Genomic DNA, 144179 nt, shown 5'->3' with positions numbered 1-144179 from the left:
CCTGGCTCAATGACTACTACAGCAGCAGCAATGCCTGGAAACCTTATCCACCACAGTAGAGCGCCTGGCAACTCGCCTGGATTCCACCTCTGGACCTGGGGCTGCCACCCCTACCCTGGAGGCTCCAGTAGCTCCGACTTCTCTAACCCATATGCCTGCTCCACCTCGATTTGCCGGAGAATCCAAGCAGTGCCAAGGATACCTGAATCACTGCTTCATAAGGTTCTCCCTGCAGGAACTACAGTTTCTGACAGACCGAGTGAAGACATCTTTCATCCTCTCCTTACTGGATGGTAAAGCCCTGGCCTGGGCATCTCTGCTTTGGGAGCACAGAGATTCTATTCTGGGAGACATGCCTCGGTTTGTCCGGACATTCCACCAAGTATTTGATGAGCCGGGTCGCCAGTCACCTGTCTCCTCTGATCTGCTCAACCTCTGCCAAGGCACATGCATGCTGGCTGACTTCGCAGTAGAATTCCACTCTTTGGCATCTGAACTGGGATGGCGTGAGAACAGCCTATGGGGTATTTTCCTAGAAGGGTTGTCTCCTCGCATTAAAGATGAGTTAGCAGCTCGGGAGCTTCCGGATGATCTTGAGGCGCTCACTGAATTGGCAGGTCGGATCGATCGGTGATTACAGCAACGCGCTAAGGAATCAAGACCAGTCCGTCGCATGGTTCCCCTGGCTCCTTCCTTCTCTCACCCAGTGGTCACCTCAACAGCTTCTGAGGCTTCATCAGAATGTAGGGATGAACCTATGCAGTTAGGCCGGAGCCACTTGACAGCTGAGGAGAAACAGCACCAAAAGAGGCTTGGATTGTGTCTTTACTGCGGTGGCAAGGGACACCTGTTGGCTCAATGTCCTGAATGTCTGGGATTCCGTGGCTGGGGGGAACTTCATCTTAGCAGAATTGGTCCGCCAGCTTCAACTTCCGGTGTTTCCTTGCAGTCCACCATTGCTCATTCCGTCCATCCACGGGGAACCACTTCTTGGTCGATTGACCTCCTACACAGCTCCAGTGACCCTTCATACTCGAGTTCTCCACAAAGAGGAGATATCCTTCTTTATATTAGAAAAGGCTGTCCACCCAGTCATACTGGGTCTCCCTTTACAGAAACATTTTCCTATTATTTACTGGAGAACTCTTCAAATCCAGGCTTGGGGTCCCGAACGTTTTGCAACCTGCCTGCATCAGAAGCCGCAACCGTAGGTTCAACTTGCCACTACAACCTTCCACCTACCTCCACAGTACGCTGACTTTTCAGACATTTTTTCCAAGGAGGAGGTGAAGACCCTTCCAGCGCATCGCCCCTTTGACTGCGCCATTGATCTGCTACCTGATACGGTTCCACCCCGAGGACGGGTATACCCGCTGTCCTTGCCTGAGACTCAAGCCATGTCTAAATACATAAAAGAGAATCTGGACTGGGGGTTCATTCGTCCCTCTTCATCTCCAGCTGGTGCCAGGTTCTTCTTTGTATCTAAAAAGGATGGATCATGAAGACCCTGCATAGACTACTGGGGACTCAATGCCATCACCAGCAAGGATCAATATCCTCTCCCTTTGATTCCTGAGCTCTTGGACTGCCTCCATGCAGCCAGAGTATTCACTAAGTTAGATTTGCATGGCGCTTACAACTTGGTCTGGATCAAGCCAGGGGATGAATGGAAGACACGTGCGACGGTCATTATGAGTATCTTGTGATGCCATTCGGACTGTGTAATGCACCCGCAGTCTTTCAGAACTTAATGAACGAAGTATTTCGAGACATGCTACACAAGGGAGTAATTGTCTACCTTGATGATGTCCTAATCTACTCCAAGGATATAGCCACCCATCTCTCTGATGTCCGCCAGGTTCTCCAATGCCTCAGAGAGAACCGCTTGTTTGCCAAACCCAAGAAGTGCCTTTTTGAACTACAGTCATTACCCTTCTTGGGCTTTATAGTCTCCACCACCGGCTTCCAAATGGACCCAGATAAACTAGTCAGTATCCGGGAGTGGCTGCAACCAGTGGGACTTCGCTCATTACAATGCTTTCTTGGCTTCACCAACTTTTACAGGAACTTCATTCCACGCTACTCTCATATCATAGCTCCTATTACGGCCCTGACCAAGAAGGATGCGGAGCCCAGGCACTGGCCCAGTGATGCTGTTCAAGCATTCGAGGAACTCAAAGCCACATTTCTACAAGAGCCATTTCTCCATCACCCAGACCCAACGCAGCCATTCATTGTGGAGGTGGACACCTCTGACATCGTGGAGGGGGAAGTCCTTAGTCAGCATTCCGACCAAGGGACTCTATTTCCCTGTTCCTATTTCTCTCACAAGTTTTCCTCGGCAGAATAAAATTATTAAATTGGCGATAAAGAGTTGCTGGCAATAATGATGGCTCTTGAGGAATGGAGGCAGTGGCTGGAGGGGGCACTCAAACCATCACGGTCTACTATGACCACAAAAACCTGGAATATCTCAGCAAAGCACAGTGACTAAGCCCACGCCAAACCCGCTGGTCCCTGTCCTTTAGCCATTTTGATTTCATACTTTGTTACTGCCCTGCAACGAAAAATGCACAAGCAAATGCTCTTTCCAGACTGTATTAGTCTGAGGACTCGCAAAGTCCTCCTAGCTATAACTTGGATCCAGCTAAAGTTCTATTAACCGTCACAGATGCCGTGCCGCCAGGGAGGATGGTGGTTCCACTCTGTCTTCGTGCCAAAGTATTATCTTGGGCGCACAACTCCCTCACCGCAGGGCATCCAGGGAGGGCGCGAACCTTAAAACTGTTGTCCCGCTACTACTGGTGGCCTCACATGATGCAAGACATTCGTGCATACGTCAGCTCTTGTCCAACTTGCACCCACAAAAAGCCACCACCTGGCTGACCTTGGGGTCTCCTTCAACCTCTGCCACCCCCAGGAGAACCTTGGACACATATATCCACGGATTTTGTGCTAGATCTGCTCATGTCCTCAGGGAGCCAATTAATATGGGTCGTGGTCGACAGGCTCTCCAAAATGGTGCACTTCATCCCGTTGCCCAATCTGCCATCAGCCCCTGAGCTGGCATGTCTGTTCACTCTACATGTGTTCCCACTGCACATAACGTCGGACCGGGCCCTCAGTTCACAGCTAAATATTGGGGGGCACTATGTAAAAAGTTCGGAGTACAGTTGGACTTCACCACAGCTTTCCATCCCCAGGGAAATGGACAAGCAGAATGCATCAACAGGGGCTTGAAGATGTTCCTTCGCTCATTTGTGAACTGTTGCCAAGAAGAATGGGATACACTCTTGCCATAGGCAGAATTCTCGCATAATTCCCACGTTCACTCTGCTACCGGGAATTCTCCATTCCAAATTGTATATGGCAAGCTTCCGAGACCACCTCTTCCATTGCCACTTTCTGTAGCCTCCCCTGTGGCTCAACTTACGGCAGAACAGCTACACGACCGATGGGAATCCACTAACTGCAACTTACTACAAGCTGTCAACTCTGCCAAGCGGATGGCGGATAAACACCGTCGACTGGCTCCACTGTTCAACACTGGAGACTGTGTGTGGCTCAGTACCTGCCATATCTGCCTGATGGTCCCTTCCATGAGGCGCACTCCCAGGTATATCGGACCCTTTTCAATTAGTGAATGTTGGGACCAGTAACCTATCGCTTACGGCTTCCCACAAGCCTCTGGATACATAATTCCTTCCATGTATCACTATTAAAGCCGTTAGTACTTTCTCCTTTCCATGCTGCTCCAGCTAAACCAATTGACATGGAGTCTGATGGAGTCAGAAGATCCTTGATGTCCGCAGGCACCGTAAACACTGTGAATATTTGATTGCCTGGGAGGGCTTTGGTGCTGAAGAAAACTCTTGGAAGCCATCATCCAACATTCTCGATAAAACTTTGCTTCAGCACTTTCATCAAATACACCCTGGCAAACCTGGCCCTTCTCGGAGGGGGCATAAGAGGGGGGGTACTGTTGCCATGGCCAACATATCAACCTAATAAATGAAGGTTGACCGACGTGCCGCAAATGCGCAGTAGAGAGCAGCTCTACCGCGCATGTGCGGGCGAGCACATCGGTCTCAGCCAGTGTCAGAAAAAAAAACCAACATGGCGGCGTCGAGTGGCAGCGGCAGCGGCGGCGGCGGCGGCGGTTGGCAGCGGCGGCGGCATCATCGAGTGGCAGCAGTGGCGGCGGCGTCGGGTGGCAGTGGCGGCGGCAAAAAAAAAAAACAACATGGCGGCGTCGAGTGGCAGCGGCGGTGTCGGGTGGCAGCGGCGGTGGCAGCGGGCGGCGGCAGCGGCAGCAAGCGGTGGCAGCGGCAGCCAGTAGCGAGGGAGGGAGGAGAGAGAGAGAGGGAGGGACGGACTGAGTGAGAGGGAGGGAGGGAGTGGGAGGGAGTGACTGAGTGAGAGGGAGGGACTGAGTGGGAGGGAGAGAGGGAGGGACTGAGTGAGGGGGAGGGAGGGATTGAGTGAGGGGGAGGAACTGAGTGGGAGGGAGGGACTGAGGGAGGGGGAGGGAGGGACTGAGTGAGTGTGAGGGAGGGGGAGGGACTGAGTGAGAGGGAGGGAGGAGTGGGTGACTGTGTGGGAGAGAGGTAGGGGGTGGGGAAGAGTGAGGGGAGAATGAGGGAGAGGTGAGAGACAGGGATGTGAGTAAGTGGAAGGGGAGAGGGAGAATGAGGGAAAGGTGAGAGACAGGGATGTGAGTAAGTGGAAGGGTAAGAAGTTGTGGAGCAGAGAAAAAGGGAGTGGAGGAGGGCTGAGGGGGAGGGGATGGGATTGAGAGAGGGTGGGGAGTGACTGAGGGAAGGGGACAGAGGTGGGAGTGACTGAGGGAAGGGGAGGGAGGTGAGAATGAGGGGAAGGAGGCAGTGGGAGACAGAGGGTGAGTAAGACTGAGTGGAGGGAAGGGGAGGAGTGAACGAGGGGAAGGGGGAGAGAGGGAGAAAAAGTGTAGAAGGGTGCTGTGTTAGAAAATGGACTGAAAACAAAATGTAATGTAGCCCGTTTTAACGGGCTTAACGGCTTGTATATGTATAATTTGCTATTTGATAACCTGCAAAAGCAACATACTTATGGCTGTCACCTGCTATCTGCACATATTTACATCTGCTAATTATCTGTAAGTCAGAATACAATTCTTTATAGCCACAATACTGACTGGGTGAGGAGTCTGGGTAAACTGAAGGAGTTCAGGCTGAAGAAGGCAAACTGGTAGACTAACTGTCAAAACTGATAATTTCCTTCACATGTGCATGTTATACAATTTGATGACTGACACATGTAAAAGCTGACAAGAGCTAAGGAAAATATGCGAGTTAAATTTCCTTGTGTAAACATTACAATTAAGAGCACAAATATTCACGCATTGCAGATGTGTGCCATTTATTCGGATAAGTCTTAGAAAAGCACTACTTAGCCGGAGAAGTAAGTTAGCCAGATAAGTCTTCAAATGCTAGTTATCTGGTTATCTTAGTTATCCAGCTGAGTATCGCTTTTTTTAATTTATTTATCCGGCTATCTTACTTAGCTGGATAAGTCTTAAACACTGCTATTTTGCCAGATAAATAGTTTCTGAAACGTTTCTGTCTGTTGTTGCTATTTAGCCAAATAAGTCAAAATTTATCTGGCTATGTTGAAAATACATGCTGCATATCTTTAAGATATGCAAATATATTGTTGGGTAGATTTAAGAGTATTTTATATTGTATGCGTGTTTTCGTGTACAATTATAATGCATGTGCATGTGTCCACTCATCCTTATAACTGCATATATGGATGAGCTAGCGCTTGCTTTAAAGGTATCCTCCCTGATTGTAAGCTCTTTTGCCCAATTGTTAAATGTGATGAGCTAAAAATTGGAAAGGAAGTCTAGAAATAGAAGTATTTTCCTATAGAGCAGAATGAAACTAATATTTCCCCTTCCCTCTCCCTGTATTAACATTGACCAAAGTATAACTGGTGACTGCTTTTTATTGCTCTAAAATTCTCTGTTGCATAGAGAATGTTGAAAGTCACCTGGTGACAATGTGCTGCTTCAGTTGTGACTGCAGTAGATCATTTTGTTTCTTAAGCTTGTGTAGGCTTGTTCAAGAGGTAGGAGAATGCTTGAATTGCCCATAGATTTTAAAGGTAATGGTTAACATATCTTGTATTCTCTCCTATTATTTTTCAGTACATTAAGTTAGCTTTAGTAGTTATACAACATAGGTGACATTCACATATAGTTTTCCATCCTGAAAATGTTGTCTAAATTATCATATATTCTATTTATTTAGTTAGTTTTTGAAGTGTTGTGCCTTTCCACAATACCTAAGATGTGGTACAATACTTAGAGCCTTATTTTCAAAAGCACTTATGCACATAAAGCCCCAATTTTACACATACTTGAAAAAGGCATTCCCAGGGACAGTGTTGGGGTGGGGAAACCTTTACATTCATACATCAGTTTTCAAAAATACATGTGCAAATGGATGTGTACTGCTTGCACCTAATTGGTAGAAACTGTAAATGTGTACACACACATACTTCATGCAGGGGTACAACCTATCTGCTAATTTTCAAAGAAGACTTATGTGCATAAGTCCGCTTTGAACATTTTAGGATAAAGTCTGCATGTTATTATTATTATTATTATTTAACGCTTTTATATACCGACATTCATTTGCACATCACATCGGTTTACAGTAAAACAATCTGAAGCATGGAAAGGAGGTTACATATTAACGATTTAAACACTTCACAGAGTTTTAGGGCAGGGGAATACATAGTAGGAGAATAAGAGGTAAGGAGATTAATGGCATGAAGACAATAGGAATAATTAACTATAGTTTTCATAACTGTAGAACTCTATGCACTGCATGTTTGAGAGCGGCCTGGTCTACTAAAGATGAGATGACCTTTCAGTACATAAAGAGGACCCCTGACGCAGATATCGAAACGTGGATCCATGTCGGGGCAATGATGATAACATTGAGATAAGTGGGAAGTTTATTTTTATGCTCTTGTGATTAAGACTGTTGCTGATTAAGATTGCTCTGATAGTGACCTCCGATAATACAGAAAAACTGAATATGAAAATTTAAAATCCCTGAAACTGGGGTACAGTTTTAAAGAGGAACTAATACAATATAATAAAATAAAGGTGGACTTATAAGTAGAAACAGTGTGTGATCTATATACAGTGTGGACTTGGAGGTCCTACAAATTGTAATAATAAAAAATATAAAATAAAAAACATGACTGGTGCACATATATAACGGGTTTAAATTTTTACTGGGTGACTTGCTGTTGGATTTGTGATGCATAAAACCAAAACATTTCAACATTAAATTTAAAACACAATAATACCTATATTTGTTACGCACTCTGTCCGCGCCCAGCCCGCGCACGGGTCTGCTCACCTCCATGGTTCCATGGCAGATCTCAGGTCGTCCTCCCTAATGGCAGCTGCAAGCGATTCCAGGCCTCGGCATCCCGCGGCGGCGGTCGCCGGGCCTTCCACTGTGCACCAGGCCTCACGCCAGAGCTCGGTGGCGTACCCTGATTGATTCCCCGATATAAGGAAGTCCCTGCTTGTACTTCCTTGCCTTGGCAATCAGGTTGGCGTTTGTGCTAGATTGACACTGCGTTTGAATCTTGCTCCAGTCTTGTTCCAAGTCTCATTCTAGGATCCTTCTGTTCCAGTTCTGTTCCTGCCTTGTTCCTGCTTCCTAGTTCTCCAGCGTCCTCCTGATCCTGTTCGTCTGTTTGTCTCCCCAGGTAGTACCTCCGGACTGTCTCACTGGTACTGACCTCGGCTTGTTCTTTGACCTGCCTGCCTGCTGCCTTCCTTCTGACCTCGGCCTGCATGTGACCTCGTCTGACCTCTGGAACCTGACCTCTGCTTTGCTGAATACTTCTTGGACTGACCCCTAGACTCTGACCTTTGCCCACCTGACCACGTCTCTAGATTCTGGCTCTGTCCCTAGGCGTGTCATCACCTACGCTCTTCTGGTCCTCCTCATTCCATTTGAACTCCCGTCTCGAACCTGACTGCGCTCCCCTTCTGCCTGTGGGCACACCGGACTTCCATCCTTCCAGGAGACCCTGCGAGGCCAAGTGGCCCGGGTCCCTAGGGGCTCCTCCCGGGGGGACCTCGGGCTTCCAGTGGTGAAGCTCATCCTAGCCTCTGTCTCCTCCAGTGCTCCGCCCCCTGGGGCAGTTACTTCCTGGGCCCTACCAGGGAGTCATTCTCCACTGCTCCAGGACAAGAGTCCACCCCCGAGTGCAACAGGTTGCCAAGGCCATGGACTCGGTGGAGTATTCCGCCTCTAGGGCCCTACTGGGTTTGGCCACCACAGTTAAACAACATCATCAAGTTTTGGAAATGCTGGCCTCTTCGGTGGAAAACTTCGTTCCCAGCTACAAGATACAGCTTTGGCCAATCCTGTGGGCCTCTTGGCCACCATGTTTCCCAAAGCATCGTTGGCACTTCCTGCATCTCCTCAATATAATGGGGACCCACGCTCCTGTCATGTCTTTCTTAATCAGTGCTTCATGCAGTTTGCTCTGAACCCTCATTGTTCTTGAAGGAAATCACCAAGGTGACCTTCATCCTGTCTCGTCTGGAAGGGAAGGCTCTTGCTTGGGCCTCTCCCTTATGGGAACGTGCTGATCCCATCCTTTCCAAGTTATCTGAATTTATCGTTCTCTTCAAGCAGACCTTTGGGGACCCAAGCGCCAGGCTGTTGCCAGCCATAACTTACTCCACCTCCATCAAGGGGCAAGGACCCTCTCTGAGTATATGGTGGAGTTTAGGACTTTGGCCATGGAGCTTGGGTGGCAAGAAGATTGTCTGCAAGCCATCTTCCTAAATGGACTCTCCTGTGCTCTCAAAGATTAGTTCTCTGTCTGTGAGACTCCCACGTCTCTAGAGGACCTGATTTCCCTTGCCGGTAAGATTGATCATCGTCTCCGGCAAAGATGAATAGAAGTGTGCTTCCAATTCTCCTGTGAAGACTCCAGCTCCACCAACCTCCTCCGTGGTGGAACCTAAGGAAGTGAACCGAGGGTGTTTGTCTCCAACCGAACATCTCCGTCGGCGGAAGTAGGGTCTTTGCCTTTACTGTGGCACTTCTGGACATCATCTGCAGTCCTGCACGGTTTGGCCGGGAAACTGCACTGCCTGAGCCTGGCAGGGGTCTCGAGCTTGGGCACAACTGTTACTGGCCCTCAACTCTTGCTTCCTGTATCCCTGGGCATTAAGGCCCACAACTTCGCTACCACTGTGCTTGTTGATACTGGAGCAAGAGGCAGCTTCATTATGGATGACATTGTTAAGCTCCTGAACATTCCTCTCCACCCATTGTAAGTGAGTCTCTGTATCACCTCCATCCAGGGGGATCATCTTCCAGGACTTATCACTTACCAGACAGTGGCTGTTCGTCTTACATGGGCACTCTCCATGAGGAGGAGATGTCCTTCTGTGTATTGAAGTGATCAACCCATCCAGTTATCCTGGGGTTGCCACGAACCCAGTTTGAATGGCATTCCCTGCAGTACAGTGGGGCCCCAAATACCAGAAGACTTGTTTGCATTCCATATCTCCAGTAGGTCCTGTCCTGAAGTCTGTTACCTTACCTGGTTTGCCTCCACAGTATTCTGACTTCAACAATGTTTTCTCAAAGCAGAAAGCGGATACCTTGCCTCCGTTACGCAATTCAACTGTCCTATTGAAATCCTGCTGGGCACTATGCCTCCCAAAGGCAGAACTTACCCATTATCTCAACCTGAGACTCAAGCTATGTCTGAGTATCTTAAAGAGAATCTAGAAAAATGATTCATCCGTCCGTCTGACTCCCCTGCAGGTGCGGGGTTCTTCTTCATTAAGAAAAGGATGTCAGTCTACGCCCTTGTATTGACTACAGGGGGCTCAATGCCATAACCCGCAAAGACCAATACCCACTGCCCCTCATTAGTGAACTGTTCGATCGCCTTGAAGGGGCACGGATCTTCTCCAAGTTGGACCTGAGAGGTGCGTGCAACTTGGTATGCATTCAACCTGAAGAGATTTGGAAAACCACTTTAATACAAGGGACGGTTACTATGAGTACATGGAGATGCCCTTTGGGCTATGCAATGCCCCAGTGGTCTTTCAATGCCTTATGAACAAAATCTTCTGAGATCTTATGTATTCCTTCGTAGTCGTATATCTTGACGACATCTTGATCTTTTCCAAAGACCTTGAATCTCATCGAGATCATGTTCGGATCATCCTCCAACCCTTGAGAGAGAAAAATTTGTATGCCAAGTTGGAAAAATGCCTGTTTGAGCGTAATCGCTTACCCTTCCTAGGGTATATCATTTTTCAATGGACCCAGAGAAAGTCCAGGGGATCCACAACTGGCCTCAGCCAATAGGCCTACGAGCCTTATACCATTTTCTTGGTTTTACTAATTATTACCAGAGCTTCATTGCTAATTATTCTTCTCTAGTAGCCCCGCTCACCGCCATGAGTAAGAAAGGGGTTAATAGGGGTGTGCATTCGTTTTGAACTTAAATGTAAAACACTACTTTTTTTTTTTTTTTAACTTAAAAAAGTGATGAGGCGAAAACGATCGGATTTCCAACTTATTCAACATAGCTATGTTGAATACGTTGGAAATTGCGATTGTTGATCCAAAATAAAAATTTAAACCCCTCACCTTCCTTAATCCCCCCCCAAAGACTTACCACAACTCCCTGGTGATCCAGCGAGGAGTCAGGACGCCATTTCTGAACTCCTTTGCGCGGAGCACGTGACGTCGGCGCCACGTCGGAGTGACGCGGCGTCACGTGATACCCCGCGGGTTCGCTCCGGGATCTTCGTTTGACCCAAAAGGAACTTTTGGCCAGCTTGGGGGGGCCTCCTGACACCCTCAAGCTGGCCAAAAGTTCCTTTTGGGTCGAACGAGGATCCCGGAGCGAACCTGCGGGGAATCACGTGACGCCGCGTCACTCCGACGTGGCGCTGACGTCACGTGCTCCTTGCAAAGGAGTTCAGAAATGGCGTCCTGACCCCGCTGGACCACCAGGGAGTTTTGGTAAGTCTTGGGGGGGGGGATTAAGGAGGGTGAGGGGTTTAAATTTTTATTTGCACATATGGACATAGACTCAACTTATGGAATTCTCCATATGTCCATATTGACCGCAAATGACCCCCCCCCCCCCTTTCGACTTATGGACTTATGAACATAAACTTTTGGTCTGCACATCCCTAGGGGTTAATACCTGGGTGTGGACACCTAAAGCCATAGCCACCATTCAGATGATCAAGGAGGCTATCTGTTCTGGCCCTTGCCTGCAGCATCCAGACCCGAAACATCCATTCATTGTAGAGGTTGTCGCCTCTGCAATCAGCGCAGGAGCCGTCTTGAGCCATTTTTTCCACTAAGGGTAAACTGATACCCTGCTCTTTCTACTCACATAAGTTTTCTCCCACAGAACAGCGTTACACCATTGGTGAACGTGAACTCCTCGCAGTCAAGTTGGCGCTCTAAGAGTGGCGCCCCTGGTTGGAAGGGGCGCAACATAAGTTTATCATATTCACTGACCATAAGAACCTTGAGCACCTTAAAGAGGCTCAACTCATGAACCCCTGTCAAGCCCGATGAGCACTTTTCTTTGAATGATTTGACTTCGTCCTCTGTTTCCACCCAGGCTCCAAGAACCTTCATGCTGACGCGCTATCCAGATCATTTGAACCTGAAGATGTCCCTGAAGTTCCTAGCTTCATTATTGATCCCGCCTGTTTTCCCATGCTGTGACCACTAGTCCTACTGGGAAAACCGTCGTTCCGCGTAGATTAAGTGAATGAGTTCTGAAATGGGCTCATGATTCCAAGTTGGCAGGCCATCTGGGTCGTGCCAGGACCCTAGAGATGTTGCGAAGACACTATTGGTGGCCCAATATGATGCAGGATTTCTGAAACTATGTGGACTCATGTCCCATCTGTGCCCAACAGAAACTGCCTACTGGAAAGCCCTGGGGCTTACTTCAACCACTCCCAGCACCTACCAAACCATGGTCTAGCATCTCGATTGGCTTTATTATGGACCTGCCTCCTTCCCAGAACAAAACTGTGATTTGGGTCATCATCGACCATTTTTCAAAAATGGGTCACTTCATTCCCCTGCCGAGTCTTCCTTTGGCCCCAGAATTGGCAAAGCTATTTCTGAAGAACATCTTTCACCTTCACAGACTCCCCAAGGAGATTATCTCTGATCGGGGACCACAGTTTTCTGCCAAGTATTGGTGTTCCCTATTTAAAAAGTGTAACATTTCCCTAAGTTATACATCAGCCTATCATCCCCAGGCCAATGGTCAAGCTGAAAGGACCAATAGGACACTGAAGACATTCCTCCGCTCCTATGTAAATGATCAGCAGGATAACTGGTCTTATCTTCTTCCTTGGGCTGAGCTGTCGCACAATACTCATGTCGCTGCAGCCACTGATGTATCTCCATTCTCCGTGGTATTCAGACGGCAGCCTTGACTGCCTCTCCCAGTTCCTCTGACCGTTCCCTCTCCAGTGGCACAATCCATGGCTTACACCATTCATCAAGTTTGGAACCAAGTTAAAGAGCGTCTTTCCCAAGCCACTGAATGCTCCAAGCATTTTATTTATTTTATTTTAATTTTTTCTATACCGGCAATCGTGATAACATCACATCAAGCCGGTTTACAATAAACAATGGGGTAATAACCGGAACCAAGAACAAATATGTAATATACATATTATAAATGCAGTTACAATAAACAGGGGGAGGCCTAGAAGGGGGGTACTGTTATGCACCTCGTCTGTGCCCGGCCCGCGCATGGGCCTGCTCACCTACATGTTCCACGGAAGGTCCTGGGTCGTCCTCCCTAGTGGCAGCTGCAAGCACTTCCAGGCCTCGGTGTCCCGCGGCAGCAGTTGCTGGGCCTTCCACTGTGCACCAGGCCTCACGCCGGAGCTCGGCGTCCTTGGCTGTGTTGGCCATGCCCCTATGCGTGCGCGCGCAGACCGCCCAGCCTCTTGTAGGGCCAAGGGTAGGTCCTAGCTCCGCGGCATGCCCTGATTGATTCCCTGATATAGGGAAGTCCCTGCTTGTACTTCCTTGCCTTGGCAATTGGGTCGGCGTTTGTGCTAGATAGTAGATTGTCACTGCATTTGAATCTTGCTCCAGTCTTGTTCCAAGTCTCGTTCCAGGATCCTTCGGTTCTAGTTCTGTTCCTGTCTTGTTCCTGCTTCCTAGTTCTCCAGCATCCTCCTGATCCTGTTCGTCTGTTCGTCTCCCCAGGTAGTACCTCTGGACTGTCTCACTGGTACTGACCTTGGCTTGTTCCTTGACCTGCCTGCCTGCTGCCTGCCTCCTGACTCCAGTCTGTTCCCTGACCTGCTCGCCTGCTGCCTTCCCTCTGACTCCAGTCTGTTCCTTGACCTGCCTGCCTGCTGCCTGCCTTCTGACATCAGTCTGTTCCTCGACCTGTCTGCCTGCTGCCTTCTTACCTTGGCCTGCCTGTGTCCACATCTGACCTCCGGAACATGACCTGTGCTTTGCTGACTACTTCTCAGACTAACATCTGGACTATGACCTTTGCCTGCCTGACCACGTCTCTAGATTCTGGCTCTGTTCCTAGCTTTGTCATCACCTACGCTCTTATGGTCCTCCTCATTCCATCTGAACTCCAGTCTCGAACCTGACTGTGCTCCCCTTCTGCCTGTGGGCACACTGGACTTCCATCCTTCCAGGAGACCCTGAGAGGCCACCTAGGTCCAAGCGGCCTGGGTCCCAATAGGCTCCTCCCGGGGGGACCTCGGGCTTTCAGTGGTGAAGCTCATCCTAGCCTCTGTCTCCTCCAATGCTCCACCCCCTGGGGGGCAGTTACTTGCTGGTCCCTACCAGGGAGTCATTCTCCACTGCTCCAGGACAATGGTCCACCCCCGAATGCAACAGTATTCTATTAAAGCAAATGATTTCTACATTAAACCCTCCCAAATGCTTCAAAAATCAGAAAAGTTTTCAACTACTTACAGTACATTTTAATAACTTTATGAAGTAGGTCTTGTGGCAGAGAATTCCATAGAACAGGGCCAATGATGGAGAATGCCCGAGATTCAGTTGTTACTAATCAATTTTTTTTTAATGTTGGAACAATTAACAAAAGATCATTTTTTGATCTCAAAGACCAAGGAGGTTGATATAAATATAGAAGTTCTGACAAATAATAAGGGCTGATGTCTGAAATAACTTTAAAAATAATCAGCATCTTAAGCTTAATGCATTGCTCGACTGGAAGCCAGGTAACTGGGCCAGAATATGAGAAATATGTTCACAGGAACAATAAGACATGTGGCATCATTTTGGAGCAGCTATATTGATCTCAAGTGACATCTAGGTAAACCAATTAGCACAGAATTTCCATAATCTATCATAGCCAGCAAAAACTCTTGAATTAAGTTTCTAAAATCCTGATTAAAAAATATCTCAAACGCCATAATAGATGTTATTTATAAAATCCTGACTGTAATATCTTATGTAAATGGTGTATACAAGTCAAAATCAAATCTAGGTAAACTTCCAAATTCCACAAATGCCACATAAACACATTCAATAGTTAGCCCTAAGCAAGTCTCAGGCAGAGACGAATGTGAGATCATATGGATTCCGCCTTCTGAACATTTAAAAACAACAGATTATACGACATACAGCTTTTAATTTGTTGGAGACAATCCAAAATTATTTGTATAGTATGCAAAATAGCAGTTTGAACTGGGAAATTTTGTAAAATGAAACATAAGCATCCAGAATCACTGTAAGGGGACTGATATAAAGATTAAATAATGTAGCTGAAAGTCCCTAAGGGACCCCAGCATTCAAACAAAGCCATGTGGAATAGTGTTGATTTCCTCTAACCTGAAACTGTCATGAAGCTAAGTAGGAAACATTACAAAGCAAGAAAACACTTCACCCCTAAGGCCAATGTCCTGTAATCTTTATAACAGCCATAAATGATTAACCATGTCAAATGCAGTTCTTACATGAAGAAAAATGGCAATTACAGCCTTATTATTTTCCACTGTATGAAGTAAAAATTCTGATATGGATATTAAAAGAGTTTTAGTACTATGCCCTTGTCTAAATTCACACTGATGAGGGCTTAAATTTGTAGGATCAACCTAAAAACATGTTACTTGCTGTAAAACAATTTTCTCCAAAATTTTAGCAATTGTTTGAATGTTAGAGATAGGTCTATAACTAGTATGAGCATTCATGGGAAAATTCCCTCGCTTCAATACGGGACACACAATAGCCTTTTTAAATGCTTCTGCAAAAATTCTACCCAACAATGAATTTTGTAAAATGTTAGTGATTAAACTTAAAAACTGATCTTTGCCCATTATTAGTTACCCTATAGGACAAGAATCAAGGACACATTGAGAATCACTACTCTAGATAAAAGGCTTTTTCAATTTCAGTTGTTGAAGGCACCTTGAAGTTATCCCAGGCAACTTTGACTATAGTGGACTAAGTATTGTCAGATTGCAAGACTAATGAATCATCCAATTTCAGTAATAAAGTATCAGTCTTAGGTACACAATTAATATCAACTTCTTCACAATGAATCTTCATTTTATTGGGAACTCATGTCATAAAACTAATTAAAATGTTGCTATATAAAAAGTGTTTTTGGCCTACTTAAGAAATTATTAATTCCTTATTGTAAAATTCTTTTTTTAACCATCTGAAAAGTAGGGTTACCAACTGTATAGATTTTCTCTAGACAGTCTGGATTATAAAGGCAGTGTCCAGAAGCTAGATGGAGAGCTAAAATGTACAGAAATTGTTTGGATTTTAACCCTCCGGTCCAATTCAGGAGTTGCAGTTCAAAACCGTGCCTGAAGTAGCTGTAGTTTAACTTCACTGCCAACTCTGGAGCTATGGAGAAGTTGCCTGCATATGCCTCCTCTTCTTGCTATCTTCAGCTGTTAAGTATCCCCTCCTATATGTGGCACAACAGAAAGATTATGTTTGTATATGTTTATGAGGGAGAGCCAATGAGTGTGAGAGCCTGTGTGTGTATGTGTGTTTGTGTGTGGAGAGGAGAGAGAGCAGTGAGTATGAAAGATCCTGTGTGTATGTGTGGAGGTGTGTGGGGTGTGTATATGAGGGAGTGAGAGAAAGGCAGTCTCTGGAGGGGCTCATCGACTTGACAGGGAAGATAGACAGTCACCTTTATCAATGAGCTAGGGAGACGTGACCTCTTCACAAGCTCATTATGCTGGGTCCTTGCTTCCAGCAAGTACTGTCTCCACTGACTCCTGCTCCATCCTCTATTGGGCTTTCAGATTAATCTATACAGCTAGGCCATGGCTGCCTTGCAACTGAAGAGAGACTCCATTGCCAGGAACTAGGTCTGTGCTTGTACTGTGCAGGCAAAGGCCACCTACTCTGGGAACTATTTCACCCATTGCCAGCTCCCAGGGAAACCTGGACCTTCTTGTCCCCCAATTTTATTCTGGACCTCCCTCTCTCAGGTGACACCAGTGTAATATGGGTGGTTATTGATAACCTCTCTAAAATGGCTCACTTTGTCTCACTCTCGAGTCTTCCTTCTACCCTGGAGTTAGCATGACTCTTTACACTCCATGTGTTCTGCCTACATGGTCTACCCAAGCATATCTTATCTAACTGGGGAGTGCAGTGTTATGAATGTGGACCCTTGTATCGCGGTAACAGCTACCATCGAAGGGCGAGGCCTGTTGAACTGAAGACTCTTGCTAGAAGACTTCACCCTGGAAGCACGCGACCCCCCAAGGAGAAGCCCGTAAGGGTCCGGCTGCTGGGACTTAGGCGACTCCTCCGAAGACTGTAAGAGGTCTGGATGCAGGCGCCTCCTGCAGGTCGTGGGTTCCAGACGGCTGGCGCCTCCAGCAGGTCGTGACAGTCTGAGGATGACAAATAGAAGAAAAATCCAAGTCCAATCCAATTTTCAGAATACCAGCGGGATCCGAATCCAGTCCAGGGTCGAAGCAGGAGAAGGGTCCGAAGCCGTACCAGGGTCGAGACAGGAGAAGGGTCCGAAGCCGTACCAGGGTCGAGACAGGAGAAGGGTCCAAGTCCGTACCGGGGTCAAGCCAAAGAAGAATCCAGAACCAAACCAGGAACCAGCCGGGAGAATACACGAACACCAGTCCAAAGTCAGCAGCCAAGAATCAGTCCATGGAGCAGGGAAGAAGCCGGGACGAAGAAACAAGAGCCAGGAACACACTCGAACAGGAACCTTAATACCAAGGCAAGGACTGACTGCACAGCCCTTGCCTTAAGTACAGGAAGCAGGAGGAGGAGCTTCAGGAGGGGCCATGACACTTCCTGTCATGGCCCCTTTAAGAAATCTTCTTAGCCATGCGTGCGGCCCTAAGGGCTGAGGGGGAGGAGCTGAATCGCCGCGGAGCCATGCTGCAGGATCAGCGATGGCGGCGGCTGAAGAAAACAGGAGAGGAAGCAGCCTGCCCAAGCAGGCCTCCTCAGGCCACCCCGGCGATCCGGGTAAGCAATCCTCAAGGGCCTTACTTCTTCTGGGGTTGCCTCAGTCGCGGCCGACCGCGGCCGGCGGCCATGACACCCGGTCCTGGCCGTGGCGGGCCGCGGCCGACGCTGCTAACATGCAGTTTACAACAAAAATTCTGGAGTTCTTTGTTGTATTTGAGACATTGAGTTGTGGACTCCTGGTCACTACAAGAGATGACTCCTCCCACAGGGTGGAGCCCTGTGGAGACTTGTAATGATAGGCTGGTTCTTAGCAGTAATACACACAGCAGAACAATAGTCTTTATTATACAGCAATGTAGTTGGTAGCCCGAGGAACGTTCAGTCTGTACTCTGCAGTGCAGATAAAGAGTCTCACCAGGTCTTGAGAGGATAACGGGTCCGGTAGTGGTCCACAGAGCGGGGTAGGCCGAGAACTCGGGTACAGTTGATATGCCAGAGAAGGTGGATCCGGTAGTGGTTCGTGATGCGGGGTAGGCCGAGAATCTACAATAGCAGAGATGAGACAAAGCAGAGATAGACCAAGAGCAAAGGTACTCACTCTGAGACTGGAAGCTGCTGTAGAGAGAAACCCACCAGGGCGGAGGTCTGTGACGGAGTAAGGCCCCCGAGGAGTGGGTACCATAAGCATCCTACAGAAGTTGTTAACCCCGGAAGGTAGAAAGGAGCGAGGCAAGGCCTCCAAGGAGCAGGTACCTTGGGAGTCCTTGGTGGTAGCTGATATCCCCGAAGGGAAGGTAGAAGCGAGGCAAGGCCCCCGAGGGGTGGGTACCTTGAGAGTCCTTGGTGGTAGCTGGTATCCCCAAATGGAAGGTAGGAGTGAGGCCAGGCCCCTGAGGAGCGGGTACCTAAGTCATTCCAAAGCGAGATTACCCAGAGCGGAGGAGTCTGGTAACAGGCAGAGATCAGCAGGGAGATTCCTTGCTAACTCGTATCTGGATTGGAGAGTGGAGGCTAAATACCCGCAGGTAGTGACATCATGCGGTGGGGTCACCCCTGAGGTTCCCACCATGACGTACTCAAAAGGAGGGCCGACGCGCACGCGTGTGCCCTAGGTAATCTCCGAGGAAAAATGGCGAACGCAATCGCCCATGCTGGAGCGGGAACGCCGGAGATGTTGGCGAGGAGAGGCGGAGGCAGCCATCTTGCCCAATGAAGCGGAAAAAGAGAAAAGAGAGGTGAGGCAGAGAGGGTGCAGCCGTCTGCGACTGATGGACGCAACATTCATTGAGCAAAAAGTTTGACATTATCCTGGATTTCACAACGGCATCCCACCCAAAAGGAAAGGGACAGCCTATGTCAATGAGCATCAAGTTAATTGGGCTCTCCTGTTACCCTGGTTAGAATTCACACAATTCTCATGTTTGTGCCATTACAGGTTCTTCTCCCTTTAGTTGCTTTACAGGAAGTAACTGTTACCACCTCTGCTTCTCCCTGTTACCAGCAGGCCCGTTATCTGTTAAAGAACTGCAGGACTTCTGACCTGTACCAACACCCTTATCCAAAACCACAGATGCACACAGGAGGCTCTCTCCTCACTTTAAGGCAGGTGAGAAGGTATGGCTGATCCCCCACCACATATGTCTAAGGGTACCCTCTATACACCTTAAGCTGTGATACAACGGACCCTTTACTACCAGCTAAAGTTGCCACCCATGTTGGGCGTACACATTTTTCATGTCTCTTTATTAAAGCCACTAATACTCAGGGGCACCACTGAAATCCCAAGGAAATGACCACTGAAAATAGCATGGTTTATAAAGTGGAAGAAATTTTAAATTAATGGTGCAGGTGAAAAAAATGGGAATACCTCCTCCATGGAAGGGGTATGATCCCAAAGAATAGTTTTGGGAATCTGTGTCCAACATTCTGGACTCCAACTTACTAAAGAAATATCTGCCTTGCATCCCAAGAAACCCAGAACCTCAAGGAGAAGGGTCCATGGGCCTACCATGCAGACTGCCACAATTTCCTCCAGCCCTGAGCCCAGTGGGGAGAACGCCGATGTTGGGGAAGGCCTCTGAAAGAACACATAGCAAGCCATCACATTCAAACTGCTTTTACTTTGTGTAGTAATGTAAACCATCACATGTGCACTGTTCATTGTAGGCTACATTTGGGTTATAAACTCACCCTTTGTTTGTATTAGCGATACTCTTTGATAGTGTTATACACTCTCATAGTCCCATATCAAAGTCCCAACATGTACATGTTTCAGACGATCCACGTCCTTCCTCAGGGGATATGCCCATGGAAGGTTGACTACCCCGTTGTTTATAACAGATATAGTTTTAAACTGAAGTTTAAGATTACTTCCCTTAAAGGATGCCAATAGCGTTCCTCCGTTAATCCATCTTCTTGGTGTAATGGAACTTCAAATGTTATAAATGTATCACGCCTGGTGCGATATCTTCGTTGTTGTCCCGTCCGGATGTCAGCTGAACCTGGGTACTGAGGACGCTCATTTATATTAGATACATTATGCTTCATCAAAAGCCAATCAACTCTAGGGTTGAATTCCATCCAATAGGAAGTCACTCTAGTCACTCTAGTCACCAATCTGCCATTCAAATATTTCACCCACGCCTTCTCATACGTGCGTGCTTCCAGACTTGATAGAGAACTGCTAGGAAGGATGGCTAAAAAGACAAAACTATAGACCGGACCTAGCTGAGAGCTTTAAAACAAAGGCTGACTTGACGTAGTAGGGAAATAATAAACATCTACATGCCCTTAGTGATTAAATGATTGTGGATAAATGTAATTCGTCATTCATCCCCAAGGGGTTAGAAGACTTTAAAGTATAGATCCAAAAGGCTTCCCTGTAATTCAATCGAGTGCTTAAATCTCCACCCTGCAGGGATGGCAATATATGTTCAAGTACTGTCCACCTTAAATCCCGTATGTCATGGGCTGCGGTCGTTAAATGCTGTACCATGGGAGCCGTCATCTTTGCAGTGGTGTATCGTGATTTGTGTTCACCTAATCTAACGCGAACTGGACGTGGTGTCCGACCAATAGAGAGTTTTGGGCACGGGCAGATGATCACATACATAGAACTCATAGATCACATATATCACATAAATAGGGTAGTACAAAAGTCAGTAAACCTATTATGAATACTCTGTTTCACAGTGAGTGAACACTTGGTTCCCTTGGATATTAGTTATTCCTTGTGCTGAGCCATTCCTAGGCACATGTGACATCCTATTAACTGCACTAACCACATCCTCTGGCAACAAATTCCAGAGCTTAATTGTGCTTTGAGTGAAAAATAATTTTCTCCGATTAGTCTTAAATGTGCTACTTGCTAACTTAATGGATTGCCCCCTGGTCCTTCTATTATTCGAAAGTGTAAATAACTGACTCACATCTACTCGTTCAAGACCTTTCATGATCTTAAAGACCTCTATCATATCCCCCCTCAGCCGTCTCTTCTCCAAGCTGAACAGCCCTAACCTCTTCAGCCTTTCCTCATAGGGTTGCTGTTCCATCCCCTTTATCATTTTTGTTGCCCTTCTCTGTACCTTCTCCATCACAACTATATTTTTTTTGAGATGTGGCAACCAGAATTGTACACAGTATTCAAGGTGCAGTCTCATCATGGAGCGATATAGAGGCATTATGACATTTTCTGTTTTATTAACCATTCCCTTCCTAATAATTCCTAACATTCTGTTTGCTTTTATGACTGCTGCAGCACACTGAGCCAACAATTTTAAAGTATTATCCACTATGATGCCTATATAATTTTCCTGGGTGATACTTCCTAATATGGAACCTAACATTGTGTAACTACAGCAAGGGTTATTTTTCCCTATGTGCAACACCTTGCGCTTGTCCACATTAAATTTCATCTGACATTTGGATGCCCAATCTTCCAGTCTTGCAAGGTCTTCCTGTAATGTATCACAATCCGCTTGTGATTTAACTACTCTGAATAATTTTGTATCATCCGCAATTTGATAACCTCACTCGTCGTATTCCTTTCCAGATCATTTATATATATATTGAAACGCACCGGTCCAAGTACAGATCCCTGAGGCACTCCACTGTTTATCCTTTTCCACTGAGAAAATTGACCATTTAATCCTACTCTCTGTTTCCTGTCTTTTAACCAGTTTGTAATCCACAAAAGGACATTGCCTCCTATCCTATCTTTTCAGTTTTTTTAGAAGCCTCTCATGAGGGACTTTGTCAAACGCCTTCTGAAAATCCAAATATACTACATCTACTGGTTCACCTTTATCCACATGTTTATTAACCCCTTCAAAAAAATGAAGCACATTTGTTAGACAAGACTTACCTTGGGTAAATCCAAGTTAACTGTGTTCCATTAAACCATGTCTTTCTATATGCTCTACGATTTTGATCTTTAGAATAGTTTCCACTATTTTTCCCAGCACTGAAGTCAGGTTCACTGGTCTATAGTTACCTGAATCACCCCTGTAGCCCTTTTAAAATATTGGTGTTACATTGGCCACCCTCCAGTCTTCAGGAAGAATGGATGATTTTAATGATAGTTTGCAAATTTTAACTACTAGATCTTAAAAAATGGCGCGGGCCATCCATTGCTCCTACCATGTGACAGGGGCTTACCAATGGTACAGATAGCCCCTCTCACACGGTATTGGCAAAGGACCATCGGCGCCATTCTGATTAGTGGCATTCTCTGAAATGCTTCCTGTTCTACGTGCAGGTCCCCAGAGGCAGACAGAGCTCCGGAGTCTCAATGCATGAGGAGATGATGGTGCAGGGAAGAGGGTTTCAGTTTTGAAAGAAAATGGGGAACCTTTTGGGGAAGGAGGAGACTTTTCCAAAAGGTTGGGCTCCACCTTAACCAGAGTGGAACCAGACTGCTGGCACTAACTTTTAAAAAGAATATAGAGCAACTTTTAAACTAGAACAAGGGGGGAAAGCCAACAGTCGCTCAGCAGTGCATGGTTCAGAGAAATATTTCCTTGAAGGATACTAATGAAACAGGAGAGTTAGGGCATTCCATCAGAGAGGTTCCAATAAAAGCAAACGTAGTCCAAGTGCCTATATGTAAAAAAATTACCTGAGCTAAAGATTTCCAAATTACCCTATCAACTGAAAATCAGGTTGTTAATACAAACAAAAAACACACTTTGAAATGTCTATATGCCAATGCCAGAAAACTAAGAAGTAAGATGGGAGAGAGAGTGTATAGCAGTAAATGATGTGATTGACATAATTGGCATCTCAGAGACCTGGTGGAAGGAAGATAACCAATGGGGCAGTGATATATCTGGGTTACAAATTATATCGCAATGATAGGGAGGATCAACTTGGTGGGGGTGTGGCACTTTATGTCCTGGAGTGTTTAGAGTCCAACAGGATAAAGATCATACAAGAGACTAAATGCTCAGTAAAATCTGTAGGGATAGAAATCCCATGTCTGCTGGGTAAGAGTATAGTGATAGGAGTATACTACTGTCCACATGGACAAAATGGTCAGACAGACGATGAAATGCTAAGAGAAATCAGGCAAGCTAACCAATTTGGCAGTGCGGTAATAATGGGAGATTTCAATTACTCCAATATTTACTGGGTAAATGTAACATCAGGACATGCTAGAGACATAAAGTTTCTGGATAGAATAAACAACTGCTTCATGGAGCAATTGGATCAGGTACCAATGAGGGGAGGGAGCTATTTTAGATTTAATTCTTAGTGGAATGCAGGATTTGGTGAGAGAGGTAATGGTGGTGAAGCCACTTGGCAATAGTGATCATAACTTTTGAACTAATAACTGGAAGGGGGACAATAAGAAAATCTACAGCTCTAACACTAAATTTTCAATAGGGAAACTGATAAAATGAGGAAAATAGAAAAAAACTGAAAGGTGCACTGTATTCCATGCATTAAGAAAGGTGGAAGGAAGGCAAAATTATTACTGGCATGGTTAAAAATGAGGTGAAAGAGGCTATTTTACCCCCCAAAAAATCCTTCATAAATTTGTAGAAGGATCCATCTGAAGAAAATAGGAAAAAGCATAAGAATTGACAAGTTAAGAGTAAAACATTAATAAGACAATCGAAGAGAGAATTTGAAATGAAGCTGGCCACAGAGGCAAAAACTCATAATAAAAACTTTTTAAAATATATCAGAAGCAAGAAACCTGTGAGGGAGTCGTTTGGACCATTAGGTGACTGAGGGGTTAAAGGGGCTCTTAGGGAAGATAAGGCAATTGCAGAAAGCCTAAATGAATTCTTTGCTTCTGTATTTACTAATGAGGATGTTGGGGAGATACCAGTTTCGGAGATGGTTTTCAAGGGTGATGAGTCAGATGAACTCAACCAAATCACTGTAAACCTGAAAGATGAAGTAGGCCTGATTGACAAACTGAAGAGTAGCAAATTACCTAGACCAGATGATATGCATCCCAGGGTTCTGAAGGAACTAAAAAATGAAATTTCAGATCTATTATTTAAAATTTGTAAACTTTCATTAAAAACATCCATTGCAAGGTGGCCAATGTAACCCCAATATATAACAAGGGCTCCAGGGGCGATCCAGGAAACTATAGACCAGTGAGTCTGACCTCAGTGCCAGAAAAAATAGTGGAAACTATTATAAAGATCAAAATCACAGAGCATATATAAAGACATGGTTTAATGGAACTCAGACAACATGGATTTACTACCCAAGGGAAGTCTTGCCTCACAAATCTCCTTCATTCTTTTGAAGGGGTTAATAAACATGTGGATAAAGGTGAACCGATATATGTTATGTATTTGCATTTTCAAAAGGTGTTTGAAAAAGTCCCTCATGAGAGGCTTCTAAGAAAACTAGCAATTCATGGGATAGGAGGCAATGTCCGTTCTTGGATTACAAACTGGTGTAAAGACAGGAAACAGAGAGTAGGATTAAATGGTCAATTTTCTCAGTGGAAAGGGTAAACAATGGAGTGCTTCAGGGATCTGTACTTGGACTGGTGATTTTCAATTTATTTATAAATGATCTGGAAAGAAATACAATGAGGGGCGGATTTTCAAAGGCCCGCGCGCGCCGGCGTGCCTATTTTGCATAGGCCGCCGGCGCGCCTAAAGCCCCGGGATGCACGTAAGTCCCTGGGCTTTTGTAAGGGGGCGTGTTGGGGCGTGTCGGGGGCGGGGCCTTCTGACACGGTGTTTCTGGGGCGGGCCGTGGCATTTTGGGGGCGGGCCCAGGGGCGTGGCACCGGCCCGGGGGCATGGTCGAGGCCTCCGGACCAGCCCCCGGAACCGGAGGACGGAGCGGGGCTGTGGCCGACGTGCGCAAAGTTACGCCTGCTGGAAGCAGGCGTAACTTTGCCGACAAAGGTAAGGGGGGGGTAGATAGGGCCGGGGGGGTGGGTTAGGTAGGGGAAGGGAGGGGAAGGTGCGGGGAGGGCGAAGGAAAGTTCCCTCCGAGGCCGCTTCGAAATCAGAGCGGCCTTGGAGGGAACGGAGGCAGGCTGCGCGGATCGGCGCGCGCAGGCTGCCGATTTTGCTCAGCCTTGCGCGTGCCGACCCCAGATTTTATAAGATACGCACGGCTACGCGCGTATCTTATAAAATCAGGCGTACTTTTTAAAATCTGCCCCTGAGTGAGGTTATCAGATTTACAGATGATACAAAATAATTCAGAGTAGTTAAATCACAATCAGATTGTGATAAAATGTAGGAGGCCCTTGCAAGGCTGGAAGATGGGCATCCAAATGGCAGATGAAATGTAACGTGGACAAGTGCAAGGTGTTGCATATAGGGAAAAATAACCCATGCAGAAGTTACACGATGTTAGGTTCCTTATTAGGTGCTACCACCCAGGAAAAAGACCTAGGCATCATAGTGGATAATATATTGAAATTGTCAGCTCAGTGTGCTGCAGCAATCAAAAATGCAAATAGAATGTTAGGAATTTTTAGGAAGGGAATGGTGAATAAAACAGAAAATGGCATAATGCCTCTTTAACGCTCCATGGTGAGACTACACCTTGAGTACTGTGTACAATTCTGGTCACCGCATCTGAAAAAAGATATAGTTGCACTGGAGAAGGTACAGAGAAGAGCGACCAAAATGATAAAGGGGATGAAACAACTCCCCTATGAGGAAAGGCTAAAGAGGTTAGGGCTGTTCAGCTTGGAGAAGAGACGGCTGAGGGGGAGATATGATGGAGGTCTTTAAAATCATGATAGGTCTAGAACAGGTAGATGTAAATCAGTTATTTATATCGTTGGTTAATAGAAGAACTAGGGGGCATTCCATGAAGTTAGCAAGTAGCACATTTAAGACTAATTGGAGAAAATTATTTTTCACTCAATGCACAATTAAGCTCCGGAATTTGTTGCCAGAGGATTTGGTTAGTACAGTTAATTTATCTGGGTTTAAAAAAGGTTTGGATAAATTCTTGGAGAAGTCCATTAACTGCTATTAATCAATTTGACTTAGGGAATGGTCTCTGCTACTACTGGTATCAGTAGCATGTGAACTTCTTAGTGTCTGGGTACTTGCCAAGTTTTTTTTAGCCTGGTTTGGCCACTATTGAAAACAGGATGCTGGGCTTGATGGACCATTTTGTCTGACCCACTAAGACAATTCTTATTCTTACTATATATCTTTCTGCCATTTCTACATGGCTAGCCCATAATTGATTGATGCTTAATGTGGGAAAAACCGAGATTATACATTTGAATAGGCATTCAAGACTATCTTTCCCAAAGAAATTCAGTTTCCAAAGTTCTGATATACTCATTGTTAATGAAGTAAGAAATTTCAGAAAACTTGTTATTTATGTATTTATTTATCGAGTTTTATATACCGTCATTCGGTTTCACATCATAACGGTTTACAAAAATACAAAAGTTACAAGGTTAAGGGGGATAACAAGGGTTTCAAAGAAGGTTCAAAAGATTGTTAACATATGAGTATCATATACAAGTTGGTTGCTTTTCAGTTTTCAGGTTTCAATTCTTTGTTATAATCTATACTTGTGTTGAGTTTCATTTTTCTTCAGGTTAGACCGGAGGGGGTTAGCGTTATGTTGTTCATTGGGAGAGTTGGTATGCTTTGGTGAACATCTATGCTTTTAGATCTTTTTTGAAGTTTTTTAGGTTTTCTTGAGTTCTGAGTTCGGTTGGGAGGGATTTCCAGAGTTTTGGGCTGCCTAGAGAGATTGTTCTCTTTTGTGTTGAGGTGAGTTGATTGGAGCGAGTAGGTGGTGTCTTTAGAAATCCTTTATTTGCTGATCTGAGGTTTCTGTTAGGGGTATGTAGTTTTATGGAGGAACTTAGTCAATTTTCTTGTTTTTCATATATAATTTTATGTAGAATCGATAGTATTTTGTATTCAATCCTGAATTTTATTGGTAGCCAGTATAGTGAGATAAGTGTTAGAGTGATGTGGTCATGTTTTTTAAATCCGGTGATGATTCTTGCAGCTGCGTTTTGTAGGATTTGGAGTGGGTGGATAGTGTTTAGAGGCATGTTGAAAAGGAGTGAGTTACAATAATCTAGGTTAGAGAAAATGAGTAATTGAAGGACTGATCTGAAGTTGTTGGAGGAAAGGAAAGGTTTTAAATGACGAAGTGTTAGTACCTTATGATATCCGTCTTTGATTTTTGCTGTAATATGGTTTTTAAAAGAAAGTTCTTTGTCAATTATTACTCCAAGATTGCGAGCATGATTGACCTGAGATATAACCATATTTTGGTTCATTAGGTTGAGTGGTGGTAATTGAGGAGAGTTGTTCTTTCTGTCTAATATGATTATTTCTGTCTTGTCGAAGTTAAGGATGAGTTTTAAGTTGGTTAGTATTTCCTTTATTCTGCTTAGGTAAGTGGCTGTTAATTTGTATTGGGTTTAAAATTTGAATGTCGGCAGCATAGATGAAGTGGGTCAGTTTAAGATTTGATAAGAAGTGGCATATTGGAAGCAGATAGATGTTGAAGAGCGTTTTTGATTCAAGTCTCTCATTTAAGCTGCATATCAAATCTTTGGTTAAGACATCTTACTGGAAATTATGCATGTTATGACATTTAAAACCATACCTAGATACCCCAAATTTTCATATGGTTTTACAAGTTTTAATATTTGCAAATCTTCATTACTGTAATTCTTTATTTCTTGGGTTGCCAAAATATGTTTTATGATCTCTGCAGATGATCCAAAATTCCACTGCAAGGATTTGAACTGCCATTTTGAAGTATGAACACATTTCACCAATTTTAAAATGTTTGCATTGGCTACCAATTGAGTTTAGAATACAGTACAAAATTTTAGTATTAATCCACAATGCTTTATGTCATGACGTCCCTGTCTGCATTAAAATTCTCTTAAAAATCCATCATCTTGTAAGGAACTGCTGCTTGAATATTCCTAATCATAACATTTTTCAATTAGCAGAATCCTGAGAAAATATATTATCTGTAGCTGGAGCTGATATGTGACATAAGCTTCCTTTTTCATTACATAAGCAGACATGTACCAAAACTTAAAAAAAAAGCTGAAAACATATTTGTTTGAATTTGCTTACTTTAAACATTTTAAAAGTAAAAATATGTTTTGTATGAGCTATTAACATGATGTATGAGCAGATGCTAGTCCTATTTTTTTTTTTTTTAGTTCTTTAGCCTTTAGTTTTTAATTATTTTATGAATTTGTCTGGTTTTATTGCATTTTAATCATTTTTATGCATTTTATTGTTTTGAGTATTCATGATTGTGTATGTTATCTTTATAACCCAGAGGAACTCGGCACAATTTAATGCCAAACCAATATTATATATATAATTTTATTTCACAATCGTATCAAAAATACATTTTATAAGAAATCATGCTAAGTGCTATAACCAATACCCACATTAAAATACTCACATCATACTTCCATACATACCACACATACCATCACAACTCACAACACACTATTAAAATACATCATGTACAATGACAATGCCAATAATAAATCTTATATTCCCACAATATTGCAGCACATTATGTTTCTAAAAATTTCTAACTTGTTACAACAGATACCCAGTAACTACAATTTGTTAACAAATATCAAATTATTTTATTTTAAATTAAACAATAATATCAAATGTTATAACAGATACCAAGTATCTACAATTTGTAAACAAATGATAACATGATATGTTATTTCAAATTGGACAATGTAATACCCGACGGGATACCCGTTTCACCCCTTCCTTGGGGCTTCTTCAGGGAAAGTTGCTGTGTTATTCAAATAATCAACATGTATTAATGTCTTCATAACACTTTATTCAATGTCCATACGCCACTCCTGCATCATTGAATTCCATAATGTTCATTGTGTAGATATCAGTTGCACTTAGCATTGAATTCTATAACTATACAAAAAACATACCATATGATTAAAATAAACAACCAATATATACCAGGTGTGTCCACCCTGTGCACCTTCACCTTAAACACACCATACCAACCAGGTCTATTCAACACGAAAAAGCTGCTTCCCCAATGATTTATAAATGCTTAACTCGCAACAGCAGATTTGCATAGAATATGTTGTCAATCCATCTTTAAATTTTCATGAAAAAATGACCACAACTGGTTCAAAGACTTTTTCAAAACCTGCATAAAATCATTAAATATCATGAGTTAATTCAAATATCCCATAACCAACCTCTGAAAACGAAAACACTATCTGAAATATACTTCATGTCACAACATATACCTCGCCATCAATTCACCTACACTCGATGTTCCCTTTATCAGCACAAATGAATATTTTTAATGTTTTGAACATTCATACCACATTCGTACCACACAATTTAACAAACCATCAAATCATTAAACAATATCTTACCCTTAGTCAACGAACACTAATATTCAGGATGTTGAGCGCATTGAAGCGCATAAGGAATGGATTAATTATAACACATCTAAGGAAGATATGAGGGTGATTCAACATCTTAGAAATGATTCAAGCATCAGTATTAAAGGGGCAGATAAAGGTGGAGCATTGGTGATTATGGATATGTCTGTGTATGATGATGAAGCTTGGAGTCAATTGAATAACGTGCAGTTTTATGAACCCATCGACAAAAATCCAGGCAATGATCTTAAGATGCGTGTGAATGAAATTGTTATTAATGCTAGAAGATTAGGACTTATTACGAGTAAGGAGGCTAAGTTCTTACAAGTTGAGACGTTTTCTACACCTTACATTTATTTTGTACCTAAGATCCACAAGTCGATGGTGAAGCCCCCAGGCCGGTCCATCGTTTCTGGACGTGGGTCTGTCTTTGAAAATGAAGCTAAATACATTGATAGCATATTACAGCCATTAGTGACAACCATTAAATCATATGTCAAGGACACCACTTCCTTTATTAACATGTTGGAACAGTTTGGCGAGGTTGAGTATCACAGTATTTTGGTTACAGCTGACATTACATCTCTGTATACAAACATTCCGCAACAAGCAGCATTGTCTATTGTAGAGATGTCTTTGGATCAATTAGGTATTCGAGCCTCTAAAAAACATATTGTTATGCAGCTGGCTGATATTGTGATTTCTAAATTTTATTTTCAATTTCAAACTCAACTGTTTAATCAAATTAAAGGTATCCCTATGGGATCCCCTCTTGCCCCCTCCATTGCATGCTTGTACGTCGGTCTGTACGAAGATAAATATCTGTATACTTTGCGTTATTTCTCGTATACTTGTTTGTATAGGAGGTATATTGATGATCTTTTCTTTATTTGGGTAGGTAGTGAAGATGATTTAAAACAATTTGAACAATATATGAATTTGTGTGATTCAAATTTGAAATTTACTATGCAATATAGTAGGCATCAATTACCATATTTGGATATTTTGGTGAAAATTCATAATAACAAACTTTGTACATCTGTGTACATTAAGCCTACAGATAGGAACACCACTCTGCACTTTCATAGTTTTCACCCAAAAAAGTTGAAGGAAAGTATACCAATCAGCCAGTTTCTGCGTTACAGACCTATTTGTTCCACTGTAAATGAATTTAAAATATGTGCGGAGGGGTTGAAGGAAAAATTCAGAGAAAGAGGTTATCCTCTTAAAACTATTAAACATGCTTATAAAAGGGCATTATATGCTAACCGAGACAACTTACTGCTTCCTAGTCCTCGTAATCAGCTGAGTAGATCTATATGCACATTACCTTTTTCTACGAAGTCTCATTCAATCAAACAAATTATCTTACAACATTGGCGGATTTTACAATCTTTACCTGGGTTTGAGGAACACCCCATTTTCGCTATGCGCAAAGGAATGAATGTGAAATCATTACTGTCCAGAACAAGGTTGGGGCAAGTGCAAGATAATTGGGGTCAAACTAAATGTGGAACTTGTTCCATGTGCCAAAATGTGTTGGAGATTAATGAGTATAAGGTACCTCACTTAGTTCATTCACATTCTTTAAGAGGAAGTTTTACGTGTGCATCTACCATGGTTATTTACGCAATTATTTGCCCATGTGAGTTGATATACATTGGATATACGAGCAGGCAAATAAGGCAACACATTATTGAACACAAAAGCAGACTTAGGACACGCAAAAGTGGAGCTCCTTTGGTGGCTCATTCGGATGTTGCTAAACATAGTCTTGACGATCTTAAGTTTTTTGTTGTTCAACAGTGTCACGTACGCCAACAAGGCGACGTGAGCAATATCCTTAGGAAGATTGAACAAAGATATATTTACACATGGAGGACTGTTCACCCTCATGGATTGAATGATATGATCGAGTAGGAAGCTTTTTATAAGACTTAATGCGAGTTAGTTATACCTTCGTGATTTATTTAATACCTGCGGTTATGATGGTTAGAGTGATGTTTTCCGGTTTGAAGGTGGCCAATTTGTCAAGCTTCCGACGTAAATAATGACGTATGATTCAGGTTATTTGTTGATTGGATACGGGGGTTAAATAGACGTATGTTACGCATTCACGGCAGTCTTCCTCCAGAAGAGCTGGGCATGGCAGCGGCGTCTGACGCAGTAAACTTGATGGTGCGATATATATAGATGGAGATTGATTCTAAGTCTTAGTGAGGTAAGATTGTGTAGTTTTGTAAGATTTTGCAGTTTTGTTAAGCCTTTTTTGGTAAGCAAGTTAATAGTTTTTCGTCAGGGGTGCAACTAGCGGGGTAGGACATTGGGATGCACTAGGACTGAATGATTTTTAATGGGGTTAGGAAGTATGGTGTATATAAGATAGGAGGAAGCGAGCATTATCATGGTAAAAACATTAGTGTTCGTTGACTAAAGGTAAGATATTGTTTAATGATTTGATGGTTTGTTCAATTGTGTGGTACGAATGTGGTATGAATGTTCAAAACGTTAAAAATATTTGTTTGTGCTGATAAAGGGAACATCAAGTGTAGGTGAATTGATGGTGAGGTACATGTTGTGACATGAAGTATATTTCAGATAGTGTTTTCGTTTTCAGAGGTTGGTTATGGGATATTTGAATTAACTCATGATATTTAATGATTTTATGCAGGTTTTGAAAAAGTCTTTGAACCAGTTATGGTCATTTTTTCATGAAAATTTAAAGATGGATTGACAACATATTCTATGCAAATCTGCTGTTGCGAGTTAAGCATTTATAAATCATTGGGGAAGCAGCTTTTTCGTGTTGAATAGACCTGGTTGGTATGGTGTGTTTAAGGTGAAGGTGCACAGGGTGGACACACCTGGTATATATTGGTTGTTTATTTTAATCATATGGTATGTTTTTTGTATAGTTATAGAATTCAATGCTAAGTGCAACTGATATCTACCAATGAACATTATGGAATTCAATGATGCAGGAGTGGCGTATGGACATTGAATAACATGTGTTATGAAGACGTTAATACATGTTGATTATTTGAATAACACAGCAACTTTCCCTGAAGAAGCCCCAAGGATGGGGTGAAACGGGTATCCCGTCGGGTATTACATTGTCCAATTTGAAATAACATATCATGTTATCATTTGTTTACAAATTGTAGATACTTGGTATCTGTTATAACATTTGATATTATTGTTTAATTTAAAATAAAATAATTTGATATTTGTTAACAAATTGTAGATACTGGGTATCTGTTGTAACAAGTTAGAAATTTTTAGAAACATAATGTGCTGCAATATTGTGGGAATATAAGATTTATTATTGGCATTGTTATTGTACATGATGTATTTTAATAGTGTGTTGTGAGTTGTGATGGTATGTGTGGTATGTATGGAAGTATGATGTGAGTATTTTAATGTGGGTATTGGTTATAGCACTTAGCATGATTTCTTATAAAATGTATTTTTGATACGATTGTGAAATAAAATTATATATATAATATTGGTTTGGCATTAAATTGTGCCGAGTTCCTCTGGGTTAGTAGTAATTGATTTGAATAACAGAGGACGCACTTATGTACATGACCTGAATATGTTATCTTTATAAGCCACATAGAATTTTAGTTGATGTGGCATATACATTTCTTAAATAAATAAAAGAAAGAAAGAAAGAAAATTGCAAAAGATGGTGATCAGACCATAAAATGGAACAATTTGAAAAATGTGAAATCAAGTTTCTGTCAGTAAATTCATCAGAAGTAATTAATTGATGTAGAACATAACTAGCGTTGTGGGTGATTATCAGAATCTAGTAAGGCCTTAAGGTTCAATGCAGAAAATAGCATCTGAAACTCAAGAAACAAGCTCTTAGGGGCAGATTTTAAAAGGGTTACGCACATAAAAGCTGTCTTGTGGTTGGAGGGGGCCAAGGGGGGAGGGGCAGGAAGCATATTCATTTTTGTTTTTGTTATATTAGGGGCTTTCTTGGGGGTTTAAAGTTGTGGATTATTTTTTTTGTTTGTTTTTGTTTAGTAAATAAACTGAAATGAAAAAAAATTAAAGAAAAAAAAGAAAAAAAAGAAACAAAATGAAAATCTTGGGCCTGTACATCCCAACAGGACATCTACTGAAAGAGGATGGGAGCTGGCCATTTATGTCCAATTTATCTCATACTACCGCATAATGTCTTCTACAAATATTGAATCCATTTGACATTGTTAGTTTCCCAGAATCCATGGATACAACATCATCAATACAGCATGGATGAGCATATCAGTTGCCTTCATTACAAGAACACAAATTAGGAACATGTAGCAATAATCCAATCACATTGCCTTCTAGATCCCAATCTATCTATCAATCCTGTACAAAACTGCAGGTCTAGCAAGTAGAATATCTTTGGATTGGCTTTGGGGCTGAGTAAGTTTGAGAATTTTTTAGAGGGATGGAAATAAATCCTGGGCCCGGATCTTTTAGGATGTTAGGGGACTGGAGGGGACACTGACATTTTTCATGGTAGAAGAGCTGCTGACTATGGACCTTGCAGTTGATAAACCTCACTTTTCTGATGGAATCAAAAGGAATGCATGTGCTCCAGCAATGCAACTTACTCATCTCTGTCTTTTCTAGGTCCAAAATGTTTGACAAGAGCAGGCCGATTTCCAGAATGCAGAGGATCAATGGCAGTGGTCCCCAGAGAGGCCTATAAGGGGCAGGAAGAAGACTAGGTAGACAATGGCTTTATCTTGGTAATTGTGCACAAAGACTAATTCATATCCTCCCATGACATCTATTTATTTATTTATTTATTTATTGTTTTTTGTTATACCGAGTTTCATGACAGGCATCACATCAACCCGGTTTACAATTAACAAAGTGTGAAAAGCATAACGTAGCGTAGTAAACAATATTCTCAATAAAAACCTTGAACTTTAAATCTAGTCAGGAGAGTCTGCATGATATATAGGAACTGGGTTCAAATGGTGCCTTGGCCAGCCCCAGAAGATCCTTTCCATTGATTCATGAGCGGAATCTGACAACATCACCATGTACCCCATCCAGTAAAGATATTCACCTGTTTCTACCCATGTTGAAGCAGCCATCTCAGAGGGCCATGTTCCAGAAGTGGAAAGGCTGGAGAGGGGTAACCAAGCTTTTGTGGGACAGTCTCTTAACCATTCCTTCTAGATGCCAGGTGTGATGCCTTCTCTGAGGGTCTTAACACTCAATTGTTGGACTCTTAACTCCCTGCAATACCTGTTGTACAGATTGAATCATCTGGGATTATGCAGGACACAAAAAACATGCAGCTCAAAATTCTTGCATAATCAAGGCCCTTGGTAGAAACTTTTTGCATGGGCCTTTATTTCCACTATTAATCTTTAAACATTGTGATGTATAGTATGCAACATTGTTTGATTAACAGCTTCTGTCTGTTAACCTTCTGTTTGGAAATTCATTTTTGTTGTCTAATTATATACCTAAATGCCAATGAATAATATTGATTCTTGCCTTGTTAACTCACTGTTCTGATTAGTCCTTACCTGATTGTAACTTGCTTTGAACTCTCTTGGTGGAAAAGCATAGCATAAATAAATGAATTAAATGTGGAATTGTTTTTGAAGTTCTCAAGTGTATGTTGGTGTCTCTCCTCTCTCACTTCCTCCATTCTCTTTGCCTCTATCCTCCTCTTCTCTGTCTCTCCCCTTTCAGCAACATTTCCCATAACTCCTCTTGTTGCAGCAACCACATTTCCTCCATGTATGATCCACTATGAATCTTTTTAGCTGAGATCTTTAAATAAATAGGGGCAGATTTTCAAAGGGTTACGCTCGTAAATCCAGGAGGATTTACGCGCGTAGGGGTTATGCGCGCCGGGCCTATTTTCAAAAGGCCCGGCGGTGCACGTAAAGCCCCGGAACGCGTGTAAATCCCAGGGCTTGAAAAAATGGGTGGTCCAGGGACGGGGTGGGGGTGTAGTGGGGTGGTCCAGGGGCGAGGCGGGGCATGGCCAGAGGCCTCTGCAAGGCCACTGGGCTGGGAGATTGCGCGCCGGCAGTTGGCCGGTGCGCGCAAGTTACGCCTACCTCTGGCAAGCGTAACTTGTAAAATAAAGGTACGGGTTGTTTTTTTTTCGGGCTGGGGGCAGGACAGGTAGGGGAAGGGAGGGGAAGGTGGGGGGGGGAAGGAAAGTTCCCTCCGAGGCCGCTCCATTTTCGGAGCAGCCTCGGAGGGAATGGGGAAAGCCAGCTGGTCTCCCCGAGGGCTCAGCATGCACAAGGTGCACTAGTGTGCACCCCCTTGCATGCGCCGACCCCAAATTTTATAACATGCGCACGGCTGCGCGCGTACAAATGTATGCCCACGCGTATAAATTCTGCCCCATGGTACGTGAACTAAAAACTTTACTACTGGTCTGAGGTAAGTGTTAAATTTTAGACTCTAATGAGAATGTAGAAAATGGCATATGGAGGTGAACATACCATGCTCTTTACTATGCACCTGCTAATTCCTAATTTATATCTGATGTACTTTATTTGAATTTGCGTACTCACTACTTTTAGTGTGGATGCAATATCTTCTTAACATGGTTTAGAGTGCAAGCTAGGACTTTAGGGGCAATGTTTATTAGTGTGCATAGTTACAAAGACCATGGGTACTTTTTACTTATTCATCTTGCAGCTAATATTCAAAGGGACATGCTAGTTAAATTTCAATGCAAAATTCAAAGTACATGGGTTATTTTCATCCTTTGAACTAAACATCCATCAGAGAAGCTCCTTGCAGTCTTCCTAAATCCATGCTATGGAAAAGGGAACACTTTTAGCCAGATCGAAGAGAAGGCAATTTTCAGATAGCCAATTTACCTGGGTAAATGGCTTTTAAAATGACCCTACTCAAGCTGGAGATTCTAGCATGATCTTCCTGATCTGCTGAAGGTATCGACATTCTGGAGCTCAAGTACTATTGCATTGTAGTATATGTTTGATGAGGAATGAACCAAATGTAACATTTCTTTCTGCAGCACATAAGATTTTCCATGGGTCTCCCTCCTCAGTGGTTTCATTTTCCCTTTAAATATGGGGAGGGAATTAATGAAGCTGCTGTGGACAGCAATCTCATAGAGTTTCCCTTTGAAAATGCCAGCAGCATGCATGAAGTGGGTGCAAAGTACCCACATATTTTGGCCTTGCATGGGAACAGGTGCACAGTACACACCAGAAATTATGCACAGAGATTTGATTGTAAGATTTATGTGCATAATGTCCTTCCCCCCAACCTATCTATGCCTCTTTATTTCTGGATGTGCTCTGAACGTGGACTTATATTTATTTGCAGAGAAAGTGTTCGGGGGAGGCAATAATCAGCCTGAGATCCTAGGTGGGTAAGTAGAAGTTTACCCATTGAAATCACTTTGATTATTGCCCCTTAGAGGCCTATGCAATAAATCTAAGGCCCTCTAGTGGATGCTATAACAGTGTGTAATGTAAATAGGTCTTTTCACTCACATTAAAGAGGGCCTAGAAGATGTTTACATGAACATCTACAGAACATGAATGTAATCCACTTTGAAGTACTGAAAAGTTGATTATAAATAAAACAAAAGATGTAAATCTCTGCACATTGTGCAGGCCAGTGAAGGAACACCATGTACAAATGAGCATTTATTGTGTGATCATAAAAAAGTGAGCTATCCTCAAGCTTAGCAAATGATAGAAAAAAGCCCAATATTTAACACTGTCCTTGGACCTCATGTTACATTTTTAGAATGCTTGCAATTAAAATACCTCAACACACAGCAAACAGAAGTCTTGAACAATGGAGGGCATGCACAAGAAAGGATACTACAATACTTAGGGGCCATCATTTTCAGTTTTATTTTATTTTTCCTGAGAATTTTAATGTTATCACAAAAAAAAAATCAGAACAAAATTGACTTTTCTACTGATTTCTCTCCTGTTTTTATAACAAAGCCTCACTCCCCTAGCTAATCACAAAAGCAGGGGGCTTATTTCAAGTTGTGCTCCCCAGGAGCAGGTAACTAGCTAGTAAGCCGTCTCAGTCCTTCCCTCTACCTGAATATACAATAATAAAAATTCAGAGAACATCAACAGGACTGGGGAGACATGAAGGAGAGGAAGAAAATGGCAGAGAGAGAGAGAGAGAGAATAAAGGAGGTGACAGAGGAGACATACTGAAACACACTTGAACATTTCAAAAATAAATCTTTTTAAGGTTCAGTTTTAAACCCATTTCCATTACTAGATTTGTGTGCATAAGTGGATGCATGGAGATTTGTCCTAGTATTTTATAAACTGTGTAGTGAGTTGCTGCCCAGTTTTATAAAATATCACGTAGTTCAGCTCTGAAAGTACATGTGTATGTTTCAGCAGGTGAAAATATTTTCAATGCATTGAAAGCTTGTACTTTTTCTATTTATCTTATAAACATATATGTGTTTATAAAAATGTGTCTAAATCTCCTGGGTTGGGAACAAACTCCTACGCACTGAAATGAAGGTGGTTGAAGGTTTAAGCTCCTGGGTTTCCATTGAATTGATTTTCAAATTTGGAGAATGTTCCCTAATGCTAATAACCCAGTTGAACATACAATAAATGAAATTTTAATAAATAAGGATACAGAGATAAAAAATTAAATTTTATTTTTTAGAAGCTAAAGCTGATAATAAAAATGGTAAAATTGTTAAGGACCTGTTTAAACATTTATCATATCACTAATTATTTTTAAAGTAATGTAAGCAATAACTTAGGTTTTCAATTATGTATCATGTATAAATATTACTTAAATTTAACTTTATGCTTTCCAGATATAATTTAATTTCTGAAAAATAATTTACTTAAAAAACCCTGCAATTCTGTCACATAAGTATTAGAATTAATATATTTCTGTTACAATTGTAGATATAGTTAGGTAGCTAATTTTATGTAAGGACTTATTTTCAGTGCAAACTTGTAACTTTCAGAAGATTACTTCTAAGAAAGAGAACATGAATTCAACTCCAGGTAAGTATTATTATATGTTATATGTTCTTCCTAAATTCTCTTTGTCTATTTTTCTGTATATGTGTATTATTTCTCTTTATTATCCTAATTTTATATGTTTCTGGTGTCTGTGTATGTCTGTATTGCTCAATCTCTGTTTGTAGATATGATTACACTTAGCTTGAATTTCAAGTGCTGGTATTTAAAACTCGTTAACATGGCTAATTTTTGTAGATTCTGGAACTCCAAAGTAGTGAAGCTTCAGAAACTAAAGTTAGCTCTGGCTAGTGAAGCTTGTTAGCGCTGGCAGAATCTACTCTTGACCACATTGTCATCCAGATGATGTATGTACCTATTAACCTAATGTTAATAACCACATAAGATTAACTTTCTTCCATACACCGGGGTATCTTCTGAATCCTAAAATGTGAATCCCTCAATGTAGCAACCTTAGGAGGTAATTTTCAAAGGAATCACACATGTACATATAACATACTATCAGAGCAATTTTAAAAAGCCATATACTTATGTAAAGTAGGGGTGTGCATTTGTTTGCAATGTATTGGAAATCCGCAACAGATATGCCATATTTCTTGTATTCGTGGGGGTCATGAAAAGTATGGCGAACCCCCACAAATACAATGTATCACTAACGAATAAATCCCCACCCACTTGACCCCCCCAAGACGGTGCATCCATTCTCAGGGGACCCCAATCCATTCATTAGTAACATATGTATTCATTTCCCAAAAAAAACCCCATCCCAACCCTTTAAATTTAATTAACTACAACCCCCCAACCTCCTGACCCCCCCAAGACTTTCCAAAAGTCCCTGGTGGTCCAGCGGGGGTCTTGGAGCAATCTTCTGCACTCGGGCTGTCGGCTGCCGGTATTCCAAATGGCGCCAATAGCCTTTTCCCTTACTATGTAACAGGGGCTACTGGTGCCATTGGTTGGCCCCTGTCACATGGTAAGAGCACAAGATGGTGCCGGCAAGTCTTGGGGGGGTCAGGAGGGTGGGGTTTATTAGTTAATGATACGTTGTATTCGTGGGGGTTTGCCATACATTTTGCGACCCCCATGAATACAATGAATATGGCATATACGTTGCAGATTACCAATATGTTGCAAACGAATGCACACCCCTAATCAATATGACATTATTGGAGTCACTAATCCTGAACTGTGGACTGAATACTTTCCCCAGGGTTTGGGTTCATTTAAGGTGTAAGGTGATTGTGAGTTGTGGTAAATCTGAAGAAACAGCCATATCCAGTAAGGATTAAGTTAATGCCACAGAGGGGAAAGGTTTTCCCTGTCCAGTAAGAAGTATCACCAAAAGGAACAACTGGAAATCTGGTCCACTACACCATCTGCTCAATCATTCTTTCTTTGGATCCCATAGACCAGTGTTAGGAGGAATGAGAACTCCTCAGCAGGGATTACATTTTTTTTTTGGGGGGGGGGTTTAAACCACCCTAGTATAACCAGGGAGTCAAGTAGGAGGAACAGACTGGATAGCAACAGTGACCCAATGTCACAGCAAAGTGCTGAACCCAAAGACAGGCAGGGCATAAGGAATAGGCTGAGCAATGGCCAGCAGGAATGGAGGGGAGGAGGTTTTTCTTTCATTGTGTTCTCTTTTTGGATCCAAAACACCCCAACATAACCAGGAGGAACAGGCTGGGAAGCATCAGCAAGTGTGTCAAATGGCAGCAGCACAAGAAAGTATGTGCATTGATTCCGTGAAGTTTTACATACAGTCCTCCTGCCACTCATATGGAAATTAAGAGAAACCCAGCAAATGGAGGTTTATGCTAAGGAAGACCAACGTTTCCACCAACTCCGGTTGAAAAAGTGCTGAAACAATGTTGGTCCTGCTGCTTTCTTGTCAATCTGTTTGAACCTTTGCCTTATACACCTTATGCGCCTTATGGCTGATTTTGGATGTAAATCCTACCTGATGCAGCAATCGTTAAACATGGCTTCCTGTTGGGGGATCAAGTGTTGTACTTCATCCTCCAAACAGCATTTTTCAAAATTAAAGCTCTTTGATGAATTTCACTGAAATCGTCTCGGACATTATAATTTGTTGGTTACATACCTATTTTTTTTGGATACTGAATTGAATAAGCCAATGTAGGGGGGTTGAAGCCTTCAGCCCCCCTACACCACCAAGTACTTAATTTTTCAAGTACTGCAACCATTTGGTTCCTCTGACCTGACCTGAACCAAAAATTGATTCCTTTGTCACATTTTTCCATTCAGGTCAGAACTAAGACATTTTACAACACATATTTTCAGCCACTACATATAATGTGGATTTCAAGATGGTGAAACATCTTTGCTCCAAAAGGAACTTTAATACTTTTCAGAAATACTTGTGAGGGCAAGTTTCATTGTAATTGTATTTGACATATCATTTGTTTTGGTGATTATTTATTTTTTGTAACTTGCCCTGGGCTGTGAGGTTAGAGTGAGAATTCAAATTTAACAAAAGTTCAGAAAACATGAAAATTCACCAGAAAATTTTTTATGACATTAAAAAATAAAAGCTAGAGCAATTTTGAGTTTGAGATTGAGAGGTGACTGAGCAAGGTCAGTCACCCTCTCCCAGCTCTTACACCTCCCTTAGTGCTATATGTATGCGTATGTTGAATTAGATATGTACGCTGTTCTAGACAGCTAATAGTACATACTTTTATTGACTGACTGACAAAACACTGTACCTGTTTCACCTGCACATGCACAGTGTTAGCAGTGACCCCCATGCTAAACCACTAGTCATTTTCAATTTGGACAGGAACACTCTTTCCCTATGGCCTGCAAGCACTGCCTGCTTCATTGGCATATGATTGCATATAGAATGATGGATGGTACACTGTTACCAGTCTAGATGGTTGATGGTATACTACTTTACTGACTGATTGCCTTTCTGCTGTTATTTCATGCATAAGTACGATGACAGAATTGAAAAAAAAACAATAAATCACTAGTCAGTCTGCTGGCACTGGAACTGGAAGTAGCTGATGCTCACTTCAGGATGCAAGCAGGCACATTATGAGATGCTAGCTTTGACAACTTACACACACCCACTTGCTTTTACCACACCACCCCTGATTTTCTTTAAAAAAAAAAAAATGTCTATTTTTAAAATCCTTCACTGCTATCCTTTCTCAATGTAAATTGTTGCATTTTTCTCAGTTTCTTTCCCATCTATCTCTGTCTGATCATAGAAAACTGTTCAGTAAGACTATCCTCACTAGAGGCTATTCTAAGGTAGTAAAGGAGAATGAAGTGAGGTGAACATGCTCAGAGCTGCAGACAGACTGAGATGCTTTAAATCAGTCCTGGTAATGAAAACTATGCACCTGCAATTTGTGGATCAAATTTTGGCAAACTATCCATTCCAGATTGGTTTTGGATTGCAACTTTCTGAAACTCCCTAATCAAAGCGAAAATAGCTTTTCTAATCTTAATTAATAATAATATAACACATCAATGTCATGAAACCTGTGAAGTGAATTCAGCTTTATTATTGCCTTTAGAGACAACTGACTAGGCTGCAAAGCAGTAGGGGTATGTACTGAACATTTTTTATTACATTTTGTTTATTATTGTTTATTATTTTGAAATGTTCTTTTCTTTTTGTTCTTTCATTGTTTTGATTGTTTTGTTTGAACTATTAAAAAAAAAAACATTCAAAAGTAAGAAAAAAAAGGATGGGTCTGTCCTGTTTCCTTCCCCTTTGCTGCTGCCACCATCAAAGCCCCTCCACAGCACCCCTGTGGATGCCTACAGACTCCCAAACATTTACCCCATTCATGGGTCTAAGGGGCAGATGTGATTACCAGCTGCTCCCGCCCTCCAGATCTCCATTTTTAAAATGGTGTGGTGGGCCCTGAGACTGGCATTTTTACACAGAACATAGAAACATGATGGCAAAAAAATACTATATGGCCCATCCAGTCTGTCCATCTGTCCAATTAATTTAGCATTATAATTCTCATCACTTCCTTAGAGAGCCCCTGTATTTACCCCATGTTTTCTTGAATTCAGATACTGTTTTTGTCTCCACCACCTCCACTGGGAGGCTGTTGTACACATCCACCAGCTTGATGTAAAGAAATATTACCTAAGATTACTCATGAGTCTATCCCCTTTCACCCTCATCCCATCACCCCTAATTCTAGAGCCTGCTTTCTGATGAAAGATGCTCACCTTCCGTGTATGGAAACTTTTGCGATATTTGAATATCCCTGTCATATCTCCCCTATTTCGCTTTTTCTCTAGGTTATATATGTTTAGATCTTTGTCTATCTCCATATGCTTCAGAACAGAGGTAGGGAACCTATGGCTCACGAGCCAGATGTGGCTCTTTTGATGGCTGCATCTGGCTCGCAGACAAATCTTTAATAAAAAAGTAAAAATCTTAACAAAACCCTGCACCCTCCTGACGCCCCCCGGCTTCCTCAGTTCCCTTTCAGTCTATTCCAATTAAGGAGCAGACTGGGAGGGAACATCCCTACCCCCTACTCTAACCTCCCTTCCCCTTCCCCTTCCCCTAACCTACCACCCCTATCCCTACCCTAGGTACCCCTATTTGTTTTATTACCTTTTGCTCCTCCAAATGAGCAGTAGCAAGTTGCATGCACCGGCACAGCAAATGGCCGCTGTACCGGGAACATCTAGCCCTGTCTCACCCCCCAGACTGCTCCTCCCTGCCCCCAGACCGCCCCTTTGCCAAGGCCCAACCCTTGTGTATGTAACAGGGACTACATGTGTGGCTTGGCCCCTTTTAAAATGCGTGTGGTGCTCGCAAGGCCCAGCCACGCGCGTAACCCCTGCTTTTTACGCGCGTAGGCCATTAAAAATTGGGCCTTAAATCTTTTGGTTTTGTTTTGTTTTGTTTGAAAAGTTAAATGGATCAAAAGTACATCCCTATAAAGCAAGGTTCAGAACTTTTTGGAATAAAGAGCTACATTAAGAGCCCGGCCTGTTGTGGGTGGGGCAGCAATCTGGGTCCCTCCTGGAGATCTACAGTGTGTGTAGTGGGAAATGTCCTTTACAGCCCCCAGAATCTAAGCAAAAGTCTGATGGCTCCACAGCAATAACACTTCTGGGCCAACAATGTCATTTTTGGCTAGAAGTACACACTATAACTGCCATGGGCCAAGATCTAACTCAGCTTCACCTGTAAGACCTCAACTTTCCATGGGCCAGATGTGGCCTGCAAGCTTAGTTCATCCACTTCTATTGTAATATATTTCAAATTATTTGAGTTCTTGGAATTTGGCCACACAACATAGCTGCTGGGATCAGCAGAATTTAAACTGGTGACCTAAAAGCATCAGAGTTGGAGAATCCATAGAAAGGCAGAGATGGTCACTCCATTTAATGCATAAATCAATACCTCTCGATCCCTGTTTTTTTTCAAGAACCTTTGCACTTGCTTCTGGACCATTGCTCATCTTTTCTGCAGGCCTTTGGACCTACTTGACCCTAGTCATCTCCACAATATGAGCAGGTACATGAACATGGACATTAGAGCACCAATGACTCAGTCTGATCCTGATAGCAACTTTATATGTACTAAGGTTTTGTCTTTAATGATGATCATAGCTGTCACTTGTTACATTCATGCTTACTAGCTTTCTGATTTGGTGCATATATACCAACAGGAGCCTCTATGCATATACAAATATAATAGAGATGTGAATCGTGTCCTCGATCGTCTTAATGATCGATTTCGGCTGGGAGGGGGAGGGAATCGTATTGTTGCCGTTTGGGTGTGTAAAGTATCGTGAAAATCGTTAAAATCGTGAGCCGGCACACTAAAACCTACCCCCGACCCTTTAAATTAAATCCCCCACCCTCCCGAACCCCCCCCCAAATGCCTTAAATTACCTGGGGGTCCAGCGGCACACTAAAACACGGCACACTAAAACCCCCTAAAACCCACCCCGACCCTTTAAATTAAATCCCCCACCCTCCCGAACCCCCCCAAATGCCTTAAATTACCTCCATAGCGGCGGTCCGTAGCTAAATCGGGGGAAGGGGGAGAGCAGGAAAACCGGCACGCTGAATCGTGTAGTCTTCAGCCGGCGCCATTTTGCAAAATGGCCGCCGCAAAATGGTGGCGGCCATAGACCAAAACGATTCGACGCAGGTCATTCCGGACCCCCGCTGGACTTTTGGCAAGTCTTGTGGGGGTCAGGAGGCCCCCCCCCAAGCTGGCCAAAAGTTCCTGGGGGTCCAGCGGGGGTCCAGGAGCGATTTCCTGCCGTGAATCGTTTTCCGTACGGAAAATGGCGCCGGCAGGAGATCGACTGCAGGAGGTCATTCAGCGACCCCGCTGAACGACCTCCTGCAGTTGACCTCCTGCAGTCGATCTCCTGCCGTTCAGCGGGGTCGTTCAGCGACCCCGCTGAACGACCTCCTGCAGTCGATCTCCTGCCGGCGCCATTTTCCGTACGGAAAACGATTCGCGGCAGGAAATCGCTCCCGGACCCCCGCTGGACCCCCAGGAACTTTTGGCCAGCTTGGGGGGGCCTCCTGACCCCCACAAGACTTGCCAAAAGTCCAGCGGGGGTCCGGAACGACCTCCTGCGTCGAATCGTTTTGGTCTATGGCCGCCGCCATTTTGCGGCGGCCATTTTGCAAAATGGCGCCGGCTGAAGACTACACGATTCAGCGTGCCGGTTTTCCTACTCTCCCCCTTCCCCTGATTTAGCTACGGTCCGCCGCTACGGAGGTAAATTAAGGCATTTGGGGGGGGTTCGGGAGGGTGGGGGATTTAATTTAAAGGGTCGGGGTGGGTTTTAGGGGGTTTTAGTGTGCCGTGTTTTAGTGTGCCGCTGGACCCCCAGGTAATTTAAGGCATTTGGGGGGGGGGGGGTTCGGGGGGGTGGGGGATTAATTTAAAGGGTCGGGGGTGGGTTTTAGGGTGTTTAGTGTGCCGGTTTTCCTGCCCTCCCCCTTCCCCCGATTTACGATTTTTTGACGATAAATCGGGGGAATTGGTATTGTATCATGGCCCTAACGATTTTTGACGATTTAAAATATATCGGATGATATTTTAAATCGTCAAAAAACGATTCACATCCCTAAAATATAACCTCCAGATTGGGGTCCTTTGAAGGAGTCCACAGGGTACACAAACAAAACCAGAGGCTAAGTGGCCTTCCTACTTCTCTCAAACTCTTCTGACCCGATCCTATAGGATTTTCCTTTGTAAGATAACCTCCTGGGTTCTAGATATTAAGTTACTACATTATTAGGTGCCAATAACCAAATGATGCAAAGCTGGTGTTCCAACACATATTTACTGATGATGTGGAGTAAACATAAACTGATATCCATAAAGATATCACATTGATAAATGTATGAATCTGTGCTTCTTTGATTCTTTAAATCAAGCATCAGGGTCCCTTCTTTATTCTGGATTAGAATTAGGAAGCCTCCCTGGGTTAACATAAGAAATTGCCATACTGGGTCAGACCAAGGGTCCATCAAGCCCAGCATCCTGTTTCCAACAGTGGCCAATCCAGGCCATAAGAACCTGGCAAGTACCCAAAAACCTAGTCTATCCCATGCTACTGATGCCAGTAATAGCAGTGGCTATTTTCTAAGTCAACTTAATTAATAACTTCTCCTCCAAGAACGTATCCAATCCTTTTTTAAACCCAGCTACACTAACTGCACTAACCACATCCCCTGGCAACAAATTCCAGAGTTTAATTATGCGTTGAGTGAAAAAGAACTTTCTCCGATTAGTTTTAAATGTGCCACATGCTAACTTCATGGAGTGTCCCCTAGTCCTTCTATTAGCTGAAAGAGTAAATAACCAATTCACATCTACCCGTTCTAGACCTCTCATGATCTTAAACATCTCTATTATATCCCTGCTCAGCTGTCTCTTCTCCAAGCTGAACAGTTCTAACCTCTTTAGTCTTTCCTCATAGGGGAGCTGTTCCATTCCCCTTATCATTTTGGTAGCCCTTCTCTGTACCTTCTCCATCGCAACTATATCCCCCTTGAGATGCGGCGACCAGAATTGCACACAGTATTCAAGGTGCGGTCTCACTATGGAGCGATACAGAAGCATTATGACATTTTCCGTTTTATTCGCCATTCCCTTTCTAATAATTCCCAACATTCTGTTTGCTTTTTTGACTGCCGCAGCACACTGAACCGATGATGTCAATGTGTTATCCACTATGATGCCTAGATCTCTTTCTTGGGTTGTAGCACCTAATATGGAACCTAACATTGTGTAACTATAGCATGGGTTATAGTTGCCTATATGCATCACCTTGCACTTATCCACTTATCCACATTGTCTTCCCAATTTAGATTTCTGAGTCAAATATTTTTAACCATTTACTTGCTATCTACTTCTCCACTTCTTTTCTCCTTTCCTTACTTGGTTCCACTGTAAAGAATCAGGTAGTGGGTAACACTGGATGGGTGCTCTGGACTCTCGTCACTTTTTCTCAGTCATGTTGATACAGGATTAATATTTCACTTTCTCTAATGCTTCTGCTATACTGATGCTGACTCTCTCGGCTGAAAGAACCAGATGGGATAATAAAACCAATTCTCAATAAAAACATAATGGAAAGGTAGAAAGACTACCTTCCACTGATATTCCAAGCAAGGGATAAAACTTATTTAACTACAAAGAGGTAAAACAATTGGGAAAGTCTCTTATATCTAAAATTTCCTTGTCCCACTGATTGAACCACAGGTCTAGGAGTTTCCAAGAGAAATGAAACTGAAAATACTCTTTCTTTGAATTTCAACCAAAAAGTACACAATTCCTCTAAGGGTCTCTGTCTTATATGGACACAGGAAACAGTCATTGAAGCAGCCTCACATGGAGGCACTGATGGTATGTTCCTCTCTCCTTCTTTAAATGCATAACCTTTCTGCAAGAACACTCTTTCACAGGAATCACAATGGGACCCTATATACAGTAAATAAATAACAGTTTTACAAACTAATTACCAGGTTTTGTAATTAATGTTTTTTAACAATCTTAGGGCTGGATTTATCATTCTTCGCAGAATGATGAATCCAGTGAAAAAGGGGGCAGGTGAGCAAAGGAGGGGTGAGCCTGCGAAATGCTGCAGCCGTTCGCACCATGGCAGTGCGATTTTGCCAGCCGTGGTGCGGCCAGCTGCAGCCTTTCATGCAAATAGCGCCACTGTGAAAGGTGGCGCTATTCGCCACGCTAATGCCAGCGATATTGTTCCTCACATTTTCGCCGGCAGCGGTACGTGGCCAACTTTTCCCCCTCCCCGTCCGACTCCTCCCCTTCCCCTAATTTGCATTATATTGCATGCGAAAAGGCCCTTTTCGCATGCGATAAGGCCCTAAGGCACACGATAAAGTTTTAGTCAATAACCCCCTTAAATAGCAGGTTTGCAGAATATAGTAGACACTTCAGCATTTCATTAATTTATCCTATCAAAAAAACCAATTGGAGTCCTATTTATTGAAACCTAGAATACATGCTAAGGCCATTTGTAACATTAAAAAATAGTTTACTATGCATTTGTTGCGGTTCTGGCCGCGAGCACCGTGGCCAGACCCTTACCTCCAGGTTCCCAGATCTGCTCCCGCTTCCCTAGGCCTGGTTTGCGGCCTGGTTGGCGGCGTCCCCACTGGGGCTGTGCCACTGCAAGCCCTCCCATGGACGGCCGGCTCCTAGGTGCACGCGCGGGCCACTTGAGCGCTTTTCTAGGCCGTTTCCCACCAGTGGTGACTCCGCCCAACTTCTGACGTCAGACCCCGCAGCCTTGATAAGCCGGCCGCGGTCATCCAGTCTTTGCCTTGCAACGGGTTAGCCTCCTGGTTTCCTGTTGCGCTGTGCCCCAGAGTGACTCGCCTTTCTTCGTCGCTCTGTTCCTGCTACAGTACCTGCTTGGTTCCTGCCTGCCTGCTACAGTACCTGCTGGTCCCTGCTTGCTTGCTACAGTACCTGCTGGTCCCTGCTTGTTGGCTACAGTACCTGCTGGTTCCTGCTCTCTTGCTACAGTACCTGCTGGTTCCTGCTTGCTTGCTACAATACCTGCTGGTTCATGCCTGCCTGCTCAGTACCGGTTTGGTTCCTGCCAGCCTGCTACAGTACCCGGTTGGCCCCAGTCCGCCTGCTACAGTTCTTGCCTTGTTCCAGTACCTGAATCCTGCTACAGCACCTGCCTGGTTCCAGTACCCGGTGCCTGCTGCTGTTCCTGCCTGGTCCCAGTACCTGAATCCTGCCACAGTTCCTGCCTGGTTCTAGTACGCGAGTCTTGCTACAGTTCCTGTCTGGTTCCAGAACCCGAACCCAGTTACAGTATTGCTACTGTCTTAGTCTGGTTCCAGTTACCTGTCCTGATCCACAACCCGCCTAAGTCCCAGCGGCCGGGCCCCTACGGGCTCCTCCAGGGGGAGGGATTTGGCTTCCAAGGGTGAAGCCACCTAAGTCCCAGTGATTGGGCTCCTACGGGCTCCTCCCGGGGGAGTACCAGCTTCCAGGGTGAAGAGCATCTACGTCCTGCCTGAACATCTGCCTCCCGGCCTGCTACTCACTAGAGACTTTGACCATCTTTCCCCGTCTCCAGCAGGTCGGCCCAAGGGTCCACTAAACAGAGACTTCCATAACAGTATAGGCAGGGCAATTTTAAAACCCATTTCTAGGGTAAATATCATTTTTTAAATGTATCCATCCTATGTGCAGATAAAAATATATGTGTAGTGCCACTACATGCATAACTTTATCTGTAACGAGGGGAGGGTGTTTCTGGAGGTAAGGTTGGGGAAAAGTTTGCACTTACATATTTATGTAAAATGAACTATAAAGCCTTAGGAAGTATAGAGAGAAAATTGAGCAATAGATGAGTAATGAAAACTTTGGAAGCAGGTGTATTTGGGGACACTAAAACACAGCTATATTGGGGGGTGGGGGATAGTGAATTTCCATTTTATACTGCTATATCGGCTTTTTCAAGATAAGTCATTGTTTTTTTTTACTTTTACAACTACTATATGATAAACTATAATTTAAGATATTGAGTATCTTCTGCAACCATTACACAAATAAGTAGCAAATGTGTTAATTTTTTTTTTTATGTGATGCAGAAAATTGACACGAGTTATGATTATATAGCAGAAGTGACAAAGAATGGGATAAGTTGTATCTCAGATATGTTAACTACAAGTAGGAATGCCCGTTAAAAGAAAAGAAACAAGAAATAAAAGCAATAAATGTATATGTTGTAGGGGTTTGTCACTTTTTTTTTCACTTCAATGGTCCATGGTATCTTTATTTTTTAGATTTTCAAATATACATGTGTAAATTTACTGCAAAGTTTTTCTTTTAAAAACTGTAGGAAAGGCCTGGGATAAAAAATACCTGGGGACTTTGCACTTTTGCGGGCTTTATGAAAATTGCCCTTTAAAGGCCTAGCATGCATATTAACCCAGGCCCATGAACCTTAACAACAATGTGCTGAAATTAGCACATACCCTGATATAAAAAGGTAATGTTGCATGCAAATGAGGCTTTAGTGGGTGCATGTGAAATAGCATGTTATGATATCTCTGCATACTATTTTGTGTGTGTCCACTAAAGCCCGAATGTTAACATGTTATTCGGACTTTTAACTTTGTAAAATACACACAGAGTCTCAAAAGTAATTAACACTAAAATGAAAATCCAAAATCTAATGGTGGTATTCCTTAGGAGGAGTGTCTCAGGGGAATCTTCCTTGAAGGGAGGCCAAGTCAGTCTCAGGAAATTGTCCCTTAGGAACATAAGAACATAAGAACATAAGAAAATGCCATACTGGGTCAGACCAAGGGTCCATCAAGCCCAGCATCCTGTTTCTAACAGTGGCCAATCCAGGCCATAAGAACCTGGCAAGTACCCAAAAACTAAGTCTATTCCATGTAACCATTGCTAATGGCAGTGGCTATTCTCTTAGGGGCGGATTTTAAGAGCCCTGCTCGCCAGTGCGCCTATTTTACATAGGCCTACGGCCCGGGGCGGTCCGGGGGCGTGGCCGCGCCCTCCGTACCTGCCCCCAGGTCGCGGCCCGGCGACCTGGGGGCAGGTACGGAGGGCGTCTCTTCTCCAAGCTGAAAAGTCCTAACCTCTTTAGTCTTTCCTCATAGGGGAGTTGTTCCATTCCCCTTATCATTTTGGTTGTCCTTCTCTGTACCTTCTCCATCGCAATTATATCTTTTTTGAGATGCGGCGACCAGAATTGTACACAGTATTCAAGGTGCGGTCTCACCATGGAGCGATACAGAGGCATTATGACATTTTCCGTTTAATTCACCATTCCTTTTCTAATAATTCCCAACATTCTGTTTGCTTTTTTGACTGCCGCAGCACACTGAACTGATGATTTCAATGTGTTATCCACTATGACGCCTAGATCTCTTTCTTGGGTTGTAGCACCTAATATGGAACCCAACATCGTGTAATTATAGCATGGGTTATTTTTCCCTATATGCATCACCTTGCACTTATCCACATTAAATTTCATCTGCCATTTGGATGCCCAATTTTCCAGTCTCACAAGGTCTTCCTGCAATTTATCACAATCTGCTTGTGATTTAACTACTCTGAACAATTTTGTGTCATCTGCAAATTTGATTATCTCACTCGTCGTATTTCTTTCCAGATCATTTATAAATATATTGAACAGTAAGGGTCCCAATACAGATCCCTGAGGCAATTGGATGGTTAGTCTCGAAGAAGAGCCTCTCTGGTTGGGGCAAAGACTGGATTGGGGGTGGTCACAGCTTTATCTGATGGGGATCTGGGAATGGCTCAGGGCTGATGGGATGGATTGGTATTGATTGGAAAGTGAAGAGTTTGATTGGGGTGCATCACTGTTCCATGATGAGTGAACTAGCTTTGTTGAGGTAGGCATCAATCTTGCTCCAATGGGTTGGGGGGATTAATATTTTCTGTGCTAACCAGCCCTTTCACTTAGGGCTGGTTAACCATGGGAGATATCAATCTGCACCATGTGCATGTTGCATTTTATGTTTTAGTATTCATACTTTTTTTTTTTTTTAGTGGGTAAGCAAAGAAAAATTAGTACATCCAACATAAGTAAGTTTTTAGTATGCATGTTAAATTGTTACTATATACATAGTAAAAATATTTTTACAGGAGTTTTAGTACATAGGTCTCTTCATGATGTTATTGCCTACAGTATTTACATTTCTGGAGGGTATAGCTACTGGAAATTCAGGTTATGAGGTGAGTTTGGAAGATCACTACAGGCTTTAGAAAGAGATTAAATATGATAGCAAACATGATATAATGATGTTTGAAGTTAGAACCACTACTACAATCCATGGGGAAAAGCATGGGTTGCAAGCATGAGTTAAATCTTATGTGCATTCTTGCATTAAAATACTGACAAAATATTACTAGCAGCAAATTCACATATCAGTTTTTATAACTGTGTTTGCAAAGAAAGTGATATATTTTCTGAAGTCTGAAACAGTATATAACAAGCTGTAATTCAGCTGTAAATTTTCTATTTTAATTAAGTCTAATACTGCTATAGTTCAACTAAAAGAAAATCTCATTTGGTGTTGTATTACTCTGCATAGTATTAGAAAACATACAGTATTTATGTTCTTAATCCTTGTAGGGAAAGACAGTCAAATCTTCAATTTACATTCCTTCTACAAAGTCCACATAAATCAAAAGGACTTAATACATTTTATATTACCTGGTGAGGCTAGCAGTATGCCCAGATGTGCTTCCTTGATATTGTATTAACCCTCTATGGTGATGATAAAATGACTGTTCTTTTTGTCAAATGCCACACTTTAGAAACTAGACTTCTCTTAGCACATATATATAAGATAATAAAGCAAAATAAAAACCCAAATTACACCAGTTTTTCCATTTTTAAATTGTACAATTATTAGTAGCACCAATAGTTATAATTAAATAGGGATCTTTGTGTATTAATAATAATAATAATAATAATAATAATACTTATAGCCACTCTTTGGAGATTAAGTTTAGGGTTCTTTGAAGAAGAAGAGAGCATGGGGACTGGCAGTAAGACAGGCCAGGAGGAAAAGGCAAATGGACAAAGCTGTGAAGTAAATCAAAGTAAAAGAAAAAAATGAATAACAAATAAAACAGAAAGAACCTTCAACCTTTAAATATCAAACTAGCTGAACATAAGAGCTGTAAAAAGAATGCATGGGTCACTGCTTCCTTGGCTACTCATTGAATATAATTTTATCATATTTTTTCAGATCTACATTTCTGCGCTGTAGATAAAGTATTGCACCACTGCAGTGGGAGGGGAAATAACTAAAAGGTTATTACAGTTGGAACAACAATAGTTATAGTGTGTTCATTCTTTAGAATCTCTTGCACTGAAATCTGCATTAGATCTGATTGTTTTTCTTAGTGTTTGTTATGCTTTTGATGAACTTTTCTGATACACTTTTTTTTTTTTTTGATAGATTCAAGGCACTCTTTGTTGCGGTTCTGGCCATGAGCACCATGGCCAGGCCTTTACCTCTGGGCTCCCGGACCTGCTGCCGCTTCCAGAGGCCTGGTTTGTGGCCTGTTTGGCGGTGTCCCCGCTGGGGCTGCGCCGCTGCGAGCTCTCCCATGGATGCCTGGCTCCTAGGCGCGCGCATGTGCGTGCGCCACTTAGGCACTTTTCTAGGCCGTTTCCCGCCAGTGGTGACTCCGCCCAACTGCTGACGTCAGACGCCGCAGCCTTGATAAGCCTACCACGGCCATCCAGCCTTTGCCTTGCAATGGGTTAGCCTCCCGGTTTCCTGTTGTGCTGTGCCCTGGAGTGACTCACTTTGCTTCGTCGCTCCGTTCCTGCTACAGTACCTGCCTGGTTCCTGCTTGCTTGCTACAGTACCTGCTTGGTTCCAGCCTGCCTGCTACAGTACCTGCTTGGTTTCAGTACCCAAATCCTGCTACAGTTCCTGCCTGGTTCCAGTACCCGAATCCTGCTACAGTTCCTGCCTGGTTCCAGTATCCGAATCCTGCTACAGTTCCTGCCTGGTTCCAGTACCCGAGGCTTGCTACAGTTCCTGCCTGGTTCCAGAACCGAACCCAGTTACAGTATTCCTACTGTCTTAGTCTGGTTCCAGTTACCTGTCCTGATCCACAACCCACCTAAATCCCAGAGGACGGGCCCCTACGGGCTCCTCCCGGGGGGGGCTTCGGCTTCCAAGGGTGAAGCCACCTAAGTCCCAGTGGTTGGGCTTCTACGGGCTCCTCCCAGGGGAGTACCAGCTTCCAGGGTGAAGAGCATCTACGTCCTGCCTGAACATCTGCCTCCTGGCCTGCTATTCATTAGAGACATTGACCACCTTTCCCAGTCTACAGCAGGTCGTCCCAAGGGTCCACTAAACAGAGACTCCAATAACAGATTGCAAGGCCGTGGACTCGGTGGATGCACCCGCTCCCTCGGATATGCCCGGGATGGCCCGGCAGATTCTACAGCACCAGAGCTGCATAGATACCTTGGCAGCCACGGTGGAAAGGCTATCCTCGCGCCTGGAGTCTTTGCCCTCCGCTGGCAGGGCCCCCGAGAGTCACAGCTCCTCTGTGACTCAGCTACCGGCACCCTCTCGTTACGCTGGTGATTTAAGGACCTGCCGTGGCTTCTTGAACCAATGTTTTGTACAGTTCTCCTTGTTGCCTCGGCAGTTTCCCTCGGATGTGGTGAAAGTGGCATATATCCTGTCCCTGCTTAACATAAGAACATAAGAACATAAGAAAATGCCATACTGGGTCAGACCAAGGGTCCATCAAGCCCAGCATCCTGTTTCCAACAGTGGCCAATTCAGGCCATAAGAACCTGGCAAGTACCCAAAAACTAACTCTATTCCATGTTACCATTGCTAATGTCAGTGGCTATTCTCTAAGGGGTAGATTTTCAGACCACGCGAATAGGCGTACTTTTGCTGGCGCATCAGGCGCAAGCAAAAGTACGCGGGATTTTAGTAGATACGCGCGTAGCCACGCGTATCCGCTAAAATCCTGGATCGGCGCGCGCAAGGCTATCGATTCTGTATAGCCGGCGCACGCTCAGCCGCGCAGCCTACCCCCGTTCCCTCCAAGGCCACTCCGAAATCGGAGCGGCCTCAGAGGGAATCCTCTAACGCCCTCCCCTCACCTTCCCCTCTTTTCCTCTACCTAACCCACCCGCCCAGCCCTGTCTAAACCCCCTCCTTACCTTTGTCGGGGGATTTACGCCTCCCAGAGGGAGGCGTAAATCCCTGCACGCCAGCGGGCCGCTAGCGCGCCGGGACGCGACCTGGGGGCAGGTCCGGAGGGCGTGGCCACGCCCCCGGACTGCCCCGGGCCGTAACCACGCCCCCGGGCCCACCCCCAAAACGCTGCCGACACGCCCCCAAAACGCTGCGCGGCTTGGGCACGCCCCTGACACGCCCCCGACACGCCCCCTTGGAAAACCCCGGGACTTATGCGAGTCCCGGGGTCTGCGCGCGCCGGTAGGCCTATTGAACATAGGTGCACTGGCGCGCAGGGCCCTGCTCGCCTAAATCCGCCCAGATTTAGGCGGATTTAGGCGAGCAGGGCTCTGAAAATCCGCCCCTAAGTGAACTTAATAGCAGGTAATGGACTTCTCCTCCAAGAACTTATCCAATCCTTTTTTAAGCACAGCTATACTAACTGCACTGACTACATCCTCTGGCATACAATGGACCTTTAACTGACCTCAGATTCAAGAATTTGTAAGACCTTTAGGCTCTGCAAAGCCTATAATTAAAGATCATGAGGTTATGGCAGATGGCTGAAACTGCATTCTTTGCTTATCTGACTCCAAGAGACTCCAACTGAAATCAAAGTTTCTCCCTGCCCCCTGGAGATGAAATTACTGATCTATTGACAGAGCAAAGAAGTTCAGAAGAAACAGGAGACATCAAAATCAAAGCTAAAACAAAGGAACATTAAGGTGGGTGGAGAGTTCTCAGGCTAAAAGAAGGTTAGCTTATTCCACTGTCATATTGCATAAGTGATCCTCTTCACAGGTATTTTCTATGTATGGTGTAAACCTAAAAAATACAGCTTTTACAAGATACTGGAAGAGACAGTAATGCCCTGCCTATATTGAAGGTCTGGTGGTCTGTGTCTTCCAAGGATATGCAATAATAAATTTATATTTGCTTCAACTAAATTCCTTGTGATATCCTTGTGTGTGAGTCCTGTAGCAGAGAAGCGCCGTTTGCACAGTCAGGTAATATATACAAGATCCAATTTGGAAAAATTCTTGGGTCCTTGCAGTCAGTAGAATAGTTCCAAGATCAGAGGCAAAGGGTAACGGTCATTTCAGATGATGGCATTCAGACCTCAATAATCTATACATGGGCAAAGGGTCCCATCCTTCTTTGTCACAAAGAAAAAGCCAGCACCTGCAGATGAAGTAGAGTGAAGGATGAAACCATTATCCAAGTTTTCTTTTATATACTCAGACATGGACTTTGACTCTTGTAGGGACAAGGTGTAAACCCTTCCTTGAGGAGGCTTGATACTGGGCAACAGATTGATGGTGCAATTGAACTCCTTGTGAGGAGGTAAGATGTCAGTTTTCTTTTTAGAAAATACATCAGCGTATTGCACATACTGTGGAGGAAGACCTTGGTTTTGGTGCAACATGCCCGGGTTGTTACCTTCTCTAAGCAGGTCGAATGTCAATCAGGACCCCACCAGGATAGTTGAAGAGAGGCCCAATCAAACTGCAAAGAATGTTGTTGGAGCCAGGGTAATCCTAGAACCAAGGGATGTATACATTTTTTGAGAACATGGAATGCCAGGTGTTCCACATGAAGAGATTCAGTGTGGAGCTTCAAGGGAGAGGTAATGCAGGTAACCTTCCTTGGGAGAGGATCCCCGTGGAATGAAGCGAGAACCAGAGGAATTGGATAGAGATCCATAGGAATCTGGAGGTGTTCCACCATAGTGATTATTAGGAAATTTCCTCCTGCCCCAGAATCTATTAGGACCAGTGTGTTGAATTCCTGGGTGCCCATAAAGAGAGTCACTGGAAGTGTTAATGGGGGAACTGGAGAGGTAAGGCCTAGGATCAGTTCCCCACTGAGTCCTAGCCCCGGGAGTTTACTCGCCTTACTGGGCAACAAGCTATTATCTGGGTGGCCTCACAACAATATAAACAAAGTCAACCTCTCAGCACCAAAGGTGTTCCTCTGGAGTCAGCTGGCCTCGGCCCAGTTACATGTTTTCCTCCATCAGAGTTCCAGAGACAGGAGAAACCCTGGGAGGTAGAGAGGGGGCACCAAGGGCAGTTGGTGATGGGCATGCACCTCTTAGAAAGTTGCAATTCCCAAGTCTATTCCTGGAGGCGGCGATCAATCCTCTTAGCCAACTCTATAAGAGAGTCTAAAGTGGCAGAGAGTTCACAAGCCACCAGTTCATCTTTGATTCTGGAGGATAGGCCATCTAGGAAGATGCAGCAAAGGCAATCCTCTCCCAAATGGAGTTCCGTGGCCAGGGTCCATAATTCTATAGTATAGTTGGACAAAGAACAACTGCCCTGGTGGATGCAGAGAAACCCGGAGCTAGAAGCAGCCTGATGACCCATGACATGAAACACGGTCTTGAAAAGTTCCAAAAGTTGGAAGAGGTCTTGAAGGATAGGGTCAGAGTGCTCCCACAAAGTTGAGGCCAAAGCAAGTACCTTACTCATCCTAGTGATGTCATCAGGAAACCACAGAGCTTGAAGGTAAAAATGCATGTTGCATTGGTTAATGAAGTCTCAAGGGAGTTGAGGTTCCATGGAATAGTTGGGAGGTGCTAGAAGCAGTATGATGGAACGTTGGGGTGCTGCTGGAAGTATAGGCAATGGTATAGACAGATTCAGCATGCTCACTGAAACTGAGGAGCCAAGGCAGGTGCTGAGATGCTCCATAGAGCAGCGGTTCACAACCAGTGTGTTGCCAAGCACACGCAGGTTGTCACCACACTTCCTGGTCCCCCGCTGACCCAGCTGCTCCACCTACCCAAGCAAAATAGTCCGGGTGGGATGCGGCAGGACAGCTGAAGTCATTTGATGTACAACCTTGCTGCCACTCTGTCTACCTGCCATTCCCGGGATACTACACCTATAGAGTTTTGATTCTTTCATGTTGTTTACTGCTTGGATCCCAGCCTAGTTCTTCCACCTTACATCTTTGTTTATATTGGGAGTGTATGTCCCCAAAACAAAATGCAAAAAAAGGAAACAAATACAAATTTCTCCTCCTACCCCATCTCTTTTCTGATTCTGTTGTACATCTCTAGGATGTACAACAGTTTTGTTGTACATCTCTAGGATCACAGACAAATTCTTCCAAGCTTTCTTTTTTCTTGGTTATATTGGGGTATTATGACCCCAAAATAAAATGTAAAATAACTGAATAAAATATATTTTTCTTTCCTTGAACCCCACTTTTTTCAGATTTGTCATCTTACTTTTTTAGTGTATACTCTAGGATCCCACCTAGTTGTCCCTCCCTGCTTCATTCTTGTTTATACTGGGGTGTTTTGTCCTCAAAAAGAAATAATGTTAAAACAAGAAAAAAATGTTTCTTTTCCCACCTCATCTTTTTTCTGGTTCTAACATTTAGTAAAACAGTGAATTATGGCAGAAAAAAAACCCCAAGTGTCCCTTCCAGACTGCCCATAAAGTTTATTTGAACTTTATTTTATTTTATATAGATTTTTATTCTTTATTTTAGTAACTTCTTCTCCATGCAGGTTACCACTATTTACAATGGTTGCCTCTTTCTTTCATCTCCATCCTTTAGCCACTAGAGTTTCCCTGTGTTTTTCCCATGCTACTTTTGCAATCTTCAGAAAAATATGATCCCAGAAACAGTAATATAGGGAATGCATCACTGGGATTTCAATAAGAATATGGAAGGGAACAGAATTTTACCAGAAAAACACAAAGAAGATGCTGCCACCTGTTCTGACTGAGAAAAAAAAGTGCAGAAATAAATGTATCTCAGAAAAAAGCAAGGAATGTCAGCAGGAAATTCAGATGGGAATTCTCCTGTATGTGAGCATAGTGCTAATAATATCATGCACAGGGGAAGAATACATGAATCTTATAACCCTGAAATCACAGCATAAATCTGATACAGACTATAACAAAAGTTTCAGGCAGAAGGAAAAAATGTAGGCACAACAGAAAAAAATGCATAGGAGAGTCCTTTCACATGTTCTGAATGTGGGAAAGATTTAGGAGTAGATTTTAAAAAAATGCGCGTTCGCGTACTTTTGTTGGCGCACCAGTCGCCAACAAAAGTACGCTGGATTTTAGTAGATACGCGTGTAGCCGCACGTATCTGTTAAAATCCAGGATCGGCGCGCGCAAGGTTGCCGATTTTGGGCAACCGGCGTGCGGCGAGCCGCGCAGCCTGCCTCCATTCCCTCCGAGGCCGCTCCGAAATTGGTGCGGCCTCGGAGGGAACTCTCTTTCGCCCTCCCCTCACCTTCCCCTCCCTTCCTCTACCTAACCCACCCCCCCCCCCCCGGCCCTATCTAAACCCCCCCCCCTACCTTTGTCCAGGGATTTACGCCTCCCGGAGGGAGATGTAAATCCACGCGAGCCAGCAGCCCGCTCGCGCCGAGACGCAACCCGGGGGCGGTTCCGGAGGGCGCGGCCACGCCCCCAGACCGCCCCGGGCCGAAAGCATGCCCCCGGGCCCGCCCCTGAAACGCTGCGTCCCGCCCCCAAAATGCCGCGTCGATCGGCCCCGCCCCCGACATGCCCCCGACAAAAAACCCCGGGACTTACGCGAGTCCTGGGGCTCTGCGCGTGCCGGCAGGCCTATGGAAAATAGGCGCGCCGGTGCGCAAGGCCCTGCTCGCGTAAATCCGGGCGGATTTACGCGAGCAGGGCTTTTAAAATCCGCCCCTTAATTAGGAAGAGAGAACTAATGCAACCCCAGAAAATCAACAAAGGAAAGAGCTGAGGTCAATATTCAAAGATGCTAATGAAGTTAGCCACTTATATTAAGTGGCTAACTCTAGTCGCACTGTAGAGCTGTCCTAAACTTAGCCAGACATAATTATCCGGCTAACTTTAAGATAGCTGGGTATATTCAGCTGTGCTGCTGAATATCTCAGTTAAATTAGCCAGAAAATTGTATCTGGCTAACTTACCCCATCATTCATCAAAAAAAGTTGCTAATACATGTTATGGAAATTTGCTTTACTACACAGAAACTTACCACTTTGCATAGGTATTATCACATGGCACAGTAAGTTAACCATACACTGCAAGAACTCCTATTTGAGAGAGAGAGAGAGAGAGAGAGAGAGAGAGAGAGAGAGAGTATCTATAAGGCCCTCATAGTTGTTAAGTATTTATATCTCTATAGGAGGGCCACCTGATAGATCGAGGTGAGGTGTAAGTGGTGGTTTAGGGTTTAGGGGCCTGTTTGGCATGTAGAGTGAGATGTACAAACAGCACAGTACACCTTGGTGAAGATTTGACATCATTTGGAGTGAGGAAAGTCTCACAAAGATGAACATTTCTACTATGTTCTCTCACCCTAGCTTGATGGCACCCTGTTATAAGTACCCTGCAATAAAAGCTTATGTCACAAAAATGATATTGAACGCAGACCATTCTCTTGTACTAAATCTGACAAATCACAAGGGCTTCAGCAGGAAGACAGATATGTCCCATGTCACTCTGCCTTGCTGTTATACCCCTTATCTTACACCTTTGGAGTCTTTCTTCCACTCAGTATTGCTGCCATACCCAGACTTTGCACCTTGAAGGTCTTGCTTTCACTCTGCCTTGCCGTCATACTCCAGAGTCTACATCTTGGGGTGCTCTTGCCATTGTAGGGCGCTGCTTGGTGTGTTGATGCAACTCTTTGAACTGCTTTGTTCCTTTATTCCTGCCAACTTTTGTGCTTTGTTCCCCCTTCTTGATGACACTCTTCCTTTAGTACTGCCTTCAAGGGCTCAATATCTTTGCTGTTGATGTTCTCTTTTGAAGCCTTGGGGTGTTTTTACCACTCTTTCTTCTCTTTAATCCTCTGACTGTGCCTTGGAGAAATCCTGTTATTGCTGGTACCCCTCATCCGTGATCAGTGCCTTAGGCTTTTCATGCTACTTTTGGTACCACTTTGGTTCGTTCCCCCTTCTGATGGTGTCATCCCACAAATTTCATTAGATCTGATGAGCAAAAAAACAATTTTGGAACACAAAATAAGTTGAAATGCTTTCCCCATTGACTTTATTGGTAAACAAATGAATGAATAAAACAAATAGACTTTTTTTTTTTTAATTTGAAGCAAACAGAGGGGGAGAATCCAAGATGGCCACTGAGTGAGAGACATTGCAAGGGAACTCCTGCTGAGTTTTTCTTGTTTTTGCCAAATTTCTTCAAGTAGATATGCCTCACACTAAAAGGAAGGCAAGGTTGAGAGGAGTGACAACAAGTTCACCCTATTTGGATGTCTTTTGGATGTCTCAACCTCTCATCGAGGGTTTTCTTGCGGCGAATTCGGCAGATATACTGGGAGGCATGGTCACTGAGGGGCCGGTGGGAGAGCGAACACCGTCCCCCTTGACCCCAGATATCACCTTAAGCCCCTGAGCACTGAGCAAGCCTTCTCCTCAATATCATGATGATTTGATCAACCTGACACCTGCAGCGATACCCCCGGAAGTGAGTCGGGGAGGTTTGGAGCCAGAGTGATGGGCAGAGGCCATAGAGGTGATCTTGGGAACCCAGGCGGTGGATAGGAGAACACCTGGGATTGCAGGAGGAGGCATGGATCGAACTACCCCACAGGCCTTGTGTTCTACAGAAATTTTTTCAGCAGTGCAAGGTATGGATATGGGGTTAGGCACTGTTTTGGGTGAAGGTGTGGCTCAGTTAAATGTTCTGAAAACTGGACTTAAAATACAGCATCCACCAGTTATGTCTCTTGAAGCAATTTGGACTGTGTTAAAGTCGATAGAATCATCAATGACCTCAATGTCTCGAGTTATTTTGGATACAAAAAGCCAAGTAATTGCAAATGCTAACTTGATTTCATCTTTCAATCACAAAGTTGAGACCATGGAGCAATGGATATCTGTGACAGAAAAGATACAACAGAAGTTGGTTCAGTCTGAGATAATTAACAGCAGGAAATTGGAAAATATAGAGAACATCTTAAGGTCTCACAATCTGAGAATATTGAACTTTCCAGTGATAGATTTAAAATCTCCACTTGATTTGCTTAAAACATGCATTACCCAGGTGTTAAAAATTCCTGAGGCAGTAATGCCAGTAATTACAAAAGCATATTATTTGCCTCAAACCGTAGTGCCTCGTGAGGATACAACAAGGTTAAATCCATTGTTGGATATTTCAGAAATACAGGCAATATCTCAAGAAACTGAGGTTGTAAGGAGAAGACCCTTATTGATCACATTTGCTTTCCTAATGGATAGAAATAATGTCTTGAGGTTATTTTTTCGGAACAGACAGAGTCTATTCTATGGTCAAAAGTTTTGGCTACACCCTGATGTGACAAAGTCTACTCAGACCCTTAGGAAAAGTTTTCTTTCCATGTGTATGGAAGCAATTCAGTTGGGAGTCAGATTCTTATTTCAATATCCCTGCAAGTGTTCCATCAGGTACCAAAATGTGAACTATGCGTTTTTTAAGCCTACTCAACTCAGAACATTTCTGGATACGCACACCTAAATGGCACCCCCAACAAGCTTGGCATAATGTAATGTAATGTCGAATAATTTACTCAGTGCCTTAGGCTTCCAAAGTAAAATAATGTGATTCCTGTTATGTATCGCTCTTAATGTAGAGTCTCCCCTCTTCCTACTTCCTCTATTTGAGGGTACATATATGTTAGTTCTTTTCCTTTTAAACAAGGATTGCAATAACATTATTTCCTTTATATTGTACAGTAATTGCTTTACAAGGTATTCTTGTGATTTGAAAATTTATGAAAATTAAAAATTAAAAAAAAAAAAAATTGAAGCAAACCAACTAAATGGAAGTGACCTATGAAACAAATTAATGAACTGAAACAAACATTTTTCTTCTGCAAATCTCTAATATTTAAAATGTAAAATCTGTCTTCGGTTTGTTGATACATCTTACTTACAGCCTCACTCATCAAATAGAGATAGGCCATTTATGGCAGAATGATGTAAGCGGAAGATGTCAGGGAGTAAAGAGCTTGGTAAGAACAGGCTGCCCTAGGCCAGTCCACCAGGCATCAGAGGGGAGAGTCACGGCGTCCACGGCATTGAACATCCGGGGACCGCCAGGTCCAAAAAGAGGGCGTCGTCACGCTTGTGGTCAGAATGAACCCAGGCCATCTCACACAAGAGCCCTCACGCCTGCTTCGGCCCCGCCATGTGGTACAGAAGCACCGGGGAGAGGATTACACATGACTAGGGCCACAACCGACATGACAAGGAGGGAAGACACAGAGACCGTAGGCGCATTCTTCGACCACATCCCAGGGCAGGCCAGCCCTATGACGGCAGCAACAGTGGCCGCAAGAGTCTTCCCCAGTGAGGTTCCTTCTCTGGGAGTAGCCGGCACCTTGCGGGTCAGAGCATCGGACGAAGACCTCAGGCCTGCGACAGCGACCGAGGATGCCGGTTGGCCCAGATTCCCAATCAACAGCCAGGAGATACAGTGGCTGAGCAGGGTCAGCGTTGCAGCAACAATCCAAATGGGTGAGTGGGGTCCATTCAAGGAAACGGTTCTGTGGGAGCGGGGCCCCTATTTCCCTATGGAGAATTATATGGGATTTTGGCCTGGTACAGGCCCGTGGCCCAGCACCGGCCCTCAGGACGAATTGCCTTCCCAGATGAGTGGTTGGGGTGGCCCTACCAGCTATTGGCCTCCTGGGTCCAAGGGCAGCTTCCCTTATGGTTACTCGATCCCGGGAGAATGGAGACCCCCAGACCACGGCCAGGTTGGAGTCCCTATACAGATGCCACTCGCTCAGAGGGGGGAATTACTCGCATGTCAAACCTGCCAGGTCCTGCAGCTTCTGTGGTCTCTTTCTCTTCACAGATGCCAGATGCCAGAGGCAAGCCATGGCGGAAGGACCGGGTCCCTCAGGAGTTGAAGATGGGCATAATGACTCGCGTACAGCAGCGGCGGGTGTCGCCAGACCATTGGATCTGTCAGCTGACATTTGAAACAGCGAGTCTGCGAACTCAGGTGAGATGAGAGATGGGTACAGGGTTGATAGTGTTAGTACGAATGTACCACTTACAGGTACTGCTCAGCCTGAGGGGAATATGGAGAGGATAGAGCAGGCCATGAACAGAGCCAGGAGGGAAGGAAAACCAGGAGGCAGGTCAAGGCTAAGCACACTTGATCTAGCTCTTCTGATTCTTCATCATCATCCTCCTCCTCCTTTTTGAGCTCTTCTGAATCTTCTTCTATTGAAGAGACATAAAAAGGGGATAGGGGTTTAGACAGAGGTGCGCCGGCCTAGTCACATTTTCTGAACTTTGGGAGGACATGCCCGAGTCTCTGCGCAAGAAAATCCGGCAGAGGAAATATATTGACCTCTTTCTTCTACTAGTAGGGAGAAAGGGTAGGAGAAAAGAATTTAAAAATAGAGGGGTAGAGTGTTTCCCTGGCGCACAGAAGAAGGTACCTAGGAACGTTTTAAATTAGACCCGTGCCTTCCTGCGACTTGCGAGCATTATAGGGCATCATGATAGTTCCCAGTATGGCCCGATGTTAATGTAAGCAGACGCGATCTTGGCAGCCAGTAAGAAGTACGAAGGCTGGTCCTGTTTGAATTACCAGTGCTTCCAAGACCGTATGGAAGAAAATAAATTTATATCCTGGGGCACGAGGGACGTCGGATTGTGGCTTACGCAGATGAACACGAAGATTCCTTCCTATGCATTGGGCAGTTTAGTAGGTTCAACCCTGGCGCTGGGAGGGCATTCCTTTTGCAGCAGTGCCGGGTCAGGAGGGAACAGGCGAGCTGGAGCAAGCTTGTCGGATGTCCGTTGGCGGTTCAATCGTTCAGCGTACAACTTTCCAGACTGTAAATTTTGCCACAACTGCTCCAATTGTGGAGCAGGTCACCCAGCATCCAAATGCGGAAAGCACCTGGGAGAAGTGGGTGCAGGTGCCATATCCACCTTGGGAGGAGCACCAAAAGGTGCCCAGAAATGAGGACCTCGGTCTAGCGCCTACGCCAGTACAAGTCGAAGCATTGAAGCCGTGGTTGCTAAGGTACCCAAATGCGGAGATGTCATTGTTCTTGTTAAGAGGATTTTCAGAAGGTTTAATTATTCCATTTATGGTCCCCTCATGATTCGGGGGCAGAGTGAATTGCTCCTCAGTGTGTAGCTTGTCTAAGATTGTCAAGGATAAACTGACACAGGAAATAGAGTTAGGTCGCATTGCGGGGCCATTCAATGAGCCACCTTTTTCTGATTTGGTCTTATCCCCATTAGCAGTGATACAAAAAAAAGAGACAGGAAAATGTAGGCTCATTCACAATTTGTCCTTCCTGGAGGGCAGATCAGTCAGTCACTTCATCTCTCATGAGCTCTGTGTGGTAAGATACGCTTCATTTAGCTCAGCAGTTCATCTAGTCCAGCTAAGTGGTCCGGGGACATTAATGGCAAAAGTCAACATCGAATCAGCATTCTGACTTATGCCAATATATCCAGAAAGTTTCCCACTATTGGGAATTTGATTCAAGGGATGTTACTTCATGGACAAATGTCTACCAATGGGTTGCTCTATCGCATGTGCCTTTTTTGAATCTTTCAGCTCATTTGTACACTGGGTAATTGAGCAGGAGTCCAGGTCAGCCAATGTCATACACTATTTAGATGATTTCCTAATCATGGGTTGCCCTGACGTGAGTGATTGTGAGGACCTCTTGCATTGTTTTCACCAGGTTGCGGGAAATTTTGGTATCCCTATCGCCGAAAGCAAAATGGTAGGACCCTCTACATGCCTGGTTTTCTTGGGCATTGAACTTGACTCAATATCCATGCAGTCATGTTTACCGGAGGAAAAAGTGAATGAGCTTAAAAGACTGGTCTCACGGGCACAGGGTGTGAAGAAACTGACTTTAAAACATGTCCAATCACTGGTTGGCAGTCTGAACTTCTCGTGCAGGGTTATCCCAATGGGAAGAGCCTTCTTGTGCCATTTGTCGGCTGCAATGTTCGGCACCACAAAAATGTTCTACCATATCTGTATAACCAGGGGAATTTGTGAGAATTTGCTTATATGGAATAGGTTTTTGTCCAACTTTAATGGCTCATTGTTTACTGATGCTGCGGGCTCGGTTGGTTTCGGTGCATATTGCCAAGGAGCATGGTGTGTGGCTCAGTGGCCAGAGGAGTGGAGACATTCTGGCACTACCAAGAACATTATACATTCCTCGAGCTGGTCCCCATTGTAGTAGCAGTGGTATACTATGGGGCAAGTGTATTAGGAACAAAAAAGTGATTTTCTGGTGTAATAACCAAGGTGTAGTCAAGATGATCAACAAGAGAGCTGCAAAGAATCTATTAGTCTCGGAATTGCTGCGCGAGTTCATCCTGCGATGCATGGAATTAAATGTGACCTCATGGGAGCGTCATGTGCTGGGTGCATCTAATAGGGGTGTGAATCGTGTGATCGATCGTCTTAACGATCGATTTTGGCTGGGGGGGGAGGGAAATCTGATCGTCGTGGGTTTTTTTTTTTTAAATTGTTAAAAATCGTAAATCGGGGGAGGGCGGGAAAACCGGCACACCAAAAGACCCTAAAACCCACCCTGAACCTTTAAAACAAATCCCCCACTCTCCCGAACCCCCCCCCCACTATGTCATACGGTCGCCGTATGACATAGTGAGGGCAAAGGTAGCGCCGGCGCCATTTTGAAGATTGGCAATACGGCCCTCGTGCAGGAGGTCGCTCCCGGACCCCCGCTGGACTTTTGGCAAGTCTTGTGGGGGTCAGGAGGCCCCCCCCCAAGCTGGCCAAAAGTCCCTGGGGGTCCAGCAGGGGGCCGGGGGCGATCTCCTGCACGAATGACATCGGGAGACAGGAACCAAAATGGCGCCGGCGCTACATTTGCCCTGTCACATGATAAGGGCAAAGGGCCACTGGCGCCATTTCTCTTAATGCAGTCATGGCCAGAGAGAGGGAGATCGCGTCGGGACCCCCCCCCCCCCCCACTGGACCCCAGGTAATTTAAAACATTTGGGGGGGGGGGTTCGGGAGGGTGGGGGATTTGTTTTAAAGGTTCGGGGTGGGTTTTAGGGTTTTTTGGTGTGCCGGTTTTCCCACGCCCTATTTAACGATACAATACAAATGCCCCTGACGATAAATCGGGGGCATTTGTATTGTATCGTGCACTCTAACGATTTTGGACGATTTTAAAATTATCTGACGATAATTTTAATCATTCAAAAACGATTCATATCCCTAGCATCTAATACTTTGGCCGCTTCTCTTTCTCATTCGAAGTGGGATATGTTCCGGAAACTCGCACCAGAGGTGGAGCCACTGGGAGCTTCAGTACCTGTTTTCCTTTGGCGATTTTTTTTCCCAGAAGCCTGGAAGTTGCTTCAAGAGTCACTAGACCCTTCCACGTGGTCTGCATACGTGAAAGGGGCCGTGAAGGTGGTGTCATTTATATCCAAATGGGCTGGTGCAGGGGACCAGTTTCCGATCTTGACATCTTGTGATATATAGAGGTCGCAAAAACAGAGGGGGGCCTCAAAGGCGGCAGTTGCTAGACAGCTAATATGTTTTTCATTTTCATGCGGGCTCACGGTTGGGGTTTCGCTTGCGGATGTTTTCTAATACGTCGTCTATTGTTGGGTTGGGCAAAAGAGAGGGTCCAAGTTGCCGAGGGGAGACGCCCGATTACCCATGATGTTCTACAGAGACTATGGGACATTTAAAACAGACCAGATGGGAAAAGGTGCATCCATAGTATTATGAGCTAGGGATGAGAATCGTTTTTTGACGATTTAAAAAAATCGTCAGATATTTTTTAAATCGTCAAAAATCGTTAGTCGTGATACAATAGAAATTCCCCCGATTTATCGTGAAAAATCGTAAATCGGGGGGGGGGGGGGGAGGGCAGGAAAACCATCACACCCCGACCCTTTAAAACAAATCCCCCATCCTCCCGAACCCCCCCCAAAATGTTTTAAATTACCTGGTGGTCCAGTGGGGGGGTCCCGGTGCGATCTCCCACTCTCGGGCCATCGGCGCCGTTTTGGCTGCCACTAATATAAATGGCGCCGATGGCCTGATAAAAAAAACCACCCGACCCTTTAAAATTACCCCTTAGCCTCCCCCACTCTCCTGACCCCCCCCCCAAACTTTTTACAGAAACCTGGTGGTCCATGGGGGCCGCGGGAAGCGATATCCCGTTCCCACGCTATCAGCTGCGCTAAAAAAAAATGACGCCGATGGCCCTTTGCCCTTACCATGTGACAGGGCAAAGGTAGCGCCGGCGCCATTTTGAATATTGGCAATACGGCCCGCGTGCAGGAGATCGCTCCCGGACCCCCACTGGACCCCCAGGGACTTTTGGCCAGCTTGGGGTGGCCTCCTGACCTCCACAAGACTTGCCAAAAGTCCAGCGGGGGTCGCTTCCGGACCTTTGCTCTTACTATGTCACAGGGGCTACCGGTGCCATTGGTCAGCCCCTGTCACATGGTAGGAGCACAAGATGGTGATGATGGCCATGTGACAGGGGCTGACCAATGGCACCGGTAGCCCCTGTGACATAGTAGGTCAAAGGCTATCAGTGCCATTTTGAAACCGGCAGCCGAGGCTATGCGTGCAGGGGATGGCTCCCGGACCCCCCGCTGGACCACCAGGGAGTTTTCGCAAGTCTTGGGGGGGTCAGGAGGGTGAGGGGTTGTAGTTAATTTAATTTTAGCGGGGAAATGAATAGGAATTAACGTATAGGGATGTGAATCGTTTTCCATATCGTCTTAACGATAGAAATCGTGTGGCAGGGCAAGAAAATCGTCTTAGGCACGATTTTTTAGTTAAAAAATCGTTAAAAATCGTTTTTTCCGATTAGTGCGCACTAACTGGGAGTTAGTGCGCACTAACTGAAAATGATACAATTTGACACTTTTCAGGTCAGTTAAGGTCAGTTTAGGAATGAATATGTATTCCTATTGGCTGCCCTCTTATTTATTCATGTTACCAAGTTTCCTACTGACAGTATATGGGGGATGGGAAATGGAAACAGTTGGTAGCTTGACAAAACAAGTAATGTGATCAGTCAATGTGACTAGAACTTGTGCCCTAACCCTGATACCAGGGGTATTGTGATCTTCCTGCACACAGTGCCCTATCCCTATTAATACCAGGAGTGTTGTGATCTTCCTGCACACAGTGCCCTATCCCTAATACCAGGGGTGTTGTGATCTTCCTGCACACAGTGCCCTATTCCTGATACTGGGGGTGTTGTGATCTTCTTGCACACATCCCGATATCAGGGATAGGGCACTGCATGCAGGAAGATCACAACACTCCTGGTATTAATAGGGATAGGGCACTGCATGCAGGAAGATCACAACACTCCTGGTATTAATAGGGATAGGGCACTGCATGCAGGAAGATCACAACACCCCTGGTATCAGGGATAGGGCACTGTGTGCAGGAAGATCACAATACCCCGGAGGAGTGAGGGTCAGGCAGCTCCCCCATGTCTGTGAAGCCAGCCTCTCACTAGTAATGCAGGGAGGGAGCTGTCTCAGACTTCACCATCCTCCCCCCCCCCCCCTGGTCAGGCAGCTCCCCCCTGTCTGTGAAGCCAGCCTCTCACTAGTAATGCAGGGAGGGAGCTGTCTCAGACTTCACCATCCACCCCCCCCCCTCACCCACACACCATTCACTAGCTGGGACATGGGGGAAGTCAGGAGTGAGGGACAGGCAGCTCCCCCCTGTCTGTGAAGCCAGCCTCTCACTAGTAATGCAGGGAGGGAGCTGTCTCAGACTTCACCATCCTCCCCCCCCTCACCCACACACCATTCACTAGCTGGGACATGGGGGAAGTCAGGAGTGAGGGTCAGGCAGCTCCCCCCTGTCTGTGAAGCCAGCCTCTCACTAGTAATGCAGGGAGGGAGCTGTCTCAGACTTCACCATCCTCCCCCCCCCCCTCACCCACACACCATTCACTAGCTGGGACATGGGGGAAGTCAGGAGTGAGGGTCAGGCAGCTCCCCCCTGTCTGCGAAGCCAGCCTCTCACTAGTAATGCAGGGAGGGAGCTGTCTCAGACTTCACCATCCTCCCCCCCCCCCCCTCACCCACACACCATTCACTAGCTGGGACATGGGGGAAGTCAGGAGTGAGGGTCAGGCAGCTCCCCCCTGTCTGTGAAGCCAGCCTCTCACTAGTAATGCAGGGAGGGAGCTGTCTCAGACTTCACCATCCTCCCCCCCCCCCTCACCCACACACCATTCACTAGCTGGGACATGGGGGAAGTCAGGAGTGAGGGTCAGGCAGTTCCCCCCTGTCTGTGAAGCCAGCCTCTCACTAGTAATGCAGGAAGGGAGCTGTCTCAGACTTCACCATCCCCCCCCCCCCCCCTCACCCACACACCATTCACTAGCTGGGACATGGGGGAAGTCAGGAGTGAGGGTCAGGCAGCTCCCCCCTGTCTGTGAAGCCAGCTTCTCACTAGTAATGCAGGGAGGGAGCTGTCTCAGACTTCACCATCCTCCCCCCCCCCCCCTCACCCACACACCATTCACTAGCTGGGACATGGGGGAAGTCAGGAGTGAGGGTCAGGCAGCTCCCCCCTGTCTGCGAAGCCAGCCTCTCACTAGTAATGCAGGGAGGGAGCTGTCTCAGACTTCACCATCCTCCCCCCCCCCTCACCCACACACCATTCACTAGCTGGGACATGGGGGAAGTCAGGAGTGAGGGTCAGGCAGCTCCCCCCTGTCTGTGAAGCCAGCCTCTCACTAGTAATGCAGGGAGGGAGCTGTCTCAGACTTCACCATCCTCCCCCCCCCCCTCACCCACACACCATTCACTAGCTGGGACATGGGGAAGTCAGGAGTGAGGGTCAGGCAGCTCCCCCCTGTCTGTGAAGCCAGCCTCTCACTAGTAATGCAGGGAGGGAGCTGTCTCAGACTTCACCATCCTCCCCCCCCCCCCTCACCCACACACCATTCACTAGCTGGGACATGGGGGAAGTCAGGAGTGAGGGTCAGGCAGCTCCCCCCTGTCTGTGAAGCCAGCCTCTCACTAGTAATGCAGGGAGGGAGCTGTCTCAGACTTCACCATCCTCCCCCCCCCCCCTCACCCACACACCATTCACTAGCTGGGACATGGGGGAAGTCAGGAGTGAGGGTCAGGCAGCTCCCCCCTGTCTGTGAAGCCAGCCTCTCACTAGTAATGCAGGGAGGGAGCTGTCTCAGACTTCACCATCCTCCCCCCCCCCCCCTCACCCACACACCATTCACTAGCTGGGACATGGGGGAAGTCAGGAGTGAGGGTCAGGCAGCTCCCCCCTGTCTGTGAAGCCAGCCTCTCACTAGTAATGCAGGGAGGGAGCTGTCTCAGACTTCACCATCCTCCCCCCCCCCCCTCACCCACACACCATTCACTAGCTGGGACATGGGGGAAGTCAGGAGTGAGGGTCAGGCAGCTCCCCCCTGTCTGTGAAGCCAGCCTCTCACTAGTAATGCAGGGAGGGAGCTGTCTCAGACTTCACCATCCTCCCCGCCCCCCCCTCACCCACACACCATTCACTAGCTGGGACATGGGGGAAGTCAGGAGTGAGGGTCAGGCAGCTCCCCCCTGTCTGTGAAGCCAGCCTCTCACTAGTAATGCAGGGAGGGAGCTGTCTCAGACTTCACCATCCTCCCCCCCCCCCCCTCACCCACACACCATTCACTAGCTGGGACATGGGGGAAGTCAGGAGTGAGGGTCAGGCAGCTCCCCCCTGTCTGTGAAGCCAGCCTCTCACTAGTAATGCAGGGAGGGAGCTGTCTCAGACTGGTATCAGGGTTAGGGCACTGTGTGCATGAAGATCACAACACTCCTGGTATTAATAGGGATAGGGCACTGTAAGAGATGACTGTAGTAGATTGAATAAAGATCTGATGTTTCTGCTCTCCTCACACCAAACAAAAACAACACACAAGCAGAGAAGCCCTTCTTACAAAGCTGAGCTAGTGAGTTAAGTAGGAGGAAAAGTAAACATACTGGTGCCAGTGTGGCTACTTAAAAAATACACTTACCAACAATCGATTACATATATTTGAACTGTGTACAGTTCCAGCCAGGACCACCTTTCTAAAATGCACAGTGATTGGCAAATTCAACATGCACTAGCATTTCAGGTGCCTGCTAACAAAAATAATAAACAAACAAGTTCTAGTCACGTGAGTGCTGATCATTACATTACTTTTTTTGTCAAGCTTCCAACTGTTTCCATTTCACATCCCCCCAACCATATTGGTAACATCAATAGATAAGAGCACAGCCAGCCAATAGGAATACATACATACATATTCATTCCTAAGTGACCTTTACTGACCTGGGAAGTGTGAACACTTTGTTTCATTTTCTGTTGGTGTTCGTTAGTTTCCAGTTCCATTTCCCATCCCCCCAACCATCACCTCAGTGGTAACCTTGGTAATATCAATAGATAAGAGGGCAGCCAGCCAATAGGAACACATATTCATTCCTAACTGACCTTCAGTGACCTGGAAAGTGTTTATTTGTATCATTTTCAGTTAGTGCGCACTAAATCGAGTTAGTGCGCACTAACGGGGAGTTAGTGCGCACTAACTCGAGTTAGTGCGCACTAACACGATTTAACAATTTTTAACGATAAATCGTTAGAATTTCTATTGTATCGTGTTCTATAACGATTTAAGACGATATAAACATTATCGGACGATAATTTTAATCGTTGAAAAACGATTCACATCCCTATTAACGTATAAACGTATCGGGGGGCCCTCTTGCCGAATGCAACGTATCTGCCCCAGACGAATACGAATCCCGAATGCAATGTATGGCATCCCTCTGAACATCCCTACCTGGTGGTCCAGCAGGGGTCCCAGAAGCGATCTCCCGCTCTCAGGCCGTCGGCTGCCACTAATCAAAATGGTACCGCCGGCCGTCCATTGCTCCTACCATGTGACAGGGGCCAGCCAATGGCACCGATAGCCCCAGTCACATGGTAAGGGCAAAGGGCCATTAGCACCATTTTGTTTACTGGCAGCCGACAGCCCGAGAGCGGGAGATCGTTCCTGGGACCCCTGCCAGACCACCCGGTACTTTAGGAAAGTTTTTGGGGGGGGGTCGGAAGGGTGGGGGATGCTAAATAATTAGATTTAAAGGGTCGGGGTGGGGTTTTTTTTTTTGGCTCGGGACAGCCACAAAAAAAAAGAAGTGAGAACCGTGGGAAACGAAGATTTCCTGTATACCGGAACCGATTTCCCGATACCGGAACCGATTCCGGAACCGATTCACATCTCTAAAAACCCCTTGTTAAATGTAAACCAGCATGATGTGAACTATTCTCGCGAATGCCGGTATATAAAAACACAAAATAAATAAATAAATAGACAAATAAATAAATAAATCAATAAATAAAACTAATAAACGGATTGGTTTTTCCCCCTATGAAACTAATGCAATGAATTCAGGTCCCGGCAAAACGAAAAACGAAACAAAATGAATTTTTTCCTTTTGTACATCCTTACTAGATATATATCTGAAGAAAGAGAGAGACATACACAAATAAATAAATCACTATTTAACAGAAAATTTTAAAATATTCTTTTAGGGTTGAAATTTTGGTTGTATGCAACTCCTCTGTGCTTACAAAAATATACTGAACATCCATAGTATAGTCTCTCAAACCCTATTCCAGATATGAAGGGCATCACTTGGGTGATAAAGTGTATTGTAAAAAGGATAATGAGACTCATGCATATTTGAATGAAACTAATAACATATTTTTACTTTTTATTGTGAGGACCCTTTAAAGAAATATACATAAGAATAATGTATGTGACTTTCATAACATATGCAGGACATTTGAGTTTCTTAAGGACAGTAGGATCTAATTTTTTTTTACTGACAACTTTGTCTCTGAAATTATTTACAAGTCTCAATTTTGGGTGTTTCAAGACCAACATGTTTCCATTGCACTGCTGGATCCTCTCTGCTTCTAATATTTACATGTCGCTTTTGGTCTTTCCATGCATGCTCTTCTGTGAAATTCTAAAGTCTTTTAGTATTACACCCATTATTATGAGAGATGTGATTGACATTTTTAATCTTACTGTTTTAAACTCTCAGGTCTAACCCATACTACTGTGCTCCAGCACAGTAAGTTGTCATGGCACAGCGTGTTTCAAGACTAATCAAGAGGTTGATAGACATAGCGTTTATTGGGTGTTTTAGTGGAAGATGAAAACAAAAACAATATACAAACAAGGTAAACAACTGAAGGTCAGCTTTAGTCATCAGTTAAGATCCAGACAGAGGCACTGACAGATTGATTCTGTATCTCCTGCTGGATATCCAATAAAGGATAAGAGGCATGTGTGAAAGGTCTCCTGGCAGCTTCAGAAACTCCTGAGAAATGTGTACCACATTAGTACTGGCATTTAAAGAAAAGTGATGCAGTGCCCTATGGATTTCAGGTTTAGAAATATTGATAGCTGGGCAGATTTGGATCAAGAACACATCTTGCCATCAATAATACATTTTAAAATCAACCTATCCAAGCAGAGTCATTTTCTTTATTTGAAAAATGGAATGCACAACTTATAAGGTTGTGTGTTGCCATTCTTTTCATAGAAAACACATCTCTGTTTTTTCCAGTAGCAGGTGTTTTTCAGAAATTGATTTTCAGGGTAATAAACCTATGTTCTGCAAAGTAGCTGTGTAAAGAAAAATTGCCTGGGATATTCATTTAGGGGCGGATTTTAAAAGCCCTGCTCGCGTAAATCCGCCCGGATTTACGCGAGTAGGGCCTTGCGCGCCGGTGCGCCTATTTTCCATAGGCCTGCCGGCGCGCGCAGAGCCCCGGGACTCGCATAAGTCCCGGGGTTTTTCGAGGGGGGCGTGTCAGGGGCGGGGCCGATCAGCGCAGTGTTTTGGGGGCGGGACGCGGCATTTCGGAGGCGGGCCAGGGGGCGTGGTTTCGGGCCGGGGCGGTCCGGGGGCGTGGGCGCGCCCTCCGGAACCGCCCCCGGATCGCGTCTCCGTGCGCCAGCAGCCCACTGGCGCGCGTGGATTTATGTCTCCCTCCGGGAGGCGTAAATCCAGGGATAAAGGTAGGGGGGAGGTTTAGATAGGGCCGGGGGGGTGGGTTAGGTAGAGGAAGGGAGAGGAAGGTGAGGGGAGGGCTAAAGGGAGTTCCCTCCGAGGCCGCTCCGATTTCGGAGCGGCCTCGGAGGGAACGGAGACAGGCTGTGCGGCTCGGCGCGCGCCGGCTGCCCAAAATCGGCAGCCTTGCGCGCGCCGATCCAGGATTTTAGCAGATACGCGTGGCTACGCGCGTATCTACTAAAATCCAGCATACTTTTGTTGGCGCCTGGTGCGCCAACAAAAGTACGCGAAGGCGCACTTTTTTAAAATCTACCCCTTAGCTTATGGGTTAAAGAAAACATTTAAAATAATATCAAGGTAATAATGGTGATTGTTTGATTTGCCTTAACATCTTAATGGAAAAATAAATAATTTGGAACATAAGAAGTTTGTAACGCATCAAAATATTTGACTGAAATCTTTTTCAACCATTTGTAAAAGTAGCAATACACTTCAGGGTAGTTGAAGATACTGGTTGGACTTCATGTGAATAACTTGGTAGCTCAGAAGCATGTGTGGTTCATTACCATCTGGAAGGATAGGGTTAGATTCCTGACTCAAACAGGCACAGATATTAGTCTCAGTTTATCCAGTAGATGACCAATACACTGAATGCAATTGGATATAATATGCAAACAGGGAAATCCAAACCAAGGGTCTCACATATAGATTCAATAACAAAGATGGGAAGATAACCCCTTGGAAAACAACAAACCTAGATGAATAGACATTTCCTATAACCACCTACTGTGATCTCCTCTTTAAGAATGGAGGAAATTTGACAATTCACGCATATTCAGCATAGCTCTCTGCTTCAACGGCAGGGGAGGAAATTTTGACAATTCACGCATATCCAGCATAGCCCTCTGCTTCAACGGCAGGAAGGAAGTTTGATACTTCACACATATCCAGCATAGCCCTCTGCTTCAACGGCAGGGGAGCAAGACTGATACTTCACTTTCAATACATAGCCAGCATGGCTCTCTGCTTCAATGACAGGGGAGAATGAAGAAAGGTTGATCTATATTCAGGCAACAGTCAACAAGGACTGAATTAAATAGTTTGAATAAACAGATAAGCATGGGTGTAGCTTGCTTATTGCGGTGGTTAATATCCCTAACTAAATTAAGCTATTTCACTTAGAAGCAGTTCCAACACTGCTCTCTACATTAATGGTGGGGGTGGAAGGGAAATAGAATAAAAAAAAGGTTACTAAGAGCCAAGAGAAACAGATAAGCATGTGAGAGAAAAAAAAAAGTGTGAAAGCTTGCTGGGCAGACTGAATGGGCCATTTGGTCTTCTTCTGCCGTCATTTCTAAGTTTCTATGTAACTAAACCAGTCCAGGACGTTTCATATCATCTACATATAATAGGTACTCATTCACTTCTATTCCTTCCACAATGTCAGTCATAAAGACATTGAAGAGAATTGACTCTAGCATTGATCCTTGTAGTACCCCACTCATCATGATCTTTTCAGTGGAAAGAATCCTATAGACCACTGCTTTCTGATTGCTTCTTGGATTTTTGACTTAAATCAAATGCAAGGTCTGAGCAATGGCAGAGGTAAATCTCCTCTGTGTCTTTTGGCTAACATTGGAAACCTGTATAAGATGGAAGTGAGAGAGTTTAATGCCCTGCCACCCAACTGCCTTGGGGAAATTATTATGTTAGGAGGACCACTGCCAAAGCAGAACAAGACACTCAGCAGTTAAATAAAATACATAAAGCCACTCTTCTGGGCTTGTTTTTCAAAGCAACTCATGCACATAAAGCCCATTTTTATGCATGTAAATGACATTTTGGAAACCAACCAGGAGTCAGTAGACATAAAAGTATATGTGTAACTCAGTTTCATGTGAAGTTCTAGGGACAGAGTTGTGATTTATGCCCACATGTTTCAATTTAGAAAAGTATGCATGTAAGCTACCCTGCACAAACTACACACTATTTGGAGCATGTATAACCTTTTTGGAGGCTAATGCAGATTTCTATTCTAGTCTAAGGTACACTACTATGATAATTTGTGCTCATAGAACCTATGGTGGGTGAAGTTTAGTTATGATGAGGAGTTCAAAAAATGTTTAGCTAAGATCAAGTCCACTGTTGCGAGCGTGGAGGTGCAGTCACTTGCTCAAGAGGGATTGTGAGCCCTTGGGCCACAGCGTGGCTCAGGGAGGAGCCCCAAGACACACACTGAGGGAGTTGAGAGTGTTCAGGCATGGGCTGGAGCAGGAACAAGGCTGGACAAGGATCAAGACATGAATTTCAGGAACTGGAACAAGGCAGGCTCAGCCCTCTACTGGACCTGCAAGCATCAGTGAGACCCAGCAATGCAATGTTGGTCTCAAGAGTAGCCCTCCAGCCACTTGGTAGCCCTTCCAGACCTGCCGCTTGGGAACAATGAGTGCATGAGGCCAGATAGCGGCTGAGGGCAGGAACAAGATGAGACATGGAACTCAGGAACTTGGAAGACTCAGGCGAGGTTTCAGGATACTTGGAAGACTCAGACAAGGTTTCAAGATACTTGGAAGACTCAGGCGAGTATTCAGGATTCAGGCACTAATACAGGGTGAGTACTGCACCGAAGCATGCCCTACACAGCTGCCATTGGCTGGTCGCAGACCACGCCAAAAGCGAAGCAGACTCCAGGCGAGAAAGTGAAGATTTGGAACCGGAAACATGTCGAAGATTCAGGAGAGGCCTGCACCGAAGTGCACCCTACACAGCCGCCCGTGGCTGGTCGTGGACCATGCTGAAGCAGAGCAGGTTCTGGCTTGAGTCTAGGGCATGATAGAAGCAGGAACAAGGTACTCTGAAGACTGGGAACAGGATTCAAGACTCAGTATTCAAAATTCAGGAACAGACCTCAACATTAAAAACAAGGACCTTCCAGAGACTTGTCCTGCAGACATGAAGACAGGCCTTATGCCACGAAGCTCCCTACACAGCCCCACATGGGCTGGTCATGGACCACAATGATGGCATGTCAGGAAAGGTGAACAAGCAGAGAACCTGGAAGCAGGGCAAAGAGCCGGAGATGAGGACATCTGGACCAGGACTGGAACATGGAACATCAGGAACATGGAACATCAGGAGCTTCAGGAACACGGAACATGGAACATCAGGAACAGGCAACGAAGGAGCTCAGATGACGAACAAGACCAGGGATGTCATATGAAGGAGACCAGAAACATCTAGAACATCTAGCAAGGAGCCATCAAGACATGGGAAGACCATGGAGGACCTTGACTGGAGAAAGAAGCATAGACAACCACGGAGATCCAGTTTGAAGGCCCCGAGGAAGTAGAAGAGAGCCCTTTTATAGGGCTGGTGAAGGAGCAGGCTGATGAGATCATCCAGTGGGGACATGGGGCTTTTCCTGCCGCTGGCTCTTTAAATATTGTGATAAGGCGCGTGCCTAGAGGCCCGGGAGGTGGAGAAAGTCGTCGGCGGTACCAGGGCTGCAAAGAGGAGCATCGGTGGTGGCTTCACAGCTGCAAAGGGGGAAGCAGGGCATTCCCATGGAGGCTCCATGCCACGAAGAGGAGAAGCCCACAACAGAGGGAGGGGGCCCGCTGGGGAACACGTCAGTGGCGGTCCGGGGTGGCAGCAGCGTGGTGAACAGGCCATGCAAAAGCAAGGTCCAGCGGCAGTAGTGGCGGCGTCGGGCCGGTGGTCGGGCGTTGGCCAGACCGGGGCAAAGTGGGAGTCTGCTCATAGGATGAGCTCCACGAGAAGCATCGTAACACCACTAGATAAGATTTAGACTTGTGGCTGTATGGTTGACTCCGATGACTGCAGCATGGCCTTCATCCTTTCAGGCAGCTTTTCAATGGGGTGCATCCTTTAGCAGCAGTGATAACCTCACTACTCATCTTGTACAAAGTCTGGTCATTTGTAGCAGTGGTCCCTCTCTCACTATTTCCCAGTCAAGTCCTTTCAACCAGATCAGTAGTTCTCAAGTTCCTACATTGTCAAGAACTGCAAATGGGAGTAGGATTGGAAATGCTTGCTTGCACATCAATACAGGACACTATATGAGGTTTACATGCTGTTAACATCACAAATGCACAACTTGTGGAGGCAGTCACCTTGCATTCAAATGTCATCACCACACAGCTGGCTCAGGGAGGAGACAGGGTCCATGTTCCAACTCCATCAAATATTAAGTAAGGCTCATTCTCCAATTAATCAGGTTTGGGGGGGAGGGTAATATCCAGTCACACTTATCTGGCTAACTTTAGAGGGATATTTAGTAGTGTAGCCATATTATTGAATATAGTTGGCTACTTAAAGATAGCCAGGTAACTTTATCTAGCTAACTTTAGAACAGCTTTTTGGCAGTACCAGAATTAGCAGGATAAGTTATCCAGCTAATTTTGAATATCATAGTTAGCTTAGAAATGTCTCCAAAAAGCTCCATGTAATCCAGTTAAATATTAGCTGGATAATCAGATATCCAGCTAAAATTTACCTGGATAAGTGCCCAAAATATTCAAAATGTGGCATTTAGTTACATAACTTGTGAGTTATTCAAATAAATGCCTCTGAATATGGAACTCCTGGAAGGTTTGGGTAGGTGGTTGGACTGGTATAAATAAATCAGGGGTTGTTAAACTGCTTATTGAAAACTTTAGTATTGGCTGTTGAATCACTTATGTTGGTCCTTAGCTTTGTCATATGTCCAAGAGTGCAAGGTCAGTTTTATTAAAAAAGAATATTGTTAAGGAGAAATTGAAAGAATTTATTTTAGGAAGAATCACTGGCCTGTTTAATGTTTCTCCAGTGGAAAGGCTGACGATTTATTCTTTAGGAATAGTGCCAAAAAATGAGGCAGGTAATTTTTTAGTTATTCATAATTAATCTTATCCTTTGAAAGACTTGTTAATGACAACATTGATCTGGCTTATTTGTTCAGTCAGTATTGCTCCTTGGAATAGACTTCTACCCTGTTTAGTCATTGTGGTTTAGGTGCTTTGATGCCCAAAGCCATCATTGAAGCTATCTTTTGGTTCTCTCCAATTCATCCAGACATTTTTTAATTTATTGGGTTTTAAATGTGATTCTCTATGCTTCTTGATAAATGTATGCCTATGAGTTGTGGTTTTGTAAGTTTCAGGTTGTAATAATGTATTTCATTATTTAGATGATTTTGTTTTGTTGGTCCAATGTATTTTGAGGTTTCTGTTCATTTGCTAGATTATTTTAATTGATTACATTTAGAACTGAGAATTCCATAAGTTGTGGATAAGTTTGCTGGCCCTTACATAAGAACATAAGAAATTGCCATGCTGGGTCAGACCAATGGTCCATCAAGCCCAGCATCCTGTTTCCAACAGAGGCCAAACCAGGCCACAAGAACCTGGCAATTATCCAAACACTAAGAAGATCCCATGCTACTGATGCAATTAATAGCAGTGGCTATTCCCTAAGTAAACTTGATTAATAGCAGTTAATGGACTTCTCCTCCAAAAATTTATCCAAACCATTTTTGAACCCAGCTACACTAACTGCACTAACCACATCCTCTGACAACAAATTCCAGAGCTTTATTGTGCGTTGAGTGAAAAAGAATTTTCTCCGATTAGTCTTAAATGTGCTATTTGCTAACTTCATGGAATGCCCCCTAGTCCTTCTATTATTTGAAAGTGTAAATAACCGAGTCACATCTACTCATTCAAGACCTCTCATGACCTTAAAGACCTCTATCATATCCCCTCTCAGCCATCTCTTCTCCAAGCTGAACAGCCCTAATCTCTTCAGGCTTTCCTCATAGGGAAGCTGTTCCATCCCCTTTATCATTTTGGTTGCCCTTCTCTGTACCTTCTCCATCGCAACAATATCTTTTTTGAGATGCAGTGACCAGAATTGTACACAGTATTCAAGGTGTGGTCTCACCATGGAGCGATATAGAGGCATTATGACATTTTCCGTTTTATTAACCATTCCCTTCCTAATAATTACTAACATTCTGTTTGCTTTTTTGACTGCAGCAGCACACTGAGCCGATGATTTTAAAGTATTATCCACTATGATGCCTAGATCTTTTTCCTGGGTGGTAGCTCCTAATATGGAACCTAACATCGTGTAACCTTGCTTACATTTTTGGGGGTTGAGTTTGAATCACGGTTGATGGTGTCAAGCTTGCCACTTGAAAAAGTAGAAAAATAAACATTAAACTGGACAATAAGAAAGTAGTTATGCAGTCAAACACCATGAGGGTGGTCAAAATGATAAATTTTCAGTCAAGGTGTCCATAGGTAGCCAAGGTGTTACAAGTTTTGGAGTAAAATTTAAAACCCCGGTGTGCATAAATCCCTGGGTTTACGTGCATCGACGGGTCTTACGCGCACCGGGCCAATTTTCAAACAGGCCCGGCCACACGTGTAAACCCCGGGACGCATGTAACTGCCGGGGCTTTAAAAGGGGATGGTCTGGGAGTGGGGCAGGGCAGAGCTAGAGTCACCTGGCACAGTGGTCATTTGCTGCTGTGCCAGGGGATCGCACCCCAGCAGGGTGCCGGTGTGCGCAACTTGCTCCTGCTCCTTGGCAGGAGCAAAAGGTAAAATAAAACAATTTGGGGTAGCTAGGATAGGGATAGGGGGAGGAAAGGATAGGGGAAGGGGAAGGGAGGTTAGGGTAGGGGGTTGGGAAGTTCCCTCCCAGTCCGCTCCTTAATTGGAGCGGACTGGGAGGGAACCGGGGAAGGCCCCGATGCGTTGCTGCACGTATTGTGCAAAATTATACCCCACCTTCCATGCGCCAACCAGAAATCTTTTTAACATGCACGCGCCAGCGCACGCATGTTATAAAATCACATGGCCATGTGTGCGCGCCGGGTAGCACGTGCACATAGACGTGCACACGTAATTTTTGAAAACCTACCCCTTTAGTTTTACTCTGCCTGAACTTTGAATGTCACACATTTTCTTAGATAAGTTCCAGGTGAAGTTAATGAGATTTCTGATGCTTTACGTCAGTTTTGGTCATTTGTGCGTGGAGCTGACAGATACATGACAAGCATGCTGGATGCAGAGTGGGACCTTATTCCTATTTAATTCACTATATGTTGAGGCATTCTCGTTCAGGAAACACGGAAGACATAAGACAGAGCAAAGTGACTATTCATTTATGTCCATTGCTTTCAGGGTGCTTTGGTTTTGGAGGCTACACAGTGCAATGTATTTAGAATGCTAAAAATGTGGAACTTTTGTGCCACTTTATGTCTGCATCCTTAACTAATGCATTTGTTTTCCCTGTAAACTGTATGGTTTTGGAGACCTCACAAATATAGTAAAGAAACTGCTTCATGGTTTTGAAAGTTCAGACCAGATTGCCCAACAAAAGTTTCATCTTCCTAGTTTACATAACGTTTTGATTGTACTGTTCCACGGGTTTGTCTGAGGTTTTTTTTTATTAGGGATGTGCAGGGGAATAATTTGTATTGAATAATTATGTATTTATGTATTTATTTATTTATTTATTTAGGATTCAGGTTTTTTAAGATGTATTTTTAGTTTTTTTAATTTGCCGAACTAAAATAAACATAAAATTTAAAAAAAGAAAATAAGAAAACAAAAACACCCTCCCTTCCTCCCCCCCCCCCCCCCCCCCGGCTCCTCAGCAGCCCCCTGACCCCTGGCCATCTATTTAATATAACTCCTTAACACTTTGGTGGCACTCCAAGGTGAAAAGGACAGGAGTGATCCTTAGTCGATCCTCCCCCACTGTCTCTAGTTATAAAATGGTGGCAGTTTTAAGGTTGGTTGATGCCTCTGGCCATGAAACTGGTGCCATTTTTAAAGTGGAATTGATGGGGTAGAAATGACTAAGGACTGATTCTTCCCCTTTTGCGTTTTGAAGAGCCATCAAAGAGGTAAAGGAATTGCTTGAGCTGCAGGAGGCTATACAGAGGAAAGGGAAGCATTTTTTTTTTTGTTTTGGTTTGTTTTTTACATTCCTTAGCATTATTGAATGATATTTCATAACAGCATGCACTATTTGCCAAAATGAAAAATCCAAATATTTGAGAGGTTTTGGAGGCATTACGGATTTGTTTTGTTTTAAATGAATTGAACCAAAAATAGGCTTTTTTAGCTGAATTGCTCATTCATTTCAAACAAAGGCACTTCCCTATTCTTTAGCCGGATATTAAATAGTGCTTTTCTATTTGGCTTTTTCGCTGGCCTTTTTTGGAGCTCTCAGAATCAGTGCATTCTTTCTACCATCCAAAAAGGCTTTGGGCATATGAAATGATTTCAACAGCATGCAAGTATAATAACTTCCAGAAAATATAGACACAAAGGAGAGACAATAAACAAAATAACAAGAGAAGACAAAGGGACCGATGCAATATGGTGCGCTGAGCCAAGCGCACTCCTAATGTACAGTTGGACGTGGGTAGAATAGGCACTAATCAATCCCCTAATGCAATAAGGGGATTAGCGCCTATTCAACGCGCATCTAACGCAGAGTGAATGTAATAGCGCTGTTCACATGCAAATGCATGTGAATGAGGCTATTAGGCATTCACTCCCGATGCAAAAAGAAAAATGTGCGTCTCTGCTGCACATTTAACTGTCATCTATTAATGCCTGCCAGGAGCAAGGATTAATAGATGTGCACATCAAAAAAAGAAAAAAAAGAAAAGAAATAAAAGAAAAAAAATTTGACAATTGGACCTATCACAAAAACCGACGCCGAGTTTAACGGCGTCGGTTTTAATTACCGGCGGACAGCCACGAAAACCGACGCTGATAAACCTGGCATTGGTTTTTGTGACTAGGTCACTGAAAACCAACGCCGAGTTTATCAGCGTCGGTTTTCGTGGCTGTCCGCCACTAAGGAAAACCGACGCTGATAAACCCTACGTTGGTTTTCGTGACCGCTGGAATCAAGCCAAGGTGGAATTGAGCCAAACGTCTCGCCCGGATGTAGTGCAGCAAACCAAAGTGGCGGGAGTTAGGAAAGCGCTCTGTTTCTCGCTGGCGGCAGGACACTTTGTTTTCGAAACTTCAGCGGCTCGGGTACAGGCATAGCCACTGCCCTTCACGTGCAATGGCCTTGCAGCAGGGAGAACCTTTCACATACCTCTTGCAGGGAGAGCGGCCGGGACGTGCCCAGGAGGGCCCAGCCCCTGCTTCCTCTCTGCAAATCGAAGCAGAGGAACCCTGCTCAATTGCGCGCCAGCAAAGCAGAGACTTCAGGCTGACAGCCTTTTACATCACCACTAAGAATTATGGGGATGATGTCCGCCGCTAAGAAAAACCGATGCCGATAAACTTGGCGTCAGTTTTCAGCGAACTTATGAAAACCGACGCTGGGTTTATCGGCGCCGGTTTTCGTGACTGCTGTACGCCGGTCACGAAAACTGATGGTGATAAACCCGGCGTTGGTTTTTAGCAACTAAAACTAACGCAGGGTTTATTGGCTTCGGTTTTCATGACCGGCGTATGGCAGTCACGAAAACCATTTGGGTTCACGTTAGCAAGGATGCACTAAATATTGCATGGCGCCCTCTTTGGGGTGTCATGCGTGCGTTAAGAGAGCGGTCGCTGACTGTTCAGCACCCGCTTTCTACGCATCTTTATTGCATCAGCCCCAAAGGAAGTCAGGAACGGCATTTACATTGGCAAAGCCTCAAATGTAATTTGAGTAATTTTCTAGGTGCAAAGTCTAGGTAAACATTATATGTCAGATGATGCATATAAACTTCAGAATACAATCTATAAATGTTATTTCTGATCCCATCCAAGATATGGTCCCAAGAATGTCTCCTCTCAATGTGTGCTATAGAACTCTATATCTAATTTTAGCCAGATGAGTAAGAACAGTTTTCAGGCATTCAGTTTGACTTGCTATATCGCTATTTACTTGGGTAAATTACTTTGAAAATTGCTCTCTAGACGTGGTCAAGCATATGACAACTAAGCCTATACAGAAACAGAGAAAAATAATACACAGTAATTGATAAGGAGATCCTGCCTGAAGACTTCCAAACAGGAATGAAAGCTGGCGGACTGTTAGGCTAAGGAGAAATAGATAGAAACTGCAGAAAATAAGGTGGAATAACTTAAATAAATATAATTGGTAAGGCCTTAGCTGGAATAGTGTGTGCCCTGTTTTGGAGGCTGCAACTCTAGAGGAGTACACACACAGACAGAATAAAGGAAAACATTATGAAAACTACCAAAATTGTGCAGGGTGTGTACTGTGTACCATAAGCCATATGAAGTAAGATTTAAGGACCTACATTTGTATACCCTGAAGACATGGAAAGAAAGAGGGCTATGATAGAAACATCCCAATATTGGAAAGGTATAAATAATGCACAAGATTAAGCAATGCTTTATGAAAACTAAATTCTAGACCAAGAGGTCATGAAATAAGAATGAAAGGGATGTGCTCAAATATAATAAAAGATAAATAATAATGACACTTTTTTTTCACAGAAAGGGTGATGGATACATAGAGCATGTTCCAGGATTGATGATGGTGGTGGTGGAAAGAACGGTTTGAGAAATCAAACAGGTATGGGAGAAGGACAAGGTTAATTAGTACATTATTGGATGGTCCACAGTCTGTACAGTCTGTTTTCCATCAAAACTGTTATATGGAATTTATTTTATTTAATACCTATTAATAATGTCAATGTAAAGCTTGTTGCTAAGTTATTGTTAAATGTAAACCGCGGTGATGTATTTCCTTACGTACTGCGGTATACAAAAACCCTTAAATAAATAAAGAAAGAAAGAAAGAAAGAAAGAAAAATTAAGAGTAAAGGCAACAGTCAGTTATGATCTGTAATATTGCAATCAGCAGGCTAAAGGATTAGTCTTGAAAGGTCTGGCAGTCTTTAGATGCTATCAGTTCCTCATATTCTTTATTGAGGTGTTTCTAGCTCTCTTGATTTCATAAGACAAATTAGCATGGGTTTGAGAGTTGGAGTGTTTGGTATAGATGGAAAGGTATTAAAGTGCCTTTTCCCTTGCTTCCAAAGTCATTATTCAACATTTCCAGCAGGCACTCAGAAAAATGGACCATAATGAGCCGGCACAGCCTAGCCAAACTAGCTAAATATATTGTTATGGATGGGAAAACTGTTCCATGACCTTCAGTGTATTTTCTATACTGCTAGACAATAAGGGCTCTGTTTTTAGAGTATCTCCATAGATAAAAGTGGGTGAAAGCTGAATGAAAACACAGTGTGCCCATAAACAATATCTATTTTATTTCTCTCTCTCTCTCTCTCGTTATATAGATAGATAGGTATAGAGATATATAGATGGAGATATATATATATATATTATAAAATGAAGCTATGCTCTGTCATATCTGATTTTATGTGATTTTTTCCTTACTATTGTTCTTTTTCAGGGACAGTTTCATGAGAGTAATAGAGCAGTAGAAATTAAATGAGCGTGTGTGTGCATGTAAGTCCAATGAACTCAGAATACTGCTCATATTGTAGCTATATTTAATCTAAATAACATATTTTATGCTTTACTGGAATGGCATTTTCAAAAGGCTATATAGTAGTAAATGAGTGTATATGTCAGTAAGAATTTGCCAGACAAATCAAATCTTCCTGACAGGTACATCTATTCATTACTACATACTTCAGTTTGAAGGACAATTTCAGTGATTGGACCATTAACATTTACTGTTATTTTGGCAATATTTTCCAACTTTACTTTCTCTGTCCTCTCTCCCTGACTGTAATAAGGCTTTCCGATAATATCTAGTATTTGAAGGGCATCACATTACTGAAGGCTGGGCATTGCTTCTTACAGGAAAAATGGTATTTAAAAATCAAAATGTTTCAAGTTATATAAGACTAGCAACTGTACCCATTCTATGCCTGGGCAGCGAGCCTTTTTATTGGCACATCTGCTCTTGTTTTGAGCAGAATTTCCCTAGAAATTCACTGTAAGAGTGTCCCTTCCACATACACACACCATCATACAGGCTCCCTCACTCTCTGGCACACTCACTCTCTGAAACCCTCACTCAAGCATCCCCCTCTTACCAACCAAGCTATCTCTCACACCTCCCCACACTCCCTCTCCTTTCTCACACACACATTCTCTCTCACCGGCATCCCCCTCCCCTCATATAGGCTCCCTCTCTCTCTGAAACTCACACTCAAGCATCCCCCCACCCACCCTCTCTTTCCTCCCATGCTCTCTCTCACATCCTCATCACCCCCCTCTCACCAACCATGCTCTCTGTCACCCCCCTCTCTCACACACACATTCTCTCTCACTGGCATCCCCCCCACCATGCTCTCTCTCACACGCTCCTTCTCTCTCTCACCCTCCCCTCCCTGACACACATTCTATCTCACCGGCATGCCGCGGGACCCGCGCCATTTGCGGCGAAGAAGAAGGCCTGGCGCGCCGTTCGCGGCAAAGATGAAAGCCCGGCGTGCCATTCGCGGCACACGGGGGCCTTCCATTTTCACCTTGAGCAGAAAATAGCAGCAGAGATCCCCGCGTGCCGCGAACAGAGCGCATCCTGCGGCACACGCTCCGTTCACGGCGAAGATGAAGGCCCAGGTGCGCTGATCGCGGCGCACAGGGGCCTTCCCTTTTCGCCGCGAATGGCACGCCGGGCCTTCATCCTCGTCGCGAATGGAGCATGTGCCGTGGGACGCGCTCCGTTCGCGACATGCCAGGGTCTCCTCTGCTATATTCTGCCTTTCCCGCGATGGCCACTGTCCTTCGTACCTCTGGCATGTTTGAGACTTCAAGGTGACCAGGGAGCCACCTGTGCCATCTATCGGCGGGCTTTGGAACATGTGCGAGCACTGACGGACACACTACCAAGCCCGATATATTATGGATTATTAAAGAAAAAAGTTATTACTTAAAGTTGCAGAATTTTAAATATTTTGAGCAGAATTTCCCTAGAAATTCACTGTAGGAGTGTCCCTTCCACATACACACACCCTCATACAGGCTCCCTCACTCTCTCGCACACACACCAATCCCCTCATATAGGCTCCCTCTCTGAAACCCACACTCAAGCATCCCCCCACTCACCCTCTCTTACCTCCCATGCTCTTTGTCACACCCTCCCCACCCCCCTCTTACAACCATGCTCTCTGTCACCCCCCTCTCTCACACACACATTCTCAGTCACCGGCATCCCCCCCCCCCATGCTCTCTCTCACACCCTTTTGCTCTCTCCCACCCTCCCCTCCCTGAAACACATTCTCTCTCACCGGCATGCCGCGGGACCCGGACCGTTCGCGGCAAAGATGAAGGCCTGGAGCGCCGTTCGCGGCACATGGGGGCCTTCCATTTTCACCTTGAGCAGAAAATAGCAGCATAGACCCCGGCATGCTGCGAACGGAGTGCATTCCACGGCACACGCTCCGTTCGCGGCGAAGGTGAAGACCCGGGCGCACCGATCGCAGCACAAGGGGGCCTTTCCTTTTCGTCACGAACGGCGTGTTGGGCCTTCATCTTCGCGACATGCCAGGGTCTCCTCAGCTATTTTCAGCCTGTCCCGCGATGGCCGCTGCAGAATTCCCCCTGGAGTACCTCTTGTACCTGATGTTGCGGCATGTTTGAGCCTCCAAGGCGTCCAAGGAGCCACTTGCGCCCCAAGCCTGATATATTGTAGTGCCATCTATCAGCGGGCTGGAGAACATGCACGAGCACTGACGGACACACTACCAAGCCCGATATATTATGGATATGCATTTGCACCCTCCTGTCTCGTTCCCCCATCCCCAACCAAAAATTCACAACAGATGAAAAAGTAGGTCCACAGCTTTATTCAACAACAAACAATATGTTATAACAAGTCTCAAAGTTTAGTACTGACTACATATCAATGATCAGAAAATCAGCCTATGATGTCCCTCTCCAACCCCCTTATCAACCAAGTTTCCCTTAGTAAACTATTCCAGCCATATTTGTCTACTAGCCAGAAGCTATGTCACAATAGTTACTAACCTGAGATCAGATCCCATTACCATAGGTGGCCAGAAGACCAGTAGATCATGATCTATCCATGATGAAGTAACTGTATCCTGTGGATCACCTGCATCAATACTCTGACAACCTGCGGTGACACTATGCTGTAATTGTATCAACTGACCCCAGCTATCATGATATAACACTAAGCCATATAATCATTAATACTAAAACTTCAGGGTGCCCATTCCTCCTCAGCAGTATCTTTTGTAAAAACATGCAAATATAGAACACAATGGCAAAAAAGGACTATATGGCAGATATAGTCTGCCCATCCGCCCAACTAATTTAGCTTTACAATTCCCATCACTCCCTCAGAGAGACCCCCTGTATTTATCTCATGATTTCTTGAATTCAGGTACCATTTTTGTTTCCACCATCCCCACTGGAAAGCCATTCCATGCATCCACTACCCTCTCTGTAAAGAAACATGTCCTAAGATTACTCTTACCTCCTTTCACCTTTATCCCATGACCCCGGCATTCTAGAGCATCCTTTCCAATGAAAGAAGTTTGCCCCCTGTGCATGAAAACCTTTGAGATATTTTAATGTATCTGTCACATCTCCGCTATCTTGCCTATTTACTAAGGTGTGCATGTTTAGAAATTTAAAGCCTATTACCATATACTTTAGATTGAAAACCACTGACCATTTTAGTAGCCACCCTCTGGACCAACTCCAACTGGTTTAATTCCTTTGAAGGTGCGGTCTCCAGAATTCTACACAGTATTCATAATGAGGTCTCATTAGGGACATGTGCAGGGACAATATCACCTTTTTTTCTGCTGATCATTCCTTTTCCTCTGCAGCTTTTGCCATTGCTTTATCCACCTATTTGGCCACCTTATGGTCATCAGATACAATAACTCCTAGATCCCATATGGAGCCAGTATGATGTGAGACTGACCACTTAGGTTGATACCTGAGGATGCAGAATCCTTTATCATCATTAAATATAGGGCCATTGCACTTGTGCTTATAAAAAAAAAAAAACTTAAATAAAAACGTACTGTTTTGTTTTAAAATATAATAAATCTTTTACAACCTTTAACTGTTGCACAAGCTGAAATCTGAGTAATGTTAAGGCATTCTGTAATTATCCAACATTTATAAAGCTGCCTTCTTTCTGGTACATATAAACTTAGATTACATGTTTTCTGAGAATGGGAACTTAACATTCCTGTAAAACATTCATTCCATCTCTGTATTGGCTGATTTGTATTTACATCGACTATGCTTTGCCAAAGTAAAAATAAGTATATTACTGTTGTTGACACAATATCCTTATCAAGTGAAGTGGGAGATTACCCAAATGGTTAGAGCAATGGGCTACTAACCAGGGTTCTAATCTTTATGCCGCTCCATGTGACCTGTTGCACTTCCCAGCCTGCTCACCTCGCTCGCGCTCTAGCTGGACCCAGTCCGACCTCTCCCGCTGCCGCAGCCAGTCCCCTGCGTCCATGACGCCATGCGACGGTGTCCCCAGGCCCTTCGGGGCCTTCTGCTTCCCAGCGCTCCTCACGACGGGGCTCGGCGTCCTTGGCATCGGGTCCGCCCCTAGGTGCGAGCACACAGACCGCCCGTCCCTTTAAAGGGCCAGGGGCGGGAAACCGCTCCGTGGAGCGCAGCGATGACATCACCTAGCTCTAGTATTTAAACGAGGTCCCGCTCCTCAGTCCCTCGCCTTGGCAATCGGGTCATCACCTCTGTGTGAGCTAGTTTGCCGTTCTCCTTCCTGTGCTTTTTCCAGTGTTCCTGTCCCTGTTCCAGTGTTCCCGTGTTCCCGTGGTCCATCCTGTGCTCCAGCGTCTGTTCCTGAGTTCCTTTGTTCCTGAGTCCTGTTCCTTGTCTTGCTACCCAGGTAGTACCTTCTCAGATCGATTCCCGGTACTGACCTCAGCCTGCCTTTGACCACCCTTGGACTGATAGCTAGAACTGACCTCTGCTTGCCATTGACTACGCTCGGACTGATCCTTGGAACTGACCTCTGCTCGCCTTTGACCACGCTCAGGCTGATACCTGGAACTGACCCTCGCTTTGGCTGACCATTCTCGGACGGATACCCTGGCTTTGACCCTTGCGCTCCATTCGGACACTCTCTTCGCTCCTCCCTTGATCACCAGGCCTGCCTGCTTTGACACTACCTGCGGCCTTCTTCGAGCTGGACCACTAGGTGCTGCCAATCCTACCCAGAGGACCTTCATTTCCTGTCTTGTTCCAGTGGTCTCCGGTACCCTCGGTTGAGTCTAGCTCAGCTGTTTGCTGACAGCTGCGCACCTCTTCTCTTGGTGGGCACACCTCTCTGTCATCTCACTGGGAGACCCCCAGAGGCCCACCTAAGCCTAGGCAGTCCAGATATCCAAGGGCTCAACCCGCGGAGCCCCCAGACCATTATTGGTGAAGTTCCTGTCAGCCTCTGTCTCCTTGTGTACTCCACCTCCTGGCAGCAGGCGCCCTCTGGGATCCCTCAGAGGGCCAGACCAATCCTGCGCCAGGCCAAGGGTCCACCTCCAGCACAATCTTAGGGGGGGGAGGGGGTTCAATTATTTAGATCCATTAAAATAGAGCAAATATTGTGTGACATGTAAGATAAATACCTCACATTAATAAAAGGGGTATGGTTAGGGAACTTAAGAAAACAGCTAAACATGTGGTATTTTACTGCTTCATGCAATCCATAATATATCGGGCTTGGTAGTGTGTCCGTCAGAGCTCACGCATGTTCCCCAGCTCGCCGATAGATGGTGCAGGCGGCTCCCTGGACGCCTTGGAGGATCAAACATGCCATACAGCGGCCATGTCACAACACCAGCTACAAGAGGTACTCCTGGGGGAATTCAGTGCTACTGCAGAATGCAGATTTTGAGCAGAATTCCTCCTTCAGCAGATTACCCCCCTCACCTTGCCGATTTCCTCCCTCGCCAGAAGACTATTCAAAACCGGAAGGACAGCGGCTATCGCGGGACAGGCAGAAAATAGCAGAGGAGACCCTGGCATGCCGCGAATGGAGCGCATTCCGTGGCACATGCTCCATTCACAGCTCGAGTGCAGGACTCTCCTGATCCCCACAAGAATTACTCGAGTGGGAGACTCTCCTGACCCCCACAAGACTTGCCAAAAGTCCCTGGTGGTCCAGCAGGGGTCCGGGAGCAACCTCCTGCACTCGGGCCGTTGGCTGCCGGTATTCAAAATGGCGCCGATAGCCTTTGCCCTCACTATGTCACAGGGCCAACCAATGGCACCGGTAGCCCCTGTGACATAGTAAGGTCAAAAGCTATCGGCACCATTTTGAATACCAGCAGCCAACGGCATGAGTGCAGGAGATGGCTCTCGGACTCCCCGCTGGACCACCAGGGAGTTTTGGTAAGTCTTGGGGGGTCAGGAGGGTGGGGGGTTGTAGTTAATTCAATTTTAGCCGGGAAACGAATAAGAATGATTGCATGAACGTATCGGGGGGCCCCCCTTGCCGAAAGCAACATATCTGCCCCCGACGAATACGAATACCGAATGCAACATATGCCGTCTCTCTGCACATCCCTAGTACACAGCTGTAAAGACTTTAAATCGTCATTTGCACCTTATCAGTAAAAGAGAAATAATGGAAACCACCAAAAAAGTCTCCTTGTGATTTATTGAGTAGTTACTTCATTATTCTTTGAGCTGTGATGATTAGTGCTGGGTACAAAGGCTTAAACGTGGAAAACCTAAGAACAATGTGAGGGCCTTGAAAATATTCTTTCCCCCTCGCAGAAAACTCTGGAACAATATCTTGTGGGATAGTAACAGGGTCCACTGAAAATAGAAATTTGAGATATGGCCTTCACAACTGTTATACAGGTTCAACCATCACAGGAGTTAGGCATCTCTGTGGGGATATTTCATAAATTGTTATTGAAAGTTTGTTTGATTACAAAACAATATATTATGATTCAGTGGTGAGATAGTTCTCTGCTGGATAGTATCATCTGAAAGAATAAAATGATGGAGATGGTACTGATGGAATATCGTTCAAGCAAGACACATTCTAAGGGAGCCCAAGGAAAGTTTCAAGAGATTTGGAAGACCTTTCTGCAAACTTTAGCCATGCCCTTTTGGCAGAAGGCTGGTTTCCAGTAGTGGCTTTGAGATTTGTATCTGTTTTCACTTGCACTGGACAGTGCGAGGTGAAACTTCCAGTCCTGCATCATATCTCAGGTCCCTTCCTTCTTGCCTATTTTTTAGTTTGGCAGAGGTAAAAACACTATGCTTTACCATTCTATGTTTTGTTTGTCATTTATGATATATATATATATTTTTTTTTTAATATTTTTAATAATATCTTTATCACGCAAAGCAGTAAAATTCTGCACAAATTGCTGTTTAAATACCGTGCATTATTTTCTTGGTCTATAAATGCCAGACTTCTGCAGCTGCTCCTTTGAGGGTGTGGCAGGCATTGAAGAGGAGAGAGATAGAGAAGAGAAGAGAGCTTGTGATTGCTTATCTGAGTAGATTGTCTCCTGTTTATCTGTTTACCGGTGTGTCATTGTTTCCCAAAGTCTGTTGTCTTTGTGTGTGAAAGGAGTGTGTCTTTGTGTTTGTTGTGTCTCTCTTGTTTGTCTGAATTTTTTGTGAGAGGCATGAGCATGGAGTGTGTGAAGATAGGGAGGAAAGAGGTGAGGTGGGTGAGGCAAAGAGGGAGGGCCAGGAAAGGTGGAGAGTGGAATAGAGCCAGAGTGCTAGAGGGGAGAGTAGAGACAGACAACAGCAGCCTAGGAGTAAAGTCAGCGAGATGGGGATGGATAGCTGGAGCAGGGAGGTGGATAGGAGAAAGCAGGAGAATGTGGAGGGAGGACAAAGGCAGGTGAGCCTTACAGAGAAAGGAAGGGGCAGTGAACAGGGGAGGTACAGGAGGAAGGGGAAGAAAGGATGGGAACAGGCAATGGGAGTGAGAATGAGAGTGAGAATGAAAATCAGGTAGGGAAAGACTTGACAGCTCCGGAATGGCAACTCAGGCTATAGCAGGCAACCAGAGGGGAGTAGTGGCAAACGGGTTTTCAGCAGAAGAGAATGAGCGGATCCTCCAGGGCATAATATCCAACTATGGCATACTATTTGGGAGTCAGGAAGCCAAGGCCTTGAAGGTGACCAAGTGCTATATATTGCACAGAACAGGCCAGAACATCGAGAGACACAGTGGTGTGAATTTGGCAGCGAGTAGATAGCACATCAATTCTGTATCCTGAAGTTCAGCTGAAGGAGAAGGTGGACAAGATATTTTCATTTATTAAAATGTATGAATCACCTACTACTAACAATAGGTCTAGGCAATATCCAAAGAAACATACATAAAAATAAGCAATAAAACATAATATGACAACAATGAAATAACTATAATAAAAAATACAGAAATAAAATGTACAATAAAAATATGGTAGGTTAGTAATATAAAATCATAGTAAATAAGACAAAGAAGAGGAAGAAGAATGCCAGGGAGACAAGAGGAGGAGCACCGTTTCCAATAATGCTCACCCCAATAGAGGAGCAGCTCATGGAGCTCCTGAGTCCTGCTGCTTCTGAGGGCATGTCAGAGGAGCTTGATACAGCTCAGGAAGTAGCAGGTATGCTTTACAGACATCTTTTGGGAGGACAGGCACTGCAGCCTTTCACATATGTTGCACTATATGTGAAAATATTTAGCAATACTAATAGTTTTAAGTAATTTGCAATGGAATTGACATGTGCTAGGGATGTGCAGCAGGGATGAATTCGTCCCATTCGGGATTCAGATTTGTAGGGGCCCAAATCCGTTGCATCCGTTCTCGGGGGCCCCCGATCTGTTCATATGTCAAAAATACATTTGTTCCCCCCAAAAAACCCCATCCAAACCCTTTAAAGTTATTTATCTACAAGCCCCCCCCCCCCCCCTGACCCCCCCCCCCAAGACTTGCCAAAAGTACCTGGTGGTCAAGCAGGGTTCCTGGAGTGATCTGACCGCCCCGACTCCGCCCCTATCTAGATATCGCATGCCAAAAGTGCCTTTTTGCATGCGATAGTGATAGAAAATAACCCCTTTAGATGGTAACTCTCAAACTTCAAAAGATTGCTGCTTTCAACAGGCTTCCTGCACACCATGATTTCTAATATATCTCCTTGTCAAGAAAATCAAAATATCCAAAAGAGGAAGCAGTTGTTTATCCCAAGTCTTAGTGAATTTTAAATTACTATTTCTCATGTTAATAGATGAATTGAATTCTTCTAGCTCATCAAGAGATGCATACAAATTATATCATTTATAGATTTTATGTCCAGCTTCTGATGCTGCAGGTATTAGTTGAAGCATGACTATGTCAGGCTTACTTTAGAATGATGTTTGTTTTAGTAGGATTATGTGGGTTAAGTAATAAAATTTATTGATTCTATAATCTATTAACTTTAAAATAGTGCCTTTTTTCTTTGCTGGTATACTACTCCACTTGGTTTGCTATTGTGTTTTGTGGTATCTTTCCTTCACTTCAGTTTTTGCAGTATATCACCCCCAGGACATAGGTGGAAATGTGCAGTGGCATAGAAACTCTTTTTCAGAACCAGCAGTTTCTGAATATGGAATCTGATAGGGATGTGAATCGTTTTTTGACGATTTAAAATATCGTCCGATATATTTTAAATCGTCAAAAATCATTAGAGGCGATATATAATAGGAATTCCCCCGATTTATCGTCAAAAATCGTAAATCGGGGGAAGGGGGAGGGGAAGGGGGAGGGCGGGAAAACCGGCACACTAAAACAACCCTAAAACCCACCCCGACCCTTTAAAATAAATCTCCCACCCTCCCGAACCCCCCCAAATGTCTTAAATTACCTGGGGTCCAGTGGGGGGGTCCCGGTGTGATGTTCCACTCTCAGGCCACGGGTTCCTGTCCCCCGACGTCACGAGCGTAGGAGATCGCTCCCGGACCCCCGCTGGACCCCCAGGGACTTTTGGCCAGCTTGGGGGGGCCTCCTGACCCCCACAAGACTTGCCAAAGTCCAGCGGGGGTCCGGGAACGACCTCCTGCACTCGAATCATGTTGCCGTAATGCAAAATGGCGCCGGCCATACGGCCATACGGCCAGCGCCATTTTGCAGTACGGCAATATGGCCATACGGCCAGCGCCATTTTGCAATACTCCGAATGCAAATTGCTTCAGCAACATGTCCAGCTATTGCCGAGTAGTGCGAGTTGCTCAGTCTTCATTCCAGCTGTCTCCAGCTTGTGTCCTGTCTTCTTCCTTGTCTGTTCCTTCCATGTTCTCTACCTGCTCTTATACTTGCCTACCCACCCTGAATATCCATCCCCCTGCTCCTTTTCAGATGGACACCTGGCGTGACCTCGGCTTGAACCTTGGATACGCTTGACCGCTGCTTTCCTATGACCATTGCCTGACCTCAGATACGCATGACCACTGCCTTGCCTGCAATCATCAAAGACCCCACCTAAGTTCTGAAGGCTCCGGCACCTACGGGCTCAACCCAAGTGGAACGAGGGCTGGTATAGGTGAAAGTCCTGATGGCTCTCTTCCTCACCTGGGTCTGCCTGCCAATGGTAGGATCCTGCAGGGCTCCTCCCTGCAGATAGAGCCAATCCTGTCTTGGTCCAAGGGTTCACAGATACAATAGCATTTTACCCTTGCAGATCTGCTGTCTGGGGTGATGTTAAGTCAAGGGAGATAACCAAGTGCACTGCTTTCAATTTTCAAAACTAGGTGTTTAGTTTTAATTGGGAAAAAGTAGCCATGGGAAAAAGGAGGTGCTTATCTCTGCTGGTACTTTTTCCCTGAGTACTTTTCAAAGTCAAAGTATACATATAATGCATATATTTCCTTTTAAAATACTGAAGCAATGAGTGCAGATAAAAGTACCTGTGAATTTTGCCACTATGCAGTTAATATTTTATTTATTTCTTAATACTTATATTCCATACTCCCAGTAGTCTAACTAGTTTAGTATACAACAATAATAAAACAATACAAATAATATAACATTCAATAAAACATTAATACAAAAAACTCTAGTATGTAACTTGCTCCCTTAGAATACTAGGAGGTGGATAGTTTATCTTGTAATACCAATTTTATTTAAACATCATACCAATGGCTTTGTGGGGATTTTCTTTATGATAAAATCAGCATAAAATCATAGAAAATCAGTACTGCATGTGATTTTCTTTTTACATATGATTTTACTACTGCAAATTTGCTAATGACTTGATTTGTACAGTTGTTTAGTTCATTCATGGGTTTGCACACCTTTCAAAAACAGCTTGGCAAATGTAAAGTTATCTTTTGAAAAACAACAACTATCATATAAAGTAAATATATAAAGTATATTTTTCCACACATAATTGTCTTTGCACAGCCATTCACACTTTAGTACATCAGTATCTAGCTTTTATTCATCTTTGGTAGCCTCTGACATGAATTTATTCACTTCAGATATAAGTGTAACTTGGTATAAGTTCAGCTTGGGTGGTAAAGCTCCTATTATGTACTATACTGGGAGCAATACTGACAGTTTTTAAAATGTTTACACTTCTGTAAATTAGGAAATCTAATTGAAGCAGCTGTCTTATTTTATCAGTTATCTCCTGTAAAAAAAAAACAACAAAAAAAACCTGTATCTATCCATTCTAGTTCTGTATGCACTCTTTTTTGAGATTACAATAATATTCAGAATCTATAATGCTATGTCAGTGTGCAGCATATCTGAGAACATGCCAAGTGAATGCCTAAAAAATGAGTTTGCATACATGTATCAGGTATTTGTAGTGAAAGGTGGAGGGCATCAGGTACAACTCAGATTGAAAGAAACAGAGGGGAATAAAGTATTGCCTGGAAGGGAAATTATTGTTTTCTTGCTTAGGATAATAAAGATGAACTAAATGTTCACTGTCATAATGTTAGCAGCCAGTAGCCAGGGTGATAGAACAAAAAGATTTTAGAAGGCGAGCATTGCAATCCCTGGCAGAAAAAGTAGCATTGGCCCTTTAAAAGTGACTTTTCCGTGGAAAACTGTAAGCAGTGTTCAAATTTAAAGCTTTCCCTTCATTTTAATTATAAGCTTTATAATAGATTTAAGAGGATTCATTATTCATAGATTTCCTGTTTTTCACAAAGCATAAAATAGTTTTTAATGTATCAGAATTGTTCCCATAGGAAATAATTGAAGCTGCAGCAGCACTTCTCTTGCCTAAGGCAGGAGTAACTATATGCAGATTCAGTCTGATGACTCCAAGAGGTGAATGAAAGGTGCATATGTATATCTGAGTGAATCTGTCATTATGGGCAGATTAGAGAGCATTGATGGAGCATCTATGGTGAATCATTTTTCTGAGCAGCATGTTTTAACTTTTTTCAGATCTTTCTAATCTCCTTATTTTCAGTCAGCCTTTTACAAAACTTGGTATTAGACTTGTCTCCAAGATATGCCTTTTAGTGCTCAAATATGTAGGTAAATGGAGTCCTGTGTTCTTAGCATATCATTTGTTCCATGCATGTAAACATGTTCATATTCTATTGCTAACATATTCTTTGCTTGGTACTCAGATGTTTGGGTATTGCTAACAAGTTCTATTGTTAACATGCTACTGATATCCTCGTTCATTGTTTCTAGCATGTTGTTTGCATGTTATTCTATCATTAAAACTAGCTTGCATAATGTTTACATTATTAGAAGTATATGAATAAATTACCATTTCTTACCACATTGCTGATGCTTGGTGATGTTCATTTGCAGTATTTTCAAGTAACCAAGATAAAATAATTGTTGTTAATTATAATTGGTCAAAGCAGGCAACAATGTATGGGGCGGATTTTAAAAGCCCTGCTCGCGTAAATCCGCCCGGATTTACGCGAGCAGGGCCTTGCACGCCGGCGCGCCTATTTTCCATAGGCCTGCTGGCACGCGCAGAGCCCCAGGACTCGCGTAAGTCCCGGGGTTTTTTTGTCGGGGCGTGTCGGGGGCGTGTCGAGGGCCGGGCCGATCGACGCGGCATTTTGGGGGCAGGACGCGGTGTTTCGGGGGTGGGCCCGGGGTGTGGTTTCGGCCTGGGGCGGTCCGGGGGCATGGCCACACCCTCCGGAACCGCCCCCGGGTTGCGTCTCGGCGCGCCAGCGGCCCGCTGGCGTGCGGGGATTTACTTCTCCCTCCGAGAGGCGTAAATCCCCGGACAAAGTTAGGGGGGGTTTAGATAGGGCCGGGGGGGTGGGTTAGGTAGAGGAAGGGAGGGGAAGGTGAGGGGAGGGCGAAAGAGAGTTCCCTCCGAGGCCGCTCCAATTTCGGAGCGGCCTCGGAGGGAACGGAGGCAGGCTGCGCGGCTCAGCGCGCGCCGGCTGCCCAAAATCGGCAGCCTTGCGCGCGCCGATCCTGGATTTTAGCAGATACGCGCGGCTACGCGCGTATCTGCTAAAATCCAGCATACTTTTGTTTGCGCCTGGAGCGTGAACAAAAGTACGCGAACACGCTGTTTTTAAAAATCTACCCCTATGTGTTGGGTTGGAATCAGCCAGGTACCTAACAGCAATTTTTGTGTTTAAATGTTATTATTATAGTTTTCAAAAAATTATTATAATCAATTTTGGCTTAGTGAACATAACATTAACTCGAATGGGAAGGGGGCAAAAGACAGCACAAGGTCAGCCAGTGTCATCTGATGCTGTGGAGCCAGTGAGGCAGGAACAAGTAGGGATTGCTCCTGCCTGGAAGACCCAAGGATCTCTTCCAATGGGATGGGGCACCCAGGCAAAGGGAAGTCCGGGGGAGGAGCACCCAGGCAAAGGGAAGATTGAGGGAAGGACGCCCAGGCAAAGGGAAGTCCAGGGGAGGGGCACCCTGAGGGAACTCCAGCCCAGTAATGGCAGGGCCCATCTTCTGGAAGGGGGATCTTTTGCTGTGGTGGAGAGGGGAATTCTGCTAGAGAAGCTTCAGTTCAGAGAGTGATGGTGATGCTCTGTTAGGGTAAGGCTTTTGCCTGGATAGGGGAGATGGGAATGATGCTCTGGGCAGGTCTGCTCTCGGGATGGTTGTGTTCTGTTACTCACGGAGGTAAAAGACAAACATTAATGACTGTGGTAAAACCATATTGAACATAGTATTTACTAAGAATGCAACATCCTTTAGAGCAGTGGTTCTCAACCTTTTTTTGGCCGGGACACACCTGACAAATGGTTCTCACATGCGCGACGTACTGAACATGTGACCATCATGGGGCTAAATGTAAACATGCATTCTGCATCCACAGGAATCCCCTCAACCCCCAGCAATGAGTGCAGAGCAGATCTAGGGCATTACCCTGTACAACTCGCCATACCAAAAAGATATTCTGGTTCTGATGACATCCCAGTAAAAACAAAACAAACTCCTTTTACTACCAGGCACAACAGCCTTCCTTATGATAAGACAGTAATTTACCACTAATGCATATCCTATTGAGAAAACACAACAAATAAGAACATAAGAACATAAGAAAATGCCATACTGGGTCAGACCAAGGGTCCATCAAGCCCAGCATCCTGTTTCCAACAGTGGCCAATCCAGGCCATAAGAACCTGGCAATTACCCAAAAACTAAGTCTATTCCATGTAACCATTGCTAATGGCAGTGGCTATTCTCTAAGTGAACTTAATAGCAGGTAATGGACTTCTCCTCCAAGAACTTATCCAATCCTTTTTTAAACACAGCTATACTAACTGCACGAACCACATTCTCTGGCAACAAATTCCAGAGTTTAATTGTGCGTTGAGTAAAAAAGAACTTTCTCCGATTAGTTTTAAATGTGCCCCATGCTAACTTCATGGAGTGTCCTCTAGTCTTTCTACTATCCGAAAGAGTAAATAACCGATTCACATCTACCCGTTCTAGACCTCTCATGATTTTAAACACCTCTATCATATCCCCCCTCAGTCGTCTCTTCTCCAAGCTGAAAAGTCCTAACCTCTTTAGTCTTTCCTCATAGGGGAGATTGATACAAATGCCTACATGCTAGTAAAATACCTCACCTTGGTCACACACCCTTCACCAAGTACAGAAAAAATCATAAATTATAAATATGGAGACAGAAATTGGAATGGAAAACAAAAAAAGCCACTCTGCATGCAGTGCGAACCTGGAGAAATGGAAAGAGAAATATAGCACCTAACAGACTCTCAGGATTTGCAATAATGCCCACAAACTAACCCACACAAAGTTACCCCTGTATTATGGAACACACTCAAACAATAACAACCCTATCTAAGAAATACAACTATTAAACCAGGCCCTAAACACTAATACATTTACTATTGGGAAAACAGAATAAGCCAAGCTGCTATAGAGCCCCACACAGAAATAATTGTAAAGCTATACTAAAAATGTTACAAAACAGCTGCTGAACAGAATAATATCCAACAATTAAAAACTCATAAAAATTATTAAAACATGTCCAAATATCAATAAAATATTTCAAAACAGCAGACATAGCATAATACCCAATAATTAAAATGGCAGTCAATCAAGAAAAATAAATTTAAAAAGCCACCTTTACTAACCCTCTCCAGCAACTCTCCTACTCCTTTCCCTTTCAGGCCAATAGCACTTACCAGAAGCAGCAAGGGCTGCTGAAGCTCTGTCCTCACAGTCCTCTTCCTTAGCACCTCTGTCCCTTTAAATTCAGTCTCCTTGCACGCGCGCGTGTGCCTGCCTAACGGACGGGGCCTTGGCACAGAGCTCAGCGGTGTCTTCCTTAATATGCTATACAAATAATTTTTGTATTAGCATGTTAAATTTTGGACACATTAACATGCCTGCAATATTGACATACATGGTAATTAAACAAAAACTTTTAAAACAACCATGCATGCTGTGGCAAGAAGCAACCCAGGACAGAATATTCACATCCTTCCCTCCTTTCATCCCACCAACAAAAGTAGCCTTAGCCTTATGTGGGTGTATCACAAGCCTACACCTGTGCTGCAGTAAATCCTGTGCCAGGAAATCCTCACATACACATCAGCCCTTCCAAATCTCTGCCAGATCTCAATTAACAAAACCCCTCTCATTCAAAAATCATTCTCTCTTAAGTCACAGCCCCACAAATGATAGAACCCATCTCCAGCGCTTAACCCCAACTCCCTCAGTACACTCCATAAGGTGCTTTTATCCTTACAGAGGGTACCAGATTTTCACAGGCAGGAGGGAAGGCAAAATCCTCCTGGTTTCAATGTTCATCATAAGAGAATGGTGCTTCTAAGGACACTTTTCCACTCCAGTCTGGCTTTTCACTCTATAATCTATAGAAACTGCTCTTGCTAACATCTCCATTGACCTTTTCATGGCCAAGGCTAAGGGCCTTTAATCAATCCTCAAGCTTCTTGACTTACTTCTTTTGACACTGTTGATCACCAGGGATGTGCACTCATTTGAAATAAATGGGAAAAAACACAATGAATTAGTCTATTTGTGTTTCATTCTTGGACCCTCAAAATGAATGGAGCTGTCCCACAAATGAGACACAATTTGTTTATGTTTCCCATTCAAGTCTGTGGCCCATTGAAGACTTTGGATGTGAGGTTGGACAAATAGGCAAGGAAACCACACAATGAATCACAGTGCAGCATCTTTTTAATTAGCCAGTGGTTGGTATCTGGACCAAGTGATGTTGCCCTACATCCATTGTAAATTCTGAGCATATGCAAGAAGCTATGCATTTCCTCTCTGGCAGTTAGAGAAGGACATGTTTGGATAAGCCTTCTCAGAGTTTAATAAAAAGCTAGCATATTTTTTAATTTGGAACTGATAAAATCTGCTTCTGATCTTCTCTGTGCTGCAGTGGTTTCACACACCATGCCACAAACAGCAGAGGTAGTGGCAATGTTACTATTTTTTTTCTCTTCACTAGGGAAGGGTCAGAATAGGAGATACTGTGGAAATTGTAGCAGTGCTACTAATTTTCTTCTTTCTGTCTATCTGGATACCAGTAAGGTGAGCACACTGACAGAATGAAGAGGAGACTTACCAAACTGAAAATCTTTTTGGCTCAGTTAGTAAAAGTTTTTTTGTGTGTGGATTGGAAAATGAGTCAATCAGCACATATATACACACACAGACTGTATGTGTCTGTGTGTCTCTGTATATGTATGTGTGTGTGTGTGTGTATGTGTATGTGTGAGAGAGAAAGAGACTAACAGTATGCAATACTGTGAGTGAAGGTAAAGTAACAATAATAATAAAGAAATTCATTTGTAATATCCAAATATCCAGTAGGCAGTGCACTTCAACAAATTCCATCATGTCAGGAAAAGGAAGAGGAGAGAATGGCAGACTTGGCTGCTTTTCTGGGGCAGATAAATTGGTAGAGAACAAGTTCAGCCTAATAGCAGCAACAAAAAATGCATTCCTGTCTCTAAATTAAAGAGAGACTTTTTTAGGTGCAGAATATCAGGAGAGTAATTGAAATTTGGAAAGCATGTGCCACTGTTACCCGTTCCTCTTCCTCTTGTTTTGGAGTAGAAGGGAAAGGTGTGAGAGCCATCCAAAGCTAATAGTAGCAGGGCATGGGCATGGATTTTGGCAGTAGAAGTACAACAGCCAAAACCAGTAGAACACTCCTCTACATTGGTTACTGCTTCTGAGGTAATAGAGGCAGTATTTTCAGCAACTGGTTCTGAGGAAGAATCTTGTTTGGGATTCTCTGAATCAGAAATTAAATTGCTGGTAGCTGAAGAACATTTAGGAGGATAGACAGTAGTGTCATAGCCTCCAGTGAGTTGATGGGGGAGATAGATGATGATAATTATGGTGATAGTAACTCTCAGAAAGATAAGGCAGCATAGGTAGAAGGCATGAGTGATATGCTTTTCCTAAAGGTCCACCCTCAACCTCACCTCCAGTACTAGCATCATTCCCCAAGGATTTAAAGAAGATATCATGGAAGAGATGCCTGATGTGGAAGAGATTTAAAGTGATAGAGGACCCATATCTTGTACAATGTATTCACTACAATAAGGATTACACAAGGGAAGAAAATGGGGAATTTGACAAATACTGGTAGTATCACTTTAGATGCAGTATCTGCTAGCATCGCCAACAGGGGAGAGTAGCAGGACTAGCCTGGAGACTCCTTCTTCCAGTCATAGTAAAAGTGATAAGAAAGGGGTTAAAAAGAGAAAGATTCAATGGTCTCATCCAGCAGTCAGATGGCAGGCCAGCAGTCTCCTGCCAGGCTTCCAAAGTGGCAACCTACCATAGAGGAAATGGAGTGATGTTCCATAGCACAGCTCTGGGGCAAGAGATAGGCAGCATCCAAAGTAGGAAAAATGAATGTTGAGGAAATTATTTCCCTGGATGACAAGCCCCTGCAAATAGTAGAGAATGTGGGCTATAAATATCAGCTGCATGTGTTAGTCCCCCCCCCCCCCTACATTTAATAGGCAAGTTATTAGCACCTTGTAAAACCAGTGATGTAGTCACAAAAAGGAACAATCGGCTAAGACAGAGGTGAGTAGAATGCATTTAACCAGCAATATCTGGACCAACATGAATGCTATACATGCTTACCTTTCTCTGATAGCATACTGGTGGGAACTAGCTGAGGTAGCAGCTCTAGTGAGGACCAAGCATCAGTGTTCAGGTGGGCTGTGCTGCACATACAGGTGCAATATCCTGTTAGCCATAAGAAAGATGCTGGATGGTTGACAGCTAGACCAGAAAGGCAGGAGTCTCCTCGAAGATTTCTTTGTGACAGACAGTGGAGCAAATTTGACAAGGGCAGTGGAAGATAGGGACTTTGGGATTATTCATTGCTTTGCACACTTGCTATACCTGACAGTGAAGACTGCTCTGAGGTTGGGGACCAAGGACCTGATAGATAGATGCAGGAAATTAGTGGGGCATTTCCATCAAAGCATGAATGGGGGACAGCTTTTCTGTGAGAAGCAGAAAGAATTATAGGAGCCTGGTAAGTTTCTGATTCAATATGTTGGAACTCAATGGAACTCCACTTCTGTGATACTGCAGAGGTTAGTGGTATAGCAGACACCCCTTCATGAACTGTCCCTGGACACAAAGATAAGTGTGCATTGCCTCCTGAGGCATCATGATTGGATAGTGAAGAGGTTGCTGATAGAAATCCCAAAGCCCTTCAAAGATGCCATATTATGGAGGATGCATTAGAGAGTTTATGTGAGAAAAAGGGAATGGAAGCAAAAATGTGTTACAGATTGTGGACTCCTTGTAGCAACAGGAGAAAGTGAGACTGATATTTCTGACATAAAACAATAAATACATGCTTGCCACACTTTGTGATTCATGGGTAAAAGGGAGTCCCTTCCTCCTGTCTCAGTGACTCACATTCAAGAAGGAGATGCTGGAATCTAGGGTATGTGAACAGGAGCACTAGAGGCAGAGGCACTATGTGGATGTTGCATTGAAAAAAGTAAGCATCTCAAAGTATAGTGCAAGCATGAACAACACCCCCTCCTCAAATTTCCATAACCATGTTGCCCACAAAGAACCATCTCTCCTAATACAGGCCATAGCTAAAGCACCTGGCAAAAGTGACTCTTGGCTCACCCCACCAAAGGAGACCCCCAGGAAAAATGTATGTGACATTATATCTCAGACAGCCTATCAATGACATGGGCACTGCCATATAGGACACACACATCCACATTCTGACCAGAACTAGACAAGCTGGTTCAGCACTATTTTTACTGCCCACCAACCAGAATGCCCAATGAACGTGTCTTCTTAATGGCAGGGGAAATCATGAGCCCTCATAAATCAAGGCTGGGGCCAAAGTTGATAGAAAAGCTGATCTTTTTGAAAGTCAATCTGCTTTTTCTAGCTTTTCTAGAATTTCCATATGAATAGCAAAACTATTTAAAGCACCATTAATGTCTTCCGCTGCTCTGCCTACCTGCCATGCATCAGATATACCACCATAGGTGTCTTACTGCCATTCTGCCTACTTGATATACTCTTGATGTGCCACCTTATGGATTATGCTATCACATATCTACCTGTCATGATACTTATATACCTCCTTAGTGGTTTTACTGCCAATCTGCCTACCTGTCATGCATCATTTAGAGGTTTTGCTGCCAAATGACTATCGGCTATGACCCTGATATACCACATTTGGGGGTCTTGATGTAACTCTGCCTTTCTGTCATGCCACATATATAGCACATTAGATGTTTTACTACCACTCTGCATACCTGCCATGTCACTGATATAATTCATTTGGGTCTTGCAGCTACTCTACTTACCTGATATACTAGTTTAGGAATCTTCATACTGCTCTGACTAACTTCCATGCCACAGATGTACTACCTTAGGGTTTTGCAGCTACAGGCTTGCTGTAATGCCCCTGATATACCACCTTAGTGGTCTTGCTGCCTCTCTGCCTCCCTCCCATGCCTCTGATATATCATTTTTGGGGTCTTGCTGAAATTCTGCCTACCTGTCATGTCTCTGATATACCCCACTTTAGGGGTCTTTCTGCTACACTGCCTACCTTCCGAGCTCCTTATGTACCATCTTATGGGGCTTGCTCCCACATGCCTGCCTGCTATTCCCCTATATACCATCTTAATGGTCTTGCTGCTACTCTGCTTACCTGCCATGTTCCTGATGTACCACCTTATGGGTCTTACTGCTATGTACCATGTCTATGTTTTACCAGCATGAGTGTTTGGGTACCTCCATGTTGTTTGCTATTTGGATCTCAGCCTGGTTCTCCCATTCTGCTTCTTTGTTGGTTAAAATTGATTGCTTTGATTCCAGAAAAAAAATTGAAAAAGGAAACAATATTTCTCCTCCCACCTCACCTGTTTTCTATTTTTTTAATTTTGTTCTAACCCTTTATATTTACAGCCTAGTCTTCCCACCCTGACTCTTTGTTGGTTATACTTGGGTGATTTGTCCCAAGAGAAAAAAATTAAGAAAGAAAAAGTTAAGTTTCTCCTCCCTCCCCACCTCATTCTGGTTGTTCATTTTGTTTAAACTCATCTACAAACCCAACCTAGTTCTCCTGACCTGTTTGTTGGTTATATGAAGGCAGGCATTCCCCAGAATAATAATTTGAATAAACATAATACTAGTTTTACCTCCCACCCCAATTGTTTTCTAGATTTCTATCTTGATATCAAGGTCTGTGTAGGCTTTTATGCTGTTTGTGATTGACTATACTCTATGTTTGGGATTTGTGGCTCCTTTCTACTGTTCATGATGGACCACACTCCAAGTCTTGACGATTTAGACAAATATGTTATATTTGCAATGGACTGCACTATATGCCTTGGGGGGATTAGACTCCTTGGTGCTGTTTGCAATTATACACACTCTATTTTTTTAGATAAATATTTGCTCTTTACAATGGCCTGCACTCCATGCCTTTTGAGTTTAGACACCTTTGTACTGTTTGTGATGGACCACGTTCTATGCCTTGGAGGCTTTTGCTACCTTTATGCTCTTTGTGATGGACAACATTCCATGACTTTTGGATTCAGGCACCTTTGTGCTTCTTATAATTAATCAAAGTCTATTGGGTTTAGACAACTTTGTGCTATTTGCAATACACGGTACTCCTTAATTTGGAGGTTTAGATACCATTGTGCTGTTTGCAATTCCTCATACTATATGTTTTGGGAGTTTTGATGCATTTGTTGTGTTTGCAATTCCCCATACTATATGCCTTATATATTTTGATGCATTTGGGTTGTTTGTGATTCATCATACTGTACACCTTGAAGGTTTTGATGCATTTATGCTATTTGTGATACTCTGCATTGTATACCCTGGGGATTTTGATGCTTTGTGCTGTTTGCAATTCCCCATACTGTCTTCTTGGAGGTTATGATGATTTTGGGCTGTTTTCAATTTCTGTGACTATGTCTTAGGGGTTAGTGCTTGTCAGCATATATTAGTTCTACAGTTATCATAGTTATGCAAGTAAGAAATTGCAACATCACAGATTTAATGAGCCATTTGTAATATCACTGTACCAACTATGTATACATAATACATGAATAGCTTGATCTTTACAGTTTGACAGAAACATTTGCTACTGGTAGGATCAACCATATTTCTCCTATTAAGAGAAGCAACTCCCACTTAAGCTTTCATCAAGATTCTTTCCAAATCCTCTTCCCCTACAGTATTTGATGACTCTTGGTCTTACCCTGGCTATCTGTTGCTTTGCACACTTTCTGCACCACTCCTTGGGCCCTTCATGCCACTCCTGGTAGCATTTTCACCCTCCTGGTGCTTTGGCTTTTGATGCCATTTTTTCCTCCTGGGGTTTTTTGTTACTCTTCTTACTGCATTTTTCTACCATTCTCTTTGGAATTACAAGCACAATGCTGCCACTGCCACTCCAAGCCAGACTTGATACCTTAGGGTATTCCCTCCACTGCTACAACTGTCTTTTTAGTGCTTTCCAAATCCCCTTCCCCTGTGATTACTTGCCAAATCTTGATCTTGTTCTGGCCATCCATTGCTTTATACAAACCTCACCCTCCCCGTAATCATTAATGGTTTCATACCCTCTTGGACATCTTCTACAAACTCTATTCCTTTATGGTGCTTGCATTTATTGATTTCCAGTATTTAACCTGCAATGTATTATACCACACAGTAATACTAGACCCAATATCTTATAACATGTGACTAAATACATAAAATAAAGACCTGTTATATTTGGATGAGAATCGAGTGTACCTTCATACGATGCGAACATCTAGGTTCTGCTATCGTGCCTGTGAGCCATGTGCTGGCTTCTAAATCATTAGGTACCTCAATATTGGTTGTTAAGTTATGTTGGTGTCCACGGGTTTGCGTATTCTTCAAAACCGCCACTTATCTTATGCTTGCTCAGGTAGTCACTCTTGTGCCGCCGACACCGGGGTGTTTCGGAGCCGGGCTCCTTCTTCAAGGGCTGTACTTTATCAAGAGAGACTGCAAGTACATTGTGGAAATCTGCACAACATAAAAATACACCATTGTATTCATCCTTAAGTTATTGACATCATGTGATGTCACTTAACTTGGTCACTATACCAATGGATAGATACATACTTGCTAGGGCGGCTGTATTATCTTCTGTGGACTTTGGCGTTAGTGGTGCTTTCAATTGAGCTCCGCTGTAAAGTACACGAAATGCTCAAAATTAAGCTTGTTTTTCCTTTTAAATTACTACATACTGATACCACCCGCTGTTTGAAGTTGTTTAAACAGCTCTGTTTACGTGTCAAGTGGTTAGTACTTACTGTGTTTTTGACAGCTGCTCTGAACGGCTCCTCTTACTAGCGCGAGTGCCGGCGGCGGGAGCCACCATATTTAAAGGGATTCCTCCGAGTAAAAAGTGGTGTCATTGGTGGTGTCATTGCTACGTGGGAGTGACGTATAGGGCAGTACTGCTGACGTCACTATTGTTTATGTGATGTGGTGGAAGGAAACTGGTTTTAAATCAACGTAAACCACTCTATTTTATCGTTGAGCCCGGTGGGTTCTAAGGTGTTCAGTCGATAGATCCATTCATTTTCTTTTCTATTCAAGATGCTGGCGCGATCACCTCCTCGCCAGGACGAGCTCACCCGCTCTAACACTGACCACTTAAGATCACTGAATGTGTGTCCTTGTCCATCTCAACTATATCTTTTTTGAGATGTGGCGACCAGAATTGTACACAGTATTCAAGGTGTGGTCTCACCATGGAGTAATATAGAGGTATTATGACATTTTCTGTTTAATTAACCATACCCTTCCTAATAATTCCTAACATTCTGTTTTCTTTTTTGACTGCTGCAGCACACTGAGCCGACAATTTTAAAGTATTATCCCCTATGATGCCTAGATCTTTTTCCTGGGTGGTAGCTCCTAATATTTATTTTATTTATTTAATTTCTTTTACTATACCGATGCTCAAGACTAGGTCTTATCGTACCGGTTTACAATGTAACTGAGGGGAAACCAATTAACATCAAGGTAGAAAGTAAAGTTACATTAAACAGGGAGCGTAAAACCTGGGCAATGGAAGACAGTACAGAATTTAAACTAAGAAACAATTAGAGAGAGATAAATATATAATCAACAAAAACTATAAGATACATAAACATAGATTTATCCTAGGCAGTTATTAGCATGGTATGTCCAGTGGGAGAAGGCCGTGTGTTACCTTTGACGCGCGGGCCGCGGCGAGGCAGCGCGCTGATGGCGGCGTTTCGGCTCCGGGGAGTAGCAGGGCGGTCCCGGCAGCGTCGGTAGCGCGAGCTAGCGGGGATCGGGGCGTTTCTGCTCAGCGGGCAGAGCAGCGTCTCCGCGCAGCAAGGGGAGCCAATCACCGCGGGACTCAAGCGTTGGCTCCGCCCCCTTGACGTCAGACGCCAGCAGAGGCTCCGTTTGCGCGGGAAAATGGTCTATTTAAAGGAAGCAGCTTCCCCAAATCACTGCTTCGGCCACGATTGTTCTGTGGAGCTTTCGCCTGGGGATTTTGCCTCTACTCCTGATTGTCTTCTGCCTGTCTTGACTCGGACTGAGAATTGGATTTCGTTACCTGCCGCCTGCCTCTGGATTATCTGCTGCTTTGGTTCCTGATTGTCTTCTGCCTGTCTTGACTCGGACTGAGAATTGGATTTCGTTACCTGCCGCCTGCCTCTGGATTATCTGCTGCTTTGGTTCCTGATTGTCTGCTGCCTGCCCCGACCCGGACTGATTATTGGATTTCGCTACCTGCCGCCTGCCTCTGGATTATCTGCTGCTTTGGTTCCTGATTGTCTGCTGCCTGCCCCGACCCGGACTGATTATTGGATTTCGCTACCTGCCGCCTGCCTCTGGATTATCTGCTGCTTTGGTTCCTGATTGTCTGCTGCCTGCCCCGACCCGGACTGATTATTGGATTTCGCTACCTGCCGCCTGCCTCTGGATTATCTGCTGCTTTGGTTCCTGATTGTCTGCTGCCTGCCCCGACCCGGACTGAGTATTGGACTTCGTTGTCTGCTGCCTGCCCTGACTCAGAGTGCCTTTGAGATTCCCGTCACAAGGTAAGCGGTCTAATCGGTGGTTCCACTACTATCAACCAGGGATCCTAACACCGTGTAACTACAGCAAGGGTTATTTTTCCCTATATGCAACACCTTGCAATTGTCCACATTAAATTTCATCTGCCATTTGGATGCCCAATCTTCCAGTCTTGCAAGGTCCTCCTGTAATGTATCACAGTCTGCTTGTGATTTAACTACTCTGAATAATTTTGTATCATCCACAAATTTGATAACATCACTCGTCGTATTCCTTTCCAGATCATTTATATATATATTGAAAAGCACCGGTCCAAGTACAGATCCCTGAGGCACTCCACTGTTTACCCTTTTCCACTGAGAAAATTGACCATTTAGTCCTACTCTCTGTTTCCTGTCTTTTAACCAGTTAGTAATCCACAAAAGGACATTGCCTCCTATCCCATGACTTTTTAGTTTTCGTAGAAGCCTCTCATGAGGGACTTTGTCAAACGCCTTCTGAAAATCCAAATACACTACATCTACCGGTTCACCTTTATCCACATGTTTATTAACCCCTTCAAAAAATGAAGCAGATTTGTTAGGCAAGTCTTCCCTTGGGTAAATCCATGTTGACTGTGTTCCATTAAATCATGTCTTTCTCAAGTGGAAACTTGAGAAAGACATGAAACTTTCTCAAGTGGAAACTTGAGAATAGTTTCCACTATTTTTCCCGGCACTGAAGTTAGGCTCACTGGTCTATAGTTACCCATATCGCCCCTGGAGCCTTTTTCAAATATTGGGGTTACATTGGCCACCCTCCAGTCTTCAGGTACAATGGATGATTTTAATGATAGGTTACAAATTTTAACTAATAGATCAGAAATTTAATTTTTGAGTACCTTTAGTACCCTAGGATGCATACCATCTGGTCCAGGTGATTTGCTACTCTTTAGTTTGTCAATCTGGCCTACTACATCTTCCAGGTTCACAGTGATTTCGTTCAGTTCATCTGACTCATTATCCCTTAAAACCATCTCCGGAACTGGTATCTCCCCAACATCCTCAAAAGTAAACACGGAAGCAAAGAATTAATTTAGTCTTTCTGCAATGGCCTTATCTTCCCTAAGAGCCCCTTTAACCCCTCGGTCATCTAATGGTCCAACCGACTCCCTCCCGAGAGCGGGAGATCACTCCCGGGACCCCCACTGGACCACCAGGTACCTGTAAAACGTTTTTTGGGGGGTTGGGAGGGTGGGGGAAGCTAAGGGATTAGTTTTAAAGGGTTGGGGTGGGTTTTATTGTATATAGGCTCGGGCGCAGCCGATAAACAAAACCGCGATCGGGCCGGATGAAAAAAAAAACACGATGTAAATCGGAACCGGAATCAGAACCGATTCCAGTTCCGATTCACATCTCTACCTCTTCGTACCCGCTGATACATGTTGAACCAGAACCGCTGTTCACATGGAAACCTTCCCCACTCTGCCACACTTTGAAGGCTCGGGCCCCACTCTCGGGGCGAACCCATTTCAGGGAGCATTTTCCTGCGCAAAGGAAAGGGAACTCTCCTGGGTGTAGCCTATCTCTTAGTATCCGCTGACACAAGTTGAACCGCTGTTCATATGGCAACTTCCTCCACCTCGCCCTTCAAAAGTCTCATTTGTATATCTGCGACGTCCACCAGATTTTAAAAGACCTGTGAGAGCTCACTAGGCACCAACGGAACCACCATACTCTAGGGGTGTACCCATTCTAGGGAGCCCTTTCCTCTACAAAGGAAAGGGAACTCTCCCTGGGGCTCTTGTTTGAATATTTGCTACTACCACCAAGATCTGCACCCGCAGGAGCTCCACCCTACCCAGGCATAGTTCATTATGTTTCAGGTCCTAGCACACATGTTAGACTCCTTGGTTGGTGTTTCAAGATGTGTCGGGTGGACAGTATGCCCCGGTTGACAGTTGCGCCGCATGCAGGGGGCCCCATCCCCCTTCACCCTGCTCCCCTCTGTCTGAGAAGCTTGTTTGCTGTTTGAGCTCTCTCAGAGTATCTCAAATCTTTTTTCAGTTGCTATTGCTAGTTTGCTACAATTAATTTTCTATTGCTGAAAAAGATATTTGTTCTTTTGTCTGCTGTGCGTGCCAGGCAGCCAGGCTTTTTTTTACTGCACTTTTTTTTATTGAACTACTTGTTGACTATCAGTCTCGTGCTGGTATTTAGCTTTTGATGGAGTTTACCACTCACTTTCTGCTGCATTCACAAACAACCCGACTCCTAGAAGACCTAGTCCCGGCGTGCCGGGGGCCACTGCTACTGGCCTAACACCATCCACGGACTGAGCCTCGCCTTGTCTTGCCTCCCTGTCTTTCCACTAACAACACCACAGCGACCTGACTACTTCAGCTCTGCCAGCCTGCCTTGCCCCTATCAAAACCACAGCATCCTGACTACCTCAGCTCTGCCAGCCTGTCTTGCCCCTATCAAAACCACAGGGACCAGACTACCTCCACTCTGCTATCCTGTCTTGCTCTATCAACTTTCTGCCACTCTACCTTGCTGCCATACACCAGATGATTCACTCTTCTCCTTGAGGTGTTCTTGCCACTATCATGGTTTCTCAGTGTGTTGGTGCTAGTCTTTCTGCTGCTTTGTCCCTTTATCAGCACCTTGTTTTTTTTCTGACACACTTTCTGCTTGGCTATGTTCCCCCTTCATTGTGCTGTAGGATGTTGATGCCACTTGTCTTGCCACTTTTCTGTTGTGCTGCCTTTGAGGGTTCATGCAACTGTTATCAGTGCTCTGTTTTGAAGCTATGGTGTGTTTTAGACACGCTCGCTGCTACTTTGCACCTCTGTTAAAGAATTCTTGTCACTCTTGTCACTCCTGGTACCCCTTTGCCCCTTTACAGTACCTTAGGTTATTCATGCCACTTTGGTGCCACTTTGCCACAGTAAAAGTACCTTGGAGCTCTTTTCTCGTTCTGATGATTGCTCCCCAGAAGTTTCATCAGAATTGATAATAAAACCCAAATTCTGCAGCTAAAAATAGGCTGCAAATACTTCCCCCATTGAATTTAATGGCAAATGAAAAATGAATGAAACTAATGAATGAATTGTTTTTTTCCCCTATGAAACTAATGAAACAAATTTGGGTCCCGGCAAAATGAAAAATGAAATGAAACATTTTTTTTTCCTTCTGCACATCCCTAATGGAGAGTAAGCATTCCATGCTACTTAACAAGAACTTACAAAACCTTCTTTTGCATAAGATATTCCTTAATTTTCAGGCATAGGTTTGCAAATTTTTGCCAGCTCACGCAACCATCTTTAAAGATCATTTTACTTGCACAGTAAGATTTTCCAGCATATTACATGAATATCCTATTTTGCATGTTAAACTATATTGTATAGGTTACTATGCCTATTCACAGGCATAGGTAGCTATCTTTAGTTAGTTAATTTTAGTAAGCTAACTTAATATATTTGGCTAAATATAAAGACTGCTAGGGGACACTCATGATCTTCAGAAGGATAACAACTGTAAGTAGTGTCTTTACAGGCATGCCTTAAGTTCATGATTTTGCCACAGGCAAACAGTCGTGCTAGAAACTGCTAGTTAGTTACATTTTTGCAAAGTTTTTTGGTGAGACATGAGAAAGTTAGGGTGCTTGAAGGAGCTAAATGGAAATTGTATATGTGTATACCCATGATGGTGAAGTACAAAGGAGGAAAAGAAAACAAAAAAAATAGAAAATCATCCTGGATAAGAAGAATTATCTTACAAAATGTTATACTTGGGTATGGCAGCTGTAATGTATCCTTTGCAGTGTGGACTGAATAACCAGACAGTTGGCTTCTTACTGCTGTCATTTACTATGGTACTACAGTATTTCAGGCTAAACATCATTGATCAAATCTGGAAAGTGTGAAGTTGCACTTCTGGCAGATCTGGGGGTTAAATGGTTAAATAAGACCTACTGCCAGTGGAGAAGAAACTGCAAGGAAAAAATATGTAAATACTTAGCAGAGGTAACTATGATGAACAACTAAATTACAGCATTAGCATTTCATACCCAGGTGGGAGAATTTAAACATGCACAGGAAACCTAAAAGACCTCACAAATAATTTGAATGGAAAGCTTAAAATGGAATCTAGACTATGGAATGACATGGATGACCTTAGTAACCACTATTATCAGAATAACTTACACGTTATGGGTCTGCAGGAGGTATGGGAAAATCAAGGTCTGGTGGGCTTTATGAAGAAGATATTGCAGCAAGAGTTAACGTGTTCCCTTGTTTGATACTCTGAGAGTGGACTACATGCACCAAGCCCTTGTTTCATCTCCCAATAAAACACTACTCAAACCATTTGTAATAAAAATAATGTGGAATCTACAAATCTCACCAGAATAAAACAGAATTATCTGATTCAATAGGAAAGACAAATCTCCTTATTACAGCAGACTTTGCCACAGCTACTATAGATCACTGAAAGAAACTGTTGTTCTTGTGACCTGGCTACAAGTGCTGGGAGAGAGAGATATAGATTATTCTTCCCTGAGTGAATGAAAATCTCTTATAACAATGCTATGAGGGATGTTCATTCATTTGAAAGAAATGGGTAAGAAAGACAAATTAGTCCATTTTTAGATTGTTCATTGTTTTCAAAACAAATGGATGGAGCCTCAGAAAATTCCCAAAAATTCATTTTCAGACACATTATAGTCTATGAGGCAAGGAAAACTGCATTTGTTTCTCTTAAAGCCAGATACAGTGGAGCTGGGATGAGAAGCTACAAGGAAGGAGGGGGATTAATCAAGGTGAAATGCTCTTTCAGAAACGCATTCCACCTTTATAAGAACTTCATGCCTAAACTTGCATATGTAACATTTGTCTATTTGTTGAAAAGACAAGATTTAGTTACCTTACTCCATACTTACCTTGCTCACCTAGATTATTGTAACTTTCTTTCACAGAAATAACTGGGCTGCCTTCACTTGGTGCAGAATACCACAGTCCACTTCTGTTAAGTTTAGGAATCTAGGACCATATCACTTCCGAACTGAAATCATTGTATTGATTTCCAAAGGCTTTAGAGCCCAGTTTAAAATGTTTGGGGGTTTTTTTGTAAACATTCAACAAGTTTGTCCCTGAATATTTGGGGTTTTTTTTGTTTAGTACACTATTGCCCTCAATAATTGTTATGCTTATCTGGTCAGCCTTTTTAAGAGATACCAACCAGGTTTAAGCTTTCTTTTGCTGTCAGGGCCAGCAGATGCATTAGTTGGGGTAGGCGGTAGTCTAGGGCACCAGAAGAGGGCGGAGCAGCAGAGCAGCTAGTAAGTGTGGCAGTTTTGAAAGGACAGAGGAGATTAGAAGTGGCCTGGGTGAGGCATGGAGCAGGAGGGTGTTTTCTGTTTTGGGGTATGTATTTCATTTAGGAGCTGGGGGTCGTTTGCATGTGTAATGAGACAGAGAGAGAGAGAGAGAGAAAGAGAAAGAGAGAAAGAGAGATAACATGGCACAACATCACCGCCTAGGGAGGCTGGACACACTTCCATTGGCACTGTTTGCTGTGGATAAGTGCTTTGGAATACCTTCCCTTTGGAGCTTAGGGCCATGGAAAATTTAGAGCATTTCAGGAAATGTTACAAGGCATGGCTTTTTAGCTAAGCCTTTAAGTAAAGATTTGATGAAGTTAAATTAGCTTTGAATAAGAGACCAAGTAGTGCATCTTTATCGATGAGATATTGGCCTTGTCTTTCATGGATGACTTTTTAATTTTTTTGGATTGTATTGTTTATATGGTCCTTGTATCATTAAGTTATATTATTATTTGATTATGTAACACCTCTCTCAGGTAAAACAGATGAACTTCTGTCAAGGATGGGGGGGAACTATAAAAGAAAAAAAAAACCCCACCCATCCCAGTCATAGGAGAGGACCGGATGGAGGCTGAAAGTTGTTCAATTCAACTAAGGATAGAAGAGTCTCCACTTTCCAGTCTCAGAGTATTCTTCTCTTTGTGAGCCTGTCTAAAACAAAACTTTGGTCTGACTCCAATCAAAAACAATCTCCTTTAGTATGGTATCAAGTATAACTAGCTGGATCATTGGTGCCCATATATTAATTGGCTTGGTAATTTACAAGATGCAGTTCAATTCATTCAGCCTCAGTTCCACTGAATGGTTTGAAGTATAATATGGAAAAATGTCTGTCCCAGCAAGTCTCTACTCTGTTTGTGTGTTGCAATGAGTGCTGGTTTTTCCATGTAGTGTAGACTCCCAAAACTAAATCCACAGGGCCGGATTTTAAAAGGGTATACGCGCATAACTTATGAGCGTAACCCTCTTAAAAGGCCCCTGCGTGCGCCGAGCCTATTTTGCAAAGGCTCGGCGGTGCGCGCAACCCCTGGGACGCGCGTAAGTCCCGGGGCTTTGCAAAGGGGGCGTGTCGGGGGCATGTCGAGGGCGTGTCGGGTGGGCGGCGCAAATTTAGGGGGCGGGGCGGGAGGCATGTCGGGGGTGTGTGACGCCGGCCTGGGGGCATGGTCGAGGCCTCCGGACCAGCCCCCGGGTCGGGTGATGGCGCACCAGCAGCCCGCTGGCACACGCAGATTTACGCCTGCCTCTGGCAGGCGTAAATCTGCCAACAAAGGTAGGGGGGGTTTTAGATAGGGCCGGGAGGGTGGGTTAGGTAGGGGAAGGGAGAGGAAGGGAGAGGAAGGTGAGGGGAGGCAGAGGGAACAGGCAGCGCGCACCGGGCTCGGCGCGTGCAGGTTGCACAAATGTGCACCCCCTTGCGCATGCCAACCCTGGAGTTTATAAGATATGCGTGGCTACGCGTATATCTTATAAAATCCAGCGTACGCTGTTTTTGAAAATGTACTCCACAATGCATAGAGCAACTCACCATCTTATGACAACCACTCTCTTTGAATTCTCTGATAGGTTACTATTCCAGGTTAAATTGCCTGCAGGCAAGACCCCCATCTGGCTTGAATACTGCCTAATCAGCTCATATACTGAAGTGCACCCTCTGTTAATCTAGTCAATTATTACTCACCCAGAGGAACTAGGCTCAATTTAAAGCCAGACACATGTTTTATATATATTTATTTCAAAACCGTATCAAACATACATTTAGACAAAAAGTGCTTAGTGCAATACATAATATCCACATTTAAAATACTACACACCATACTCACATACATACCACACATACCATCACAACACACCACATACTCTAAAAAACCATCATGTATATGAACAATACTAATTACCCCCACTATATACCCCAACTATTACAGTACATTGTGTTTTCAAAAGTCATTCACTGTTGTTACCGATACCAAGTATCTGCTATTTGTTAACACATATCATATTATTTTATTTCTAAAGCACACAAAACTCATAAATGTCATACCAGATACAAAGTATCTACCACTTATGCCTAGATACAATATGATATCCAATGTTATAATACCCGACGGGACACCCGTTTCACCCCTTCCTTAGGGCTTCTTCAGGGATGAATTTCTGTATTGTTCACATGCACTATCAATCCACGTCTTCCTCATATATATTGATCAATGTCAGTACATTATGTTACATCATTGAATTCCAGTTCATTATGAGGATATCGATTGCACAAAGCCGTCAATTCTCCAATTTAAATCACAGGTTTGCAGGGCATGCGTTGTCAACACATCATTATTAATTTCACGTGGGGAGGACCCAAACTGTTTCAATACCTCAACAGGACTTAAAGACAGTCATCATCTGAAACTTTCGCTGCGGATAATAACTCTTGCTTCAATAAGTTTGCTACGACAGACGCCGCCGCCATGTCCAAGGCTTCACAAGGAAGTCTACTATGGACTTGTCATAGACTATGCATATAAATAAAGTTAACGGAATGGTTGGTACCGTTTTAAAGGTGGTGGTGCACAGGGTGTACGCACCCGATTATAAAGCATTAATTATTTAAAATAGGTGCTGTTGTTTGTTATTTTTTTACAGATATAGAGACCGGAATCATGTGCAAATGATAAATTTGGGATGGGGTGCCATCAATGTTATAAAGTGTCTACATCATGCAAGTGACAATCAAGTGACAACAGCACAGCCCTGTTGAATTAACATATATTTTTCTCCCTGAGGAAGCCCTAATTTTGGGCGAAACAGGTATCCTGTTGGGTGTATAACAACGATCATACACATTTATATATAGTATATGATTGCATAATTAATGATACCCTGTATGTAGGCTATTTTAGCCATTTTGTAATAATTTGTTAAATATATATGTTATATTATTAATAAGCTATATGTTGGGCATGTCAACATTGTTTGGTAATCAGAGTACTGAAAAGTCATTGGTATAATTTTAGGGTATTGGGGTATGGGGGTATGAATGGATGGAATGTATGATGATAGAGTGATGATGCGTCGTTGATGGTTTTAATATGTGATGTCCTTGAGCACATGTTGGGACTAATTAAAGGTGATTAAATGCCTGAGTCTACTAGGGCAGGAGTCTGAACCGTGATTGATCCATAAGTCAAAGAGACTGGGAGACAGAGCGGAGGAGATGTCGCGGTATAGCCTAAGAACAGTCCTCCTGCAGGACTTAGGCCCGTCCGTTTTCCGGACAAATGGAGCATGTGGAGACATTGTGGCCGGGCTGACCACAGTACATGCAAAGGCCGTGCTTCTTCCAAAATCTTCTCTCTTTGGAGGTCAAATGACCGTGACCCAGTTGCATAGATTCATCTGCAACAGCAGCAGGGATTACTGGAACCATCCGAGATGTAGAGACAGCACTGGCCTGTTTCAACCCAGGTACCACCCTAGGCCGGAGTTCCTTCACCTTGTCCCGGAGTCGTAGATCAATCTGAGAAGCTAAGGCTATTAATTCATCCAGCGAGTCAGGTGTTTGGTGAGCGGCCAGCTCGTCCTTCAAACGGTTATCCAGGCCTCTGCAGAAAAGAGTCAAGACATTTCGGGTCCCAGCAAAGTTCTACCGCAAGAGTTTTGAACTCTATGGCAAATTCAGCCAAAGATATGCAGCCTTGCTTCAAATCCACTAAAGCAGAACCGGCTACAGACATTCGAGCAGGGTCATTGAAAATGGATTTAAACAAGTCCATAAATCCTTCTATGTCCTGCAAAATAGAGTCCTTGCATTCCCACAAGGCAGATGCCCATGACAAAGCCCTACCATCCAGGTATGAAAGGATGTTGGTAGTCTTGGAGAGAGCTGTAGGAAATAGAAACGGCTGTAAGGCAAAGTGCATGCAGCACTGGTTCAAAAAGCCCCAGGTCTTCTGGATTTCTCCGGAAAAGCGGATTGGAGCAGCCAGTGGTACAGCAGTCTTCAAAGTTACCTCTGGTGACTGACCTTCTTGGTTGGAGGTTGTGCCTTGAACCTTCTGTGTGTGTAGTTGATGAAACACTGAAGTAAGCTTCTCCAAAGCATCTTGCTGCTCCACAATGCATTGGGCCAGGCTCGGTATGGCCTGCAAAGCACTGAGTTGTGCCAGATCCATGGAGTTAGCAATCTGTTATTGATCTGACACCTGATGGGAGGAGCAATCAGATAGTAGTTAGCAATCCGTTCGGGATCTGTAGTTATATATGAGAGTTGAGGGTGGATCCTTGGACCAGTGAAGGATGACCACGCCCCTGGGGAATGATCCTGAGAGGGACCACTGGTCAGGCTCAGAGTTAGGAGACAAACACACACTAGTTCTTTATTAGACAGTATACTGAACCACTAGAGATGGCAGTAGTGAGCTGGCAAGCCCAGCTGGTCTGTAGTCCCTCAGATATTGGAACAGTGAATGACGGTAACTCACTGATGTAGCTGAGATAGTTGGTAGTAAAGACTTCCAGGCAGAAGAGTATACGAAGTAAGTCTGGGATGAGGGCGCTCGAGGAGCGAGTACCAGTTCCAGACTGTCACCTGAAAAAAACAAGAAGAGAGCGAGGCCCCCGAGGAGTCTGAGGAGGCAGAGTAGCATAGACAGACAAAGCGAGTCCGTTGTCAATCTGTGTCCTTGCTGACTCGGTGTATTAGCAAATTCCAAGACCTTAAATATCCATCGCAGATGACGTCATCTTCAGGGGACGCCCCCGAGGTTCGCGCCAATGCCGGTACTTTAATCGGGGCCGTGCTGTGAGCGCACCCCTAGGCCTCCAGGAAACATGGCGATTGCAGCGCCGAGCCGGTCCGGGAACGCCCAAGGACAAGTGGCAGGAGAACGCCGCGGTAGCCAGTCTTCCCGCGGATGGAGAGGGAGGCGCCAAAGAGGTAAGGAGGGCGGAGAGAGGGCATCGGGCACCGACGGACACAACACTCATACTGGATTCTAAATTATGTATAAAGGATCTAATCTCCACAGATGCTTTTATTACTTGCATCTGCTGCATCAAATATGCTGTTACTTTAACAGAACAGAGTTAGAATCATTAGTAAATTTGCTTATTCTCTCTAGGTTGAACTATTGCAATGCCCTTTGTCAGGGCTGTATTTCTCAGCTGATCAGGCAATTTTAACAAACACAAAATACAGCTACCAAATTGTTATTTGGCACTAAGAAATTTGAGTCAATTCCTCTGTTTTTATTAGAACTTTATTGGCTGCCCATAAATGATAGAATCAGAATTAAAATATTATGCTTAGTCTTTAAAACATTGTATTCAGGAGATCCACGGTGTTTTTCCAATTATTTATGCCCTTCTGAGCCTGTCTGACTTTTTGCATTCTGTCCAACAAGATTTAGTTATAGTCCCTTCACCTTTACAATCAGTAGAGAGCACATGCACCAAACAGCAATTAGTTATATAGACCCATCAACATGGAATTTATTCAGTAGTGATTAGAAAGGGAAAATATGGAGGGACGTGGTGAAAGGAGCAGTTTTGTGCTGCCTGGGCCAGCTGTGCAAGAGGGAAAAGTAGGGATGTGCAGAGGGACGCTATACGTTGCATTCGGGATTCGTATTCATCGGGGGGGGGCAGATACGTTGCATTCAGCAAGGGGGGTCCCCGATACATTTATACGTTAATTCTTATTCATTTCCCAGCTAAAATTAAATTAACTACAACTCCCCACCCTCCTGACCCCCCAAAGACTTACCAAAACTCCCTGGTGGTCCAGCGGGGGGTCCGGGAGCCATCTCCTGCTCTCACACCCTCGGCTGCCGGTTTCAAAATGGCACCGATAGCCTTTGACCTACTATGTCACAGGGGCTACCGGTGCCATTGGTCAGCCCCTGTCACATGGTAGGAGCAATGGATGGCCGGCGCCATCTTGTGCTGCTACCATGTGACAGGGGCTGACCTTTGTTACATGTAACTGCTTTTCCGCACTATTGTTCAAGTTTAAGTTTATTTTGCACTCCTGTTTCATGTGAACCAGCATGATGGGACTATTGTCTTGAATGTTGGTATATAAAAAACTTAAATAAATAAATAAATAAATAGCTATCTCCCCATGGGAATCATACATTCTTTTTGGTCAGTTTTCCCTCTCGTATGCTTTCTGCATCTGCACCCTGCTTGTGTGCCTTCTCATCCTCCTTCCTCCTCTTTGTCCTTCTCTTTATGGGAGGACCTTCCAACTTTGACCTTGGATTGGACCTTGATGCTGCTTGACCTCCACCTGCCACTGACCACTGCTTGTTTAACTTTTCTGACTGAGCTCCACCTCCCTCTGACCTCTGCCTTAACCTCGACACTGCGTGAACTCTACCTCTCTCTGACCATGGCCTGAACTTAACCTTGAATGTCTACTGCTGGCTAGGTTGAGAGAACATTGTACAAATTTCATCTTCCAGATGAGGACTCTATAATCAAATGTGAAGAACTTGCACACCACTTTAAAGACATCATTTCAAAACTCATGCTATGCTTCCCCTCTACCCCCCACCTTACAATCTCTCTTCATAAAAATCCAAACGCCACCCTAGACTCCCTTGAGACTACCTCCTCCACTGAAATAGAAACCATCCTATGGAAAATTAACCCCTCTTCACACCTCTCTGATACCATCCCCACCAAAGCTCTTTTAATGATCCCGAATACAATAGCTAAGTCCTTAGCCAACATAATCAACTGCTCTCTCTCCCACGGTATAGTCCCGGATGCCCTAAAACAGGCCATAGTCAAACCCATCATAAAAAAAAACCAACCTGGACCATTCTGACCCAGCTGATTACCGGCCCATTTCAAACCTGCCCTTCCTAGCAAAAATTTTGGAAAAAGTTGTTAACAGATAACTCACAGACCATCTAGAAAATCATAATATCTTATTCCCTACACAATTTGGCTTCCGTAAATTTTTAGTACAGAGACCTTCCTAATCTCCCTTACTGACACCCTCCTCAAGGGACTAGATCATGGCCAGTCCTACATCCTCGCCTTACTTGACATCTCCTCTGCTTTTGACACTGTAAACCATAACATTCTAATTAATCGCCTCACTGAAATCGGCATCACAGGAACAGCTCTACTTTGGCTTAAATCTTATCTTGAGAACAGACACAACATAGTCAGGATTGGAAACAAAGAATCCAAGCCCATCAAACCAATGCAAAGAGTTCCGTAAGGATCCTTCCTTTCATTTACCCTCTTCAACATCTACCTCTTGCCCCTTTGCCAACTCCTCCATGATCTAGGCCTTATGCACTTTATCTATGTGGACGGTCCAAATCCTCATCCCCATCATGGAATCCTTCTCCAAATCCCTCCAAACCTGGGAAAACTGCCTTACCGCAATTAACCACCTACCAACAAACCTTCACTTAGCCCTAAACACTTCCAAAACTGAACTCATCATCATTTCTAATCACCACAATACAACACCATCCACTCATAGCAACCCCCTTCCCTCTCCCATTTCATTTGCACAACATGTACGAGACCTTGGTGTCACGATTGACAACCAACTAAACCTGAAAAATTCATTAACTCAACTATAAAATAATTTTACTTCAAACTCCATGTCCTCAAAAAACTGAGACCCCTCCTCCATTTTAATGATTTCCATACTGTCCTGCAGGCCACCATTTTTTCAAAAATTGACTACTGTAATTCCCTACTCCTAGACTTCACCGCCACCACCATCAAACCTCTACAAATGCTGCAAAATGCCTCCGCTAGAATTTTAATGAACACCCGCAAAAAGGATCATATCACCCCTATCCTTAAAGACCTCCACTGGCTCCCAATTTCCTTTAGAATTCTCCACAAGAATCTCTCAATCATCCACAAAACCCTACACAACAGTAATATGCACTGGCTAAACGATTCCCTCAAACAACTATCCTCCAACCGATCCATTAGATCAGCATATAAAGGAACCCTATTTACTCCCTCTCCCAAGACCACACACCTCAACTCTATTAAAGAACGAGCATTATCGATTGCAGGACCCACTATCTGGAACTCCAAGACCCCTGAACTACGTCTAGCGCAATGCACCCAAAAAATTAATAAAAACCTAAAGACCTGGCTCTTTAAACAGGCATTCCCCGAATAGCGATCCTTTCTCTAACACTCATCCCTATAACGCCCTTGGCTCCCTAAAAGCCACCTTAATTTATACTGTCATTGTATTTTCCATTGCTTTTTATATTAGTTGACTATTACTCTCTCTAACTATCCCAATTTAAATCCCTTTCATTTCATCCCAATCTAAATTTCCCTCATTTATCTTTTTCCCATTGTTATATCACGCTCGTTCACCCTGCAATGTTCTATGTACTGTGTTGTTTCATGTAAACTGATATGATGTACCTACGAATACCGGTATATAAAAGCTTTTAAATAAATATAAATAAACAAATAAATAAATAATGCAATTCCAGTTAGGAAAAAGTGTCATTGGAAGATTTAGAAATTTTCCTATGCCATATTGAGGGAATCTTACAGGGTTATATGATGCAATTATGTACATTTTCTGCTGATGTTTCTACATTGATAGAAGCTCATGCTGCTTACTTATCTGCTCATACCTCCCAGTTAGTAACCTGCCTATGTAAGTAGCCAATTTACGTGTTTCCAGTGGAATCCTGGTCAAAGAAAACATTTCATTGCATCTTACATTGAATTGCTTGAAAATGCCTATAGAGACAATTTGTGCTTTTTAATCTTTCCCAGGAGTAGAAGTTTATCTTCTTATGAAATGGTTAAGAAATACCCTAAGCAGAATTTAAAAATGTATCTCAACGTATTCCACCAATTTGTAAAGTATATGAAATTCCATCGTCAAAGCATTTACTTAATTCTAATGATGGGGCAGTTGATTTGTTGACTCCTTCATCAAATTTAGATCAATTATCATCCTTTTTAGAAACATCCCAGATAGATATTATAGCCAGAGAGCTTGGTTGTAACCCTTGCCCTTGATATGGAGAGGGATCTAGTTCTGAAATTGTTTTTCAAGAACAGATATCTCCTTTTTATGGATGCTAAATTAAGCATTTTCCTGATCTAGCAGGCAAACATAACTGAAGAAGAATTTTCTTGAATTTAAGCCACATTTATTAGCTTTAAGTGCTACATTTTTTCTTAAAATTTCTTTGCAAGTATGTAGAGGAGTATGAAGGAAATAAATTCATTTTCTAACCCTACACAGCTGAAAAGATATCTTAATTCTGTTTGTATCCTTTCTGATTTAGTGGAATTGAGGTTTAATTCAAGCTATTGTATTGATGCTCTTGGTTTTCAATCTTTCCTCCAGTGTGGACTTGAGGTTAATATAAGATTTTTCTGTTTTTGAGATCTTTCTATCTTTTTTTAGTTTGTAAATTGTATTCCCTTTACAACTTAACATTTCCATTGTATAATTATTCTGATATATTGCAAAATCCTAATAAAATTAAAAAATAAAAAAGCAAGGGAAAATATTCAAAATTCCATAAAAATCTAAAAATTTGGGTTTTTTCACAAGCTTATGAAGTGTAGTTAATTGCCTATGTATTACTCCTGAGATTTTTATTTGAACCTTTATTATAATTCTTTTAATAATATGTTCTTCTAAACTGTATACTGTGGGGTTGAAAACTTGTGTTGTGGCCATATTTGGTGTTAAATATTGTAGTTGTGTGATAAGGTCGCAAGTAAGCTGATGTTTTACTACAGTAATGCAATTTAACATTTGAAACTTATTTTCAATAATATCAATACTGTCTACAACTAAATCAAAAATTCAGTCGGTATTTATTCAAAACAGTTACTTATCATATCAACATTCTATATATAAAACCATATTATAAATATGCTGTTCACAATATTTTCTTGTCTTTGTTATTATTCTTTTACAGATATTACTACTAAGAAACAAGCAAATAAGAATGGGATATACTATTAATAGTAGACTATCAGATACATATTATCTTTAAAATATTTATACTTTCTTCAGTCCTATTCAATAGTCATTGTTTGTTTTCTTTTTCTGTGTATATGAATTGATACTTTTTTTTTGTTGTTTTTTTTTAGTCTGAAGATTTCGGCTCGTGTAGTTTCTTTCTGGTAAATAGAGATGTTTTGTGTCCTTTTCCTTTCTTTCTTTACTTCTTTTTCTTTCTGTTCTGAGTCTTTCCTTTTTGTATATAGAGCTCAGGCCAGGCTATGTGATAATTTCACCTTATATGCATTTATCTGTTTTAGTTTACTTCTACATTCTTGTCTTTCATTTCTGGCCAGTATCAAACATCTTTTCTTCTCTCTTCTATTTTCAGCTACTACTCTATTATCAAAATAACTTAAAAAGTGAAACTAGCTCCGTATACCGATCCATCTTTTACATTCTAGTCATTGTGTTCTCTAGGTGTATGCTGATGCATTCTGATTATAACTATATAAATTCTATCTAATAAAAAAATGAATAACCATTTCTCCCTAAGACTAGGTTAAAATAATTTCTTTATTCACTCTACACTCTCTTTCTTTCAGAACTCTTTCTTATTAAATTAATTATTTCTTTTACTAGCAAGGGTTGTGCTAATCCTCAATGTATTAACTCTACCAATTAATTTAAAATGTGTTCAAATTAAACTAAAAATCATAATATACAATCATACTATACATATACCAATCATTCTAAAGTTGTCCTTTTAAAATTAACTTTATTCTCTATACTTACAGGTCTTAAAATGAGGAGAACTGCAGAACACTTCCTTCCTCATCAAAAGCCAACTCCCAACGGAACATTATCTCTAACTGTCATCTACTTTATTATTTTTTTTTAACTTTTTCTTTATCATTTTAAATAAAAAACACAAGCATTAACTTGCAACAGTTATAGCAATTACATGGAAATCTTCACAAGAAGAAAAGAAGGAAATATCTAAACCCAAATTTTAAATCAGTTGCTAACAGATCACCAAAAAGAGAGAGGGACCCAGAAAGGGAGTAAAAACAAGAAAGAAGGATAACTTTAATTATTTAGGAAATAAGTATCTTCCAGTGAGAAAGAAGTATCCTTCTAACATATCATTTATTTATCTATTTATTTATTTATTTATTTATTTGTTTGTTTGTTTAATAATTTTTTAATATACCAACGTTCGTAGGACACATCATGCCGGTTTACAATTAACTCAAGGATGGAAAATTACAATGAACAGGGAGCCGGGGGATGGAGCAGGCGAGAAGGGGGGGGGGGTCGGGAGAGACAGGAGAGATGAAGGAGAAAAGGGCAGAAATGAGAGAGGAACAACCATAACAGCAGAGGGAACTTATATACAGCCATAACAGCAGAGGGAACTTATTTACAACATTTCATTATTTTACATCAACCAGGGCAGGGTACATGGAATAAAAGTATTAGACACATACGGCTACAAATTCTACAAAATATAACGCGCAAAAGGGGAATAGAGGATGGATTCTGGGTGGATGGGGGGGGGGGGGGGTTGAGGGAGTCTAGGATTGATTAGCTTCTGGGTAGGCCTGCCTGAACAGCCAAGTCTTGATGCCTTTTTTGAAGGTGAGCAAGCAAGGTTCAAGACGGAGATGAGTGGGAAGTGAGTTCCAGAGGGTGGGGCCCTCAATGGTGAATGCCCTTTCTCTGGTGGTGGTAAGGTGTGCGATTTTGAGGGGTGGGGTATGCAGGGTGCCCGCATGGGAGGATCTGGCAGGGCGATTAAAGGAGCTGAAATGGGGCATTTCCTTGAGTCAATCGGAGTTGTTTTTATGGAGCATGTTATGAAGGATGGTAAGGGTTTTATATTGAATATGGAAAGGGATGGGTAGCCAGTGCAGGTCTTTTAGTATAGGGGTGATATACTCTCTTTTCCGGGTGTCGATTATGATTTATGCCATGGCGTTCTGTAGGATTTGAAGGGGTTTAATGGTAGAGTATGGGAGGCCTAGGAGCAGGGATTTGCAGTAATCCAATTTAGAGAGAATGGTTGTCTGCAAGACTAGATGGAAATCCTGAGTATGGAGCAGTGGCTTCAGCTTTTTAAGGATGTGGAGTTTGTAAAAGCCCCCCTTTAGCAGAGACTTAATGTGAGGTGTAAAGTTGAGGTGCTGGTCTAGTTCGACTCCTAGGTCTCTTACAGAGGGGGATGGGGAGTGAGTTAAAGTGGGGGGAGGAGAGGTGGAGGGAGATGTGTGTTCTGGTTGATTAGATATGATGAGTATTTCAGTTTTTGCTGCATTAAGTGCAAGGTGGAGGTTGGATAATAGGGAGTTAATGGAGACTAGGCAAGATTCCCAGAATTGTAGTGATTCTTTAAGAGTATTTTGAACGGGGATAAGAATTTTCACATCTTCAGCATATAGGAAGAAATTCAGGCCTAGGTCAGAGAGGAGGTGGCAGAGGGGCAGTAGGTAGATATTGAAAAGGGTGGAGGATAGGGCGGATCCTTGGGGAATGCCTTGCGTGAGTGGAATGTGAGCCGATTCAGATTTGTCAATTTTTACTAAGTATTCTCTGTGGGTAAGGTAGGAGGAAAACTATGATAATACTGTGCGAGTAATACCAATCTCTGCCAGCCGGGAAAGAAGGATTTGGTGGTTGACCATATCAAAGGCTGCTGATATATCTAGGATAGCAAGTAGAAACGATTTCCCTTGGTCCATGCCTATCAGGATAGAGTCTGTGATTGCTAACAGGAGATTCTCAGTATTACGACCTTTACGGAAGCCAAATTGGGATGGGTGTAGGATATTGTGGTCCTCGAGGAAGTCAGTAAGTTGAGTATTGACTACCTTCTTGAGGATTTTGGTGAGGAAAGGCAGGTTAGATATAGGTCGGTAGTTTGCTGGGTCAGTGGGGTTGAGGGTAAGTTTTTTAAGGAGGGGCTTGACAACGGCAAGTTTGATGGGATCTGGGACTTTGCCAAAAGTAAGTGAGCAGTTAATTATATCAGCTAGGGATTTAGCCATGCTGGTGGGTATGGAGAGGAGGGTTTTGGTGGGGATAGTGTCTACGATGTGGGAGGCTGGTTTCATCTTTTTTAAGATGGTCTCTATCTCAAGGCTAGTTGTGTGGTCAAGGGATCCGACACTGGTACCCTTATGGTTTGGGAGAGGAGAGGTGGGTGTGGGTTAGTGGGGAAACACATGAAAATGTTGGAGATTTTGTTGTGAAAGTACTTTGCAAGCTCTTCACATTTTTCCTTGGTGTTTTCTTTGTAGGAGGTAGGGTAGGAGTACTTTGTAAGATCTGCGACATAGGAAAAAAGAGCATTTGAATTGAATTGATAATCATGAATTTTGGATGAGTAGAAGTCCCGTTTAGCTTTGAGGGTAGCTTGTCGATAGCTGTGCAGTGTGTGTTTGTATACTGCTTTGTGTGTGGGGGATGGTTGTCGGCGCCAGATGCGTTCCTTCGATCTGAGGTCCTGCTTTATCTTTTTTAGTTCATTGGTATACCATGGTTTTTTGTCTATAAGCGAGCGAGGGATTTCTTTATGGATCATGGGGCAGAGTTCATCAGCTATAGTGTTGGTGATATTGTTCCAAGAGTGCAGAGCTGCATCTGGACTGGACAGGTCAAGGTTCTTAGCTGCTTTGTCAAATGCTAGGGAAATGGCCTCTGAGGGGCAAGGTTTATGGAAGGAGATCGTTTTCTTCTGTGTTTGTGAGACCATAGAGGGGGTGAAAGTAATAAGGGCATTGATGATGAAGTGGTCAGACCAGGGGATGGGGGAAGCTAGGGGTGTGCATTCGTTTTGAACTTAAATGGAAAACGCAACTTTTTTTTTTTTTTTTTTAACTTAAAAAAAAGATGAGGCTTAAACGATCGGATTTCCAACTTATTCAACATAGCTATGTTGAATACGTTGGAAATCGCGATTGTTGATCTAAATAAAAATTTAAACCCCTCACCCTCCTTAATTCCCCCCCCAAGACTTACCAAAGCTGGCCAAAAGTTCCGTGAGGGTCCGGGAGCGGACGCGTGGGGAATCACGTGACGTCCGCGTCACGTCGGAGTGACGCGGCGTCACGTGATTCCCCTCGGGTTCGCTCCCGGACCCCTCGTTGGGCCCAAAAGGCACTTTTGGCCAGCTTGGGGGGGGGGGTCAGGAGGCCCCCCCAAGCTGGCCAAAAGTTCCTTTTGAGCCCAACGAGGGGTCCAGGAGCGAACCCGAGGGGAATCACGTGACGCCGCGTCACTCTGACGTGGCGCCGACGTCACGTGATTCCCCTCGGGTTCGCTCCCGGAACCCTCGTTGGGCCCAAAAGGCACTTTTGGCCAGCTTGGGGGGGTCAGGAGGCCCCCCAAGCTGGCCAAAAGTTCCTTTTGAGCCCAACGAGGGGTCCGGGAGCGAACCCGAGGGGAATCACGTGACGCCGCATCACTCCGACGTGACGCCGACGTCACGTGCTCCTTGCAAAGGAGTTCAGGAATGGCGTCCTGACCCCGCTGGACCACCAGGGAGTTTTGGTAAGTCTTGGGGGGGGGGGATTAAGGCGGGTGAGGGGTTTAAATTTTTATTTGCACATATGGACATAGACTCAACTTATGGAATTTTCCATATGTCCATATTGACCGCAAATGGGACCCCCTTTCGACTTATGGACTTATGAACTTAAACTTTTGGTCTGCACATCCCTAGGGGAAGCTACAGGGGTGTTAGGTATTGAAAAGTGGGAGTTGACAAAGAGGAGGTCAGGGGTGTGACCTGCTTTGTGTGTAGGTGTGGCAATAAGCTGTTTAAAGCCTAAGGCTTTGAGGGTGACCAGAAGGGTTTCACAGGCAGGTGTTGCAGGGCTGGCATCCACATGGAGGTTAAAATCTCCGAGAATAACTGCAGGGATGTCGGTCTTAAGATTGTCTACAATAAATTCAATGAGGGGGGAAGGGTCAAGTTCGAGTAGGTTAGGAGGGACGTAGATGAGGCAGACCTGCAGGGCGGTAGATTTAAATAGCCCAATTTCTAATCTGGGTGGGGGGGCGGGAGGGTTGGAGTTTGAGGTTGAGGTGTTTTTTGGCAGCCAGGAATAACCCACCACCTTTTTTTTTGGATCTCGGGATAGAGAAGATGTCGTAGGATTGTAGGGGGAGCTGGTTAAGGAAGACATGATCTGAATCCTTTAGCCATGATTCAGTAATGGCACATATATCGGGATTATCGTCTGTGAGCAGGTTGTGGAGGATGGGTGCTTTTTTAAGGATAGATTGTACGTTGATTAAGGTTATGGCTAGAGTGGCTAGGCCTAGAAATTGGGTGAGGGGTGAGATCATGATAGTCACTAAAGATTTCCGGGAAAATGATGGGTGTGTTTGTGTTATGTTGGTTTTGCGTAGGTGGGGGTGATGCAAAGTGGGAACAGTCAAAAGACACATTTCAGATAGCTAGTAAGAGTACAAAGATGTAGAACAAAAGTAGTCCATCTAGTTAATTTAGAAATATGTTCTAACCATATGTTAGGATGCTGTTAGAGTGCGGAGTCAGTTAACGTGTTGAATGAGAGTCTGTCAGTCGAGAGCGAGCCCATTGAGAAAGAGTCCATTGAGAGCAAGCCCATTGAGAGAAAGTCCGTTGAGAGCAAGCCCATTGAGAGTCCGTTGAGAGAGAGACGGTTTGTTGGATGGCCGCATGAGAGCTTGTAGCTGTGTGATTGCTAGGTTTAGACGGGATGAAGTTTGCTACTGTGCTGCCTCTGGTGCGCACGAAGGGGTACACAAAGGGGCAGAAGGAACCAACGCCCAACCTTAATACTCTCCTATAAAATAGAAAACTCCATATTAATCTTGATCAGGGGCTTGAGAATTAATGAAAGATCTAAGCTGAATAGGATCCAGAAAAACACATTTCTCTGAGGAAAAATTGACAATACATTTACATGGAATTAGCAATAAGAACTGAGCTCCCAGATCAATAATCTCTTGTCACATATTGAGAAAGGCTTTCCTGTGAGCCTGAGTGGTCCTGGAAAAATAAGGAAACATTTGAAGCCTGCACCCTTGAAAGAAATATTCATGGAATGAAAATAAAATCAAAGAATCAAATCTTGATCAAAATGTGAAGAAAAAGTCACCATTAAGGTAAATCTATGTGATACATCTTATCTATTTATTTATTTAAAGGCATTTATTACCCGCCCTTCTTATGTTCAGAGCGGGGTACAATGTAGAACGTATACATACAATAGAGAGGAGGGAAGGTAATGTAAAATCTTAGGGTGGAGGGAAGGACAGGCATCAGGGATTGAGGTCATGTTTGAAAAAGAATCATCAGAGAGGGGAGTAACATAATTATAGAGATGTACTGTATTAACATGTGTAAAAACTCTGCGGATTGCAGGGATGCATGTATTTGTATGGAACTTATGCACATATATCCTGGGTTTATGCATGTACATTCCTTAGTGCTCTTTAAGGGACTTTTTACCAGATTTTTCTTGTTTTTATATGGAGTGCTGAGTCTTCATTTAATTCATATGATTAGGTTGAAGTATTGAAGAAATATTAGGTTTTTAATTCTATTAGATCAGAGGCCTTTTTCAAATGCAAGCTTAAGTTGACTTACAATTCAGATACTGTACTTTCTTCCCTACCCAAGAGGACTTACAATCTAAGTTATAACTAATGCAATTTAAGGTGAAATGACTTGTCCAAGCCCACAAGAAGTATCTGTGAGAGAAGCAGGATTCAAATACTAATTCTCAGCCTACTGCTCTAACCATTAGGCTACTCCCCTACTCACAATTATGTCTGTTTGAGCATATTTGATGATAGGGCCACTACTGGCCATCTAGGCATTCTACCTCTGTGGAGGCTGTCTCTCTACTTTCACTCCGGACATAGATATCCCACTAACAGCTTATCTAAAGGCTACTTTAAGGGGAATTAGGGGAAATACTGGAAGTCTGACATCTGCTTATCACTGGACAGGTCCCCCTCTACTTTTACTGTATTCAACATTGGGCACTCAAAAACTGGGGCACGAGAGAGCTGTCTGCCTTCATGCCTCACTGCCAGTGTTTTAAAAAAATGCAGCTGGCTGAGGCTGATCTTTTCTAATGCTTTAGACATCCTTGCAGGTTGACTTGGGAAAAGCCACCTCATGCTGCTGGGAGCTGCGAGTGTACACCAGGGAATGGATTTACCCATTATAATCTGTTGTGTACTCCTTCTTCTACGTGATATGTCTTGGCCGTTAATGAAGACAGGGCACTGGCTCAATGGGCAATTGGTCTACCTAGTATACCATTTCTTATGTTCTTACAAATTGACAGTTACAGTTAGGAATGGCCACAGAGCTGTTTTATGTTTCCTGGGTAGAGGAATACTGCACATTTTATCTTCAAAAAATTGCCAAGCTAAGGAAATACAAAGCTCTGTATTTTTACCTTTTGTTGCAAACAGTTACTAATTACTGTCAGTGAAGACAGCCCTATCTGCCACACAAAGTGGAGACTCTAGAACATCCCATATCTTTATTAACAGTCTCCAAAACACTCTTTTCAAGTCTGATGACTTTCAGATTTCTCATTGTCAGCTACAGGATAAAATACCTTCCGCCAAAGAAATGTTTTTCATTTAAAGTCTACTCGAAAGGAAATTAAACAATACAATTAAATACTATAAAATGTATTCTTATTTGTTTATTTCATGCTAAACTGTATTTCTGAGGCTGATATTCAAAACATCTAAATATTTAATTTCAGGAGTTAGATGCCTGGATCTGCCTAACTGAAAATCCCAGCCTTCCCCTCACCCTCAAGCACCTACGTTTAAGTGCCTATTTTCCACTAGATAACTACATTTAGGCACCTTTAAAGTGTGCATGGCAAGGGCAGCATCAGGTCAGGCGAGGAAGATACCTACCTAAAAATGACCTGGTTGATGTAATCTAGGCATAGATTTGCTGACCAATGCTCAGGATCCTCTTTTTTCCATTCACCAGATGAAAAGCATGCTTCCTCCTCCCAACTCAGAAATAGGTCTTTTGGTGGTTCAGGACAGGAACCTGGGGGGAGGTTTGGCTAAGGGGATTGGAGGAGAAGCAGGGGATTCTCCGGTAGGCTGCTCAGCAGCCTTTTTTTTTTTTTAATTTAGTCATGAAGGGGAATTGAGGGGTGGGGGTGGTGGGGGTTCAGTAGCCAATTGCCTTCTAGGCATTATAAAAGAGGAAAGAGAGAAGCTGTGCTCACCTGCTAGTTCGTATACAAGGAGACAAGGACAGGAGACTGTCCTGTAGTGCAGCAGAACAGAGCATTGGAAACCGGTACCCAGGGTATCCCAGAAACTAAATGATCCTTAAAGTATATCCACTAGGAGATACATAATCAGAGAGTAAAAAGGATCATAAAATATTGTGAAAAAAACTGTTGAAAGATATGGATTCATCTAATAAGAAATGTACATTGAATTAAATTGTTAACTACTAATGAAAAAGTTGAGTATTAAGAAATGTTTATTTTGTGGGAACACAACACAAGAGTGAAGAATGTTCTCTTGAAGTCTAAGTGGAACAATATCAGGGCCCTGATGTTTATCTCCCTCCCTACCCCCCCCCCCACACTTCTCAGAACAGAGTCGCAGCTGAGACTGCAGCTCATAGAACAAGATCCCCTTGAGTCTTACACTAAACCATACCATCTGATGATTACTGGAGTTCAGGTGATCACCCACCAAGGACATTGGAAATATTTTCTTCTCTTTTTTTTTTTTTTTTTAGCACCAAGTCCGAAATAGTCTCCTCTCTTGCGTGTTCCTTTACCATTTGCCTAAGGAAAGCCTCTTGAAGAGTGTCCAGGATTTTTCATCTTGTCATGTGACTTGCTTCTGTTATCCTATGCTGCAGTATTCTTCTGAAGGGGGATCTCAGCACATTAGGGTGAAGTAAATCTTCATTTTCTTCCTGTCCCTACCCTCCTTAAGCTGTTGTGAGCTATCAGAGCATCCTTTGGTTGGGGGAGTGAAGTGTTGATTCTTCTCAGTGAGAAAAGGGTGACTTTTTCCCTCTAAATAGCATTTGGAAACATAGTTATAGTTATTTTACATATGTTCTGTTTCCATTGCTACAATTCATCATGCACTGTATATTCTTAAACTATTGTTCATTTTATAAGGCTAGCTTACCGGTCTACTATGTAGTGTTTCTCACTTTTCTCTATAGAACTCATACACATAAGTATTTAAGAATGTATTTGTGAGACTGGGAATTGATTGAAATGCAGGCAAACACATTGAGTTTCTTGTACTTAGCACTCTTATCACAGCCTAAGTATATTGGGCCGGATTTTAAAAGGGTTACGAGCGCCGGGCCTATTTTAAAAAGGCCAGGTGACGCACGTAAAGCCCCGGGATGCGTGTAAGTCCAAGGGCTTTACTAAAGGGCGGGGATGGGGCCAGGTGAGGGTGGGGTCAGGCTCCCGGCATAGAGTCCCCAGGGCCGAAGTAAGTTCTGCAACAAAACAAAGCAAAAGGAAAAGGAGGGGGGAAATGGCAGGGGAAGTAGGGGAAAGGAAGGGAAGGTGGGGTGGGGGGGGGTAGGGAACGGGGGAAGGCTGCGTGGCTCGGTGCGGAGTCGGCACGCAAGGTGCACAAGGTAGCACCTTGCACGTGCATGTACGCTAGCGCGCAAGCTTTTAAAATCTACCCCATTGTGTGTAATTCCTCCACCCTACTTTAGATGTTGTCATCAGCAGAGAAACTTTGCATATCACAAATGGGATGAAGTCAAGGACAGATCGAGGTAAAAAATTGAATTAGGGAGGGGGAAGTGTATCTCTTATTTATTGTATTTATTTTTTTATTTAGCTTATGCTATATTCTACTACATCCATTTTTTGTTCCATGTGGCTTACAGAAATCACATACATAAAAATACCAAGAACATCTTAAAACAAAAACAAAAAAATATATACAATAACACTGAACCAATAAAGATCCAGATGGTCAGTAATTTGTAATCTCTCCTTCAGTCCCAGACTCTCTTCCCTTTCTACCCCACAACAATATCTACCTCACCATCAGTGTCTCCACCTCCCTCTCTCCTCCTCCTCACCTTCCTGCTGTCTTATGACTCAGCTCGAGGTATACACCAGTCTGCCACTGATTTCAACAAGTAGAAATGGCATGTTCCATCCAGCTCCACCTCTCTAAAGGCAAAGGATGTCATGAGAAATTGTAAAATTCCACTGGCCTGCAAATCTCTATGCTTTTAAGGGGATGGACTTGGACAGGAGAAGATGCTGCCTTTTAGAGCTGCACTGCCTCCTGCATATGTTACGCTTGGGCTGACTTCAGGGGTAGTGAACACCACCCAAAAGGGTGGCTCCAGGTGGAGAGAGACAGGGATGGCTGGAAACCGTGTCTGGGTCCCGGCTGGGTCAGGGCAGACAGCAAGTAGCAGTGTCTGGGTCTAGGCTGAGTCAGGGCAGGCGGCAGTTAGCAGGGTCTGGGTCCAGGCTGGGTCAGGGCAGGAGGCAGATAGCAGTGTCTAGGTTCAGGCTGGGTCAGGGCAGGCGGCAGATAGCAGTGTCTAGGTTCAGGCTGGATCAGGGCAGGCGGCAGATAGCAGTGTCTAGGTTCAGGCTGGGTCAGGGCAGGAGGCAGAGCAAGGCAGGTCAGAAGGCCCGTAGGCCACACACACACAGAAGGCCCGTAGGCCAGACACCGTAAGCGGGGCAAGGCAGGTCAGAAGGCCCGTAGGCCACACACCGTAAGCGGGGCAAGGCAGGTCAGAAGGCCCGTAGGCCACACACACACAGAAGGCCCATAGGCCACACACCGTAAGCGGGGCAAGGCAGGTCAGAAGGCCCGTAGGCCACACCCACACAGAAGGCCCGTAGGCCATACACAGTAAGCAGGGCAGAGAGCCCGTAGGCCAAACACACACAGACAGTAGAGCAGAGGGCCCGTAGGACTGCACGCACAGTAAGCAGGGCAGGGCAGAAGGTCCGAAGACCATACACAGCACAAGGTAGAAGGCCCGAAGGCCGCGCAAGGCAAGGCAAGGCAAGACAAGACAAGGTAGAAGGCCCGAAGGCCGCGCAAGGCAAGGCAAGGCAAGACAAGGTAGAAGGCCCGAAGGCCGCGCAAGGCAAGGCAAGGCAAGACAGAAGGCCCAAAGGCCGCGCAAGGCAAGGCAAGGCAAGACAAGACAGAAGGCCCGAAGGCCACGCAAGGCAAGACAAGGTAGAAGGCCCGAAGGCCACGCAAGGCAAGGCAAGGCAAGACAAGGTAGAAGGCCCGAAGGCCACGCAAGGCAAGGCAAGGCAAGACAAGGTAGAAGGCCCGAAGGCCACGCAAGGCAAGGCAAGGCAAGACAAGGTAGAAGGCCCGAAGGCCACGCAAGGCAAGGCAAGGCAAGACAAGGTAGAAGGCCCAAAGGCCACGCAAGGCAAGGCAAGACAAGGTAGAAGGCCCGAAGGCCACGCAAGGCAAGGCAGAAGGCCCGAAGGCCACGCAAGGCAAGACAAGAGAAAAGGCCCCAAGGCAAAGCTAGGCAAAGCAAGGTCAACGGACCACACGCACAGCAAGCAAGGAAGGCTAGAGCAGGGAGCCCAGGCGAGCTCGATGCCGAAGCCCTGAGGGAACTGTCAGGCAGGGTTATAAGGGAAAGCCCAGAACATAGAGAGGAGAAGGGAGATAGACTGGGCCTGTCAGGGGAGCCAGCTCTAGAGGGACCCCTGGTGGTGAGGCGGTTGCACAGCAGCCATAGCCGTAACAGTACCCCCCCTCAAGGCCTCCCCCTCCTCCTGGATCCCACTTTTGCAGGAGGTACTCAATAATAACGTGAAACCACTCCGGGGGCGATGCGGCAGGTTCAACTCCCTCCCGAGGCAGCAAGGCAGTCCATAACCCTTCCTGGAGTAATAAGGCAGATGCAACCCCAACCTGGGGCAGCAACATAGTCCATAACCCCTCATGGGACAAGGCGGCAGAGTTAGACCCCTCCTGGGGTAGCAGAGGCGGTGCAGATTTCCATAACCCCTCCTGGGGTGACAAGGGGAACATAAACCCCACCTGGGGCAGAGAAATAGTCCGTAATCCCTCCTGAGACGACAGCAGGACTGGTCCGGACCCCTCCAGGATCGGCATCAGGGCCGGCACAGACTCCTCCAGGGTCGGCGACCGTAGGACCAGTACGGGCCCCTCCCGAGTCGGCAGCTGGATCGGTACAGCAGGCTCAGATGGTTGAGTAACAAAGTCTGTTGGCAGGCCCGGTTCGGACCCCTCCGGGGACTGCAGCAGGGCCGGTTCGGACCCCTCCGGGGACTGCAGCAGGGCCGGTTCAGCAGGCTCGGATGGCTGAGTCAGAAAGTCTGTCAGTAGGACCGGTTCGGACCCCTCCGGGGATGGCAGCAGGACCGGTTCAGTAGACTCAGATGGCTGAGTCAGAAAGTCTGTCAGTAGGACCGGTTTGGACCCCTCCGGGAACGACAGCAGGACCGGTTTGGACTCCTCCGAGGACGGCAGCAAGGCCGGTTCGAGCCCCTCTGGGAGTGGCAGCAGGACCGGTTCGAGCCCCTCCGGGGGCGGCAGCAGGACTGGTTCAGTAGACTCAGATGGCTGAGTCAGAAAGTCTGTCAGTAGGACCGGTTTGGACCCCTCCGGGAACGACAGCAGGACCGGTTTGGACTCCTCCGAGGACGGCAGCAAGGCCGGTTCGAGCCCCTCCGGGTGCGGCAGCAGGACCGGTTCGGACCCCTCCAGGGGCGGCAGCAAGACCGGTTCGGCAGTGTCAGACGGCTGAGAAACACAGTCTGTCAGTAGGACCAGTTCAGACCCCTCCAGGGGCGGCAGCAAGACCGGTTCGGACCCCTCTGGGGGCGGCAGCAAGACCGGTTCGGCAGTTTCTGATGGCTGAGAGACACAGTCTGTCAGTAGGACCGGTTCAGATCCTTCCGGGGCCAGCAGCAGGACCGGTTCGAGCCCCTCCGGGGGTGAAGCAGCGGGCTTGGACTCCACTCGAGGCGATGCAGCGGGCTCGGAACCCTCTCGGGATGATGCAACAGGTTCAGGCCCCTCTCGGGGTGATACAGCAGGCTTGGGCCCCTCTCGGGGTGATGCAACAGGTTCGGACCCCTCACGGGTTAATGCAGCATGCTTGGGTGGCAGAGCAACAAGGTTAGAATTAAGGCGCAGGGAGGACAAAGATTGTACTGCCGTGGGCTTGATACCTTGAGTCAGAAGCTCCTGCTTTTGTTTCTGGAGGAGCTGCTTAGAGAGGGCACAGGCAGTTCTAGGACGTCTAGGGAAGGTGCTCGTTAGTGTCTTAACTGCAGCTGTGGAAAGCAGAGCTCTGCTAGAGTTAATTACTTCTCTCAGCTTTCGTTTCTGAGGCTCTAGCGTGGAAGTTATAGAAGGCTTCTTAACCCGGTGAGTTCTAAGATTTTCAGAATTAATACTTGTTTCCTGGTAGCAAGTTTTTTCCAAAGTGTCCAGAGATGAAGTGCTAGAATGCTTAATCCATAAACTGTTACATGAAATAATGTTGCTAGCTGGGCCAGAAGCTGAACGCCCGGTAGTAGAACTAGCTGAGCTTTTGGGAGAAACAGATGGCCCGTTAGCTTTGCAGCGGGGGCAGGGTTCGCCTGGAGGCAAAAGGCACGGAATACATGAACATTTCCACCATCCTGGCTGTGGAGTAGAACAGTTTAAACACTCTTGATAGACAGAGACATTTCTCTTATTGCAGTTACTGCACGACCAGTGTTCCTGACCAGCAAGTTGACAGGCTAGACAGTTCTGATAGCTTAGGTAATTCAAAGTCTGACAGGAATTGCAGGTATAAAACTTTGAAGGAGGCATCTTGTAATAGTGAAAAAAAAGTTGACTCACCGGTTTAGCACACAGACCTATCTCTTCCCCTGGAAATTTGATGGCTTCGGCATACTGTTACGCTTGGGCTGAGTTCAGGGGTAGTGAACACCACCCAAAAGGGTGGCTCCAGGTGGAGAGAGACAGGGATGGCTGGAAACCGTGTCTGGGTCCCGGCTGGGTCAGGGCAGACAGCAAGTAGCAGTGTCTGGGTCTAGGCTGAGTCAGGGCAGGAGGCAGATAGCAGTGTCTAGGTTCAGGCTGGGTCAGGGCAGGCGGCAGATAGCAGTGTCTAGGTTCAGGCTGGATCAGGGCAGGCGGCAGATAGCAGTGTCTAGGTTCAGGCTGGGTCAGGGCAGGAGGCAGAGCAAGGCAGGTCAGAAGGCCCATAGGCCACACACACACAAAAGGCCCGTAGGCCAGACACCGTAAGCGGGGCAAGGCAGGTCAGAAGGCCCGTAGGCCACACACCGTAAGCGGGGCAAGGCAGGTCAGAAGGCCCGTAGGCCACACACACACAGAAGGCCCATAGGCCACACACCGTAAGCGGGGCAAGGCAGGTCAGAAGGCCCGTAGGCCACACCCACACAGAAGGCCCGTAGGCCACACACAGTAAGCAGGGCAGAGAGCCCGTAGGCCAAACACACACAGACAGTAGAGCAGAGGGCCCGTAGGACTGCACGCACAGTAAGCAGGGCAGGGCAGAAGGTCCGAAGACCATACACAGCACAAGGTAGAAGGCCCGAAGGCCGCGCAAGGCAAGGCAAGACAAGACAAGGTAGAAGGCCCGAAGGCCGCGCAAGGCAAGGCAAGGCAAGGCAAGACAAGGTAGAAGGCCCGAAGGCCGCGCAAGGCAAGGCAAGGCAAGACAGAAGGCCCGAAGGCCGTGCAAGGCAAGGCAAGGCAAGACAAGACAGAAGGCCCGAAGGCCACGCAAGGCAAGGCAAGGCAAGACAAGGTAGAAGGCCCGAAGGCCACGCAAGGCAAGGCAAGGCAAGACAAGGTAGAAGGCCCGAAGGCCACGCAAGGCAAGGCAAGGCAAGACAAGGTAGAAGGCCCGAAGGCCACGCAAGGCAAGGCAAGGCAAGACAAGGTAGAAGGCCCGAAGGCCACGCAAGGCAAGGCAAGGCAAGACAAGGTAGAAGGCCCAAAGGCCACTCAAGGCAAGGCAAGACAAGGTAGAAGGCCCAAAGGCCACGCAAGGCAAGGCAAGACAAGGTAGAAGGCCCAAAGGCCACGCAAGGCAAGGCAAGGCAAGACAAGGTAGAAGGCCCGAAGGCCACGCAAGGCAAGGCAAGGCAAGACAAGGTAGAAGGCCCGAAGGCCACGCAAGGCAAGGCAGAAGGCCCGAAGGCCACGCAAGGCAAGACAAGAGAAAAGGCCCCAAGGCAAGGCTAGGCAAAGCAAGGTCAACGGACCACACGCACAGCAAGCAAGGAAGGCTAGAGCAGGGAGCCCAGGCGAGCTCGATGCCGAAGCACTGAGGGAACTGTCAGGCAGGGTTATAAGGGAAAGCCCAGAACATAGAGAGGAGAAGGGAGATAGACTGGGCCTGTCGGGGAGCCAGCTCTAGAGGGACCCCTGGTGGTGAGGCGGTTGCACAGCAGCCATAGCCGTAACAGCATAGCACCGACCAGCGCACCAGGAAATGCCTGACCTCCCTGATAGGATATTCAGCCCCTGGAGAAATGTTATGCATATGGTAATGAATCTGATAATGTATCCTGTGCTGGAGAATGGGGCCCATTTTAAAGCCCAAATAAACATGGTTTGTTTAGCTTCTCCGAGATGTGCAGAGCCTCTTTACTGCCATTTCCAAATTTAGGATATAATTATTTATATTTGCCTGATGTAAAAAATAACTCTTTTCCAGAACTTTTTCCAAGTCACAGTCTGGGACGAATCATAAAGTAATTAGCATGTAAAATCATTTAAGTTATCACATATTTAAGGGAAGGAAAATAAAGGAAGCTCCTACCTATTTGTATTATCTCTTCCTATGTTACCACACAAATTACACAATAAAAGTTAACCCACAGTTTTACAAACATTGATGTTAATACTAAACATTGAATGTAGCAGCTTGTTCAACATATATGGTCATATAACTTCTGCTTTCATTCAGTTTCATGTTAAGCACATATTTGCTTTCTATAAATACTACAGCATTCCTGAGATATAATCCCATAATCCATGCTCTTATCTCTTCTTTGAGCAGGGAGTCTGGCTCGGAGACTTCAAACACTGTTAATTGCAGACTGCAGATATGGTCTGTCACCAAAAATAGCATTTCAAAGCTAATACTGAAGAAAACAGAAAACGTCTATAATACTATGGAAAAAGACCTCCACCCCTTTTTCTTTAAATTAAAATTCCTTTCAGAGACTGCCAATGTTCTCTAATCAAGGGCTTTGGAGTCTGATTATGAAGAGTTGCAATCCAAGGAAAGGAAGTTATTTTTGCTTCAAAACAATATCTTACAGTTAGAAGCACTGGTATGCCACCATAAAAGTTGGAATACAATACAAAGGATCTCAGTTGCATCAGTATAATTCCTCAGTTTGGATTTTTTCCAGCCAATATCTAAGGTATGCTGTAATAATCAGGTAAAGCATTTCCACTTATGTTTTGATAGGTAAGACTAAAATATATCAGTCTATTAGGGATGTGCAGAAGAAAATAATTGTTTTGGTTCATTCATACTGCTCATTGGGACCCATAGTTGTTTCATTATGTTCAATATGAAAAAAAAATCTTTATTTGTTTCATTAGTTTTGTTTTCCATTAAAACCTATTAGGGAGGTATTACAGGTTATTCTGGACTCCATAATATGATTTTTTTTTTAATAATTCTAAAGAAAATTGTGAGAAGAAATCATCAGAAGGGAAAAAGAACTGGAAGGCATTTAGAGTGTGGCATCAAAAGTGGCATAAATAGTAGCCTATTGCTCTGCAAAGGGACAAAGGAGTACCAGGTTTGTTGGATTGGCATGAGTTTTCTAAAGCAATGTGAGCGAAGCAAAGGAGGAGGAAGAGGAGGAAGAACACGCCAGGGTTGAAAAAGAGGATACAGAGAAGGGCTACCAAAATGATAAGGGGAATGGAACAACTCCCCTATGAGGAAAGACTAAAGAGGTTAAGACTTTTCAGCTTGGAGAAGAGACGACTGAGGGGGGATATGATAGAGGTGTTTAAAATCATGAGAGGTCTAGAACGGGTAGATGTGAATCGGTTATTTACTCTTTCGGATAGTAGAAAGACTAGGGGACACTCCATGAAGTTAGCATGGGGCACATTTAAAACTAATCGGAGAAAGTTCTTTTTTACTCAACGCACAATTAAACTCTGGAATTTGTTGCCAGAGAATGTGGTTCGTGCAGTTAGTATAGCTGTGTTTAAAAAAGGATTGGATAAGTACTTGGAGGAGAAGTCCATTACCTGCTATTAATTAAGTTGACTTAGAAAATAGCCACTGCTATTACTAGCAACGGTAACATGGAATAGACTTAGTTTTTGGGTACTTGCCAGGTTCTTATGGCCTGGATTGGCCACTGTTGGAAACAGGATGCTGGGCTTGATGGACCCTTGGTCTGACCCAGTATGGCATTTTCTTATGTTCTTATGTTCTTACCAGCTAGCAATAGTGTCATGAAAATTTGATGGCATCATAAAAGGCAAAGTGGCACCATGAAGGAGGAACAAAGCAGAAAGTATGGCAGGAAAAATCTCAAGGTACAGATAAAGGGACTAAGAATCAGAATGAGTGGTATCAAGATTTCCAAGGCAATAGAGAGGTGTACAGCAGCACCTCAGATTGGCAAGAACAACTCAAAGTTTAAGACCTAGAGTATGCAAGGAATGTACAGTGATAGAAAGTCGTTAAGAACCCCAAGGTAGCACAAGGATCCAAAGGTGAGAGTGATGAGAGGCATAGAATTAAGGCAGAGTAGCATAGGAGATCCCAGTCATTCCGTTGGAGCATACAGACAACTGTAGAGGGGGATGCCTCTCCCTGTTGAAATATGGATGCACCTGGCTGATCCACCAGCCCAGTAGCATATGTTTGTCTCACATCATAGGTAGATAGTTATCCAAGTGTGCAGAACAGTGGAATTGTGATTGGGCCATGGAATCACTTATGGTTCAAGGAGCAGTGCAGCAATTATGAAAAAGAATGGATAGGCA

The sequence above is a fragment of the Rhinatrema bivittatum genome, chromosome 2 (genome assembly GCF_901001135.1).
Source record: "Rhinatrema bivittatum chromosome 2, aRhiBiv1.1, whole genome shotgun sequence".
NCBI lineage: Eukaryota > Metazoa > Chordata > Amphibia > Gymnophiona > Rhinatrematidae > Rhinatrema > Rhinatrema bivittatum.
Note: the sequence above shows the minus strand (reverse complement) of the source record.